Source organism: Myotis myotis, unplaced genomic scaffold (assembly GCF_014108235.1).
Source record: "Myotis myotis isolate mMyoMyo1 unplaced genomic scaffold, mMyoMyo1.p scaffold_m19_p_8, whole genome shotgun sequence".
In the NCBI taxonomy this organism is placed as follows: Eukaryota; Metazoa; Chordata; class Mammalia; order Chiroptera; family Vespertilionidae; genus Myotis; species Myotis myotis.
Genome location: NW_023416390.1, coordinates 65,315,221 through 65,459,399, shown reverse-complemented (window position 1 = coordinate 65,459,399; position 144,179 = coordinate 65,315,221). Strand labels below are relative to the sequence as shown.

Genomic DNA, 144,179 nt, shown 5'->3' with positions numbered 1-144,179 from the left:
GGTTTAAGCCCGGGCGGGCCTAAGCCAACAGGTGACATCCCCCAAGGGGTCCCAGACTGCAAGAGGGCACGGGCTGGGCTGAGGGACCCCCCCTGAGTGCAAGGATTTTCATGCACCAGGCCTCTGGTATTGTATAACAGTGGCTCGATTGTATTATCAGTGTTTTAAAAGTCAACTTTGAGAAAGTTACAGAATTCTCACCTCCTGTTGAACTAACACAGCAAATCCCCATGGGTGTTTTCCACTTCTCTGTCTTCCTTCTCTCACCACCATGCCCCCTCCCTTCACACCCATCCCCTCTAAGGGGAAGGAGGCACAGCCCTGAGCAGCCATGTATGGCCAAAGACATTAGAAAATAACTCAATTCTAAAAACACCCTAGCTATTATATCACTCATTAGGCAGATGTATGCATTGCACCCTTTTGTTACTTTTTTCCCTCCAGTTAACAATTCCATCACTTCATCTGTACTCCTGAAAGTGTAAATATACTCTCATGAGAGTTAAAAACAACAAAAGTAGGCATGGAGCTTACAAATCAACCATGGCAATATTGTGAAATTCTTATTAAATTAATGTTAGCTTTATTAGCCCTCTACTTTGAATAGTTCATTTCCTTTGCTTTGTCAGAAAGACAACTATTTTAAAGGTATATGTCAAGATAGGAACAATAAAATTTAGTAATGAATAGAGAGTGCATAGAAAATTATTAAGACATTTTACACGTACCTTCAAGAGCACAAAGTTTTTCTTTCACTTTTGTCTTTGTTTCTGAACTACAACTTTAGGAATGAGAAACCTTGTACCTGATATATGTGTTATGGAAGGCTGATAGAGATAATGCCACTCACAAACTCTTGTAAATCTCAATCAAAACTCTAACTCAAAGATATGGAGCCTAACCATCAAAGAGTCTTCCAATTTAGGAGTCAATCATTTTGATAAAGCACCAGATTTAGTGATGTTAAAAGGAAGTTATAACCTAGTAAATCCACTTCTGTGAATATATCCAATGAAAACTGAAACACTGATTTGAAAGAATATATGCATCTCTGTGTTCATTGCAGCATTAGTTACAACTAGAGGTCCAATGCACAAAAGTCATGCACGGGGCTCAGTCCTTGCAGCCCCTCACAGCCTTGGCCGGCCCTGGCAGCCCCTTGCAGCCTCTGCCAGCCCTCGCAGTTCCGGCTTCGTCCAGAAGGTCGTCCAGAAGGTTGTTTGGCTGTTTGGTCTAATTAGCATATTAGTTCTTTATTATATAGGATAGCCAAGACTTGGAAGCAGCCAAAGTGCCCATCAGTAAATGAGTGGATCTAAAAGCTGTGATATATTTACACCATGGATTATTACTCAGTCATAAAAAAGAAGAAAATCTTAACCCTTGCAATGGCCTGGGTGGATCTGCAGAGTATTATGCTAAGTGAAATAAACCAGTCAGAGACAGACAAATACCATATGATTTCACTTACATGTGGAATCTAATGAACAAAACAAACAAAATAGAAACAGACTCATAGATACAGAAAACAGACTGAGAGCTGTCAGAGGGGATGAGGGTTGGGGAGCTGGGTCATAAAGGTCAAGGGATTAAGAAGAAAAAAAGCCAAACTCACAGACACAGACAACATTATGGCGATTTCCAGAGGGAAAGGGGCATGGATAGAGGTAGAAGAGGGTAAAGGGGGGATAAAGGGTGATGGAAGGAGACTTGACTTTGGATAGTGAACATGCAATCCAATATATAGATGATGTATCATAGAATTGATCTCCTGAAGCCTATATAATTTTATTAACCAATGTCACCCCAATCAATTCAATAAAATTTTAAAAAATAAAAAATGAAAGTTACAATAAAAAAAGGAAAATATGGCAAAATATCAGGGTACACTATATTCTAACTTGTCTCACTAGGGAATTAATGTGCTATAATATTTTATCACAATCTAGTTGTTATGTGAAATAATTGTGTGACAAATGAATGCAACTAAGTGTCACAGGGACCATAGATAGTGAGGGGGTGGTTGATGCCTCAAAAGGATGACATCCTATATTAAAGTGCCAAGGAGTATTTTTAAAATATATATTCTTATTGGTTTCAGAGAGAAAGAGAGAGTGAGAGAGAGATAGAAACATCAATGATGAGAGAGAATCATTGATTGGCTGCCTCCTGCAAACCCCCACTGGGGATTTAGCATGCAACCGGGGCATATGCCCTGGCCAGAATTGAATCATGACCTCCTGGTTCATAGGATGATGCTCAACCACTGAGCCATGCCAGCCAGGCAGGAAGGGGTATTTTTAATACTTATTATTTTTTATTATGAAAGTAATATTTTCCTTTGTGTGCTACATAGTTGAGTACTATATATAGAATTATACATGTATTATATATATGTTGTGTATGTATATAGAATTTTTCCTGCTATTTTCATCTAGCATTACATCTTACATTACGTTTTCTTAAGAAAGTGTTTTGAAAATGTAATTAAGGAACCCCTATTCTGTCACCCCCACCAAGTCAAAAGTACAAAAAAAAAAAAAAAAGAAATAATAAAAATTGGACAGCCAGCTAAATGTGTCCTAGTGCTGAAGCAAAAACTTATCATTATTGATCACCTGAGCTTTCACAGGAATAAGGGTATGGCATGTAGATACAGTACTCTTTACGTTGCAGATAATAGAAAACCCAACTCAAACTCTTTAAGGCTCAAACAGTGCTTAAAGAGCTGAAATCCAGAGGCAGGTCTGAGTGCAAGTACGGCTGAATTTAGCAGCTTGTTGATTTGACCAGTGAGCCAGCTTCTCTGTGTCTCCCACACTTTACCTTCCTGACTGCTGATTTTGTTGCCCAGCTGCATGTATTTGCCCCTGGTGGCCACATCCACAGCAGCTTCAGGCCTGACATCCTCATAGAACACCAACCAAGAAAAAAAAAAGGACCTCAGCAGTCAAATACAAATTTTTGGTTCAGGATCTCCTTGGTTCAGGTTGGACCACATGCCTAACTCTGAACAAGTCACAAGGATCACAGAAATGAGATATTGATAAGCTAAATGAGGCCCAGTCTAGGAATGAGAACAGGGTCAATCCCACCTACCAAACCAGAATAGAGAAAGATAGGCTGGGAAATGATTATCACAAGACAAATAAAACAAAATAATAAAATAAATAATAAAATATATACTCCATACCAGCTTATTATTGTTCCACTGTGATTGGCTCAGATCAGACCTCCCTTGGTCTTCACAAGATAAAATGAGAAATGTGAAAATTTAGTAGATGATTTATAAGTGAACAATGAAGATAAATAAAAGTATTTGGATTTCTTAATCTAATAAAGGGAAACCTGAAATCTGATGCAACAGACTCCACAGGAATAGTTGTAAAAAAAAAAAATATCTACATTATTTTCTTTTTCAGAAACACTAAAGTTTGGGTCTCCTAGATTTACCCCTCAATGAAATCTTCTTGCTATGAGACTCCTTGTCCTATCACAGAGCCAGGATGGATTCCTGTGTCACTTCACCATGGCTTAGAGCGGCAGAATTAGCCTGGCCTTGTGCCTAACATCCTGTCACTCACAGAACAACAGCTATAACAAAGGCTAATGTCTATTGGCTACTTAGAGTGCTAAGAGCTTTGTTTTCATTTAAGTGTCATAATTCCATTAGGTGGTAACTGTTATTATCCTCATTTTAAAGATGAAGACATGAAGGTGAGTGTCTTCTTCTCCAAGGTCATAGCCTCTAAGTCGTGCAGAATTATTTCTACATGTGCATGTGAGAAACAACACAATGACCCTACACGGAGGCAGTTGCAGAGCTCAGAGATGTGGCGTGCTTTCAAAGAAGAGTCTCACTTTTCTTCAGGACATATTTATGTGCTTTATGAAAATGGTTATAATGTCTTATGCTCTTTAAATGTTCCTTACAGCCATCTCAAGACTACAACCAGAATTGGGACTCATGGACCATGTTAATGGATGGGTTAATCTGGCCAAAGAGAGTCTTAAACTGTTGTTCAAATCTATATATGTAATTTATGATAGGCACATAGACCTATTTGAATTTTAAAGTCTCTTTTACATGCCAAATCTATAAATATAGATTCTCTCTTTACAATTAAGCTCCCATGTATCTGTCAGTGATTGTTCCACAACAAACCACTCCAATAGTATAGAACGATAAACATTGATTCTAGTCTCTGAATCAGCTGAAGTGCCTTTGCTTCAGACTACACCAGAACTCCCCCGCTTCACTGCTTTACTCAGATGCCCCGGCTAAAGGAGCAGCAGATACCTGGGGTATGTTCTTAATCTTGGTAGAGGCAGGAAAGCAAGAGGGCAAATCCTAGTATGGAAGTACATGTCAAACCTTTGCTCACATTTCTTACATCCCATTGGCTAAGGCAAGTCACACAGCCCAGATCAACATCAATAGAATCGGGAAATATATTTCTCCCTTGGAAGTGTTTTTGGGGGGAAGAAACTAAATATCATCTGAACAATAACTGATTCTATCACAACTCCTCAAATAAAGAACAAAGAGAAAAGATTAACATGTAGTAAGAAATACCCACTTACTTAGCAATTTAAAAAAAATTATGGAACAGGTACAATGTAGTGATTTTGAAGCTAGAAGCTAGGACTGCAATAATGAGCAATAGTCCACTGACAAAATAAATGTTTTTTTCCTTGTGAGCAATCCCATTGGTAAATATACCCTTCGCCATTGGACAGCTGAAGAAACAAGGGCATCAAGAGATCAAATAATTTGGTCAAAGTCACACAGGTAACAAGTAGCAAAGGTAGAATGTAAAGACTGAGTATAAAGCCTAAATTTTTCAACCTCATCAATGTTGTTTCCCAATAACAAATAAATTCTCATATGGCTTCAGAAATGAATAATGAAAAATAAATCTCCCATCAGTTAGAGTTCGATCAGGCAAGGAGAACCAGTATGCGTGACAGAAAACAAGGAATCCACCATGTAGGCATTAGTCCTCATGCAATCATAAATGTCTGCCGCATGTGGGTCTGATGGCTAACCCTGAACATCAGTGTTCAGGAAGAGCAGTGAGACACAAAGACAAATCAGAGCCTGTGAGGAAACACTGAAAGGTCACCTCATCACTCACCACATCCAGTCCCAACGATTTGGGCCACCTGTCAACCACATAGCTGTACTTACCCCGGGGCCCAGGATTTTCAGAAGCTGAAAGGGTTTGATGGGAGCTGGAGATGGTGTGGGCCCAGCAGCTGTACCTTGTGAACAAGCAGATCAAATGCCAACAGTGCCTGCCCTGCAGCACTCCTAAAGCCTAGGGATGGCTGCCCATTGGTACCAAATCCCACCAATTTTTCTGTGGCCAACCCTAACTTGGAGCCATAATGGAAGAGAATCTGGGGAAACTGACATAGTTCAAAGTCTTCATATAGTTTAGTACTTTTACCGTTAAGTAACTAAGAGTTGTATTTAAAATTGGGAAGTGTGAAATAGAATGATTTGCTAAAACTTGCTGGTGTTCTAGAGTGGAAAGTACGGAGAGATGTTAGAGGACTCGTGTCCAGAAGCTTCTTCCAGCAATAGTTTTCATGATCACATCTTGGAGTTACTCCTTTAGGAAGTGGTGAACAGTTACGATTACTTCTTATTTACTTAGCCCTGACATTTCATACTTAAAGAGCCAAACACTTTTTCTGAGCATACTGTCACCCTGATGTTTACTATTTTGGTTGCAAGAACGCAAACCAGTGTAGGTAGCAAAGAGGGAATTGGAAGCTCATATAACTCAAATTCAAGGATGGCTCTCACTTCAGGCTAAGTTCCAGGGTGCAAATAGGATCATTGGGGTTTACTCAGCATCTCTCCATTCTGCTAGTTTCCACTTCTCTTTATGAGTAAGATTTATATTTTCCTGCTTCAAACAAACTCTCTCCACATGTAAAAAGACGTAAGTGCCAGTTTTTCCAAGTGTGCATCTTTACAGCTTGTGATGCAAAAATAAGCCCTTTCTCTCCCAACACACATGCAAAACACACACACACACACACTGAAAGATTCTAACTTGTCCTATCTGGGTCTTCTGCCCACCCTTGCAGCAGAAGCAGGCAGGACACTGGGGCTATCACTTCTGCCAAAACCGCTTGGGTGAGGGAAGAGTCACTCCTCAAATAACACAGGGGTTCTGGCCAGAGTAAAATGACTGGTGTTTAATGCAAATGTACTTTAAATTAAAGAATTGCAAGGTCTCTGTTAGTTGAGAGAGAGATGTTGTAGTTTATGCTATTATTTTTCCCTTTTCTAGAAAGCATGACAGTGACATAAAGAAGCACCTTTATTAATTCTCTGATAACAGACGGAGTGCAGACATTTTTTAAAAAGCAACACATATTGGCAATAGAACCAAATGCAGTTTTCTATAGATAGCACTAGCCTGCTGCTGTCTCAATTTAAAATACATTCAAAAAATTGCCACCAAATCTAAAAAAAAAAAAAAAAAAAAAACAACAACAAAAACTCAGAAAAAAAATCAGACTTGTGGGAATTTGGAAAGGGAGAGTTGGAGAAATATGGTCAAAAGTTACAAAAGTTTCAGTTATAAGATAAGTGCTAGGGTTGTAATGTATAACATAATGACTACAACTAACACTGCCCTACAATCTATAATAATAAAAGGATAATATGCTAATTAGACCAGACATCTTCCTGAAGTCCTTCTGACAAAGCCGGGGGCAAACTGCCCCAGGCCCCTCACCCAGGCCAGCACTGCCCCCAGCGGGGGCCCCTACCCCATCGGGGACATGGCTGGCCTACAAACTGCTGGCAGCCCCTTGCTCAGGCTGGCCTGTCCCAGCAGGGACCCTCACCCTGATCAGAGGCAGGGCCGGAATGCAAACCCAGCAGCCCCTGCCCTGGCAGCCCCACCCCAATCCAGGGCCCCCTTCAGGGGCAGGCCAGCTGGCCCAAACCCATGCACTAGGCCTCTATCCTATATAATAAAAGGGTAATATGCAAATTGACCCTAACAGCAGAATGACCAGAACGACCACTGGACCAGTCACTATGAGGTGCACTGACCACCTCTTGGTCCCTTTCCCCAGCTGGCAGGCTCTGGTCGCCTGATGGCCACTTGCTGTGGGGCAGGGCCTGTGAGCGGGCAGGAACAGCCGACCTCTCGGTCCTTTCCCCCGGCCATCAGGCACTGATCACCTGATGGCGAATAGGGAACCGGGGGTGGGTGGCGGCAGCGGGCAGGACCAGCTGCGGGCAGCTGGGGAAGATGGCCCTGATCACAGGCCAGGCCTAGGGACCGTACCCACACATGAATTTTGTGTGCCAGGCTTCTAGTATATAATAAAATTGTTAAGAGATTAAATCCTCAGAGTGCTCATCATAAGGAGAAAAAATGTTTTTCTTTTCTTCTTCCTTTTCTTGTTTTATATCTATATGAGAAAGTGGATATTAGCTGAACCTGTGCGGTAATCATTGGATAATACATGTACATTAAACCATCATTCTGTACTCCTTAAACTTGTTCAGGGATGTGTGTTAATTATTTCTCAATAAAACTGGAAAAAATGCCAGCAGATGGAATTTATGTCCAGCTTTAGTTTTAAGGAAAATAAATCTAATGCCTGATGAATATCTTGTAATGGTATGTCTTTGGGTGGGATTTTTTATTAACAAATAATTGTGCATGCAGTCATTACCCACTTGTCATTCACAGCATATATATATCCCCATCATCATTTATGCCCTTTTCCACCACCATCCCCGCCCACAACCCTGCAGTCACCACATTGTTGTCCATGAGTTCTCTCTCTTTTTTCTTTTTTGCTCAATCCCTTCACACACACACACACACACACACACGCCAGCTCAAATTTTTTATTTTTTAAAATATATCTTTATTGATTTCAGAGAGGAAGGGAGAGGGAAAGGGATATAGAAACATCAATGATGAGAGAGAATCATTGATTGGCTGCCTCCTGCATGCCTTCTCATGGAGATCGAGCCCACAACCCAGGCATGTGCTCTGACTGGGAATCAAATCTTGATCTCCTGGTTCATAGGTTGACGCTCAACCACTGAACCACGCCAGCCCGGCCAGCTCATATTTTTTAATACCAAAAAGAATCCATAAAAACTGAGAGGCTTCCTAGTAATGAAGAATGACCTCTAATTGTAATGGATTTTGCTTTCAGGTAAATTGATAAAAGCTAATTTTTATAGCATGAAAAAAAATTATTATTTTTAATGGCTTTGTTTCTAGACAGAATGTGAATCCATAAGTGATAATACTGAAATTGTTTCACAACTAAAAGTGCTGAAGGATTTATTCATTCCTTTATTCTTTCACTCTGTATTGAGAGCCTACCGCGTTATTATGCACTGAGCTGAGCACTAATGATACAACAAAGAATAAGACATGTCCTTGCTCTAGAAAAGCTCACAGTATAGCCAAGCAAAAGCTCAAAAGCATGGCCAGTGCTACAAAACACTTACGCCCAGACAGCTATGATAGCACAGAGCAGCAAACTGTTGTGCCTGGGGCCTGTCAGAGAAAGCATTTTTTAAGTGAAGGTCTTGATGGAGAAACTGTAATTGTTTTTAACTAGAGGCCTAGAGAGTATACCAGGTATTCCAGGAAGAAAAAGCATAACTCACTGTTACAGCACTTTGTGGTTTCCTCAAGTCACTGGCAGGACAGAAAACAGCAGGAATGAATGCCCAGGAAACTAACAAGGGGTGAGAACAGACAGAATGAGATGGGAATAGTATGTCATGCCAAGGAGTTGGGAAAGTTAACTCTGGGCGTAGGGAGGAGGATGGGTGAAAAGGAGAGAGACCGAGCTCACTGAGACCTTATGGAGGTTATAGAAAAGGCTAACATGTGGCCTAAACCAGTGGTCGGAAAACTGCAGCCCTTGAGTATGGCTCTTTCACAAAATACCACGTGCGGGTGCACACATACAGTGCGATTGAAACTTCGTGGCCACACTCAAGGGCCCAAAGAGCCACATGTGGCTCGCGGGCCGCAGTTTGCCAACGACTGGCCTAAACTAAGACTGGATGTCTACAGAGACTTTGCAAAGTTCAAATGGAAATTATTAGTAATGGATTGATTGAGGGAGCTAATGAAGAGGAGGGAATCAAAATAACTCATGTATCCAGTTTAGGAGACTAGTTTAATATCCTTAAAGATATTAGGGAAAGTAGAAGAAACAGACATTGGGGTAGAGAGCAGGGCAGGGATGAATTGGGAGAGAGAACGGAGCTGTGATTGCCTGTGCTGAAAGACATTAATTTGGGGTTTTAGTACAATAGCTACATAAAATAATGTCTTTTACTGATAACATATTATTCTTGATATATTTGATTAATGTCCCACTTAAATGTATTCACCATCAAAACACATCCTCTATAATAAAAGGCTAATATGCAAATTGACCATCATGCCCTTGCACAAGATGGCCACCCCTATGTGGTCATAAGATGGCCCCCACAAGATGGCCAGCAGGGGAGGCAGTTGGGGGCGACCAGGCCTGCAGGGGAGAGCAGTTAGGGGTGACCAGGCTGGCAGGGAGGGCAGTTGGGGGCAATTGGGCCAGCAGGGGAGCAGTTAGGTGTCGATCAAGCTGGCAGGAGAGTGGTTAGGGGGTGATTAGGCTGGCAGGCAGAAGCAATTAGGGGCAATCAGGCAGGCAGGCAAGCGAGCTGTTGAGAGCCAGCAGTCCTGGATTGTGAGAGGGCTGTCCAACTGCCAGTTTAAACTGGCACTTGGACATCCCCCCAAGGGGTCCCAGATTGGAGAGGTGCAGGCTGGGCTGAGGGACACTCCTCTCCCCACCCCCCCACCCCCAGTGCACAAATTTTGTGCACCGGGCCTCTAGTGTTATATAACAGTATGGATCAAGTCACCTGTTTCTATATTCCCAACACTACAAGAGAAGCTTGGTATTTTGAGTAGCAGTAATCTCATGTTATGCTTAGTAGTCTACCTTCATGACTATATTCCAGATGCTTCTGGGGAGGAACACCATCTCCGTGTGACTGCACAAAGTTTTTTTGTTTGTTTGTTTGTTTTTTTACTTTTTTTTAAAAAACTATGTTACTCTTTTTTTTTTTTTAGTAAATCTTTATTGTTCAGATTATTACATTTGTTCCTCTTTTTTTCCCCCCATAGCTCCCCTCCACCCAGTTCCCACCCCACCCTCTGCCCTTACCCCCCCACTGTCCTCATCCCTAGGTGCACAATTTTTGTCCAGTCTCTTCCCGCATCTCCCACACCCCTTTCCCCACCAAGAACAGTGAGTCCATTCCCTTTCTATGTCCCTGATTCTATTATAATCACCAGTTCATTCTGTTCATCAGATTATTTATTCACTTGATTTTTAGATTCACTTGTTGATAGATGCATATTTGTTGTTCATAATTAGTATCTTTACCTTTTTCTTCTTCTTCCTCTTCTTAAAGGATACCTTTCAGCATTTCACATAACACTGGTTTGGTGGTGATGAACTCCTTTAGCTTTTCCTTATATGTGAAGCTCTTTATCTGACCTTCAATTCTGAATGATAGCTTTGCTGGATAAAGTAATCTTGGTTGTAGGTTCTTGGCATTCATCACTTTGAATATTTCTTGCCACTCCCTTCTGGCCTGCAAAGTTTCTGTTGAGAAATCAGCTGACAGTCGTATGGGTATTCCCTTGTAGGTAACTGACTTTCTTTCTCTTGCTGCTTTTAAGATTCTCTCTTTGTCTTTTGCTCTTGGCATTTTAATTATGATGTGTCTTGGTGTGGTCCTCTTTGGATTCCTTTTGTTTGGGGTTCTCTGCGCTTCCTGGACTTGTAAGTCCATTTCTTTCACCAGGTAGGGGAAGTTTTCTGTCATTATTTCTTCAAATAGGTTTTCAATATCTTGGTCTCTCTCATCTTCTGGCACCCCTATAATTCTGATGTTGGTATGCTTGAAGCTGTCCCAGAGGCTCCTTACACTATCTTCGTATTTTCGGATTCTTTTTTCATTTTGCTTTTCCGGTTGGGTGTTTTTTGCTTCTTTGCATTTCAAATCTTTGCCTTGATTCTTGCGCTCCTCTGGTCTGCTGTTGGGAGTCTGTATAATATTCGTTATTTCAGTCCGTGTATGCTTAATTTCTAGTTGGTTCTTTATCACAACATCGAGGGTCTCATTAGATTTCTTGAGGATCTCACTACATTTATCGGCGGCTTCTAGACAGTTCTTGAGAGACCTTAAAAGTGTGGTTCTGAACTCAATATCCTCCATTGACAGTTTTGTCCTGTTTCTTTGTCTCCGCATTTTTTATGCTTTCTTGGAGCACCCCCTAGTGGTCTTTGTGCACAGTCTTGTTGTAGTTAAGCCTTGTTTGTTGTAGTTCATACTAGGGGGATTTGACCTCCAGGCCAACTGGCTGTGATAATCAGCTGTGTCTGCAGTGGGAAAACTTCTGTCCTCTAGGGAGGTGCTACCCTAGCCTTTGCCTGAGGCTATCTGGCAAATGGCTCTATGCAGGGCTTGGGCGGGGCGGGTCGAATGGGATCAACAGAGCGGGTGGAGGGAGCAGTTATGGCTGCTCTCAGTTCCGTCCCCAGAGGCTCTGCCTCTCAGAGTCCCAGCAACCACTGCAAACCTCAGAGAGAAAGCTGCCCTCGCGTTCCGACCGATGCCAGACAGTCCCGCTTCTCCCGTTTGAGTCTGGGTCCCTAGAGACTCCCTCCCGATTGAAAACGACAACCGCGCCCTCAGCTACCAGCCCGCTCCGCACGTACCTCCGCACCTTTGTATTTTCCGCACTGCGCCTCCTCTGAGTCTCGTATGCTGTTCTCTTTCCTTCTAGTTGAAGAATTTCCCCTCAGCCAGTCTTCCTGTGGTTCTGGGAGATGTCCATTCTGTCTTTTAGTTGTATTTGTGAAGTGGTTGTTCGAGGCAGCTAACTCCGGTGTTTACCTATGCCGCCATCTTGGTTTTTCCTGCACAAAGTTTTGAGACAAAGAATTTTCTGACCTCAACTAGTGGTTGGTCTCTTTATTAAAGCCAAGAACTGATATGGTTCATATTTCCTAACCTCCACTTTTCACATGGAGATACTTTCATTTCTAGGAGCATCACAATGTTAAACCTTTTCAAATGATATATTTTGGTTTAATTCACAAAATTTGAAGGCTACAGATTCTTATAGATTAGGAGTAAACTACTCAACAGAAACAATAATAGCTACTAGTTGTTGAATATGTATAGCATTTTCAAAGATATTCTAAGAAACTTGCTTACTACTATATTAAAAAAATCTTCACAGTGATCTTGGAAAGGCATTAAAACATTATTACAAGAAAAATAGTTGAGTTTTTTCACATTAGATGTCAGGGTGGGGGCTTTTGATGTCTCATCTTATTTCACACTGAGTCTTTTTCATTAACTTTTCTTAATGCATTCAAAAGTTGTTAAAGTTTCTTATATAAAAATATGATTGATTGTTATAGTGACAGTAATTGCATTTTAGCAAAAGTAACCATTATAGTAATTTTCTTCAAAGAAGAGAAATCTAACTAACTAAAGTAGCTAGTTAACTTCCTCACACATTAACTCTGAAATTTCTAACATGAAAATACTTAATAAGGGAAGTACAGGTTGAAGAACATAAAATAGCATGTAATATTTACAAATCTACTTTCATCGGGTGGTTCACAATTTTATGTAGCTTTTAATCACAAATTAAGTGAAACAAAGGAAAAACTAAAATATCTACACTAATGGACTAACTAAAGTAAGTTCTCAACTGAAGCCTTCTAAATTGACTCTCAGATATCTCTTATTTTCATGTCTAAACTACAGAAGGTAATTATTTTCTTTGAAACCAAGATTTACTCATATCATGCCCTTAGAAGATTGAATCAAATGAATACGCAAAGATATCATGATTGCAAAGGAAAAAGAAAAAACAATTACACATGTACGTAGATGGGGGAAATGCACTATGTAGTGACAACTTGTACACGTTAAATCACAAGTGAAATAGCATTCGCATTTAATTTCCTTATTCCACTGCACACCTGAATACTAATTAGGGACTAAAATTGGAAATGTGTGGTGCTGCATGTATTGATAAAATCTCAGCTCGCTATTATTCAGACACCAGTGATTAACATGAATTGCATCCCGGGAAAAGCTACTTTGTCATTTTTATAGTTTTCTTTCTAAAATTCTTGTTCTTTCTTATTGGAAGCTATATACTAATTTCAAAATCAATCAAAGGTAACTGAAATGATGGCTAAATGTTGAATTGCATTTTCTAATATTTATTGTTAAGATTATATAGACAGTAACTGCCATGAGGAGTATACTGGTAAAGCACAAGCCTCCAATTCAATATGCAAATAGATGAACAGTATTCAAGGTAGCCTAAATCAATTGAGTCAACTCCAATTTTTCATTTTGTGGGGACCACGGAGAACAGTGGTACTTAGTTTCTGCTCCTTCTTAGCCCTGTTTTTAAAATGGCCCCCAGGACTTCAAAAGAAAGATTTATTCTGAAGGCTGAGATAGAGGAAGAGGAGTTTAAACCTCATGATTTTTCCCTGGCTGCCTCTCTCCATCTCTCTCCATCTCCATTCCTTTTCTAGCCTCTGTATTTAAATTGGCCCTTGCACTACCATTTGATTTATTTTGGAGTTATTCTTATAGATAAGAATTTTATTCACAAAGCCATATTTCTTTGAATTAATGCTTCCTTTTATTTTCCCCACTATCCCCAGAGATTACAGATCCTCTCCCATTTGTTTGCACATTTTGCCCATCAATTGCATCAATAATATACGTTAGTTCTTATTATGTATGGCAAGTGGTGCAGTAGGAGGAAATGCAGATATGTGTGTGTATCCATGCGTGTGTGTATGCACACACCCTTGCATGTGTCTGTGTGCTTTTGACTTGTATTATAAAATAAGGATTCAGTATAAAATTAATGATAGTAGTCTCTCAGAAAAACCCTACTTCCTTGAAGCCTGGCTGGTGTCTCATTTATTAACAGAACACAAAGATAAAGGTAATTACCAAAAAAAATTACACTCCTACACATCAAAATAGAATAGAATGTTTCAAAGAGAAGGACCTAGCAAATATCTGCTAAGAAAGTCATAGGGATTGTATCGGTTAGGATGCTTTTTAGTTACAACAACAGAAAACCCAACCCCAACATAAACTTGCATAAACAATGAAGAGAATGCATTGGATCATGTAACCAACAGTCTGGAGCAGGGGTCCTCAAACTACGGCCCGGGGGCCACATGCAAATACAAATACTGTATTTGTTCCCGTTTTGTTTTTTTACTTCAAAATAAGATATGTGCAGTGTGCATAGGAATTCGTTCATAGTTTTTTTTAAACTATAGTCCGGCTCTCCAACGGTCTGAGGGACAGTGAACTGGCCCCCTGTTTAAAAAGTTTGAGGACCCCTGGTGGAGGATGGAAGAGACTCAGGTGCAAATAACCAGAGCTCCAGGCTATTCCCAGATTATTGGCTACAATTGTCTCAGGTGTCTCAGTCCTTTTCCCTTCTTGATTGTTGGTTCTGCCCTTAGGTTAGCTATTTCCCAAATGCAAAATTTGAGCTAGAAGCAACGAGGGTCATGTTCTCCTTTCTCAGAGGTTCTCAGCCTGTGGGTCGCGACCCCTTTGGCAGTTAAACAACCCTTTCACAGGAGTCGCCTAAGACCATCCTGCATATCAGATATTTACATTACGATTCATAACAGTAGCAACATTACAGTTATGAAGTAGCAACGAAAATAATTCTATGGTTGGGTCACAGCATGAGGAACTGTATTTAAAGGGCCAGAAGGTTGAGAACCACTATTCTTTCTCATTCACATCTCCCAGGAGAGGGCAGGTTTTTCCCCAGCCAAAAAATAGAAGTCCTAAACTTCATTCATTGACCCAGTTTGGACACCTCTTGAATCATCTGTAGTGGCAAGAAGGAAGGACATTCAGTAGTCCCTACCCACACTCTTTTCTGCAGGAGATACATTCAAAGACCCCTCACATATATGCCTCTATGTAGTTCTGAACTCTATTTTACTGTTTTTCCCTATACACACATACCTATGATAAAATTTAAACTACTCATGTACTTTGTGGTCATTATTAAATAAAAATAAGGTTTATTTGAACACAAGTACTGTGATATGGTGACAGTCGCTCTAACAAGCCAGAGATCTAACGGACAGGGAACATATACCAGAGTGGATACACTGGACAAAGGGATGGTTCATGTCCCAGGTTGGACAGAGCAAGATGGCACAAGATTTCATCACGCTACTCATTACAGCACATAATTTAAAACTTATGAATTGCTGATTCTGTAATTTTCCATTTAGTATTTTCAGACTGCAGTTGGCCCTAGGTAACTGAAACCGTGAAAAGCGAAACCGTGGATAAGGGGGACAACTGTATTGGTTTAGACCAGTGGTCATCAAACTGCGGCTCGCGAGCCACATGCGACTCTTTGGCCCCTTGAGTGTGGCTCTTCCACAAAATACCGACTTCTGTGCATGGGCCACAAAGTTTCAATCACACTGTACATGTGCGTCCGCAAGTGGTATTTTGTGGAAGAGCCACACTCAAGGGGCCAAAATGCCGCATGTGGCTCTCGAGCCGCAGTTTGACGACCACTGGTTTAGACCAACCAAGGTGTATGCCTGGCACACCCTGATACAATTCCATAGGTTTCTTAAATGCTAAAACACTTCTAAACATAAGCAGCTAAGGCTCTGAGTCTCCCCAGGTGATCCTCACTGCATCAGCAACGCCTCCGGAAATCCCCCTGACCCCTCCATTATCCAGCAGCTACAAAGTCAACATCTGCCAAGCACAGATCCATTTGCACCATGCCCCAGCAATACAGTAGGCATCCCTTCTGTTTGGATGGATCATGTCCTGGATGTTAAACATTTTGAATGTCATCTAACTTGCAGCATCAATCCTACTATATTAGTTTCCTAGATAGTCATAAAAAAGTACCGCAAACTGGGTGGCTTAACACAGCAGAAATATACTATCTCATCATTGGCTAGAAGTCCAAAATCAAATTGTTGGCTGAGCCATGCTCCTTCCAAAGACTCAAGGGAAGAATCCCTCCTGGCCTTTTCTAGCTTTTGATGGTTGCCCACATTCCTTGGTGTGCCTTCGTTTGTGGTAAGGTCACTCCAATCTCTGCATCTGTCTTCACATGTTGGTCATCTATGTATCTTGTGTCTAAATTTCCCTTTTCTTATAAAAACATCAATCACAGGATTAGGACCCACCTTAACCTAGCATGACCTCATCTTAACTTGCTAATATCTTCAAAGACCTTATTTCCAAATAAGGTCACATTCACAGGTTCTAGGTGGATATAACTTTGGGGGACACTATTCAAGCAAGTATATCCCCCCAAGTGGGATGGCTGCTATGCAATGGGCAAGTAGCAAAGTGATGTTAAGGGGGTTCCCACAATGTCCACTGTAGATGCTGGACCCTCTGGCCCTTTGGTCTCTTCATTTACCTGATTATAGTCAACAGCTTTATAGTTGAACTGGCATTTCAGATTTTATTTGCATATTCTGAGCTAGATCCCATACTGCCTAATCTCATTTTTTATTCTAAGGCCTATGTCCACTGACTTCAAAAAGTAATTTTGGGGAGAGGTCTGGCGAAGAGTCCTTAAATCCATATGCCAGTCCAAGCATTAGCAATAGAGTGAATAAACAATATATCTCACCTAGGTCAGTACTACTTTTTTTTTCAAATGTATATACTAGTGGGTGTGATTAATTAAGTAAAAGTTCATTCAGAATTTTCCTACATTTATATCCCTTTGTCATTATGTATATTCTCTATCAACAGATTGTAAAGTACAATTACTATTGGACTTTAGCACACTGGCCTCTTTTAGAAGGACCATGAGTAAATTGGGATACAATTCTGGCTGCTGTTACAAAGGCCAAAACAGCCCTAACTGGTTTGGCTCAGTGGATAGAGCATCAACCTGAGGACTGAAAGGTCCTGGGTTCGATTCCAGTCAGGGGCATGTACCTTGGTTGCAGGCACATTCTCAGTAGGAGGTGTGCAGGAGGCGGCTGATTGATGTTTCTCTTTCATCGATGTTTCTAACTCTTTATCCCTCTCCCCTCATCTCTGTAAAAAATCAATAAAATATTTTTTTTAAAAAAAACAACAAAGGCCAAAACAATAATAGCTTAAACAAAGAGACATTGATTGTTTTCTCGTGTAAAAGCTGAAGCACAAGTAATCCAGGGGTCATATGGCAACTCCGTGGTCTTGAGGACCTAGGTACATTCTCAAGACAGGGTTTTCATCACCATTGTGGCTGCGTTCTGCTCACATGTCATTGGCTAGATCCTAAAATATATGGCCAACATAGCAGCAAGAATAGCTGAGAAATGTAGTCTTTATCTGGGCAGCCATGTGTAATCAATTTATGGTTGTTCAAAGTTCTTATTGGTGTTTCATTTGTTTTGCTTTGTGCAGTCATGTGCTCATAAATTGTAAGAGTTGAGAGTTCTATTACTAAAGAAAGAAGGATAAAAGCGTTATTAGGGAAGAGTTAGCATCCTTGACAAAATCTACATGCATTTGGAAGAAAGTAATGGCTATTTGCAAAAGATTTGCATATCCCTAATGTTTGTTCTAATATCAAAATAACTTTACACATCTTTAATATTGCTGTTTTGTTATTCATTTTCTTTAGAATCTACCTCATCTTACTATTTATATCGTTGGCTTAAAAATAATCACTGTCTAGTGAAAAGGTTTCAAAGGAGAATGATTGCAAACATGGAGGTCAACAGAAAATTATGTGGAAGGGAAATAATTACAATTTGGCGAGTGACTATTTTAATAGAATGAGGATTTTAACTCCGTATATATGGTGACAAGTTATCCAATTATAACTAGTAAGAAGAAATGTTAAACTAGGGTATCAATCTCGAAGTCTTACAAACTATAACACACAGTGCTACAGTCAAGCAAGACTTCATGTAGCTTAAATCTGGTACCCTCTTTAAAAGCAGGTTCTTCTCCAATGAGAAAAGGCATGTCAATTTTTTATAAATTTTGGATAACAACATTTGGGCAGAACTTTGCCAGAGCAAAACAAATGAAACAATAATGCAAATTTAAAAAAAGAATAAAATTGGAGGATTTGGAGTATATTCAATTTTTGATTGTTCAAAGTTGTTATTGGTGCTGAATTTCTCACAATTCTGACTTCTTGCAGAACCTTATTATAAACTTTTATGGAGATAAGTGTACTGGATGGTCTCAGTGTGTCCCTCAGATCCACTCTCCATCTTTCCACACCAGATCTGCACCCCAGGAGGCTGACTTGTACAGAGCACATCACTAAGCTTGCTTGCCCTCTGGTTTCTTGCTAAATCCCTTCAATGAGAGGCTCCAACAGGATACTGGACACTGGAAGGGTGATGAAGTTGCGTATGTATTCCCCTGCTTTCCTCCTGCCACAATGCAGTTTGGCAGTGCCTGAGTTCCTCCACTGAAGGCCACAGCTCCTGTCATCTCATTCTCTCCTACAGATACAGCCATAGCTGCCTTTCCTATTCCGGGGCTAGAGAGGGTCTAGCCAGGCCCTCTTATTGATTTAACTCTACCTATACCATTAGAAATAGCTCCTTCATTAAGTTGTCTTCAATTGCTCCTTTTGAGTGAGCCATCTGTTTGCAGGACAATGAGTGGTACAATGAGGAAGAAATGACTCACTCACCAAACAACTAGTCCTACTAATCCAATGGCTAATAGGCCATCCTTGATTTTTAAATTCTCTTCTTTCTATGAACCCCTGCCTTCCAAACTTGGATCAAGGTTAGTCTCTTTCATAAACCATTTCTAAATCAGCCACATGGCTCTAGGTCCTAGAAACACTGGCCATCACTTCCAGTTCATTACTCTGTTCATTGTCTCACTTTTCTAAAGAATTTATTTAAGAGGAAGGGAGGGAGGGATGGAGAGAGAAGCAGAGAAACATCAATTTGTTGTTCCACTTATTTATGCTTTCATTGGTTGCTTCTTGTATGTGCCCTGACCAGAGATCAAATCTGCATCCTTGATGTATTGGAATGATGCTCTAACCAACTGAGCTACCTGGCCAAGGCCTACTTTTGATGTATTTATAAGCCATTTGTAAGTTTTAACATCTCTCATGTAAAGATGATTTTTTTGGTCTACTTTCTGTATAAATTCTCTAAACACTTCTTGAGTTTTATGCTTCTTAAGCAATAGATATGCAATATTTGTTAGTTTCAGGAAGCCAATACCACACTCGCTTCGGGTTTGAATTGGGAAGCAAGGTGAATATAGATAAACTACCTCAAAATATGTTCCCCAACCTACACTTTCACTATGAGCAACAAATTTGAAAGACATACAGTTTCTTCTCATCTCAGCACTTCTTAATGCTAAAGAGACCTAGGACCAAGTCCCTTGACTACATATATTCTTCCCCTGGTAGTTCTCATGCAGTCTCATGACTTTATACGCTTAGTAAAAATTTCTACTTCTAAGTCTAATAAGCATTTATTCTCAAACTTAATATATTCACATCCAAACTTCTGATCTCTTCATTTCCACTCCAAATATGTTAATAGTCCAATCTTCCTCTTTCAGTAACCAGTAACTCCAGTTTCCTAGCCCAAAAGCTTTGGAGTCATCTTTTATTCACCTCCTCCCCCCTCTCCCCCCACCCTACATAAGTCCTTCAAGAAGTCAGGTCAGTCCTATATACACAATACATTGAGATTCCAACCACTTCTCAGTGCTCCCTCTGTTATCCACCACTCTGGTCCAGGCCACTGCAATTCATTGCAATAGCCTCCTCTATGGTCTCCTCAGCTTCTGTCCTGGTCCTTCTAATTCTCTGTTCTCAACAGAGCAGCCAGGGTACTTTCTTTTAAATTGTAGATCACAATATTCTTCCGTTGGTTGCACACTCTCTCCGAGTGACACCCAGGTGTGTGGAAATTATAAATCCTAGCTTTTATTTTTTATTGAATTAATCGGGGTGACATTGGTTAATAAAATTATATAGGCTTCAGGGATACAATTCTATAATATATCACCTGTATATGTATTGTGTCAAGTCTCTCTCCACCATTTATTCCTCCTTTACCCTCTTCTACCTCTACCCATCCCCCTTTCCCTCAGGTAATCGCTATACTATTGTCTCTGTCTATGAGTATTTTCTTTTTTTGCTTAATCCCTTCGTCCTTTTTACCCAGCTCCCCAACTCACATCCCCTCTAACAGCTGTCAGTCTGTTTTACCTGTAAGTATCCATGAGTCTATTTCTATTTTGTTTGCTTGTTTATTTTGTTCATTAGCTTCAACATATAAGTGAAATCATATGGTATTTGTCTTTCTCTGACTGGCTTATTTCATTTAGCAATAAATCCAAGCTTTTAGAAGAGAAAATACTGAGTAGACCAGGAAAAAGGCTGAGCAAAGAATAAAAAGGCAGAAGCACACTCGCAAGCAGACCAAGAGATTTTGAGTTAGAGGAACTGCTCTGAAAAACCCCATATTCTCTTTCCTTTTGTGGCCATCATGGAAGCAGCAGTTGCCAAAATGAAGTGTAATCCTTTTGTGACTTATAAGCAGAGCAAGAACCATAAAAGGAATTTTAATGCACCTTCCCACATTCACATGAACATTATGTTTTTCCCTCTTTCCGAAGAGTTAAGACAGAATTACAATGTTTGATCCATGTCCATCCAAAAGGATGATGAAGTTCAACTTGTGTGATGACACTACAAAGGTTAGCAAATTGGTGATGTAGTCCAAGTTTACAGGGAAAACATGTGTCATTTACATTGAACATATGCAGCAAGAGAAGCCAATGACACAACAGCCCATGTCAGCATTCAGCCCAGAAAGATGGTTGTCACTGGGTTAAAACTGGACAAAGACAGCAAAAGGATCCTTGAATGTAAAGCCAAATCTCACCAAGGAGGAAAGGAAAAGGGCAAATATAAGGAAGAAACAAGTGAGAAGATGTAAGAATGAAGCAATATTACATGCATCCTTCATTAAAAACTGAAAAAATGAAAAAAAAAAAAACCTCCTCAGCTCTATCCCTGTGGTCTACCAGCTGCCCCATCCTCCCAAAGAACAAACAGATGGAAAATTGTTTCAAGTTCTTGTTTATTAATTTAATATCAATTTGCACCAAAAGGCTAAGATTATCAAAGATTTCCAGGAATAAAATTAGGGCCCTATCTTTATTAGAGAGTTCTCCTGCCTTGGTCAATTATAAAGTAGTAGAGAGGGCTTCTCCTTTGCCCTTCTGCTGGCCATGTGAAGAAACCTGAACTTGGCTCTGCCTCTGTTCTTCCCCAAGTCTTGTTTCTTTGAAATGTGCACTATGTTTGCAAATCACAGTATTTTTAAAATAATCAAAGAAGGACAGAAGGAAGGAAGGAAGGAAGGAAGGAAGGAAGGAAGGAAGGAAGGAAGGAAGGAAGGAAAGAAGGAAGAAAAGAAGAAAGAAAAGAAGGAAGAAAAGAAGGAAGGAAGAAGTCATAGTACACTCCAGACACAAGAAAATATTCTTGGGAAGCATTTCTAAGTAGGTACTTGAGAGTTTTCAAAAGAACATCAATAAAAGAGGTTAAATGAATGAGTTTTAAATGTTGATATTTCAGGTATGTTAGTCAATCAGAAGGCCTATTACATACAACAATACCCTTCCTCAGATCACATAACAAACGTTTCTATCACATAAAAAGATATTCTGAAGTGTAAGTAATTCACATTTGGTGCCTGCTATTGATGAGAGTATTCCAATTTCCAGCAACTCTCAATACACACAAAATAAGTGCCTTAGATTTTAATTTTTCATATTGTTTGATATGAGGTTTCACTGTTTTTATTTCAAAAGTAATGTCTCAAAGGAAACAAACATTTATATAAAACTTCTTTAGGATTTTAAAAGCATTTTATATTTTGGCTTTCTTTAGAGAATTTCTAGAAGAGAGGTAAAATATTGAGATTTAACCATACCAGAAACACAGCAATGAAGTTAAATTTACTAGACCAAATCAGAATTTCAGTACCAATAGGTATTAATCAACATATTCACAATCTTTCAATTCTCTGTTGTACTTTCAGTTCTCTGTTGTACATCTTTTATATTCATTGACATGCTGCTCAATGTGAGTATTTTTATTTTTTCTAACAGAAATATTATGCAATTTGTGATGTATGTCAAATGAGAACATTCTTTTTTGAATAACAGAAGTGAATGGATGGTTCCTGTTCTGATATGTAAAGAGTTCTAAGTGATCATTCCCATCTTCACAAAATGAAAACTCCTGAAAAACGTAAAACGCAATACCTCTTTTTAGATACATGACAGATTTGAGAATACATGGCAAACCGTAACCCCAAAACAAAAGACAGGTGAATATAGAGAGTTACCACTTAGCTGAAGGAGAAACAAGTAGAGTCAGCAGCCTCTAGGTCAGTGGCTCTCAACCTTCCTAATGCCGCAACCCTTTAATACAGTTCCTCATGTTGTGGTGACCCCCAATTTCATTGTTACAAATTGAACATAATTAAAGCATAGTGATTAATCACAAAAACAATATGTAATTATATATGTGTTTTCCGGTGGTGGTCTTAGGCGACCCCTGTGAAAGGGTCATTTGACCCCCAAAGGGGTTGCAACCCACAGGTTGAGAACCGCTGCTTTAGGAAAACATAAACTCTTAGAAATGAATTTTCTGGAGACACAGATTGGATTAGCTTGAGAGTCAAAAGCTTTAAGAAGTCCAATCTGAGGGAACTCGTTCAAATTTATTATTTCTGATAGGAGTCCAAGCAGGTTCTTACCATGAAACTAGAAAATATTGCCTCATGCTCCAGGCAGGAAATGAGGGAAACATTTTGATATATCCTCAGTGTACTCTGTTCTCTGTTACTTAGACCATCCCTCAAAGAAAAGGAATTCACCCAAATAGTATCTGGTTGTTGAAAGAGCAGACGGCTCTCAGCCTCTTTTGGTTTCTCTCTGACAAAACAAAACAAAATAAATAAATTCTAAGAAGCTTCTCTGAACTTTATAGTGCAGAGGTTTTGTCCCATCCAAACATGACAGTTTTAATCATAACATAAAATAACATTTTCTCACACATATACCTTCCTTTCATCATATCAACATGGCTCTAATTGAAAAGATATATGCATCCTTATGTTTGTTGCAGCATTATTTACAATAGCCAAGATATAAAAACAACCTAAGTACCCATCAATGGATGGTTAGATAAAAAAAGAAATGGTGCATTTATATAATGGAATAGTATTTGGTCATAAAAAAAGAATGAAATCTTACCATTTATGACAACATGGGTGGACCTAAAGGGTGTTATGCTAAGTGAAATAAGTCAGACAGAGAAACACAATACCATGTGATTTCACTTCTATGAAAAATATAAAACACAAAATAAATGAAGAAACAAAACAGAAACAAAGTCATAGATACAGAAACAAACTCATGATTGCCAGATGGAAGGGGGTTGGCGGGGAGGGGTGGGGGCTGGGTGAAAAAGGTGAAGGGGTTAAGAAGTAAAAATTGGCAGTTACAAAATAATAATAAGGATGTAAAGTACAGCATAGGGAATATAGTTAATAATACTGTAATAACTAGCTGCAGTTCTCCAGAAATTAGCACTAAATGGTGCTACTATCTTTGCAAGATTTTAAAGATTTAAAGCTGTCTCTATCTAATCTAAGGTTGAGCACTATGTATAGAAAGCAAGCTGGCAGAAATTCAGCAACCAGAAATCTGTGTCTCCTAACAAAAGACAGTTGGACAACTCCTCTAAAAGACAGCAAGATATTACGCAAAAAGTCAAACACTTGCTTCTTCATTTGCTAGGAAAAATTATTTTCTCTCATCAAACCCAATATGTGTTATTTTTAAAAATTACATGCCCATCACTAAATGGCTGAGTTCACCTACATATTTGAGTTAACATATCAAACAAAGAAAACAGGCTTGGCTGCAAAGTCAATGAAAGTCAAATAAAAAGCCAAACTAAACAGATGTGACACCATGCCCAGAAGATCAACAAGAAGAGCATTGTTAGGTGAGGAGGGTTTAGTAACTTTAGCAAGGAGGATTTGCTGTGCTCATCACAACACAAAGCTACTCATTTAAGCTACTTAAACACAAAAACACAAATCCAACTGCAAGACTGCTGGATAGTTAGTTTCATATATCTGCACTTTTTCTTTTTCCACACTGTATTAGAGTTAAACTCCATTGATTCCTACATGGATATTCCAGAGGTATTTTGGGAAATAATGATGGTAATGATAAATAGGTAGTAAATTCCTTGTATTATTTTTTTAAAATATTTCTTTAAATATTTTAAAATATAAATGCAAGGTGTGATGGCAATTATGATGGCTGAGATTAAGATAATAATAAATTATTTGTTTTAAAGCAATCCTCATTCCATTATATCTGTCCTAAACCGATTCTACAGCCTTTAAACACTGGGCATTACTTGGTCTGGTCTAGAGTACCACAGGATCATAATATACCCATATTTGTCCTTCCAGAGATTTGTCAGAAGAAACTTGCATCCACTAAATCAGGGTGGGGAACCTCCAGCCCATGGGCCATACAAGGCCCTCAAAATCATTTGGTTTGGCCCTGCTAAGGCATTAGGGGTGAGTTAATTATGTTTGACCAAATATAGCAGTAATTTTTAAATTGATACATTTTGTATAGCCCATGAATTATATTATAAATATCCTAATGGCTGTTGGCAGAAAAGGGTTCCCCACCCCTGCCTAAACTGAAAAGCAGAATTTCTTCTCCTCCACTGAGTCCATTAGGATTTTTCCTGCCTGGTATTGTAATTATCAACCTAGAAAACACAAGAGACTCAACCTAAAAGCTATTTAGCAAAGTAGTGGGGCACAAAATTAATATACAAAAAACAAATAACAAATAGTATGAATATATAATGGAAGAAAGTACTCATTTAAATAGGAAAAGAAGATTAAAGGCACAGGATTAAGTTTAATAAAAAATGGTAAAACATGCTGGTAAACATACAAAAAATTTTATACAAAGAGACAAGGTATTGAGTTGATAGAGTCAACATAAAAATATGTTAATTCTTTCTGAGCTAATTTATAATTTCAACTTGAGCCCAATAAGAAAAAATATTGACAATGGGTTTTTAAAACTAGGCAAAGTAGTCAAAGGTTTATATAAAAAATAACCAAAAAATAGGCAAAAAATAAAAACAAAAAAACTTGAGGGAGAAAAGGGCAGAGTTGGGAATTTGCACTATTAAATATTAAAACAAAAACTGGAAGCCCAGCCAACATGGCTCAGTGGTTGAGTGTCGACCAATAACATAATAGAAAAACAGACAGAAACATATACATATTCAAGTCACAAAAAGAAAAAATCGAAATGGTTTGTAAACATAAGTAGATGATTAAGTCCACTTGTAATAAGATAAACACACGTCAAACTATACTGATATATCACTTTTCAGATTAGAAATGGTCTAGGACAGTGGTTCTCAACCTTCCTAATGCTGCGACCCTTTAATACAGTTCCTTATGTTATGGTGACCCCCATTACTGTAATTTTGCTACTGTTACGAATCATAATGTAAATATGTGATATGCAGGATGTATTTTGGCGACCCCTGTGAAAGAGTCATTCGACCCCCAAAGGGGTCACGACCCACAGGTTGAGAACTGCTGGTCTAGGAGATTGATAACACATTTTATTTGAAGGAAAATAGGCCCTCTCTCACACATTAGGGAGAGTTAAATGGCTACATCTCTAATGGAAGGAGTTTTGCAGGATTTGTCAAAACCTCACATATCCATTGACTCACAATTGCACTTCTAGGAATTTTTCCTACAGATATACTTGCCCAAATGTGAAATGCTATCATTCATGCCAACATTACTTGACATAAAAAAACTGGAAATATCTCACATGCCCATTAATAGGACACTGGTTAAAAAGTCATGGAACATTTACAGAGGGAAGTACTACACAGAATTAAAAAAAAAAAAAAAAAAAAAGAGGACGCACTCTAATTGATCCTAAGATGTATTGTTAAATGCAAAAAAATAAAGGTAATGTATAAAGGTGTATATGGCATGCTACTTTTTGTAAAAAGAAAAGGAATAAGATTATCTCTTTATACTTTCCTTTAAGTGCATGAAAAAACTCTGCAAGAATAGATAAGAAAATAATCCCAGCTGGTGTGGCTCAGTGGTTGAGCATCGATCTATGAACCAGGAGATCATGGTTCAAATCCCTCTCTGGGCATAGGCCCGGATTTTGGGCTTGATCCCTAGTGTGGGGAGTGCAGGAAGCAGCCAATCAATGATTCTCTCTCATGATTGATGTTTCTATCTCTCTCTCCCTCTCCCTGCCTCTCTGAAATCAATAAAAATATATTTTAAAAAAAGAAAAGAACCAATTATGGCTTTGTATATGCGTTTGTGTGTCAGAGAGCTGTGTAGATGGTAAACAGGGTAAGAACAAAATTTTTCACTGTACACTTTTTAAAAAATTTTGAACTATATGAGTATATGACATTTTAGGGTAGAGGATGGGTGAAGACCGTGCTTGCCAGGAAGAGCTGTTCCTTTACAGCCTTAGTGACAAGCAAATCTGCAAACCATTTGCTGTTAGGGAGAGTGGGAAGTCAATAAAAACTATCTTCATTGCCAGAGGACTCTTTCTACTAAAAGGAACACCATTAAAGCCACACTTTGGAAAAATAACCAACTAAAATACATTTTTAAAAAAGTTATTTCTGTTGCTTTACCTAAGAGAAAGGGAATTATGCCCAAATATAGTGTATCCTCAGGTCTTTCTCTTCAATTCTTTTTAAACACTAAGAAAAAAAATCATTCAGTGTTTTCCTTGTCTTGGTCTATTCAGTGTCAGTGGCTTATAAACAACAGAAATTTAATTTCTCACGGTTTATTTCCCATGGTCTGTTGAGAGCCCGCTTCCAGTTCTCATTGTACCCTCACATGATTGAAGGGTTAGGCATATCTCCGGAACCTCTTTTATTAAAGCATTAATCCCATTCATGAGGGCTCCACCCTCATAATTTAATTTATCCCATTCATGAGGACTCCTCCCTCATAATTTAAGTGCCTTCCAAAACCCTACCTCCTAAAACCATCATCCTTAGGGGTTTGAATGTCAACATAAGAATTTTGGAGGGACACATTCACTCAGACTATTGCATTCCTCCTAACATACTTTCTAGCTTTAAAATGCGATTTTGTAAGCTGAATGTTTCTTTACTTTTGTTGATTTTGCCATTAAACTTGGAAACTCCTCTATTTTGTCTACAGAATTTTAAAGTTTCCTGATCTAAACGAACACACTGTTTTAGTACAATTCTGTCAAATGTAAAGTGGGAGGGTTATCTTTCAAACTAAGTCTATGGGAGTTCTTTTTTTTTATGTAAACCTCACCTTTTATTTGTTACCTATGATTTCACACTCTGTTTCCAGACTAATATCTTACCAGCTTGCAAGGACATTTCTCTGTCTGCTCTAGGATATTAGCAAATCACCTAATTTAGCTCCCTCTGAGTCTAACAATATGTCCTAAATTATTCTATCCAGATCATCAATAAAGATATGACAAAACCTATGCTCATTGTAGGTTTCTATGAATTATCTTTTGATTCACCTGGTCTAGAAACACAGCGAAGGCTAACTACTCTTCATTTGTAACTTTCTCAAATTGTTCAATTACCTAGAAGTGGTATAAACCAGGCTCTACCACTACACTGATGTGATTAAAGAAAAGTTAACTCCAATAACCTAAAATTCCCTTCAGCCAGTGTTTCAAAGGAGAATTTACAAGACACTTTGCATTGCAACTTGACTTATATGGTAAAGATATTAAAGTGATACTCCAGGAATTAACAGATTGCATTCAGTTTCTTTGTTTTTCTCTTCCCTCCCCTCCCCCACTTGCTCAGGAAGTGTTTTAGTTTGGTCTTAGGACTGAATTTAGAAAAAAAGCAGATTTTTCCTGGGAGAAAATAACCCTTGAGAAAGTAATGCTAATACAATATAGTGACCATATTTCTTTTTATCACATAAGTAGACCACAATACTTGAAGAAGTTGAGTTACAGATATCTGAGAGCTCAATATAATTTTCCTCTACTTTTGTATATTTTGAACATATATTCATAACAAAAATTTAAATAAATGAACATTCTCAATCTCTTTTATTGTGGTGCATCTTTTTTTCTTTTCTATTGAACTTATTGGGATGACATTGCTCAATAAAATTATATACTAGTAGGTTTCATGTGTACAATTCTATAATACACCATGTATATGTTGAATTGTATGTTCACCACCAAACATCATAATTATCTCTACTTGCTCACTGGGTTAAAAAGGATATACTGTACTAGAGGCCCAGTACACAATATCTGTGCACTGGGATGGGGGGTGTCCCTCAGCCCAGCCTGCGCCCTTTTGCAGTCTGGGAGCCCTTGGGGGATGACTGACTGCTGGCTTAGGCCTGCTCCCCACAGGTTTGGACTCAAGGAGAAAACAGCAAATGCAAGAACTGAGATAACTTAGGAGAAATGATTTACTCTTCTTAGGCTGTACTGAGCTAATGAAACAATATATACCAGTAACTCACCTCATTTATCTATAGTTTACTCCTGAAGTTACCCAAAGGGTAGTAATATTAGTTGTGGGATTGAAAAGATTGTGTATACTGTATTTTGGTGGATATAATAGGAAAGGTGTGTTCCAGAGAGGGAAAATGGTGTCTAGCTGTAGAGAGATATTTGAAGGAAAAATCTCCCCTACTCCTTTCCCACCACTACCACCTTAAATATTTACATGGTTGAGAAGGTAAGTTTTTTGCTCAAGATGGGGAACAGAGAAAATCCAGCTAAAGTTGCTTTCACTGTTTGGGCTCTGAGAGTGGTGTTTCATCAGCCATTTAGAACTTAATTGCAAAAGCATAAATAAAATTCCCAAGCCCCTTATTCTCTTTATAAATAATACTTTCTCACTTCTGTGCTATTCTTCATTTGCCTGCAAAGAAAATTAAGGCTTCCTAATAGTTATCCACAAATACATAACAGCATTGTGGGTCCTACTTTATTTATTATCTCATTTGTGATTTCAGTATTTATGTTTAGAATAAACTTATTAAACTAGCCAAAGATGCAAAGTTAGTTGGCATGCCTATTTCTTAGGAAAACATGATTGAATTGAAAGTCATCTTCACAAATTTAATGACCTTTAATGGGGACAAATGCAGATTATATCACCTAAATAAAAGAAACAGATGTTAGAAATTTACATAAACATTGTAGAATATTATCTAGTAATTATGATATATCAGAAGCAATAAACAACAAAGCCTTTATAGTGATCACTGACCAGGTCTTAGAGTATTGTTTTCTAGGTAAAACCAACTAGTATAGATGAAATGACAAGACAAGGATATTTTCTGATAGGGAGAATTTCAGCCAATATGAGAATGTTTAGTAAATGACAGAAGTGATGCCTAAATTAAGTATGGGAAAGACCACTAATGTAAAAATAGGTTTTAATGTTCCTCAAATATTTAGAAAGGAATCATAGATTGTGATCAATCATTCTATATTTGAGTAGAAGATAGGGAAAAAGCACGCTGCAGAAATAAAGACTTAGAGTTATAATCATGGGAAGACTTCCTTATCACAAAAAGTATGTGATATTGAAATGAGCTAGCATTGTGAAATCTCATCAAAAGATGTTTAAGTTGGATATTTAAGTTGTATCTCACGGAGAGACTCAAAAGAGGAAGTTCAAAATTCTGTCTATTCCTAGAATCCTGTGATTACCTATGGAATCAAGGATTAATATCATCTTTTAAGAATGATTTAATAGAAAGCTAAAACCTTGGGTATCCATCTAATTTTGATAAGTTGGTGACTAGCAATATACTACAAAAACTGTAAGGTGTGGCAAAAACACATAATCATCCAAGAGTAAGACACAAAGTATCAATCTTCAATCTACTATTCACAAATTCTGACTCTACAGCTAAGTGTTTTCATTTGGAAAATACAGCATTTGACTCCACCTTCAAGAGTTGTACAGATGATAAGAAAATAAGTGTGAAAGCCATTTAAGTGTATTGCAGACATATATGCCTCTGTTGTTAGTAGTAACAATACTAGAAACAAATCATACCTATGTCTCAATGATACATATATAAATCTTTTAACTACAAATATGAAAACCTTTCACTCCTTGCATAAAACCATTTACTTTTATTTGTTACATTGTTCATACAATGAAGTTCATAAGGTGTATTGCTCAAAGGATTTTAGTAAATAATCCTCACCCAAGTCAAGATATAGAACATTACCAACATACTAGAATATTTCCTCATGCCCCATCCCAGTTAACCATCGCAAAGATAACGACTATATTCTGACTTTTATCACTAGAGATTAATTTCAATTATTTTGGAAGTTCATATAAATGAAATGTACTCTGATTTTGGCTACTTTGGCTAAAATTATTTCTGTGAGATTTATCAATGTGATTGCATGAAGCAGTTTTTCGTTATTTGTATTGTTGTATACTATTCTGCTTTAAGAAAATGCTAAAACAGAAGCATTTCTGGAATGGCAGAGTAAAGATCTCTGAAAATATCCTCTTTTATAAAAGCAATGAGATCACTGATAAAAATTGTTAAAAATCAACTTCTCAGAACTCTGGAAATAAGCCAAAGACTACAGCAATCTTAAGATCATTTATTTAAAAAAACAAAAACCTGGTATTTGTTTTATAAAAATGAGCTCTCTGGGATTTTAGCTTTCCCTATTTTGATTGCACTCTTTCCAGATTCATAATAGCCTTGCAAATCAGCAGCCTCACATCACAGAAGCTGTGAAAACCACCCTAGTAGATACTGAATAGGACAGAATGAGTTTGGCGCTCCCAAAAAAATCCTTAGTCAATTGTTGCAATTTGACCTATCTGGCAACTCCCTGGAAAAGCCCCATTCACAAGACTTGTATTTATTTTTCCTGCTCTGGAATTTACTCAGTGAGGAGAGTTCTATTCCCAAGGCATTGTCAAAAACATTCAGTGGCAATTACCTAACATCACAGCAATCTAAGGCAATCTACCATTTGAAACAAATACGAAGCCTGCCAAAAAACTTAAAAGAAAAATCTGGAAAATGGGACATCCACGGTGGACTTTGAAAAGTTCCAACATATTCCTGGGGATCTAGATGGCCACATGCATGTGCAGGACCTTGTGCATGCTCCAGAAAGACCACGGAAGGCCCTATTCTCTGCCTTCTAGCATAATCCGGGGCCCTGTGCAAACAGGAACTGAAGGCTAAGGCAAACGTATAAAATGCCAGAGCTTTGAAGACATGCCCCAACACAAACACACACAGACCCTCCTTCGTGTTTGCAAAATCTTGAACATTTATTGTTTTAGGGCATTTAAAGAAATCTTCCTGCAATTGTTAGCTAACCACTTAGCAACCAAGGAGAGACTTCCATAGCCACATATGACAGAATTAGTCCTCAAAAGTCTAATTTTACAGAATTAGTCCTTGAAATACCATGTTAGGCCACAAACTGCAATAAATTTAAAAGAATTTAAATTATACAACATATTTTCTAGCCACAATGGAATAAAATAAAAAATCAATTAAAATTTTTGAGAAATTTACAAATATGTGGAAATGAAACAACATACCCCTAAATAACAAGTAGATACAAAAAATCACAAAGAAAATAGAATATATTTTAAGGTGAATGAAAATGAAAACACAACATGCTAAAACATATGGCATTCAGTGAAAGCAGTGCTCAGAGAAAAATTTATAGTTATAAATGCCTATATTAAAAAAGAAGAAAGTCTCAAATGAATAAGCTAAGCTTCCACCTTAAGAAACTAGAAAAAGAAGAACAATCTTAATTAAATCAAGCAGGAAGGAAATACAAAAGATTAAAAAGGAAATAAATAAAATAGAGTGCATCCTGGCCGGGTGGCTCAGTTAGTTGGAGTGTCATCCCATACACCAAAAAGGTGTGGGTTCCATTCCAGGTCAGGGCTCATGTGGGTTTGATCCCCTGTTGGGGTGCCTCTACTAGGCAACTGATTGATGTTTCTTTCTTACATTGATGTCTCTCTCTCTCTCTCTCTCTCTCTCTCTCTCTCTTTCTCTCTCTCTCTCTTTCTCTCTCTCTCTCTCTTTCTCTCTCTCTCTCTCTAAAAATCAATAAAACATATCCTCAGGTGAGGATTAAAATAAATAGATAGATAGATAGATAGATAGATAGATAGATAAAATAGAGTCCAGAAAAATCGAGAAAAGCAACAAAACCGAAGATTGATTCTTTGAAAATATCAAGAAAATTGGCAATCCTTTAACCACTGCTAAAAAATAAAAATTATAAATTAAAGAATTGGGAAACAAACCTAAAATTACTAAAATTAGAAATGAACAATAGGCCATCAAGCTATTCTGTCAAAGCCAAAAGTGGAAGTTGAACCATTTACTTTTAATTTGTACAAATGAAAAGGATTATAAAGAATCCTATGAACACTGTATGGCAACAAATTAGATAATCGAGATGAAATGGGTGAATTACCAGGAAGACACAAACTACAGAAATTTTTATTTATGTAATTTCTTTCTTTACATATTTTAAAATTATATTAGTAAGTACATTTAAATTTAAGTTTATAATCCTGTTGATTCCTTTACCATTATGAAACACTATTTTTTTCCCTAGTAGTAATACTTTTTGCCTTAGTGTTTGTTTTGCCTGGAATGTATATAGCTGCACCATTTTCTTTGGTTATCATTTCATGTTATATCTTTCATACTATTACTTTCAACCTTCAGGAGTCCTTATATTTAACATGTATCTTTCATAAGCAGCATGTAATTGGGTGTTTCTGTCCACTTTAACCATCTTTGTCTTTTAATTGGAGTATTAATCACACTAATTAAGTGTAATTATTGATACATTTAGATTTAAATCTACCTTCTTACTATATGTTTCCTATTGTACTATATGATTTTGTTTCTGTATTTTCTTTTGGGTTAGTCAAGTGTTTATTATTCCATTTGTTCCATTTATAAGTTAGTGATATATTTATTATTACTATATATTATTGATTAAACTAAAATAAGTAATTCCAATATTCATCTTTTGCTTATTACAATCTACCTTAAGTTATCCACCTTTTGTGTTGTCATATATTTTTAATCCTACATCTATTTAAAACCCTACAATGCATTACTACTACTGGTTGTATTTAGGTTTACTCATTTATTCTTCCCTATGTACTGAATTTTTTCTTGCCGTACCATGAACCTGAAAAAAAAAAAAAGCCATTTAAACTTTCTTTTAGTGTAAGTCTGCTAACAACAGATTATTTCTTCCTTTGTTTGTCCAAAATGTATTTACTTTACATTCCTTTCTGATGGCTATTTTTGTGAGTATAGAATTCTTGGTTGTGTACTTTTAGAATTTTAAAGATGCCATTCCATTGTCTTCTGTATTCCATAGTTTCTATTGAAAAGTCAGCGTTAAGTCTTATTTTTGCTCCTTTGAAAGTAATGTATTTTTTTCCCCTTTGACTGCTTTCAATATTTTATGTTTATCATTGTTTTCCAGATATTTAAATATGATGCACTGGTTGTAGTTTTCCTTGTATTTGTCCTTCATGTGATTGGTGAAGCTTCTTGAATTCATGACTTGCTGTATCTCATAAGTTTTGTAAAATTAGTTGCCAATATTATTTAAAATATTGATTTTGTTCAATTCATGCTTTCCTATCCTTCTGGGACTCCTATTACAGGTATATCAGACTTTTAAACTCTGTTTCACATTGCTTTTATTCTCTCTTCTGTATTTTCCTTTCCTTTTTCCTTAAATTTGAATATTTTCTATAGCTTTCTTAGATCACTATTGTCCTCTCTGTGCCTAATTTATTACAGTCTTATCTTTTAATTTGTTTAGTTCTTGTAACTTTTATATCTAGCATTTCCATTTGGTTCTGCGTTTTTTTTATATACTTGGTAATTTTTTAATTGAATGCTGAACATCTTGTGTGAAAAATTGCAAAGAATCTACATGAAGTTATATTTCTCCAGAAAGGATTTAATATGCTCCAGTCATATAATATATGGAATGAAAACATTACTCTAGTGAATGCAGGATTTTAGATTTTGTTATCCTCATCGTTTTCTATTTATTTCTGTTAAAGCATAGCCTTTAATTTTTAAGGAGTAGCCTTCTTGGGTTCTCCTCTGAAATCCTGAGGTGTTTACTTGGGTTTTCTTCTGAAATCTTGAAGTGTTTATTTGGGCTCTCATACCTTGATGGTGTCTAAATTTTCATCACTGTCTCCCAAGATCTCTAAGGCTGCCAAGCTTTCTGCTCATCATCTAAGCCAGTGATGGCGAACCTATGACACACGTGTCAGAGGTGACACGCAAACTCATTTTTTGGGTTGACTGTTCTTTGTTAAATGGCATTTAAATATATAAAATAAATATCAATAAATATAAGTCTTTGTTTTACTATGGTTGCAACTATCAAAAAATTTCTATATGTGACACGGCACCAGAGTTAAGTTAGGGTTTTTCAAAATGCTGACACGCCGAGCTCAAAAGGTTCGCCATCACTGCTCTAAGCTGTTCCTTTATACTTAGTTTCTCTGCATTTTACCCTGCAACAGTTTATGAGTCAGCACATGCCTTGAGGGGAAATTGCACAGGTGCGTAGGCTCACTCCTCTCAATTCCTGGATATTAGTCTCTCAAGTACTGATTACCTTGGTAGACTCAAACTCCAGCACCTTTCTCTCAACCCAGTGAGACTGCCATAAATTCTGGCTGACATTTGCTTCTTGGCCTCTATTACCTATGACATGAATCTACAAACACATGTAAAAAGCTCAGGTGAACGTGGGGTTAATTTATTACACCTTTCTCTTCTCTGGGATCTTGGTCCCTCCAGTACCGGCTTCCTTAATTCCCCACTAATAACTTTAAATAGCTGATTATATTATTTTAAAATAGCTGTTCTCAACAGGAGAGTTAACGTAATACAAGCTATTCTGTCATAGCCAGAATGGAGTTGAACCATTTACTTTCTATTTTCAATTTTCCTTAATCTCTACTTTCAATATAGTCTTCTCATTTGTGGTTCCTTAAAACTGCACAGTTAAAATTGAATCATAAAAGTTATGTACCTGGGTGGACTTCAAATAAGAAAAATGAAAAAATAAACAAATAACTAACTAACTAACTAACTAAATAAATAAATAAAAAGAAAAAAAAAGAAAAATGAGTCAGGAAAGCATTTATTCAAACACTAAATAAGATTTGCATGATTGCTATTTTTCTATGATTAGCATAAATAACAAAGGGAAAATGGATTCTGAGTTATGTAGATGTTTAATAATGCAGATTCAACATTCTGTGTATCCCAGATATAATGTTACTATTGAAAAAGAAAATCAAAACATTGGTTTTATAAGTATAAAACCTAGTGTCTTTTTGTAACATATATTTTGTATTATTATTATTTGAATTTATAACATATATTTCCTTTTTACAAAAAGGCAAGGTTATCAGTTTGATGTGGGCTTTCTTTTTAAAGTGAAAGTAGGTCTTTTGACTATGTTGTGTAGGTCTTCTGAATGGGACATGCTCCATTTAGAGCTGTGTTTCCTGCTTGGAGGGACAATTAATATGCTTACTACTTGAGAAACAGCATGGCTCATTGGACCAAGCTTTGAGTCAGTAGTTTGGAGTTATAATCCTACTTCTGTTACTGATTCAATTTGTGCCCCTGGGCCAGCCATTTAACTTTTGTATTTGTTCACCTGAAAAATGGTATAAAATTATCACTTATTTGCAAGAGTAGCTAGTAATAACTGATTTTGAATATAAATGCATATAATATATTTTGACCAGTTGAAATTACTACAAACATTCCTACAATTCAATTTCTTCTAAAACCTTAGTACTGCTTTGATTAAATTTCTTCGGATCTAAGTTAAAATGAAGCACAATAAAATGCAGTTAAGTGTTTTGTTTAATTTGCATGCTTAAACAGGTGGGAAAATCCAGTGTAGTTAAGCCTAAGAAAACAAAAAAATGTTTAAAAATAGAGAGAACAATAATCTTTCTTTCCCCCACAGTTTTTTTTAAATTGTAAAAAGTATTATATATTTTACACATGTATTACTCTTTATTGCCAAAGCACAAAAATCCACATTTACACACAATAACAATAAACTCACATTTACTTTTTCTTTTCTTATTTATAATTTTTTAGAAATTGAGTTTAACAATAATTATTCTTAAATTTTATAATAATTTCCTCTCCACATACGTTTCTTTTTTTAAAGTTCTCACCACATCATAAAAAGGAGCAAATAGATCATTCCTTTGCCTGGTACTTTATCTTCCTTTGCACAATACATGATACTGAAAAATAATCAAGATTGAATTAATTTGAGTACAGAGAAATTTAAAATATAGTAATTGGATTTAGGAAAGGTGCCTTTTAAAGAAAGCCTTAAAAATATTGCTTTTAAATATTTAATAAGACATATCCAATTTATTTCATTTATTTGAGTTTAAGTTTAAATAGAAGACACTAAATTGACTCTCTTTACTGCATCTACTTGTAACTGTTTCTAGTGCTCTGAGACTTAGTTATTTTTTCCTTATCTATGAAATGCTAAAAATAATATCAAGGCTACCAATCAAAGTTGTAGCAGCCCAACTGCCTATCAGTAGATGAGTGGATAAAAAAGCTATGGTACATTTACACAATGGAATACTATTCAGCCATAAAAAAGGAGGAAATCTTACCTTTTGCAACAGCATGGATGGATCTGGAGATTAATATGCTAAGTGAAATAAGCCAGTCAGAGAAAGATAAGTACCATATGATTTCACTTATATATATTTCACTTATATGATTTCACTTATATAAATATATATATTCCACATATAATTCCACAGGTATATATATATATTAGAGAGGAAGGGAAAGGAAGAAAGTGATAGAGACATCAATGATGAGAGAGAATCATTCATCAGCTGCCTCCTGCATGCCCCCAACTAGGGATTGAGACCACAATCCGGGCATGTGCCCCGACCAGGAATTCTAAACCATGATCTCCTGATTCATAGGTCAGTGCTCTACCACTGAGCAACACCGGCTGGGCTCTATGTGGAATCTTATGAACAAAATAGAAACAGACTCATAGATACAGAGAACAGACTGGTAGCTGTCAGAGGGGAGGGGGCTGGGGGTTGGATGAAAAAGGTGAATGGACTAAGCAAAGAAAAAATACATAGAAAAGAGTATGGTGATTACCAGGGGGTTTGGGGGTAGGGGAGGTAGAAGAGGGTAAATGGGGGATAAATGATGATGAAAGAAGATTTGACTTGGGGTGGTGAACACGCCTGGAACCTATATAATTTTATTAACCAATGTCACCCCAATAAATTCAATTAAAATTTTAAAAATTAAGTAAGAATGTATATGAAAACACTTTGAAAACCATTTATCTTGTTAGAAATAACTTTGTGGAATGCTGTTATCTAACAGCCTCTATATAACATCTCTGTATTATTAATGTTTTTATTCACCAGCCTAATCTTTGTCACCATTCTAGGTGGTTTCAACATTCTTGCAAATAACGCATCCAACTCCCTGGATGTTTTGACATCCAGTTTTCTGGACCTCCTCATGTTAGTGACCATTTTTCTATCACTGCAATAAGCCTTCTAGTACATGTGTAATTGCTCTGGGACTCAGTTATTTTTTTCTTATCTATGAAAATGGTAAAAATAACTCCCAATGGTAACTCCCTAGCCACTGTCATTCACCAGACATAGCTCCCCTGAAAAACCTTGAATTCTTATTCATAGATCATAGCTCCTATCCTTCTAGTTCATTTGTGTATATATCTTGTATAAATATCTTCCAGGAAGCAAGAGTCCTTCTAAAGGTGTCAGCCTTCTAATTTATTACTCCTATCACTTCTTTCTACCTACAAGAGCCTCTTCTAGACTATTCTTTCTTCTTATCCAACTGAAATTCTATCATTCATTATCCCAATCACTCCCATACAACTCCCATTACTTCCTTATTCCTCTCTTCCTCAAAATCTCTTACTTAACAAATCCAACCATGGAAGAACGCAATCATCTGCCTTCTCTGTGCCTGCCAACACCCTTGTGCTACAGGAAATAATCACACACGTAGATGGGCAGACTGAAGTCATGATCTCCAACCTCTCAAATCGCTGATCAACCCCGACACTTTTCCTGTAACACTTTTCTCTCCAATCTCAGGACTATTTCATACCTTTTCATCATGCCCCTTTCACTTTATGCTAAAATCTTGCTTTACAGGAAAATAAGAGCTCTCAGCTGGGAATACCATCACCCTCTAGTGTCCTGTTATACAAACTCATCTTCTTCTACTTGCCCTTTCTTCTTTTTGCCTGCCTCAAAAAAACAAACAACACAAGAAAGGAAGGAAAAGATAATGTTAGAAATAGAGACAAAGAAGGAGATAGAGGTAGATAGATGGATGATAGATAAATGAAGGGAAGAGAAGAGAGAAAAAAAGAAAAGGAAAAAGAGATAAAAGGAATGGCCATACTTTTTTCAAAGGCCAAACCATCTATCTCATGCTCTGAAGCTTCTTCCTTCTCATCTTGACAAGTACTTTGCCCATTTAGTTTTCCTCACTTTCTTCTACATTTTTAATCTTCTTTCCTTATTGCATCATACCTCTGTTTACAAATATAATTTATTCTCATCTGGAAGTAGAAAACAAATAAAATACTCTCTTGATTTTGCATTTGCTGCTAGCCATTATCTTATTTGATTTTTAATAGCCAAATGTCTTTAAGTTCTACTTCCAAGTTCTTATTTACCATTGACCCTTCAAACATTTCAATCTGGCTTCTGCTGAAATTACTGTTAAGGACATCAATTCTCTCCATGATGGCACATCTAGTGGCTCTTTATTTTATGTTCTTTAATTTACTGATCAGTCTATAAGAGATGGAACTGTTCCTACCTCCCTTTGTAAAACACTCTAACGTATGACAACTCTTTCTCTTGGTTTTTATCTCATCTCTCTAGCTGCTACTTTTTCATCCCTCTTCCTCACTTTTAATCCACCACTTGCTAAATTTCTTCTCTATGTTTACTCTCTATTTAGATGTTCTCATTCATCTCCATGGCCTTCAATACCATTTATATGCCAACAGTTCCCAAATTCCTACCTATATCATTGCATGTTCTTCCAAACTTCAGTCACCTATATCCAATTGATTATATCTCCATTTGGATGTCTCATAGGCAAGTCAAACTTAACATTTTAAAACTGAAAAATTTCACTTCATTTCTCCACTTTCTTCTCTGTAATATCTCTCTTCCCCTAAACCTTTCCCATCTCAACAAATGACACCATGTCCACTCATTGGCTCAAGGAAAAAAGTAGAAGACACCCAATCACCAGCAAATCTTGTTGAATGTACTTACAATATATATCTTGAATCTATCCACTTCTTTCTACATTAGTTCACATTGCCAGTATTCTCTTGCCTGCCTTATTGATGCACCCTCTTATCTGGTTTCTCTGCTTTCTTTGGTAATACCTTGCAACCTGTCCTCCATATAAGAGCAAGAGTAATTTTTAAAACATAAACTGAACACATAACTCCCTTACTTAAAACCATCTAATGGCTTGATGCTGATGAATTTGTCTATTGGAGAGTGGGGGAAAAAATCTTCCCCCAAGTAAGCCTGTTCTTTTTGTATCTCACACATTTACTGGATTTCGAAGGAAGTGATAAGAAGAAAAATCAAATATAACCCTTGGGAGGTAATAAAGAACCCAATTTGTTGAGATTTATATTACCAGCTGGGTTAGTATAGTTTTTTAAAAATTTATTTTAGAGAGAGACAAAGGGAAAGGGAGAAACATCAATCAGCAGCCTCCTGCTCACCCACTGATGGGGATATAACTGCAACTGGGACATGTGGCTCATGGGAATGGAACCTTGCAACCTCTTGGTGCATGGGAAAACCCTCAACCAACTGGCCTGGCTAATGTAGCTTTTTATTTTTTATTTTTTATTCTCACCCTAGGATATTTTTTCATTAATTTTTAGAGAGAGTGCGAGAGGGAAAGGCAGAAACATTGATGTGAGAACAACATTGATTGGTTGCCTCCTGCATGAACCCCAATCAGGGCCTGGACCAGGGAGGAGCCTGCAACCAAGGTTTGTGCCTGGAATCAAACTGGGACCCTCTGGTCCACAGGCTGATGCTCTATCCACTGAGCAAAACTGGCTAGAGTTTAATTACATGTTGGAAACATTATTTCCACCATAGCTGGTTTCTCTTAGCTCTTCTAGCTCACTTTTCTGTCCTAGATTATTCGGCCTTAATGTTTTGTCTCTCCTCTACTCCCACACTCTTATCCTTATTATGTCTTTTTTATCCCATTGGTACTGTGCAAAACTAAGGCTAGATCTAATTAGAAAGGAAATAACAGTAGCAAAAGCGAGGATATAGGGAGTTTTCTTCCCACCTTGCACATTTAGGGAAAGGAGGATTAATGAAAAATATGCTCATTGTTATCTGCCTTCCTTTGACCTACCAAAGTACCAAGTTTGTTCCCCATGTATTATGCTTTACAGCAAGCATGTCAAACTCAAAGGCTAACACAGGCCAAATAAACGAGGTTTAAGTTTATGTGGGCTGCAAAACAATAAAAGCTTCAATTTTCATAGAAATGTAGGTTTATTTCGATAGAGACATGCTGACTACAAAGGGCTGAAATAAATGAGTCATCGTTAACATAAAATAATAGAACATTTTAATAAAAATATAATATTTTTTCTTGAACATTAACTTGCCAGACACTGAATAACTGCACCAATTAATAAGTGTATCACAAATAAACCTATTTTCTTGTTCTCCAAAAGCGAACTATTTTCTGTTGCGCACACCAAGCAAGTCAGTCTAAGACTAATGACCTGGCAGTCGGCTGCTAAAATATTCGCTGCTAGTATTAGTGGAGAGAAATGGTGCGTCTGTGCGGAAAGCGCATAAGGGAAATGAATGCAGCACGATTATAGTAATCAGTCATTAGCGAACGTTGTAGTTCGTTATTAATAATTATGTATAACAGGATATTGTAAAAATTAAGTTACAAAATTTTTATTAAAACATTTCTTACATACCTTTATATTGGCTGGGCTGCAAAAAATATTCCTTGTGGGCCACATGCAGCCCATGGGCCAAGAGTTTGACATGCTTGCTTTATAGAATTGGCATATGAGAAATTAATTAGTTGTGCTACTTCCAGAATACCTATTTTATCTGAACCCAAAAGATTTTTACAGTAGCTAAAAAGCAGTAGAAATACCTTTAAGTCCTTCATCGAGGAGGAATTCAACATCCCTCATACTCTACAGCAGTGGCTCTCAACCTTGGCTGCACATTAAAATCACCTGGGAATATTTTTAAAATCCTGATTTCTGGGCCTCATCCTCTGGAAATTCTGTTTCTTTGTTATGGGGTGAGGCCACAACATTAGTAACAAAGAAACAGAATTTCCGGAGGATGAGGCCCAGAAATCAGGATTTTAAAAATATTCCCAGGTGATTCTAATGTGCAGCCAAGGTTGAGAACCACTGCTCTACAGGAATTCTATCATCTTCCTGAAGATGAAGGAAGAAAGATTTGGCATATGTTGCTTATATGTGACTATTGGTATGTCCAAAGGCAGGTGAATACCTTAAGGTAAATTTCCTCACAATATATGCCATCCAATCTCAAAGGCTAGTTCAATTCTAGTCCCACTTCAAAGTTGTAGTCTATCCATACCTCTTTGAGCCATGTGAGTTTCTAGCATAAAAAACATCATCCTTTATTCTGGAACCATCTGTGACTCTCATTTACTTCTGTCTCCTCATCCAGCCAATACATACTTGCATCTCTAGGTCGAACTGGCTTCTCAAGATTCTTCCAGCTGGGAATAATTTGCAGTTTGATTGAACTTGTTGCTGGGACTCTGGACTTGAAATTCTAGCATTGGAGTGGCTATTAGGCTAGGTCTCAAGTTTTGGGACTGAGTTAGCTAAGCTAACACATGCCTAATGCTCTGGCAGACAGGATTTCTTTCACGTTTCATTTTCCTTTCCTCACCATTCTTCCTAAATCAGGTTTGTACAGCTTGCACCATTGGACTTGTAGATAAGAAAAAGTCATTCTACAAAAAGGGCAGTAGGGTCAGTTGCAGCTGCCTCTTTTTAAGTTTTGGAATTGCCATAGGAATTAGTCACATATATGCATGTCTTAACAGGTTATTTTTGAATTTTTGAAAAATGCACAGGACAAGGTGAACACAGATTTAGGAACAAAACAGATAATTACTGTTAATGGATGCTACTATTTCCCATGGGGTTATTTTAACTCTTTATTAGAGAAGAATACTGTAGTGAAGATTTTGATTAGTTGTTCCTCTTTCATACTACAGAGAAATAATTTTTATCTTCTCCTACTTTCTTATACTGGGGAATTTGGGTGGTAAGATAAGGAATATGTTTTCAAGTTTTAGTCATATTTCTGGTTATTCCAGTTATTCCACATGCTCTGGTTTCACAATTCAAAAATATTGAAGTGATTCAGAGATAAGACAACAGTGGGGCCTGATCCAGGGCATAACAGACATCAAATTCCTGAATTAAATGAAGGTAGTTCTAAATAAAATACACTCTTCCATTCCAGAAATGTTAGTGGCAACTCTTAATTCAACCAGTGAATGGAAAATGGTTTATATTTATTCCTTGGAACAGCTCATACAGTCCAGAGAACTACATGAGATCTTTTAGATACCTTGAAGATCAACTTTAGATTTTCTTAACTGTTGCACAATATCACATTCCGAGTACCATGACTTGGGAACTGGGAGTCTCAGAGAGAGTTTAAAGTGCCACAATGATTGCTAATGACCTTGACAAACTGTAGAAATGGGCAGATGATTACAGAATGAATTTAAGAGAAATTCAGAGTAATTTTGAGGAAGAGAAAAATAAAACACTATCAATACAAGGGAAAATGCTTGACTTTGTGGGGAAAATGTAGGAATCAGAAAGCCACAAAACATGAATTAGGCTCATAATACAGTTGCTGTATTATTTTTATTAATAAAAACAAATATTTGCAGAATACAAGTGAAAATATTGGATTTCTGAAAAAGGCAGTGAATCCCTAGCTATGTATATAATTATTTATTAAGCACCCATCATATACTAAACAGATGAGATCCCTACCTTCACGGAGCTTGCTAAATACTGTCTTTGGTTTGTATTCGGTAGTCACAAATTCGAGTAGAGCAAATACTGTGAGCTCTTTGAGGCAGGGGTACAATTTTTACATTTTAGATCCAACTCCATGTCTAGAACAGCAATCAACTTAGGTTAAGGGGAAAAAATAGGCCCTAAAAGTTGAAACAAGTAAACAATTGTCTGACCTTCAAATATGTCGATCAAAATCTGCAGGTACTTGCGAACCTAATACATGCACAACAGTTCTCAACACAAGGATGATTCGTGTATTAAGAGAAATGGATTCAAGTTTTCAAATTGCACAAAGTGAAAATTGTGGATATTCTGATCGGGTGGACAGCCATCCTCCTCACCTTTATTTTTTTATTTTTTATTTTTAGCCTAAATACAACGCGCTTCAGCAGAAGCCACAGGGGTGGGAGGCATCGCGAAGGCTGGTAGCACAGACACATCAGCTCGCACAACGCCGAGCTCGCCCGGGCAGCTCGGTCGGCGCAGCGGACCGGCTCCCACCCGCGGCTTCCCGGCGCCCGGAGTCTCGGAGCGGACGCGGCGTCCCCCAGAGGAAAGACAGGGCGCCGCAGACGCCCCCCCCTCCGGCCCCCCGCCTCGCCGCCAAGTCCCGTTCGTCTTGGGCTCCCCCGACCATTCGGGATGGCGCTCCAGAGAGGCCGGTGCGGCGCGGTTAACACACCAGGTGTTCCCACCGCCCACCGCCTCGACCCGCCCACCCCCGGGAGCCCGCGGCCCCGCCGGCCCAGCAGGCCGGACGCCCAGGCCTGGCGGTAGCGCGCCTCCGCCGGCCCCGCCTCCGCGTCCTCCCGGCCCCGCCCTCGCTCGCTACTTCTCCCCCGCGCCGCCTCGCCAGCCCCACAAGCTCCTCGCGCTCCCGGCCCGGCACGCGCGCAGCGCCCCGCAGCCGCCACCGCCGCCGCCGCGGAGCGTTCCTCCACCAAGCCTGCCTTCCAGCTTCGGACCGGAACCGGAAGTCCAGGGGGCGGGGCCGGCGGAGGCCAGGGGACCGAAAACGCGGCCGAGCTCGGAGCCCGGAGCCGGAGCCAGCGCCTGGACCAGAACTTGGCCGCCGCCAGGACCGCCGCCGCCGCCGCTGCCGCCCGCCGCTCTGTCCCCGCGCCGCCGCCTCCCGGGCCGCCGCCGCTGCGAGCTCGGCCCCCAGTGGCCCGCGGACTTTGGGTGTCCGGGTTGAAGGTCGGTCCGGACGTCGGACCCAGCTCGGTTCCCGGACTGTCCGGGCGGCAGCGAACGCCGCCGCCGCCGCCGCCTCGTCGCCTCAGCCTGGCGTTTTGTTCCGAGAGCCCCGCGAGGCGAGCGGCGCTGACAGTGATTTTGACAGTGATTTAAACCCGCTTTTGTTGTTGTTGGCTTCTCGTGGTTCGGTTTTGTGTGTTGTGGGTGTGTGTGGCGGTTTTTCCCCCGTGGTGCATTTTTTTTTTTTATTGTTGTGCTCTTTTTTTTTCCCCCTTTTTTTTTTTTCCTCTCTCTCTTTCTCCCTTTTTTTTTTTTTTTTTTTTAAAAACCCGTGAACGTTTTTTGATCGGGGCTTCCGAATATGTTTTATGACGGTTGATTTCACACCAGGAGGTTTGTCTCCGAGGAAGACCCAGGGAACTGGATATCTAGCGACAACTTGCTCCGGCTTCCCCGGCGCCTCGGGAACATGGGAGCTGCTGCAAAGTTGGCGTTCGCCGTCGTTCTCATCTCCTGCTCTTCAGGTAGGTGCCCGGGCGGCGGGCGGCTGCAGCCGCCGTGCGCGCCCCGGGGGGGCCGGGGGAGCCTTCCCCCGCCCCGAGCCCCTCGGCGGCCACCCACCCCCCAGGCCCGATGGGGATCTGGAAGCCTCCCTGCCTCTCCCCGGTGTGGAGGGAGGCTGCTGGCTGATAAGGCTGGCCGCGCTGTTGTCGTGGAAGTGAGAAAGTCATGGTTTTGTGGCCATAACACGGGATGACAGCGCCGGTGGGGTGGCAGGGAAGCCGCAGATACCACAAGTAACAATTTATGCGAAGGTTTGAGACCTGCAAGGCGGATTCTAACATGCCATTTAGTGTGGCATTCTCCAGAATAAGTGTGTGTGTGTGTGTGTGTGTGTGTGTGTGTGTGTGTGTGCTTTTTTATTTTTTTAAAAATCGTCTTTTAATTAGTGTTCCACCAGTGACTATCAACGGCAGAGATCGAGTCAGTTGCTACTTAATTTTGACCGTGAGAAACAATGGATCCTATCAGCAGTTTCATCGGGTCTCCCCTCACGTTGCCTTCAACTTCGGTGTCCAGCTTCGTGTTAAAAATAGTTGTAGTTGTTGCTGGAGAATTAACTATAACCCAGTGCAGGAGAGGTATGCCGCTGTGTTGGTAATGTGCTGGCTTCCAACCACCATTTATGTGCTCGGTGCTGGCATCGATTTTGCTTACCTACGGAATACTTATTTTTGAACGCGTTGTATTGAAGCATTGTTTTCGGGTTCAGAATCGCCCGTTTGAAATGGTTCACACGGTCAAATACACTGTATTCATAAAGTAGGTTTTGGCTCAAGGTTGGAAGAAGAATCTGGCCCTTTTGTATTTAAAATTTTGATTTTTGTGAGAACGTTCTGTGGTTGCAACCAGTGGTTGGAAAACTAAGCTAGGCTTTTGTATTTGAAATTCTGTAAATGTGTCATCTAGCTCAGAGGTGTGCAGATGTACATAACAAGAGTTAGTTCCATAGGTGAACAATTTTAAAGTCGCAATGGATTTATTTATCTTGAAATTAAAAAATCAGTTACTAGGTTGTGAGATAGCATTATGGGGGCGGGGGGGGGGGGGGGAAGGGTTTAGAATTGACAGGTTCTATGGCCACGTCTTTATCTCATTTGCCACAGGGAAATTAGAGGGTGGTAGTCTTTTCTTTGTGTACCTCTGTGGTGTGTGTGTGTGTGTGTGTGTGTCAGGTCCATCCTCCCCACCCCCCTTTTTAATAGAATCTTTTGTAATGTATAGGATTTTGCTGAATGGTACATTTCCTTGTGGTTAATAAATGGATAAAGTCTAGTCTTATGTCTGTAGTGGTATTGATCAGTTCCGGGTGGGCTGAATGTGTTGTGAAATGGCGATCATTGCCAGAGATTAACCAAAAGAATCATGTCTGTTTAAATGGAAGAAGGTGCATGCTTAAGGCAGGCTGACAGTTCTTTTTGTGCACGTTTGGAGAGGAAGATAAACAATGGTGTCTCTACAAGGAATGAATACCTTGATAACATTAAACCCCTGGCTTTTGTGACATGACTTAACCATGAGGGTGTTATTTTTCCGGTAGTACTCTTTCTCCCCTGCTCGGATATGTTCTGGTTGGTGAACTCCTCTTGTTCAAATCCCTCTTTCTGATCTCCTGCCCTTGAGGGGGAGGGGCATCATGGCCACTGACCAAAGAGTAGTGGACATTATTCCCTCCCAAGCTCACCTGAGTCACACTCATTGGTGAAGGAGGTTATTCTTGAGCAGTCTCAAGGTATTACTTCTGGAAAAGCAGGCTGCCACTACAGATCTTACGGCTTCCTCTGCTTGGTTTGGGAGAAAAAAAGAATTGAGCATTTGTTTCTTGTAGGATTATTTTCACTGGGCCAGGAGGGTTAATAGCTAAAATTTTGAAATAAAGTAATTTGTTGCTATAGAGTATATAGATATTCTACTTACATTAAACTGATATTATATATTGTTGCATAGTATTTTAAGTAAATGTTCCTAGTTGAATAAAGTATTCTGTTGAAGATAATTGAACTAATCTTAAAGACTTTAATCCTTATTTATACATGAAGATTATTAGAACTTAAAATGTCTGCTTTTTAAGAGCTTTTGTTGTGAATCAAATGCACTCTAAAAAGGTTATTATGTTTCTTTTCCTATTTGATTTTTCGGTGTAATTTGTAATCTGGCATGAGGATGACAATTTTTATAAAAATTAAAATTATTTTTCAAGTTTTCAGTTTTTTGTTTCTGGTTATTTGAATATTTTCAATCAACTGGAGATTAGTAGTAAAGAACAAATTTATTTTAGGTGTTTAGGATGGATGTTTACTGTTTTCTTTAGTATTTTGTGCATTTTTATTTTTCAGTTTCCATTCCATGGTATGCACACTGGAGACTGATTATACAGGCTATTCCTGTAGGGTACGGCTAAGTGTGTAATTTCCTCCTCTCATTCCAGGGGAAACATTTTTGAGTTTTGCCTTCATCCAGAAATGTCTACAGATTCTCTTTGATTTTTTTGTTCATTCCTCCTCAGATTTTTTTTCAAACAGAAACCTACTTAGTTGTGGTTTTTTTTTAAGCATTGTGGTTAATTTGTATCTTTTCTCCACAATTTGTTAAAATATGAGGATGGGTTTAATACTTGCTCTAGTTCTTGGTTTTATCCTACCTAAAGTGATGAAACTATTGTGTTGCATTGAATATGTTGAGAATTCCTTTGGAGCCAAAACAGTCTGGTCCATATATTTGATGAAATAAGAAATGAAAATGAAGTAATATGTGCATTTTCTTTGGTTCAGCTAGGCAATACTGTGTGTATTTCTGTGAATAAGTGTGTGGTTGGAGGGGGAATTGGCAGTGCAGTGAATCTTCTGGGACTCTTCTGAACTTTGGCTAACAAATGATAGATATTAAATGCTTTGTTTTCTAAAAGCCAGAATCTCTTAAATGTAGGCTGTGATCAAATTCAAATATAATATATTGGAACATCAAGAGCGGAAGGGAAACAAAATATCCACCCCCTCCTGGGACCCTCCCATTCATTTTTAATTTTTACTTATTTATGAGAAGCCAGTAGTCTTAAGCTTGGGTAACTTTTGCTCCCTACACCTGCACCTCTACCCCAGGGGACATTTGGATACATTTTTGGTTGTCCCAACTACAGAAGAGGAGGGGAGGGTTGATACTGGCATCTAGTGGGTAGAGGACAGGGATGCTGCTAATTATCCTATAATACACTGCACAGCCTTCCTAGCTTAAAATGTCAGTAGTGTTGAGGTGGAGAAGCTCTACTTTAAACTTTTAATTTTTAAAAGCATTGGTATATTAGTAAAGGGGCTCTGCTCCTCCTCCTCCTGTTATCTAAATTTTCTAAGTACATGGTATTGGTGATCTCCAGGTGAGAGAGTTTAAGAGTTTTCATTTTTTTTTCACTATCTTTAAATATTAGAATGATTAGAGAAACAGACTATAGGTATATACATTATTTCACCCTATTATACTTTACTAAAAATACTTTGCTGACTGTTAGGAATAAACTCTAATCATTGGTTATGGAGTGCTCATAAAGATTGCATATTCATGGATATGATGAATGATTGGTCAGTTTATCTAGTTTAATTATATTTGCTTTTGATCCAGTCGTTATTTTGCCATAATAATTGTCTTTAAGGATATTTCCTTTTATCCTTACTACCTGGGCTGAATGGTGGCATCAAGGTGTGTTTGTGTGTGTAGTGTGTATTTAACGTGGTGCCTGAAAGTTTTGTTAAGTTTCATGTGGAAGAAATATGTCCACTATTGCATGATTCCTGAATGGTTCAAGGTGTAAATTCTGTTCTTTTTAAAGGATATATATTTTTTTGTCTAGCTAACTTTAATTTCAAGAAACTTTTAAAGTGATTTCATAATTACATAATTTTCTTGCAGGTTTTTGGTTATCATTAGGCTCATTTAGGCTATACTATGTAATATTCTATAATCTATTAATAGACTCTTGTCCTCTTTAAGGTTAAATTTTGACCGTAATTAATAAGTGCTTACTTTTTTGAAGTCTGATTTTAAGGAAGTTAACTCAGCCAACCAGGTTAAGAATTACAGTGAAACTCTTAAATTAAATAGCAATACACTGGTGCGAGGAAAAGTTCTGAAGTCACTCCCACAAAAAGTATGCAAATAAGCCTCATATTGTCTTTGTAACACACCTCCCATGTATATCTCTGATACTACTGACATCTCACCTTTTGGGTCTGTCAGAATCACTTTAATGAGAATTAAAGCATAACTAAACCAAAAGAAGTTTTAATCTTTAAATTGTCCCTTTAGATTCTAAAACTGTTTTGTTGCTTTTTTACTTATGTAAGTCCTCTTATTTCTTATCTTTGGTGTCTCATAAATCTGTGATTTAATTTTTTCTTTTTATGTTCCTCTTATATTGCCATTTGTCGTGGTGCCCCTCAGATAGTGAGCTAGGTAAGGTACACAATGATTGACCTTGAGATCACTAGAATTCCTTCACTGTTTGTTCCTTATCTTGTAACTCATTTCATTCATTTTCTTTATAGTTCCCTTTACAGTTTCCTCCCTTCTTCCTTTACTCTCTTCCCCCTCCATTCCTTCTGTACTTCCTTACACTGTAGGCTGTTTGCTTATGAAACCCACTCATGGTTTAACATCATGTGACTCCAGAGGTCTCATCCGTGGTTTAAATAAAAATGGATTAAATTCAGAATGCTTGAGAATTGACCAAATAATCTTTTCCACTATTCTTTCATTTGTTGGTTTCTGGAATACCACACACACACACTTGGGAGTAGTGTTACTGTCTTGCAATCAAATGGCTTTATCAAACTTTAGATTGCTCTTATTCCCTTTTTAATATTCTGATATTCTTTAATTTTTTTTGCTTTCAAAGATTGCCTCTTGTTAATATTCATACATCTCTGTTTAAACCAGAATTTGACCAGACCAGAGAGTATATTTATTGCCACAGCTGGGACCACATTAGAGTTTTCCTCTGTGGTAAATTTAATTCTGTTTGGTTATAATAGTCATGTCTAGACAGAACATTGATTTTAAATTGACTATTGAACATGAAAGTTCCAGGAATAGTGTATAGAGGAAGGAGAAGGAGAAGTCAAGAGGGTAAGCCCAACTGGTATGGCTCAGTTGGTTAAGTGTTGACCAATGCACCAGGAGGTTTTGTGGTTCGATTTCTGTCAGGGCATGTGCCTGGGTTGCAGGTTCCATCCGCAGTAGGTGGTGTGTGTGCAGGAGGCAGCCGATCTGTGTTTCTCTCTCATCCATGTTTCTCTCTCTCTTCCTCTCCCTTCCTCTCTCTGAAATCAATAAAAACATATTTGGAAAAAAAAGTAAGAAAACTACTATAGAGCACAATTGACTTCCCTTCATTCTCCAACTTGATTTCTGTTAGTCGCTTCCATGTACCTAATGTATCAAGTAGTCAGGTTTTGTTTAATAAAGGGACCTAAAGGGAATGTGTTGTTGTCTCTGAGGTAGGGTTTCTCTCTCTCTCTCTCTCTCTCTCTCTCTCTCTCTCTCTCTCTCTCTCAACCTATCCTCACTTGAGGATATGTTTATTGATTTTAGAGAGGGAGACAAAGGGAGAGAGGGGAGGGGAGGGAGGAAGGGAGAGAGAGAGGGACGGACATCGATCTTGCCTCCCATAAGTGCCTGACTGGAGATTGAACCCACAACCTAGGTATGTGTCCTGACGGGAAATTGAATCCACAACCTTTTGATGTATAGGATGACACTCCAAACAATTGAGCCATCAGGGTGAGGTTGGATTTCTTATACTGTTAGAATGGTGGGCTCAAGGGAAAAAATTGGGAGGTTCTTATGGATAGTGGACAGGAATGTGGTTGTGGTGGTCATTAGACTTGGGTTCAGGTGCCAGCACTGCCAGTGTCTAGCTCATCATCATTTTTCTTACCTGAATAATTGTAGTACCTTTCTAGCTAAGACTAGCTAATTCCTGTTACTACTTTCTCTTGCAGTCCATCCACATAGCTGCTAGATTGACCTCATTAAAAAATAAATCTGTATATAGCATTCCTGCTTAAAACCTTTCACTGACTGTTTAGTCACCTTTAGCATAAAATCTAAGTGTTAGAGTGGCATACAAAGTCCTTTATCATTTGATGCCTGCCTGTTTTCTCTAACCTCTTGGAATAGTGGCTAAGAGTATAGGCTCTGGAATTAGACTTCCTCGGTTTTTATATTTTACATATTGGCTTCGCAACTTAACCTTGGGCAAATCACTTCACCTTTTGTGCTTGTTTTGTCATCTACAAAATGGGGATATTAATAGTGCCTACCCCACAGACTGTTTTGGAGATTAAATGTCACATAAGTGTTAGGTGTTCTGCTGTGGCTCCTCCCCAGCATGAGTCCAATATTCCAGCTATACAAACTCGACTTGCTGTTTGCTGAATGTATTATCCTTTATTATATATCAGTATGGTGCCTTTTTGTACAAGTTATTTCTTCCTCCTTTCCCTGGCTAACTCCTTGTTTTTAAGACTGAGAAGTATCACCTCTTGAGAAACATTTTCTCTGCCACTCAACCTAGATTGAGTTAGTTGCTTTCTGTTGTCTTATACTTTGTAAATTACCTTGATTCCAGGAATTATTGCAATTGCTTACTCACCTATATGCACTTTAGACTATGAGCTCTTCAAAGATCTCTTTCTCTCTCTCTCTCTCTTTTTTTTTTCCACAGACCCATTCCTAAACCTGGCATTCAGCAGGTGCTCAACAAATGTTTATTGAACAAATGAGGCAAAATTTTTTCAGTTTTGGGCCTGAGTTTTTAGTGTATTAAAATGGTAAAGTTGGATTAGATGATCTCTGAACTTTTTTTCTACTCAAAGCTTTCTGGTTCTTTAATTTTAAGGTTAGAATTTAATAGTGACATTTTATTAAGAAAAAATGATTTTGTTGTTTTTTTTTGTATCATTAAGTTCTCTTCATTTAAAAAAAATGCTGTCTCTGATCCTTAGATTAAATCTTTTAATTACATTTGAATCATGTAGATTTAGAAGGCATCTTAGAGATCTTCAAGTTCAGTGACTTTCAACTTTTTTTATCATAACTGTAATAAGAAATACATATTGCATCATGATTCAGTTCCCATATACATAAATATGTATCGGAAATTGAAGTTTCATGAACTAACTCATGCTGTGTACAGGACACTTATTTTTATATTCAGTTATATTTAAAAAAATGTTATTATGACCCATTAATTAATTCCATGATCAATGGGTACTAAACTCCTAAAAAATACTGACCTAGTTCACCAATCTCTTATTCTACTCTTAGAGAAGGAAGCTGAATAAGTAAATATTTGCAGTGAAAAATAGTGTGCATTGAAAAATATGTTTATTATTTAATCTACAGTAGAGAACATATAATTAGGTACAGAATTGAGGGAACACTGATTCCGAGGGAGAACATGGACCTGCTGTGGCTGAGTTGTTCTTTCTTCTGGACAAGTTGGATGAATTAAGCACACACGAAGGTGCTCAAACAAAATTAGTTGTAATTTTGAAGAGTTCAGATTTTTTCATTTAGGAAAGGCTTGCTGGAAAATATAGATCCTAATAATAGGGAAAAAAAATGTCTTGGCAGGAGGTTGAGTAGGTTATTCATCTTAATATGAAGGAAAACGTACAATATAGGATAAGAATCATAGAGGGCATTTGTGAGTAAACTTGATTATGGATGAAAGGCAAGTTAGAATGCAGGAATTTTGCCTAAATATAAAGAAGAGATTTGTAAGATGAAAAGATGTTTAGAATTGCTTGAAGAAGTAGAATAATCTCTTTGGGGGGGTGGGGGGTAAGTCTAAATGAAAATTAATTAGAAGTTAGAGGAGATAGGAGTGGATGATATGATCATGATTGATGTCCCAAATACATAATATATAGCGTATAGGACAGAAAAGCAGCCTGAAGATTGAGGTAGTATGGTAGCACTACTAAATAAAATTGATAAAGAAATAACAAGCCAGAAGAAAAGTGGAATCACTTTCATAAGAAAAGAAATTCTAGACACAGATATGAGTTTATATTGTAAGCATGAATGAAAATACAGACTTAGATTTGGAAAAATAAGAGCACATAAAACACACAATAGCATGTAAAATTCTTTTATAGGGCAGAGACATTGTTTGATGGGTATGTAGCCATTGTGCTGTCGAGTTAAAGAATTCTGAGCACAAGTGGCTCAATATGTTGTTTGTGTTTAAGTATTCTTTGAAATCTACATGAGTCATTTTCCTCACAGTAAATTACACTGTTCTATAGAAGTAGATTTAGAAATTTTCTGATGTGATCTATGCTATTCATGCCTGAATCCTAAACCTTTTCAGTACCATTCTTTTGGACTAGATAAAAGCTCTTTTTTCTCTGGTTGACTATTTTCTTAGTAGCTATAGTCATGTTAGGAATCATTTTATTCTCTAATGTTGCTGAAGAAAATAAATGTAAAGCAATAAGATAATTATTAGAAGGACCCATGTAGGGAGCTGTTGCTTTTTAAAAGATTAAGCTTATCCGTATATAAAGCTTTGAGGTAGGATTTTTTTTTCTGGTTATGATTACTAATTTTACAATTTATATTTTATAGAAACGAGACCTTAATTATTAGGAAAGATCTGTTGGTCTTCACATCTTTATGATTATATATGATAAATCAAGCTTGCTCTAAGGCATTATTTCAAGAGGAAGGGGCATGGGCGAGTTATGAGATCTTGGCAAGTTCCTAAAATTCTGAGAATTTAAAAAAAATTGTAAATCATTATGTACTAAGTGAAATAATATACCACATAACACATAGCTAGTTCATAGATTTTACATATACGGGGTGAGCAAAAGTAGGTTTGCAGTTGTGAGTACCTGAAACAGTTTATTCTTGTATTATTATTTACTAGAGGCCTGGTGCACGAAATTCGTGCATTGGGGGTGGGGGGAGAGGGGCTTCCCCTCAGCCCAGCCTGCACCTTCTCTAATCCGGGACCCCTTGGATCAGGCCTAAATTGCAGTCGGACATACCTCTCACAGTCCGGGACCACTGGCTCCTAACTGCTACCTGCCTGCTTGCCTGATCGCCCCTAACTGCACTTCCCTGCTGGCCTGGTCACCCCCAACTGCTCTCCCTGCCAGCCTAGTTACCCCCAGCTGCCCCCCCTCCCCTGCTGGCCTGGTCGCCCCCATCTGCCCCCCACTGTGGGCCTGGTCGCCCCTCGTGGCCTGCTGCTGGGTCGTTTGGTCGCCCCTCACTAACCCCCCTGCTGGCCTGGTCAACCCACACAGCCTGCTGCCCTGTCATTTGGTCACCCCTCACTAAACCCCCCTGCTGGCCTAGTCGCCCCATGCAGCCTGTTGGGTCATCCGTTTGGTTGTGATGGTCAGTCACTTAGGCTTTTATATATATAGATTATATTTCTTTCTATTCCAACTGCAAACCTACTTTTGCCCACCCCTGTAAATATTAGTATCTAGCTTATCTTTTAAAATGTAGTGTGTAAAACATTTAAACTGTAAACCTACTTTTGCCCACCCCTATAAATGTGAGTTTTTAACTTATTTTTAAGTTTTATTTTTAAAAATATAGCGTGTAGTGTGTAAAACATTTAAAAATGTAGAGTCACTTCTTGGGGGATATTTTAAATTTGTTGGTAAATTAAATATCAGTTATTGTGAGATAATAGTCTACATGGTTCAGCCAGAGAAAATGTCGATACCAAGCGACAACTAGGTGCCAGGAAGTATCTAGAACATTCAGATATCATGGTTCTTTTACAAGTTCTTTAAGGTCTTATTGCTCTAGCATGCATTAAAAGGAAACATTGGAGTAAATCTTCATCTCTATTTATTTGTTATAATTTAAAACATTTTTCTTAGACAATTTTATTTAAGTCTCCATTCAGTGTTTTAAAATTTTTCATGTAAAACTCAAGTCTGGAAAGATTCTCAATTCTGTTTTGGGTAACAGCTATAAGCTTTGAACACATGATCTTTCAGTTTTGAGATCAATATTTTGAATGTGGTGTGATATTTTGGACTAAAATTTTGGAGTCTCATTCAAATTCCTTCTTAACTACTTACTCTTCTTTGACCTTGGCAACCATTGAAACTCCATTTATCTCTAAATTAAAGAGGATGAAATAATTTAGTTAGTAAATATTGAACTACATGCTAGACACTGTACTAAGTGCTTGGGATGCAACAGGGAATAGGGCAGACATGATTATATCCTAATGGAGCTTACAGTCATAAAGTAAGTAATCCAGTGAATAAATAATTACAAATTGTCATATGTGTAGTAACAGAAACAAACAGGGTCCTGAGAGAGTGACTGTTTGTCTTGCTCTTGCATCACATGTCACAGTCTCTAATTACTACTTAGTTTATTTATCTACCTATTCATTATCTGCCCTTTTCACTACTGGTGTGTAGGCTCTGAGAGAGGGTGAGCCACCTCCACCTTCATCGCAATACCCCTAAGGGATGACACAGTTTCTGGTGAGTAGAAGCTCAATAAATATTTGGCTGCCTGAAAAAATGGATGCAGGGATGGGATTGGAGAGAGTCAGGGACAAGATCATGCAATGGTTTTGATCTGGTGTGGGAAGGTGTTGGAATGAAATCCAGAGGGCAGGGGAAGCAATAAGTTTTAAGGAGAAGCTAGATCTGGGTTATGTGTTAGGATCACTTTAGCAGCAATCTGGAAATACAGTGAAAGTATGTAGGGGTGAAGAGGTGAGACCAGTTAGGAGACTATTACAATCAACCTAAGCTAGAGAGACTCTCCAAGATCCCTTCTAGCTTTGAACATTTTCTGTATTTTAAAACTTGCCTACACTTACCAGTCTTCCCTTTTAGTCACTCCACTTTTTCCTACCTATTATTACTTAAAAAGAAATGGATGAGTTCATTGTGCACATGAGAACTGTGAATACAATGCCTTAAAAACACATACCTCAAAAAGGTGAGAGTAAAACAGACTAGAGGCTATTGAATTTTTGTGGCAAATTTCTATCTTCAGATTTTGGGCATCTGCTAATTTATATTCTTATTTACTAAGCATTTCGATTTCTATCTGGAATTTTGTCATTACTTACTTTCAAATGTCTGTTTTTTCATGAGATCACCTCTTAATTGTAAACATGCAAGGTAGTATATTGTTGGTATGGTTGAAGATTCAGAAGTAGAAACTTGGTATTTTGTATCTTAATTCTCAGGAATTTGATATCTTTATAGGTTATTAAGGTCTTACAATTAAGACTGAAAGAATAGTTAATACTATGGGCTGTTAATTTTACTCAGGACTGTGGCCTCTAAGTAGTCAGCTTGAATATTTTTGTCTGTGAAAGATTCCAAGCCTCCACTGTTGGTGGGATGGGGAGTTGGTGCTTGGTGCAGGGAAATCTTAGTTTTATATTGGCAGAAGGTCAGTAGCATCATCTTTGACTAGGAAAAACTACATGATTACACAGAGATTAAACCAGAAGAAACATTAAGCTTTTCTGAATTTAGAAATATAATGGTGGCTGTCTCTCTTCATTTGGTTTCTTTTATTTTGGAAGCAGGTAAAGCTAATTATCCTTGGTAAGCTATCCTCAATAAAGAAATGTAGTTTCACCCTGTAAGTATTATAAGCCATTTTATTTAATACCTTAGATAAAGTAGTTCTAGAAAAAGAATTGGTTGCTAGGGTTTGTGTTAACCTGGAAGTGAGGTTCTATGCTGCAGGATTAGTGAACAGAATTTGCTGATTATTTTTATTTAAGCTAAGACTTGACATTACTTGTATAAGTACCCTTTAAAATAATATGGGTAGAAATGAAAAGTCAAAGTTAAAAGAGACTGATAAATTATAAATAGGGCAGTTGTGAGATACTGACTTATACAAGATGGACAAGGTAATAGTAAAACAATTTATTAGTAGGCATTCAAAGTAGAATAAACCACCTTTCTAAATGACCAGAGAAAAATGATTGAATAGTTACTGACCATCCTTTTATTCTATATAAATATTATATAACAAACCTTACCTGGTAATCTTTTTTAATTCTCTTCCCTAGTTCTTTAGAGATACATAAACCGGATTTGGATATTGAATTAGGAAATTAATTGCTAATTATGTTGTTTGTTAAGATGTAAATAGCGATTGCTTGTTAGCTGAGAAGACTAGAAATAATAGAAGCAGTTAAATTAGGGGTTTTAACTGGTAGAGGGCCTAACAAACTGTCAGGTACTATTTTCTCTATTGGAATGATTTTTATGAAGAATACTCAAATTGATCCTTACTTCTGAAGGATGGAGTCAAGTTAAAAGATTAGGGTCATAGAAGAAGTGTGTTTTTTCCTTTTGAATTAGTGAAGGGTAGTTTTGATCTTATCTTTCACTACGGGAGCCTGAGAATAGCTCCTACTAAGAATTGTAGTTCGTGTTAGTTTAGCAACATATATTTAGCAGCCCCAATTAAGTAATGTTTTTTAATTAATAACTAGTCTTATTTCTATGAAATGGAAGCTAAATCAGCTGAAGAGTAGGTGAGTTAGTCTGTTACACATTATAGAATTTTCTACCATTGGAATATGTGGTTGGCCACTAGGGGCTAGTTAATAGAAATAAAAGCTAATCTTATTGTAGCTGTTGGTTAGAAAGAATAGTTTCCTAAAAAACAAACTAACAAACAGCAGTAAGAATGTTCTTCATCTCAAATTCAGCGAAAGTAATTAATTATGCAAGTCTTGGACTTGTATAGAAGAAAGAGCAGACATTCTATAGGGAGAAAACTTGGGTATTGGGCATTTTTTTTTTTTTTAAACCACGGTATGATGATACACCATGTGAACTTCAGGAAGCTCCATAAATTTAGTTTCTTCATCTGTAAAATGGAGAGTTTGTAATACTAATACCTACCTCTCAAGATTACGGTGAGGGTCAAAGACTGTGTACACAAACACAATCATACTTGCATATACATATATACATGAAATTTTAAAATATTATTGCAGATATTTGTAATAATGCAATGATTTATTAAAGGAGTAGAGAGCAATTTATTCCATAAACAACTGAATGTAAAATACAAGACAATGTCTATTCCTTCCAGTGACCTTAAAGGCACTGCTTGATAAGGCCCTTCTCCAACCTCATCTTTTGCCATATTGGCCCTTTGATGGTTTCTACAACAAACCAAGTGCCTTTTATTTCTCTGAGATTTTTCTTTCACTTGCCTTCCATTAATACTTATGAGGGGGACCATATCTGACTTATTCACTCTAATGGGGGATATTTAATACACTGTGCCAGTGTCTGACACATAAAAGGTGCTTAACAGATATTTGTCATGGACAATATGTAAGTAAAACTTTGTTTTAATAAAGTGTGACTGTGTTCTAATAAAACTTCATTGATAGATACTGGAATTTGATTTTCATGTGTGACAAAATATTATTTTGATTTTTTTCAGCTATTAAAATGTAAAAGCCGTTGTTCAGGGGTTATACAAAAACAGGCTGCAGATTGTATTTGACATGCGGAAAATAGTTTACCAACCCCTGACATAGGACATTGTATAAGTAGTACCCCTTACCCAACTTAGAAATATATTATGTTCCCAAACTTTTGAAACTTAGGAAGCATTTTCTTATAAGGATCTTGCTATATGTGTTGGTTAAGTTCCCAGACCAATCTACAAACCTTTTTTACCTCTGTTCTGTATTATAGCAATGCAACTAACTTTACCCTCAGGAATAACATTATGTCTTAGGAAAAATGGATTTCTCCCAGCATTATTAGAATTTCCTTATTCCCTGATCTCTCTTTCACCTGCTGCAGTTAGCATCCTGGAAGTACCCTGCTCCCTGGAGCTCCAGTAGGTTGGTATGGTGACCAGACTAAAAAGAAATTCATGTATGTGATTAGGGAGGAGTCATGAGAAGAGAAGGGTTATAGAGGAGAGGAGAAAGAAAGAAAGAAAATAGAGAATATCAGAATGCATTATACATAGCAAAGGTTAATATCATTTTGTTAAATATCAGTTAGTGTATGATTATATCTATATACATGCTGAGTCTCAGTGAAACATGCATTTCTTACTGTGGTATGTAGCGAGAGTTTGACAGCCTGTTTTCTAAGGATTTGAGATACTGATCCTGAGATCCTTTGTCAGAGCCAAATGAAAAATATAAAGGAAGCCTGTTGACTGACTGCCTGCTACAGTGTGTTTTTGGTACCGAGCTACCTTAGTTACCAGTTTTACAGATGAGAAAACAGGGTCATGCAGTCAATAAGCTTCACAACTGAGATTCAGACAGACGCTTACCTTATTTTAGAATATGGGCTTTGTCCATTACACCGTGGTGTTTTCCCTGTAGGGAAAGAAGCCATGTATGACTTCCATTGTGTTTCAGAGTACAAAAGAGCCCCCAGTTGGTGGCAGCTCACTAGATTGCTTGAGACAAAGGCAATTGGCTTAACTTGTAGGACAGGACCACTGGAAGAAAATGGTTAGGAACTACATATGGAGAATGATATGATTCTCCATATGTAGTGTAAGAAAGGAGGGGACTCTATCTTATCATTTTGCCTTTATGTTTTTCTTCTTTTGCCTCTTTACTACTCTCCCTGCTCATTCATACCTCACCACCAGTAAGGACTCTTAATTCATACTAGAAACAGCAAGGGCTTGAGGATGAGGTTTACTGAGGAAGAAAGAGTAATATAATCTTGTCTTTAGCTGAAACGAGAATGAGAAGGGAAACTCAAGTAGCAGGGCCACCTGGTCACCCAGATGGGTTGGCTGTTCCCAGGTGGCAATTTATCAGTGGGTGTACGTAAAACAGCCTGCTATTAATTGAGTTACAAGCAGAAGTCTTGACTTTGGAGACTTGTAACTTTAATATGCTAATTGAAAATAGTTCTTTTAGTTATTAAGGGAACGTCTCTCTTATTTTTAATTATTTTTGTTAATCCTCACCCGAGGATATTTTTCCATTGATTTTTAGGGAGAGTGGAAAAGAGAGGGAAAGACAAAGAGAAACATTGATGTGAGAGAAACACATCGATTGGTTGTCTCCTGCATGAGCCCTGGCCAGGGCCTAGGGCCTGGGAGAAGCCAGAAGCCTGCAGTTAGGGTATGTGCCCTTGGCCGAATCGAACCTGGGACCCTTTGGTCCAGGGGTCCTCAAACTTTTTAAACAGGGGGCCAGTTCACTGTCCCTCAGACCATTGGAGGGCTGGACTATAGTTTAAAAAAAAAACTATGAACAAATTCCTATGCACACTGCACATATCTTATTTTGAAGAAAAATAAAACAAAACGGGAACAAATACAATATTTGTATTTGTATGTGGCCCGCGGGCTGTAGTTTAAGGACCCCTGCTTTGGTGATAGGCTGATGTTCTGTCCACTGAGCCTAATGGGCTAGCAGTGGTCGGCAGACTCATTAGTCAACAGAGCCAAATATCAACAGTACAACAATTGAAATTTCTTTTGAGAGCAAAATTTTTTAAAGTTAAACTATATAGGTAGGTACATTGTTATTAACTTAATTAGGGTACTCCTAAGGCTTAGGAAGAGCCACACTCAAGGGGCCAAAGAGCCGCATGTGGCTCGTGAGCCGCAGTTTGATGACCACGGGTTAGGGCAAGGGAACGTCTCTCTCTCTTAAGCAACACTTGGTTGGTCCAGATTCAGTTACCTATTTTAAGTACTTCAAAATTATAATACATGCCGAAGACATCTCTGTTTCTCTTATGTATTGAGTTAACAAGTGTAAAAACTCATTTATGCTGAGTGTGATCTCTAACTTGATTTAGAATTGTCTTGGGAAGTAAAAGATTGATAGGAAACTTATTGTTCTTAACTAGAAAAGTAACAAAACCATAGCAGACAGATACCTGATTAATTGAATGGAAAATGACAGACCCTTATAAAATGTGTTCCTCTTTCTCAGGCTGAGTTGGGGATTCTTTATTTTGCTGGGAAATTAATTCAAATATAATTAGTTTCAACTAGCAATATGTGAAGACTTGGGCTTAATATTGCTTACCCTGTGGTACTGCTTATTATATTCAGTATTGTAATTGCTTGTTAATATGTTCACCTACCATCTGACATGGTGCTCTTTCAGTCTCATTTAGTATAGTACTATGTTAATGTACGTTGTAGGTTAATAGCATTGGAGCCAGAGTGCCTGATCTTGTAGCACCATAATTTTCTATCTGTGACAGGGTAAGTTATTTAACCTCTTGGTGCCACAGTTTTTTCACCTGGAAAATGGAGATAATAGTGGTACTTACTCTATGCAGTTGTTATTTAGTATAGGTAAGTTAATATATATCCTATCTAATAATAGAGAAACATGGTAATTGACCATACCTTCGCTACTCCTCCCATGGACTAATCAGCACAATATGCAAATTAACCGCCAACAAAGATGGCAGCTAATTTGCATACTGCAGGCAGGGCGGGACAGCGCAGCCGCCAGCGTGAGAGCTGCCATCCAGGCCGCAGTGTGTGACCCCAGAAGCCGGTGATCGGGGGGGAGATGGGGGTCCCCTGCCCAGGCCTGACACCTCTCGTGGAGGCGTCAGGCCTGGGCAAGGGGCCCATCTGGCGATCAGAGGGTGATGGGGGTAGATGCCTCTGGCCGAGGCGTCAGGCCTGGGCGAGGGTGGAGCCGGTGATCGGGGGGAGATGAGGGGGTCCCCTGCCCAGGCCTGAAGCCTGGGCCAGAGGCGTCAGGCCTGGGCCGGGGGTCCAAGCCGGCGATTGGTGTGAACTACAGAGGAAACACCTTTTCTGACTGCTCATTGGCTAAGCTCCCTGTATGCCACTGGTAATATTCTTAGTAACTTGGGTAATAAGAATCCAAAAAGGTGATCTAGGGTTTTTCACCACACTCCTGGCGAAAAAAACGAAGGTCCGCTGCTGGAGGGCTAAGAAATGTCATATCCTGCCCTAGCCGGTTTGGCTCAGTGGATAATGCCTTGGCCTGCTGATGGCAGGGTCTGGGATCAGTTCTGACCGAGAGTATGTACCTAGGTTGCAGGCTCCTCCCTGGCCGGGGCCCAGGTCAGGGCTCATGCAGGAGGCAACCAATCAAAGTGTTCCTCTCACTTTGATGTTTCTCTCTGTCTTTCCCGTTCTCTTCCACAGTCTCTAAAAATCAATGGAAACATATCCTCAGGTGAGGATAAAAAAAAAAAAATAATAAAGAAGTTATTATTATATGAAAGACACATCTTGAAAATGCCTAAAGAAAGTTGTCATTTTTTCATGATGAAGGGATTGGAGTCGATGTTGATGAAAAAACCTTGCTGGCTGTGGTGACTGGCAGTGGCTGCAGCAGCGGGGTGATGGGTCTGGTGCCTTCCCCTGATCAGCCTGGTCACCTCCCACAAAGGGAGGCCAGACTGTGGCTTAGGCCTGCTCCCCAAGGGATCAGCGTGACAGGGGGCAGCGCCCAAACCCCCTGATCGCCCTGCGGCTCTGTGTGTGACAGCGGGCGGGGCCACAACCTCCCTATCCGCCCTGCTCTGTTCGTGACAGGGGAAGGCGCCCCAACCCCCTGATCAGCCCTGCTCTGTGGGTGATAGTGGGCGGCGCCCCAACCCCCCCACACACCACGGGCCCTGCTCTGTGTGTGACGGGGTAGAACCATAACCTCCCCATCGGCCCTGCCCTGAGTGTGACAGTGGCGGCGCCCCAACCCCCTGATCGGCCCTGCTCTGTGGGTGATAGAGGGTGGCGCCCCAACCCCCTGATCCGTCCTGCTCTGTAGGTGACAGGGGGCAGTGCCCCAACTCCCCTATCGGCCCTACTCTGTGAGTGACAGGGGGGAGCTCCCCAACCCCCTGATGGGCCCTGCTCTGTGCGTGACAGGGGGGAGCTCCCCATCCCCCTGATCAACCCTGCTCTATGCGTGACAGGGTAAGGAGCCCCAACCCCCCTGATGGGCCCTGCTCTGTGCGTGACAGGGGGTGGCTCTGCAACCTCCCCATCGACCCTGCCTTGAGTGTGACAGGGGGCGGTGCCCCAATCCCCCAATCGGCCCTACCCTGAGTGTGACTGAGGGTGGCATCACAACCTCCCAATCCGCCCTGCTCTGTGCATGACAGGGGGCGGCGCCCCAACTCCCCAATCGGCCCTGCTCTGAGCCCGACCAGGGGCTGCACCTAGGGATTGGGCCTGCCCTCTGCCACCCGGGAGCAGGCCTAAGCCAGCAGGGCGTTATCTCCCGAGGGGTCCCAGACTGCGAGAGGGCACAGGCCAGGCTGAGGGACCCCCTCTTTCCCCCGAGTGCACAAATTTTTGTGCACCGGGCCTCTAATATATATATAAAGATCTTTGAATGATGTCTGGCATTTAGTAAGCATTTTTGTGGTAAGCATTCTAAATAACTCAATACAAAATATAAGTTGAAAGATAAGCCAGAGACTGGGAGGAAATATTTGCACTATTTGATAATATCTGATAAAGGACTGTTATCCAAATAATGAAAGAATAAAGAAGAAAACAAATAACCCAATTAAAATAAGCCAAAAACTTCAATAAACACCTCACCAAAGAAGATATACAGATGGCAAATAAGTGTATGAAAAGATACTTCATATCATATGTCATCAGGGAGATGCAAATTAAAACAATGAGATACCATTACACTATTACAGTGACCAAAATCTCGGACCCTGACACCACCCATTGCTGACAAGGAGGTAGAGCAAAAGGAACTGTCATTCATTGATGGTGGGAATGCAAAATGATATTTGGGAGCTACTTTGGGAGACAGTTTGGTGGTTTCCTCTAAAATGAAACATCCTTTTTTTTTTTTTATATATTTTATTGATTTTTTACAGAGAGGAAGGGGGAGAGATAGAGAGTTAGAAACATCGATGGGAGAGAAACATCGATCAGCCGCCTCCTGCACATCTCCTACTGGGGATGTGCCCGCAACCCAGGTACATGCCCTTGACCGGAATTGAACCTGGGACCTTTCAGTCCGCAGGCCGACGCTCTATCCATTGAGCCAAACCGGTTTTGGCACGAAACATCCTTTTACCATAAGATCCAGGGATCATGCTCCTTGGTATTTACCTATAGGTATTGGAAAACTTATATGACACAAAAACTTCTACACAGATGTTTATAACAGCTTTATTCATAAATCCAGACAATGGAATGTTATTCTAAAAAGAAATGAGCTATTAAGTCATGAAAAGACAAGGAAGAAGCTTAAATGCATATTACTAAGTGAAAGAAGCCAAACTGAAAGGCACTATCCAGTATGATTCGAACTGTATGATATCTGGAAAGGCAAAATTATGGTGACAGTAAAAAGATCAGTAATTACCAGGAGTGCATGGGGGTAGGGTGGTGATGGAGGAGGGATGAATAGGTAGAGCACAGAGGATTTTTAGGGCATTGAAACTACTCTTTATGATATTGAAGTGATGGATATATGTCATTATACATTTGTTCATACCCATAGAATATATATCACCAAGAGTGAACCCTAAGGTAAACTGTTGAATTTGGGTAATTATGATGTATCAGTATAGGTTTATTCTTGCTGACAAATGTACTACTCTGATGAATGATGCTAATTATTGGCATTCCAGTGTACAGGGTTTGGCAAAAGTAGGTTTACAGTAGTGAGTACATGAAACAGTTTATTGTATTTTTACTAATTATTGTATTACTTTCTGTGGGAACAACTGTAAACCTACTCTTGCCCCACCCTTTATTTAGTGAAAAACTACTTTTGCAAGTGACTATGCTGTTTTGTTTAGGATATAATAGTGTTTGTTTTGTTTATAATATTTATGTTTATATATTTATTGGACTCTGGTTTAATTCTAGGAAATAAGTTGGTTTTCAAGGGAAGAATACTATATTTTCAATTATGTAGTTTGGTAGTATTGTTTTATATAGAGGTTTTGGGGGGAATGTTTTTAGAAAACTGTAAAATAGAATGGAGTAGTGCATCATTCGGTAGTGTATTCCCAAATGAGAGCACCTCAGAACCTTTCCAAAATGAAGTAAAGACAAAAGGGAGTGGTTTTTCGGGGAATAACTGAAACTTCCAAGAGCATATTTTGTTTAATTTTCTCATTGCTTTAATATCAACATATCTAGGAAGATAATTTCCATTTATTAATGCTTTATAGTTTTATATGTAATTTGATGTAGATGCTTCTTTTATCTTATTTGAATTATTTCATGATTTTTTTTTTATTTTTTATGTAACTCAGATTGTGGTAATAGAGTTTGCCTGAAGTCACTGATTGGTGGAGGTAGAACTTAAACCCTGATTTTTAAGTTCATTGTTCTTTTGTAAAAGTTAAGAATGCTTACCCATCCTCCTCTGCCATCTCCCTTCCCTTAGTGGAAAAACATTTGCAATCATTTATAGAGATAGTCGCCTTGTAAATTATCCTTTTACCACATTTTATGAAATCCATGGTTGGGAGGGGAAGGGGAGAGCCAGAAGTAGCAATATAGCCGTAGGAAGTACCCAAGACAGCTCTAATTCCAGGGTAGAGGTGGTTGTGCTCTTGATTGGATAGCTCGATGGCAATCCCAAATCCACATATTCCACGTATGTTAATTGTTGCTGAAAGAAAATTGTAGGTAAATCCTTCCTTTGATTGCTGCAGAAGTGCTTTTCTCAAACACTTTTGCTTTTTTCTTTTTAATTTATTTTTCAATTACACTTGACATACAATATAATATTAGTTCAGGTATACAACATAGTGTATAACTTACAAAATAATTACCCTAATAAATCTGGTACTCATCTGACACCATACATAGTTATTACAATATTATTGACTGTATTCCTTATGCTGTACTTTACATCCCAAACCACTTTTGCTTTTGATGAGAAGGGTTAAAATTGTTTTCTCAATGGGCCATTATTAGGTGAGTCCCATTACACATGTGCCAGAATTTTACATTATTACATTTATTCGAAATTGGAGGTGACATTCGAAAATGTCACAGCCCAGTCATTATGTAAAACAATGTTATTAATGATTTTTTTTTATTAAAACTGCCATTGTTAACAGTCACCACTATATCGTATTGGATGCTCTGAGCTAAGTGCTTTTAGGTTTTAGTGATAATGTGTATGACTTACCCTATCAGATAAATATTGTCCCCATTTTATTTTTTATTATTTATTTTTTATTAAATCTTTATTGTTCAGATTATTACAGTTGTTCCTCTTTTTTTCCCCCCATAGCTCCCCTCCACCTGGTTCCCACCCCACCCTCTGCCCTTACCCCCGCCCACTGTCCTCATCCATAGGTGTACGATTTTTGTCCAGTCTTTTCCCATACCCCCCACACCCCTCTCCCCCCAAGAATTGTCAGTCCACTCCCTTTCTATGCCCCGATTCTATTATGTTCACCAGTTTATTCTGTTCATCAGATTACTTATTCACTTAATTCTTAGATTCACTTGTTGATAGATATGTATTTGTTGTTCATAATTTTTATCTTTACCTTTTTCTTCTTCTTCCTCTTCTTAAAGGATACCTTTCAGCATTTCATATAATACTGGTTTGGTGGTGATGAACTCCTTTAGCTTTTTCTTATCTATGAAGCTCTTTATCTGACCTTCAGTTCTGAATGATAGCTTTGCTAGGTAAAGTAATCTTGGTTGTAGGTTCTTGCTATTCATCACTTTGAATATTTCCTGCCATTCCCTTCTGGCCTGCATAGTTTCTGTTGAGAAATCAGCTGACAGTCTTATGGGTACTCCCTTGTAGGTAACTAACTGTTTTTCTCTTGTTGCTTTTAAGATTCTCTCTTTGTCTTTTGCTCTTGGCCTTTTAATTATGATGTGTCTTGGTGTGGTCTTCTTTGGATTCCTTCTGTTTGGGGTTCTCTGCGCTCCCTGGACTTGTAAGTCTATTTCTTTCACCAGGTGGGGGAAGTTTTCTGTCATGATTTCTTCAAATAGGTTTTCAGTATCTTGCTCTCTCTCTTCTTCTGGCACCCCCATAATTTGGATGTTGGTATGCTTGAAGTTGTCCCAGAGGCTCCTTACACTATCTTCATATTTTTGAATTCTTTCTTCTTTTTGTTTTTCCAGTTGGGTGTTTTTTGCTTCTTTGTATTTCAAATCTTTGACTTGATTCTTGCGATCCTCTAGTCTGCTGTTGGATCTCTGTATATTATTCTTTATTTCAGTCAGTGTATGCTTAATTTCTAGTTGGTCTTTTTTCATATCCTCGAGGGTCTCACTAAATTTATCGAGGGTCTCACTAAATTTATCGGCGGTTTCTGGAAAATTCTTGAAACACCTTATAACTGTGGTTTTGAACTCTATATCCAGTAGTTTGCTTTCCTCCATTTCTTCATTTGTGACCTGTTTCTTTGTCTCTGCATTTTTTATGCTTCCCTGTGTTGGTAGAGTGGCTTTGTGTGCTAGGTGTCCAGTAGGGCCCAGTGGTTCAGCCTCCCCAGTTACCTGAGGTGGACACTCTTGGTGCACCCCCTTGTGGGCTTTGTGCACAGTCTTGTTGTAGTTATGCCTTGATTGTTGTAGGATCACTGGGAGGAATTGACCTCCAGGCCAGTTGGCAGTGAGAATCAGCTGTGTCTGCAGTGGGAGAACTTCTGTGCTGGAGACACCCTTCTGGGGCAAGACTTGCTTCAGTGGGGCTTTGGTGCTCACTGAGTCTGCCCCCTGAGTGTGTCCCTTATGGATCTGAGGAGTTGTAATCTGGATGGTCCCACTCTGACCACTGGGTACACTGGCGCTTGGATGTCTAAGGAGGTGCTAATTTAGCCTCTGCTTGAGGCTACCCAGCAGGAGCTATAGAGAGATCTGCAGATTCCTCTTCTTTGATTGGTGTTTGGAGGTGCCCAGATAAGGCCCAGCTGTGAAGCAATGCAAGCTGCTGGGGGGCCTTGGGCCTTCTTTTAGAAGTTCTGGGTCTCTCTGACCCAGCTGCAGTTTGTTAGGTAATTTTAGATTGCAAAGGGCCAGGCCATTCATATGCAAAGGCCTCTGTGGACAGTTTGGGTGGGTTGGGGTCTCAGGGAATCAACAGGGTGGAGCAAAGAGCTATAGTTGATCCTCAGCCCTGCCCTAAGTAGCCCTGGGTCTCAGTATCCCACGGTAATCGCTGCAAGCACCTCTGAGAGAAAGCCGCCCTCAAGTTCTGCCTGCTGCCAGACAGTCCAGTTTCTCCCCGAATGAGTCTGGGTCCCCAGAGACTCGCCCGGAACTGGAGTTCAGAGCAGTCGGGAGCTTGTGTCTCCCTCCCGATCGAAAAAGACAACCACGTCCTCAGTTGCCAGCCCTTTCTGTGCGCCTCCGTACCTCTGTACTTTACTTCCGCACCTCCTCTGAGCCTCAGTGTGCTTTTCTCTTTCCTTCTAGTTGTGGAATTTCCACTCAGCCAGCCTTCCTGTGGTTCTGGATGATGTCCATTTGTCTTTTAGTTGTAGTTTTGAAGTGGTTGTGCGAGGCAGCAATTTCAGGTGTTTACCTATGTCGCCATCTTGGTTTCTCTCTCTTGTCCCCATTTTATAGCTGAGGAAACTGAGACTTAGTAACTTGCCTAAGGTTATATAACTAAATAAGTAGCAGAGTCAGGGCTATAACCAAGGTCTGCAGGTCTTAACTTTATTCTTTCTGTTGAATCAAGTATCTTGACATGTATGTTAAAATAGGTGTTACTAATTCAGGGCAGTGTGACTTTCTTTGAACCTGTTCTGCCAAAGTTGCCTCCCCCTGTCCCATTCTGATATCAGCTGCTGTTGCTGATATCCCTTAAAACTTATGATATAGTGAAAAATGCTGAGTTAACAAATTGTGTTGCTAATGGTCTAACATGGTTCCTGTAGCTGATATAACAAACTTTTTCCACCCTTTATTTAAAAGTAGTTGTTTGTGCTAAACAAAAGTTGTTCCTTTGGTTATGCAATGATCCATAATCAGAACTAGGTCAAAATTCGTTTGCTCTGATCAGCACTTGAGTAATTAGTGAATCGAATGATCAAAGTATGTGGTTCTTTTAAAAATGTTTGTACTTTGATTCTGAGAGGTTGAATTAATTGAAATTTGCTCATGTAGCAGGAAACAAATATAGGCTCTTTTGACTCATAGTTGGAAAATAATTTAATGATTGTGGTCATTGCTCACTTTTTGTTTGTTGGGTGAGTGAAGAAGAACATGCTGGATAAATATGAATGGTTCTGGCATATTTGGATTTATGGTTCCCTTGCCCATGTTCAGATTAAAACAGATTGATAAAAATGTGTAATACATACTTTGCTTTTCCAAATCCAAGGACCTCAGGGTTTTTTTGTTTGTTTGTTTGTTGGTGTTTTTTTACTATAACTTAAGTTTTGGATTAGCTTGCAGAAAACTGAAAGATGTTGAAAAGAATAGGAAGAAAAGGAAATTCCTTATTTCTGTGTGTTAGAGGGGTGGGCAAACTTTTTGACTCGAGGGCCACAATGGGTTCTTAAACTGGACCGGAGGGCCGGAACAAAAGCATGGATGGAGTGTTTGTGTGAACTAATATAAATTCAAAGTAAACATCATTACATAAAAGGGTACGGTCTTTTTTTTTTTTTTTTTTTTTTTACTTTTATTCATTTCAAATGGGCCGGATCCGGCCTGCTGGCCGTAGTTTGCCCACGGCTGTGTTAGACACAGTGATGGCGAACCTTTTGAGCTCGGCATGTCAGCATTTTGAAAAACCCTAACTTAACTCTGGTGCTGTGTCACATATATAAATTTTTTAATATTTGCAACCATAGTAAAGACTTACATTTTTGATATTTATTTTATATATTTAAATACCATTTAACAAAGAAAAAATCAATCAAAAAAATGAGTTCGCGTGTCACCTCTGACACGCGTGTCATAGGTTCGCCATCACTGGCTAGGAAAAGAATGAATGAAATGTAGCAAATGAGTAGTAGAATGTAATAAATCCATAGGGATTTGGTTTTAATTTAAGTGACTGAATTTATAGAAAACTAATATTGTTATATCTTTAGTCCATTTAGCTATAATTGAAATCAGTCAACATCTTAGGGGTACCTTCTGTGGGCTTCTCAGTTTTGCAAAAGGAATATGAAGTCTTTTGATTGAAAAATATGAGATACATTAAATTACCAAAAATAATTAGTGCCAGGCATTAAGGGACATTTCTCTCTCTCTCTCTGTCTCTTTGAAGGTTTTGGTTATTTTTTAGAACTTCACTACGTGAGGAATGCTTTTCATATTCTTGATCTCATCCTTTGAGTCCTTCTTGGCTTGTTTCTTCCTGAATTTATCGCTGCTAAAAAAAAAAGTATCAGTACCATGAGGAGGGAATTATGGCCCTCATGTTTATCACTGCATTCCTAGTGTTCAGTTTAGTTTTTGAATAAATTAATGTGAAAGTCTCTCTTTTTCCTCTCACTATCCACTTTCTTGAAAGGTTTCTATCTTACATGGGCTTCACATTTGTACCTTTTGTTTTTTCTTCAGCCATTGGTATCCCAAAGTAAATGAAGTAATTCCCTCAAACTTAATGATTTTCTAATTGTCTAATTTAAGGTTGTTATCTGTATTTGGTTATCATTGGACTTTCCTGTAACTTTGATACTCGTATCTCTCTGTTCTTTTTTGAAATTCTTTTGTGCCTTTACTCTCAGTTTTTCTGTCTGCTGCCCCTCACCACCTCAGTATTCATTCTGCCCATCCTTTTAGTTTTTTGTTTCTGAGTTAAGTTGTTAGGGAATTCTTATAGTCTACTTCTCCTTCCCTGCTGAAGTAATCCCACATCTATTCATTAGTCGTCCCCCCCCCCCCCCAATATATTTTTATTGATTTCAGAGAGGAAGGGAGACGGGGAGAGAGAGAGAAACATCAATGATGACAGAGAATCATTGACTGGCTGCCTCCTGCACACCCCACACTGGGGATGGACTTGCAACTCTGGCCTGTGCCCTGCCTGGGAATTGAACCCTGACCTCCTGGTTCATAGGTTGATGCTCAACCACTGAGCCATGCTGGCTGGGCTCATTGTTAGTTTTTAACTGAATGTACATGTCCAGAAATATATATCTGGCTTTGATCTCCCTCTTGAGCTCCAGTAAATATTAAGTATATGTCAGAACTGGGAGTATGACACACTATTTAACCTAGACTGCTTATTTGGAGGAGAATGGTTAGTAAACTAGCAATTATGCAGCACATTGTATGAGTACCTTGGGACTACTGAAAAAGATGGCCTAATTCAGTTTGGAAAGAGTCAGGTAATGTGTTTCCCCTCTGATGCTTGAGGTGATTGTGAAGGATGATTAGGCGTTCACCAGGTGAATAAAGTGGAAGGAGTAGTTTATGTTGCCTGTCAAGCCTGGTGGGTGTGCTCCCTCTTGAAACAGCCCATTATGGAATTTCCAAAGCCTGAGGACATACAGCCTCAGGGCAGAGAGTAAGCATGTTCCAGTGGACCCAATGTCATAGTTGGCAAAATGGTATCAAGCATCAAAGCCAGACAGAGAGGTGACTGTAAGACCCGGGGAGTTAATATCAAAATCTACTTCTACTCTGTCAAAAGCAGTGAATATAAAGGAATGATTTTAGACTAAGACTCTGAAAGTTATTTCTGCTACATTTGCCCTTTTCTTTGATACCTGTTATATTGTAGAAGTGGTTATGATAAATTAAAGCAATGCTTCTCAAGCTTAAATGTGTATATGCACCACTTGGAGATAATGTTAAAATGCAGGTTTTGATTTGATATCCTGGAGTGGCCCTGAAGTTCTGTGTTTCTTATAAGCTCCCAGTGATGCCACTGCTATTAGTCTCTGTACTTTGAGTAGATAGGGACTATAGGAGCTAAGAATGGCCAGACAAATGCAGAGGTAACAATTAGTATGGAAACATGAATAATTATTACATGTTTGAGGAACTGAAATTAGTTCATGACACCTAGATCATAAGGCATATTATAGGGCATGGAGCAGTGATGTGCAGAGATGTGCAGGGTGTCAGATCATGGAGGACTTGATTTGTTCAGGAGTGTTAACTGCATGTTTGAAGACTGTGGAAGTGTTCTCCGCCAGATTTGAGTTTTAGCATAAAAAGATGGCATAAGTTTTCAATTAGTTGAAAGGTCAAAGTAGTGGCTCTTCCTGATAGGGACATCAAATAAGTAGTTGATGATACAGATCTGAGCTGGAGAGAGATTTGAGTTTCATCCAATTGAGGAATAGCTATGAAATCAACTAGGCAAGAGGAAGAATAAAAAGAGAACCAGCCCTGGCTGGGTGGCTTGGATGATTATAGCATAGTCTGGATGCGCCAAGGTTGTGGGTTCCACCTCTGGTCAGGGCACGCACAAGAAGTACCCAATGAATGCATAAATAAGTGGAATAACGGATTGATGTTTGTTTGTTTTCTCCCCCCCTCCCCCTCACTCCCCGGTCTCCTCTTTCTCAAATCAATTAAAAAGAAAAAGAAAGAAAGAAAGAGAGAACCAAAGGTCAGACTCTGGGGAACACTAACATTTTCATGGTAGGGGGAGAGAAGGAGGAAGAGCTTGCAGAGGAGAACAAGATGTCGCCAGAAACAAGTATAGTGTCATTGTATTAAATGTATAGAGAGACTCTTCAGCAGTGCCAGAGAGATCAAATAAAATAGAGCCTGAAATGTCACAACTAGATTTGTCAGTTTGGAGATTATTTGTAACTTTAGCAAGAGACATTCAGTGGAATGGTGGAGACGAAAACCATGTGGAAGAAGATGAGGAGTGAAATGCAGATGAGGAAGTAGGTTCAGCTGTGGTCTGTTACTTTTCAAGAAATGTTAGCTAAGAGATGCAGAGACATGGGAAGAAAACTAGAGATGTTTATGTGCTTGAAGAGTTGGTTCAGGAGAGAGCTTATGGAAAGGGAAAGATTAAAATGTAAACCTTTTGGAGCCAGAAACTTGGGTACCATCTTTAACATTTACTTCTTAATATTGTGCCAAATCTAAGAAATTACTAAATCCTGTAAATTTTACCTTCTGACTATTTATTGAATCTCTTCTTGCTTGCCCATTCCCATCACTAGTGTATTAGTTCTTCCCTCACCGTTCCTTGCCTAGACTCTTTTTATTTTTATTTTATTTTTAATATATTTTTTTTGAATCCAGAGAGGAAGGGAAAGTGAGAGAGAGAGAGAGATAGGAACATCAATGATGAGAGAATCATTGATCAGCTGCCTCCTGCATGCCCCACGCTGGAGATCGAGCCCACAACCTGGGCATGTGCTCTTGCCTGGAATTGAACCTGGGACCCTTGAGTCTGCAGGCTGACGCTCTATCCACTGATCCAAACTGGCTAGGGTTGGACTCTTAATTGGACCTTTCCTTCTCCTACTCCCAAATAAAACAAAGCAAACAAGAAAGCACCTGGAAATATGAAAACCTGTCTACTACAGTCTTTGCTAGAAACCATGGAGATTATAAAAACTAAGAGATACATTATGAATATACAGATTTGACTCTGACACTCAGCTGCTTAAAACCCCCATACTGACTTCTCATCACCTCTCAGGATGAAGGTCAAGCTTCTTTCTTTTAAATGTATTTTTATTGATTTCAGAGAGGAAGAGAGAGAGAGAAAAATAAATGATGAGAGAGAATCATTGTTTGGCTATCTCCTGCACGCCCCATACTGGGGATGGAACCTGCATCCCAGGCATGTGCCCTGACTGGGAATTGCTCAACTACTGAGCCACACCAGCCAGGCAGGTCAAGCTTCTTAATTTCTGTACAGTACTCTGGCACTGTTCCTTTCTAACTTCATTTCCTGCTATTCACTGCCTTCCACTTTGATCCTATAACACTAAAAATTATCTAATCTCTCCCCTGTACCACATACTTGTGTTTTGCCTCTAAATTCCACTGATTTAATACATCCTGCAGTTTCTTGGGGACCCCTCTTCTCTAGCACTTCGTTAGGGGCTCCTTTCTGTGTTGCCTTAGCACCTTACTCATTTACTTAATATATTTGTACTTCCTACATTATTGACATTTTCTCTAGTTTTTTCTCTTCACATTAAATCTGTAAGGGGTTTGTCTAATTCATCTCTGAATTTTTTTGCCTGCGTCAGTGTTGGTGGAATTATTATTGCTCAGCTCATGCTCATTGATTTTATATAAAAAAATATTTGGTGGTGGTGTTGGCACTTGACTGGATTTGGGAAGAATGGTAGGATTTCACCAAGTAACCTTTGATGGGGAAGAAGATTCTGTGCATAGTAGCCAGCATGTGCAAGAGCATTAAAGCAGTAAATATGATAATATTTATAGATATGATGACTATTCCTTTTAGACAGGATAGAAGCAGTGAAAATGTAATGGGAGGTAGGGTTAAAAAATAAGTTGGGTACCAGTGAAATGAAGCCTTGGATGCTATGCTTTAAAATGTTATTTTTCCTTTTTTCCCCTGTAACAACCCTTGTGGAATGTTAAACTGGGAGGTAATACCAACTCTGAATTCTTAGGAAGGGATCTGTATCTTCTTTGAAATATCAGATGTGGATAACCTGTTTTTTTGCAGAGTTTTAGTAATTTCTGTTTTTGTTTTTTAGTCCATTTCCTAAGGATTATAAAATGTCCTTTGTGGATATATCAGTACTTTCTGTCATTATTTTTTAATATCCTTGATGATTTCTAGATTTTTTTTTTCCTCATAAGTAATCATTTAATAAGGTAGTTTTTATTATTCTTCCGTTGATATTAAAAAGTATTCTAATATTACAATTTTATACCTTGAAGAGAACGTTATAAAGTTCCTCCCTTTTGGCTTGGTAACTTACTTCCTAGAATTGCTTTCTGAAATCTGTAAGTCTGGAGGTTTTGCTGTATACATGCTTTTACAAATTATTTATGAAAATGCTAAAATTGATTTTGCATCATTCATAAGAGAGATTGATTATTCGTTCTTGCCTTTTGCATATTTCCTTAAGCCAATTTTAAGTGCAAGACCCTCTCAGTTGTGTGTTTAAATGTGAAATTATGGAAGGAAATCCAAGGACTTATTTGGGGCACTATTAGACAAGTTAGATGAGAAAGGGAATACAGTATAAGGCAGGGGTCCTCAAACTTTTTAAACAGGGGGCCAGTTCACTGTCCCTCAGACCATTGGAGGGCTGGACTATAGTTTAAAAAAAAAACTATGAGCAAATTGCTATGCACACTACACATACCTTATTTTGAAGTAAAAAAACAAAACGGGAACAAATACAATATTTGTATTTGCATGTGGCCCGCGGGCCGTAGTTTGAGGACCCCTGGTATAAGGTAACAAGCATTCAAGAGGGATATGTCCCTTTACTGTGTTCCTGTAGAGAAAACAGAAAGCTGTGGTCTATGCTTATACCTAATTGAAGAGAGAATTCTATATAAATCTACAGTAAATGTTACAATATAATTTGTATTTAAGTGCTGTTGCACGAGAAACCAGTTAAACCACCAGCTGACTATGAAATCTAGGGGGAAAAAAATCACAGAGACAAGGTGGTCTGCAAAGCTTTATAAAGAAAATAGGACTTCAATGAACCTTACAAAATAAATTGAAATTTAGATAGGTGAGAAAGTGGTAGTGTGTGGTGCATTGAGAGATGGGGGAGGAAGAGTGAGGGTAGACATGAGAATGGTTTATTTGCACTGACTAGGGTATGAATGTGCATAGGAGTGTAGGAGAGGATAGATAAGGAGGTTGAGAGAGCTGTGTGGGGTGTGAAGATTGTAGGAATGTGTGAAAGGAGAGGATGTGAGGGTGTGTGAGAGTTGTGGAGGTGTGTGGAGGTGTGTAAGAGGAATGTATGTGTAAGGGTGTGAGGGTATTGCGGGATGTTTGAGAAGAGGGTATGTGCGTGTGTAGGGACATGTGGAGAAGGGGCATAGGGATGTGAGGATGTATGTGAGTGTGAGAAGAGGGTATGTGTGGAGGGTGTGTGTTTTTTTCAAAGCAAAATAATATTGGAGTGAAAATGTCTGAAGTGTAAGAAAACCTTCAATATTCAGACATACCTTCAACATTCAGACATTGGTTACTGTTGTACTCTCCTGTAGCATAGCATCAAATTAAGTGTTGGCTTATTTCTTCCTTCTAATATTCTACTTAGTCATCTCTGGTATTTCTTTAATCAAAATGTACTTTTAATCTCAAATAACTCTACCTATCTGTGCCTTTAAAAAAAATTAGTCTGAGTAAAATATACTTTGCCAGAATGCTGAATCTAACAAGCAACTCCTCATTTTTCTTGTTTGAACATTTGCAATTCGAGAGCAGGTGTCAGACTTTGTATCCACCTATCTAGCATCCTGTGGACTGCCTGGGACCGAGTTTCACCTTTAACACCTTCAGGCCTTCTAAACTGTAAAGTCACTATCTATTGATTCTGAATATTATTGGTCAGTGGTCGGCAAACTGCGGCTCGTGAGCCACATGGGCTCTTTGGCCGCTTGAGTGTGACTCTTCCACAAAGTACCACATGTGGGCGCGCACGTACAGTGCGATTGAAACTTCGTGGCCCATGCACAGAAGTCGGTATTTTGTGGAAGAGCCACACTCAAGGGGCCAAAGAGCTGCATGTGGCTCGTGAGCCGCAGTTTGCCGACCACTGGGTAATTATCATAAACCTTTTAGTTGCAAAAATGTTTTTTCTCACTTGACTTTTCTCATTTTTCTCCTGGCTGCATTAGTGAAGACCCACTTCTTCCTTCTTCCCTAAACTTCCTTTCGCATTACTTTTTGCTATAGATTGTTTTGGGCATATGTGCCATTATTTTCCTTGAATGCACTCCTCTTTAGACAATCAGATATCTTTACAAATATAGCTAGAATCTTTTTCATAAACCACTATGGAATCTTTTTCATAAACTTCTATTCCTTAAGTCATCATATTCCTCATTTACTTGGCTTACAAATAAGCATACAGATTATTTTTAAAAATTTCAAATTTTTGATATGTTCACTATTCAGAATGGATTGCAGATTCTCCATGGATAGAAAAAGACTATTCTATTTTTTGGGGGGTATATTCCCATACATTTTGCATACTCTGAGTATTTAGATATGGTTGGTACTCCAGTGTCCTAGAGCTCATATGTGGAAAGGTGTTTCTCCTGTTATATTGCAAGTTCTAGTTCATATACTTGTGAGGATTTTTATGATATTAAATGTTTTGTTAAGACAGTTTTTCTTTCCTTTTGGTCAATGTTGAGTAAATGCCAATGAGTGAATACATTATTGCTAATTAAATTGTTAAATAAACTCTATCCTATACTTACTTTCTGTTCATCACTTTTTTTGAAACCTAAATTCTAAGGCCCTGATGGGACATCAAGAAATTAAATTTTAAATCAGGGTTTTAGTTAAAATATTTTATTGGGAAAATTTTTTATTAGGAAAATTTGCAGAACATCAAGCTTAGGTGTTGATATATTTATGTATGTGTATTTAATTATAGATAAATTTTTGCAGCTGGCATATCAATACTTTTTGAAAGAAAAAAGTAGTGAAAAGCCATGCTAACTGCATCAGGTAAGTCCTAGCAAGCAAAATCATGGAACAGCTGCTTTTAAGCCTTGTGCTGTCTTTTCAGTGTCAGTGGAATTGAGCAGATATGTATTGAAAAACTCATTTTATAAATATTCTGAGGACTAAGTCCCCTACTTAACCATCTGTTAAGATTTCATTTTCAAGACAAACTTACCCCTTTTTGGGATCATTTTAAATTGCTGCTCACATTGCCTTCTTTCTCTTCTTCAAGTTGACATCTTTTCTCTTTTCTGCTCATTTTCTTGTTACTTTTTCATGTACATTCCTTGTGACTTGATTTTGTTAGTTGGTCTTTGACACGAGTAGGAGTAAAACAATTTGTCAAATGCCTACTGTATTAGGGACTCTTATTGGTGAAAGTTGCTTGCACTCCAATGCATGTTTTCTTTTTTTTCAATGCATGTTTTCTCAGAACTTCACATAGTTGCAGACCTGATCATGCACTTTCCATTTCCGTCTCTGAATTAGCATTGAAAACATGAGCCCATGGTTTGGTATGTATTTGTTTATTCTCCGACAGTAAAATTTAATGACTGATAGCTAACTTCTTAAATGTGTCCCACTTACCAGTTTTGCATCTGTCAAAAAGGAGTCATACATTTTTTTCAACATTGAATGTATTATGTAAAGTCCATTTAAAAGTAAAATGTACCTTGAGGTAAAAAGCTTCTTATTATGTTTTAATGGAGAATTGGATTCCATGGACAATTCAGTATGTTAAGTAGTTGACCTAAAGCATTGATAGCTTACATATTGTTGTACTTTATATTTTCAGAGTATTCTCAACAGAAACCCCTGTCTTTTGCTTCTTTTCCAGTCTGACATCAACAGACTGCCAGGATTTTTCATCTGATGTTTTGATTTATCATTGCTACTTATGCAAATTCAGGAAAGTCGTCATTACTGTAACTCTTGGCTCAGACAATTCAAGAAGTATTGTTGTGATTTCTTCCTTTGACACAGATGCTACTAGATGACCATGGTCGGAGTCTGACTCACCTACCACTGTCTCTAGGTCATCTGGTTGAACAGAATTTGTGGCAGATGCTGTTAAATACGTCCTTTCTGAAAGTTATGATGATTTCTTTCTAAGTAATGTATGTTCTGAATTCCAGAATTACATATACATGTGGTTTTGAATATAGATACTTTAGCAATAGAAGTTATACTTGTCTTTCTATAGTTTCTAGGATTTTCCTTTTCCATTGTTAGAGATAGCCATTTTCTTACCTTCTTGGGGCACTTTTTAAGTACACAGAAGAGAACAATAAAAATTTCAGAGAATAGTTTCCAAGTATAGGAGAGGACTAGTTTTAGAATAGTCAGGGTGTTTATATGCCTTTGAATATCTTATTTACTAGACACCTAACTTGTAGCTCTCACTGTGGAGACATTTATGGTAGCTTCATTCCAAATAGTGTTCTTTGAAATGCATTCATATATTATTTACTAGGGGCCTGGTGCATGAGATTTGTGCCCAGGGCCGGGGGGGGGTGGGGAGGGGAGGGGATGTCCCTCAGCCTGGCCTGTGCCCTCTCGCAGTCTGGGAGCTCTTAGGCGATGTCCACTTGGGGATGTCCGACTGATGGCTTACGCCCACCGCCGCTGTGCTCACCAGCCGTGAGCCTGGCTTCTGGGCTTCTGGCTGAGTGGCGCTCCCCCTGTGGGAGTGCACTGACCACCAGGGGGCAGCTCCTGCGTTGAGCGTCTGTCCTCAGGTGGTCAGTGCATGTCAAAGCAACTGGTTGTTCCACTGTTTAGTCGATTTGCATATTACCCTTTTATTATATAGGATGATTAAATAATTGTTTTAGATATTTTTATGGGAAGATACAACTTTCAAGCAATGGTTGAAAATAGAGTGGGTATGTTCTAAGAAGCTCTTATATGACACTAGAGGCCTGGTGCATGAATTTGTGCATGGGTGGGGTCCCTCTGCCTGGCTGGTGATCAGGGCCAATCAGGGCCATCTTGCCCAATCCCAGTTGGGGTTGGCCAGCTGGCAGGGCTGTGTGAGGTTGGCTGTGGGAGTGCACTGACCACCAGGGGCAGCTCCTGCATTGAGCGTCTGCCCCCTGGTGGTCAGTGCGTGTCATAGTGACCGGTTGTTCATTTGACCGGTTGTGATGGTCGCTTAGGCTTTTATATATATAGACTAGAGGCCCAGTACACGAAATTTGTGCATGGAGGGTGGGGAGGTCCCCCCTCAGCCCCAGCCCAACCTGCACCATCTCCAATCTGGGATCCCTCTCTCAATCCAGGACCGCTGGCTCCTAACTCCTTACCTGCCTGCCTGCCTGTTCGCCCCTAACCACCTCTGCCTGCTGACCTGATCACCCCCAAATGCCCCCCTTTCCAACCTGGTCGCCCCCAACTGCCCCCCCTGCTGGCCTGGTTGCCCTTAACTGACCCCCCACTAGCATTGTTGCCCCTTACTGCCCCCCCTTCCGGCCTGGTCGCCCCCAACAGCCCCCCTCTGCTGGCCTGGTCGCCCCTCACTGCCCCCCCTGTCAGCCAGGTCGCTGCCATCTGTGCCCCCTGCCGGCCTGGTCACCCCTCACTGCCCCCCCCTGCCGGCCTGGTTGCCCCACACAGCCTGCTGCTCAGTCATATTGTCAACCCTCACTAACGCCCCTGCTGGCCTGGTCGCCCCATGTAGCCTGCTCAGTTGTTTGGTTGTCCCTCACCCCCCTGCCGGCCTTGTCACCCCACTTAGCCTGTTCAGTCGTCCGTTTGGTTGTTTTGGATGTGACGGCCCCTGGTTCTTTATATATATAGATAGATAAATGTGTTATGTATAAATAGAACATTAGGCCAGTTTAGCTCAGAATGGTGCACTGTCTAAAGCAGTGCTGCAAAAGAGCTGCAGTGTAAGCCACAAGATGTACTTTTTAGATTTTCTGGTAGCCACATTTAAAACAGTAAAAAGAAAAACATGAATTTTTTAATAATACTAGGGGCCCAGTGCACGAAATCATGCACCTTGAAAGGAACTGGGCCAAGAGGCTGCAGTAGGCACAGGGGTGGGTCTTGGCCCATGCTCTGTGCCCCCGCCAGGCCCCTCCCACCGCGGCTCCCCCACTCCCACCGCCATCGCTCCCATGCGCTGGCGGGGTTGGCCCCACTCGCACCTGCTGACAGCATGGAGCTATTGGGGTTGGCACCGGCAGCAGGTGCAAGCGGGGCCGGCGACATTAGCAGGTGTGAGCAGCAGCTGCTCCCCGATCGCCCCTCAGGTGCAGGGGGAGGTGGAGAAGCCCTAAGGGGCCATCAGGGCTGGCAGCTTCACTCACGCCTGCTGATGGTGCCAAGTGATCGGGACCAGCACCAGGCACTGGCTGGGGGTGTGAGCGGGGCCTGTGCTGGCAGTGGGTGCGAGCAGGGCCAGGGCTGGCAGCAGGTGAGAGTGTTGGATGGGACTGTGGCACGCAGGAACACAGAATTTTCAGTAACCACCAGCTGCTCGCCCTGATTACAGCAACTGGTGCCCCACCTTGGTCTGGTGCCCCCACTCATCTGCTCCACCATCCCACCATGGTCGATGGCCACCATGTTCCGCACACGCCCCCTGGTGGTCAGCGCACATCATAGCGATCACTTGTTTGGTTGTTCCACCGTTCAGTCTATTTGCATATTAGCCTTTTATTATATAGGATAGCTTATTTAACTCGGGACATTAAAAATATTTCAACATGTAATCAATATGAAAATTATTGAGTGTTTTTCTTTTTTTGTAATAAGTCTTTGAAAAATTTGGTGTATATTTTACACTTATGGCACAACTGAATTAAGATTAGCCACATTTCTAGTGCTCAGTAACCACATATGGTGAGTGGCTATTATCTAGGATAGCTTAGGTCTAGAGCAGGGGTGGGCAAACTTTTTGACTCGAGGGCCACAATGGGTTCTTAAACTGGACCGGAGGGCCGGAACAAAAGCATGGATGGAGTGTTTGTGTGAACTAATATAAATTCAAAGTAAACATCATTACATAAAAGGGTACGGTCTTTTTTTTTTTTTAGTTTTATTCATTTCAAACGGGCCGGATCCGGCCTGCGGGCCGTAGTTTGCCCATGGCTGGTCTAGAGTGTTTGGTGAAATTATGGTGATGCCAGGAAATTGGAGAAAGCATAGCGGATCCCATGTGAGTCACTAAGATGGACCTAGCACAGGGGATTCTATATGAAACTGTGAAATTTCAGGAGAGAGCCAGATTGGGAAACTGGTGTGAAACAGAGCTTTGGTAGATGATGGGAAACCATCTGGAAGATGAGAACAGCAGAGATTCAAAAGATGAAAATAGGAATGGCAGAAATTGACAATGACCAATATTCTATAAGAGGAACAGGTGATTGATTATCATTTTAAGGAAAACATGTTTCCTAATCAAGGGCTTTTAGCCTATGCTATGTCATTACAGTTTGGAAGAGAACAGTAGTTACTCATAATGACACCCAAGAGGAACCATTGAGATCGACAGATAAAATGGATTGCAGAGAAATAATATGGGTAGCAGGGAGGCAGTAGAGGGTGATTTACGCTAATATAGTAGAGAGGAAGGGTCTGAGGTAAATGATTGATTTTTATAAAATAAGAACCGGATAGAGTTCTTAGTGACTTAAGAGCAAATGAAAGATGCAGAATATTATATCAAAATTTATTGCTTAGGCAGTAAATAAGTCTTAGTCATAGGGACACTGGTTACAGTATATGAGGGAAGTTAAGAGCTCATGCTTTTAACTTTGGTCCAGCCCTAGCCTGGCCACTTAACTTTATATTCCTTGGCAAATTATAGCCACCCAAGCCTCAGTTTTTCACAAAATAGGTAGAAATAGTATCTACTTCATAGAATGATATAGATTAAATGAGATTATGTATGTAGTGACCTTGACCAGTATGACACATCTTCCTGTTATTCTTAGTTTGGAATGTCCAGAGGAAGGAAAAAGTTACAGTAGTGTTTTTTTGTAGTACATGCTCACACCATATCTACTAAGCTATTACCCCTAAAAGCAGTTTTCAGAGTTCAGTTTGGTGAAGCCTCTTGATAATTGATGAAAATTTTTTTAGTCGTAATTAAAATTAAGTGAAGAAAGATTTTCTAAGTTTTGTTTTGTAAATGGTGTGGGTAGTGAAAATGAGAATACAAGTCGGATTGAGTCCCAGCTACACCACGTAGTCATCTAATAATTGTTTATCTCTCCGGGACTCAGTTGAGACCGAATTAATTAGTGATTCTCAAGCTGTGGTTCGAGGACCTCCCAGCATTAGAATCACCTTGAGCACTCATAAAAATTCTTGAGCCCCATGTTAGACCCATTGAAATAATCTCTGAAGGCAGAGCCAAGGAGGTTTTATTTAGTACTCAAGTGTAGCTGATTCACACCACATCTAACCACCAGAAAGGATGATTCCAAGATCTGTTTTGGTTCAAGTATGAATCTACACATTGTATTATAAGTCTAGAGTAGGAGTTGGATAAAAATAATGATATCTATTCTTATTTACCCTGTAAGACTGTTGTGAGGCTCAAGTAAAATACCTTTAAGTTTGTAAAATTAGGTTTAAGCGAAAAAACAAATTTTAGGATCCTATAGATTGTAATATATATAGTACATATTATATAAGCATGTGTTGTAATTTGAAATACATATGCATATAGGCAGTGACTCTTAGCTACAAATCTATAGTGATTTATGTATTAGGTGAGTTTTGTTGGATTACAGATCAAGTTAAGTGTTTGATACCAGATTTCCTATGAACAAAATGAATCTATTTTTATCTCCCATGTCTCATTTAAATTTTTTTGCTTTTATTAGTCGCATAGAGGCTAAGCAGGATTATAGACATTCAAACCAGGTGAGTATACAATTTGAAATAAAGACTGTTCTAATTTTCAAATTTAGAGCTTTAAAACATTTAATATTAGGACTAATTCCTAATATTAATATTAGAAATAATTTTTTCATTATTTCTGTGACTCTTAATTGTTTAAAGTAGAAACCCTGGTTAGGGATTATCTGTAATCTACCATTAATACTCTTTTTCCATCAGTTAACCTCTCTGCTCTCAATAGACAAAAAAACCATCCAGAACAAAAAGCCACCCCGCTACAATGGTACTTTCCCTGGGGGTAAAATATAATCCCTTGTTTTCTTCATTTCCAGAGAACAGACTATTATTAAATATTTCTTTTGTGTTAGTTACAGTGTTTCATGCTTACAACATTCTTGTTTTCATGTCTAATGTCTACACATCATTTAATATATAGAAATGTTTATTAAAAATGTAGCATCCCAGACAAACAACACGCTTTTAGAGAATTTGAGTAGTTCTAGATTGGGTCACAGAAATCAGCATTTTGGTGATTTAGTTGGAGGTTGTATAGGTTCCACACTGGAAATACTGCTCAGAGTTTCTTGTTGCCTCTAGAGACATAAATTGTAGGTACTGGCTCCACAGCATAAATTAGGAATAGTGTGCTTCCAGCTGGAAAATGGTCATAAAAATGTTACACATCAGAACTTCACCTGTGTTTGTGTGTGTTTTCCTCATTAACTCAAGATAATATTAACACAGATGTCAAATGAAGGGGACAAACCTACCACCTGCAGGTTAAAACTGTTTAGTATCACAGAAAACATTTTTATAAAAAAGAAAATCATAGGACATGGCTGGCTCTTGAAGTACTTTGTCTATATGTCTTAGCCTTTCTTTTTAAGTTAGCTTCGGGGATCCCAAACCATTACAGTCTATTAGTGAAAACTGTTAAGATTTTGTGGTGAAATAAGGAAGAAGAAAATAGGATAACAGGCAGTGTCTATTACTTCTTTTAAGAAAAACTATGAGCCCTAACTGGTTTGGCTCAGTGGATAGAGTGTCGTTCTGCAGACTGAAGGGTCCCAGGTTCTATACTGGTCAAGGGTATGTACCTAGGTTGCAGGCACATCCTCAGTAGGGGATGTGCAGGAGGCAGCTGATCGATGTTTCTCTCTAATCTATGTTTCTAACTCTCTATCCTTCTCCCTTCCTCTGTCTGAAATCAATAAAAAATAAAGAAAAGGAAAAGAAAGAAAAAAATCAATAAAATATACTTTTAAAAAAAGAAAAACTATTGAGCTTTATTACATATCTGTTAATATGCTCCTGCAAGCATCTTCTTCAACACTGGCATTGACCTCTTGAAAGGATTAAATGCCTTTATTTATTCCCATGAACAGTCCTTAGGTTTTGGTCATTTTTCTTGTTCCTCATTTAAACAGTCTGATCACTCGTTATTTCTGTTTTTCTTGTACTATGTCTCATTTTTTGTCTCTCTCCCTGTCTTCTCCCTTTTTACTGTATGGTATAATTATAAAATTAAATAGTGTACAAAAACTTAAAATTCCTAAGTATTAAAGTAAGCAAAAAATTAAAATTTGGTTTGGTAAAAAGCAGTGATGCTCCTTTTTTCTCTTAGTTTGTCCTCAGTGTTACATATATGACATTAGTGCTTATTATATTTGAAAATGCTAATATTAGATATGGATCTTGGATTGTGTGGCATCTAGAGCATAACTTTCATCAGATTATCATTGTCATTCTCTTCATTGGATTTATGAGACTTCAAACTATAGATATGTAAATTCTCGTTGGGCTCAAACTTTTTTTCAATTACTGTTTGCATTTAGTATTATTTTGTATTAGTTTCATGTGTATAGCATAGTGGTTAAACAGTCATAAGCTTTACAAAGTGATCCCCCAATATTTCCAATACCCACCTGGCACCATATTTAGTTATTACAATGTTATTGGGGCTCAAACGTTCATTGCAATTGTTCCCTGTTCTTAATTTGTTTTTAAAAAGCAAAATGGTGCTTCACTGAAAATTGAGTCAGGTGGGCATAAGTGCTAAATGGAAAGAGAATGTGAATTCCACCAGGAATTGGTCTTCAGACTTTGTGGAAGGCCAGGGATTAGAATTGTTGACCCCTGAGTCACCAGCCAGCCAGCTGCTTAACTGAGAACAACTCTGATGGATGCAGTTGTTACCCATGTCCTTTCAACTGCTTTTTGTTTCCAACCTTTTCTTCTGTCCTGTTGTTCCTGTCCCTTCTCTCTGTCTCCTCAGTGTACAAATACATCACTTAGTATGACAAGGGGTAACAGTAGTAGCATTATTATTAAAGTCTCTGTGTCTCTGAATTCCTTTGCTTCCTGCTTACACATGTTCTGATCCCAGACTTCCATTCTGAGGGTAGACCTGAATCTAAACATTGGCCAGCTGTGCCCTTAGTTTCTGGCACTGGGAAAGTGGCTTTTAACTTGGAGAAAAGAAAGTACCCTGTGTTTTAACTTCTTTGAATCTTATTTTCTTATCTTTCATTGGCTCACTAGTAAAAAATTTTTGTCCCATGTTTAGATGTTTCACAAATAAAGGACTAGAAACAACCCAATAATTGTTAGGGTTCTGTGGATCTTTGTTCCTTAAGAGAAGGATGGATATAAACATTTCTGAGTGGGAGGATTTTGAAGAAATGGTGTAATTGCATTCAAGGTGAGCTAATAGAATTCTTTTAAAAATACTTAACTTATTAGAACAGAAGGATATAACAATGTGTTGACTCTCTTCCACTATTAGATTAAAAGTAAATAGGGAGGTGCCTGGATGTGGTGATGAAACTGTTTCATTTTTTATTATGGTGGTGGATGCACAAACCTACACATCTGAAAAACATTGCTTAGAATTAACGCGTGTGCGTGCGTGCACACACACACACACACAAATACAAATACACTCATACACTGAGTGGCCGGATTATTATGACCACCTGATGTTTGTAGGCAAATTAGCCATACACTGCATCGTATGGGATATAGAAGCTGAAGGCCTGTTCGAACACCTTCGCTCTCTGCATTTACCAAGATAAAACATCTCCAGTTTGCACAGGAACACAAAGATTGGACAGTTGAACATTGAAAAAAAGTCATGTGGTCCAATGAATTATGTTTCCAGTTGCATCATGCAGATGGCAGAGTGAGAATTTGGCGGGAACAGCATGAAAGCATGCACCCCACATGCATGAGTACAACCCTTCAAGCTGGTGGGGCAGTGTTATGGTTTGGGGCATGTTTTCCTGGCATGATTCGGGCCCTTTAATTGGTGTGGATCAATGTCTGAATAGCACAGCATACCTAAGTATCCTTGCTGATCAAGTTCATTCTATCATGTTGATGGCATATCCCAATGGAGATGGCTTCTTCCAACAAGACAATGCGCCATGCCACGGTGCTGATATTGTGCAGGAGTGGTTTCAAGAACATGAGGAAGACTTTATCTTGCTTAGGTGGCCCCCACAATCACCAGATCTCAATCCAATGGAGCATTTGTGGGACGAAGTTAAAAGAGCCATCAGGTAGCTGGTTCCACAACCATCAAATCTCACAGACCTGGACAGTGCTATTCATCAGGCATGGTGTCAGATTCCTTGCATCACCTTTCAACATCTCATGTAGTCAGTGCCAAGAGGAATTGCCATAGTATTGAAGGCAAAAGGTGGCCCAACGAAGTACTGATGGTTGGTGGGGGTGTGTCATAATAATCTGGCCACTCAGTGTAAGTATAAGTAAAGTATGGAAATCTGAATCTGGTGGGTTGTAGCAATGTCAATATCATCCTATATAATAAAAGCCTAATATGCTAAGTGTCTGACTGTTCGACCAGTCACTATGACACGCACTGACCACCGGGGGGTTGACGCTCCGACCGGTAGGTTAGCTTGCTGCTGGGGTCTGGCCAATCAGCACTGGGCGAGATGGACCGGACACGCTCCAGAGCCCTCCCATGGTCCCTCCCTGGCTCCGATCGGCCCCTGTGGGACTGGGCAAGATGGGTTGGACATGCCCCAGAGCCCTCCTTCAATCCCTCCCTGGCCCTGATTGGCCCTGACCAAAAATGGGCCAGACGAGCTGAACACGCCCTGGAGCTCTCCTGTTGTCCCTCCCCAGCCCCGATTGTGCACTGGTAGGGTCTATTGGCCTGGCTTGCGCCCTCTTGCAACCCAGAACCCCTAGGGGGATGTCAGAGAGCTGGTTTTGGCCTGATCCCCGCAGGTCAGGCTGAGGGACCCCACTGGTGTACGAATCTGTGCCCCAGGCCTCTAGTAGTTTTACAATTTTACTAAAGGTCCAATGCACAAAATTTGTGCAAGAGTAGGCCTTCCTTCCCCCAGCTGCCGGCACCGGCTTCCCTCTGGCACCCAGGACCCGGCCTTCCCTCTGGCTGCTGGCAGGTACCTGGGACCCGGGCTTCCCTCACAGCCCCAGCTTTGTCTGGAAGGTCTTCCAGAAGGACTTCCAGAAGGATGTCCAGTCTAATTAGATATTATGCTTTTATTATATTATAGATAAGATGTTACCACTGGGGGAAACTAGTGAAGAGTAAATGGGATCTCCGCTGACCCTCGTTATGTTATTCCATACAATTGCATGTAAATCTATCATTGTTTTAAAGGGACCCCTCGGGGGATGACCACTTGCTGGCTTAAGCCTGCTCCCCAGGGGATTTGGCCTAAGATGGCAATCAGACATCCCTCTGGCAGCCCGGCAGCCCTCGGGGATGTCCACTTGCCAGTGGGGAGCAGACCTAAGCTGCAATCAGACATCCTTAGCGTTGCTGAGGAGGCAGGAGAGGTTCCCACCACCACTGCTGTACTGGCAGCCATCAGCCTGGCTTGTGGCTGAGCAGAGCTTCCCCATGTAAGAGCCCACTGACCACCACAGGGCAGCTCCTGCATTGAGCGTCTGCCCCCTGGTGGTCAGTGTGTGTCATAGTGACCAGTCATTCCCAGTCTTTCTACTGTTAGGGTCAGTTTGCGTATTACCCTTTTACTATATAGGATAGAGGCCTGGTGCACGGGTGGGGGCCGGCTGGTTTGCCTTGAAGGGTGTCCCGGATCAGGATGGGGGTCCTGCTGGGGTGCCTGGCCAGCCTGGGTAAGGGGCTGATGCTGTATGCAGCTGGTCACACCCCCTTCAGGGTGGGGGTCCCCACTGGGGTGCCTGGCCAGCCTGGATGAGGGGCTGATGGCTGTTTTCAGGCTGGCCACACCCCCTTTAGGGTGGGGGTCCCCACTGGGGTGCCTGGCCAGTTTGGGTGAGGGGCTGAGGGCCATTTTCAGGCTGGCGGGCGACTGTAGCTCCCAGCCTCTCCTTTTTTTCTTTTTTTTTTTTTTATTCTGGGATTTATTTACCTTCTATAATTGAAACATTGTTGCTGTCACTGGCGCTCCCAGCTCTGAGGCCGTGGCCGGCTGAAAACAGGTATCTGGGGTTTGTTTAGCTTCTATAATTGAAACATTATTGCTTCCGGAGCTAAGAGCCGGGCCGCGGCAGGCAGGGAACCTTGGCTTCCTCCATCACTGGAGCAAGCAAGCCTCATGTTCACTTCAGCTGCGTGGCTGCCAGGCACCATCTTTGTTGGCAGTTAATTTGCATATCGCCCTGATTAGCCGATGGGAAGCATAGCGGAGGTATGGTTAATTACCCTTTTTGTCTTTTATTAGATAGGACTAGAGGCCCGATGCACAAAAATTTGTGCACTCGGGGGGGGGGGGTCCCTAAGCCTGGCCTGTGTCCTCTCGCAGTCTGGGACCCCTCGGGAGATAATGACCTGCAGGCAGAGGGAAGGCCCAATCCCTAGGTGCAGCCCCTGGTCGGGCTCAGAGCAGGGCCGATTGGGGAATGGGGCGCCGCCCCCTGTCATGCACAGAGCGGGGCGGATCGGGAGGTTGCGATGCCACCCTCAGTCACGCTCAGGGTAGGGCCAATTGAGGGGGTTGGGGCACCGCCCCCTGTCACACTCAGGGCAGGGCTGATGGGGAGGTTATGGCTCTACCTCATCACACACAGAGCAGAGCCCGTGGATGGGGGGTTGGGGCTCTGCCCTCTACCACCCACAGAGCAGGGCCGATCAGGGGGTTGGGGCGCCGCCACTGTCACACTCAGGGCAGGGCCGATGGGGAGGTTATGGCTCTACCCTGTCACACACACAGAGCAGGGCCCATGGCGGGGGGGGAGGTGTTGGGGCGCCGCACTCTGTCACACACAGAGCAGGGCCAATCAGGGGGTTGGGGCGCTGCACCCTGTCACACACAGAGCTGAAGGGCGATCAGGGGGTTGGGGCGCCGCACCCTGTCACGCACAGAGCAGGGCTGATCAGGGGGTTGGGGCTCCTTCCCCTGTCACGAACAGAGCAGGGAGGTTAGGGAGGTTGTGGCTCCGCCCCCTGTCACACACAGAGCTGCAGGGTGATCAGGGGGTTTGGGCGATGCACCCTGTCACGCTGATCCTGGTGCCAGGAGACCTCTCAGCTCTGCTGATCCTGGTGCTGGGAGGCATATTACCCTTTTACTATATAGGTTAGAGGCCTGGTGCACGGGTGGGGGCTGGCTGGTTTGCCCTGAAGGGTGTCCTGGATCAGGGTGGGGGTCCCCACTGGGATGCCTGGCCAGCCTGGGTGAGGGGATGATGGCTGTTTGCAGCTGGTCACACACCCTTCAGGGTGGGGGTCCCACTGGGTTGCCTGGCCAGTCTGGGTGAGGGGCTGAGGGCTGTTTTCAGTCTGGCGGGTGACTGAAGCTCCCAACTGCTCCTTTTTTTCTTTTTTCTTTTTTTTATGCTGGGCCAGCTTTAGCTCTGGCTCCAGCTCTGAGGCCTTTGCTGCTGAAAGCAGGTATCTGGTTTGTTTGTGTTCTATAGTCAAAACATTGTATCAACTCAAGCTCTGAGATTCCCGCTCGCTGAAAGCAGGTTTCTGGGGTTTTGTTTAGCTTCTGTATTTGTAACTATGTTTCATACTGCAAGCTCAGAGGCCAGCAAGGCAGGCGGGGAACGTTGGTTTCCTCCATTACTGAAGCAAGCAAGCCTCATGTTAGCTTCAAGCTGCCGGGCTGCTGGGTGCCATCTTGACTGGCAGTTAATTTGCATATCTCGCTGATTAGCCAATGGGAAGGGTAGCGGACATATGCTAATTACCATGTTTCTCTTTTATTAGATAGGATTCTTCGGTCCTACTTCTACAGGGTTGTCTGTTATACTGCTGAACACAAAAAGTTTTTTTTATTATTAGCTTAAGTAAACAGGAATTTTTCTAGTTTTATTAATCAGATATAGGTGCTGGAATATTAGAAAATAGTTTAATTGTTTACATAGTAAAACATATCAGTTATTGATTGTTGAAGTAAACATGGATTGTTTCCATTGTAAATATGACATTTCAAGTGAAAGTTTTATTAGTGAAGGGGATAAAAATCATGGACTAGATATAGTATGCTTTACAGATATTTATATAAATGATATCTGAAGGAGGCTGGTCTGGACTATTTTCTGTAACTTTGATCTTGATTAAAACTGTTAGTGTTACATTTGTCATACTGCTTTTTTTTACTCTTCAAAAACTATTAACTACTGACTGGTTAATATAGAGAAATGTGAATTCTTACAGTAAAAATTATTGCCTGTAGTATGTTTTGTTTCATTATGTTGTGGAGGGAAAAATCTGTTGAGATATTATTAAAATAATTCTTTTGTGGTAATTAACATAGAAAATGTTAGATTTTGGGCTGATTAATATATCAAGACTATTAAAGTATTACATTTTTTTCTTTCAGTTTAGAAGGTAAAGATTAAAGCTACATTGGAGAAAATATTTTAAAATTATGTGAAGGATTTAGATGAAATATACTTGATAAATCCTCCCTTCCCCCAACTGGTGGGTGGAGTATAACGTAACATGCAGCCCGGAAATACCTGAATGCCTAACCATGTACTTTATATGGACTATACATTCAGCCACTAATCAGCACCTGCCAAATACCCTAAGCCCTTGTTCCTAATTACCTGAGTGTCTAACTTTGTACCTTATATGGACCATACATTAAGCCACCAGTCAGCACGCGCCGAGTACCCAAAGCCCCCATTCCCTCCCATTCCTCTCAAAAGGAGTGCTCACCCCTGCACAGGTTGCTGCTCTCCCCTTGCAAGACAGCCTGGCAGGTCTTTCCCCTAATAAAGCCTGTAATACCTGGTTTTCAGCTCCCGACTGATCTTTCAGTACTTATCTGAATTTTTTGCTTAGTTTTCTTTGGGTTTTGGAGGAAGAGTGCATGTTTTTGTATTACTGTGACTTAGATAGTTTCAGAGAAAGGTTGTTAGACTTAAGGGCTTTTACTTGTCTCTTACGGATTAAATGGCAAATGAGGCTTTCTTCAAATCAATTGATTATTATAATTTTTTAAAAGTTTACAGATCAGTAGTTTCTTGGAAATGATGAAGATGGTAAAGATAATGCTTTTTAAAAAATCTTACTAAATGTAATCAAACAGTTCTCAGTGGTTTAGGAACTATTTCCAAACTAGTGTTAATTTTGTTCATTTCATGATCTGGTAATTTCAACTTTTTCAAGCATTTTCTCAATGTTTTCATTGCATTCTGCTATCGCATCCATTAAAAGGGGTTAGAGATAAGGAGGGTGGTTGTACTAGTAGAAAGACTATATCAAGGCCTGAAAGAGTTTGATGTTCAAAGGAAATTCACTTGTCTGGTGTGAATTGAAGCTGAAGAGGAGCCAAACTGTGGAAGGACTTGTATGTGTTCATGTTTTATTTTAAGTCCAAGGGCAGTGGGAAGCCCTTTAATGGCTTTAAATTGGAGGAGTGACTTGATTTTGTTCACTTTAATAAAGGATCTGACTTTGGATGAAAGGATTGGATGGGATAAAAGTGGAAGCTGGGAAATCAGGAAGACTATTGCTCCTGTTCAGGGAGATATATTGGTGACTTGCAGTAATAATAACCTTCTTACTCCACTGACACCTCCTTCAAAAACTTGTTTAGAGTTTCTCTAATTCTTTTATTTATGACTTAAATCTCTAACCTGATTTTGGTCTTTTTTGTTTGTTTCAGCTATATATAAATTTTTATTTGACAAGATAGGTAATATTATTCATTAAGGGTGCTAGTATGAAGTTCTTTATAGCTAATATGACTTTATGTAGGATTTATTTATGAATTGATATTAATGAGTTGATATGGCTGCTCTTAATATCAAACTGGTGACTAGTGAGCACTTTTTATGCTGTCAGTATACTCACTTTTTATTTGTTACTCATCTTTTTACCTTCTAAATTTAGTCTAAGATAAAAGTTACTTTTTTTAGAGGTATTAATATAATTTTTTTCTTTTAATAAAGAACATTGTTAAAGATAAAAATTTCCTGGCCTTTGTAATTTTCTGATTATCTATCTATTCCTGCCTTTCCACTTACCTTACTGAAGAAATTAGAATGAACCTTAATTGAAGTTCAGAAATATCTAATGATTTGTGAGTTTCTCTCTTTTTCTGCTTCTAGTGTTTTGTTTTGAAAATTAAACCTCTCACTCTTCTTATCAAGTTGAGGTTAAAGATTTCTCAGATTTTGAAAATATTTCTCTTTCACTATTTCTGCTTAGTACCTAAGGGTCAACGTGCCTGACACAGTGTGTGCCAGCACTATATATTTGTTGAATGTAGATGATGCTATATTTGTGGGAAAGACATAGTATCCTATAAGATTTCATTTAACGTGTCACCAAAATAGACATTTAAGTATCCTGTCGGGATGGAATGGGTAGAAGAGTGGAAATTTCTCATTTATAAATGGAAAAACATTGGTTTCCTAATTTTCCTGTTCTTTGCTTAGTTGGAAATCTCTTCCCATCTATAATAATAAAAGTGTAACATGCTAATTAGACCGGACATCCTTCCAGACAACCTTCTGGACGAAGCTGGGAATTCGAGGGCTGAGCCCCTTGTACGAATTTCATTCATCCGGCCTCTAGTCTATTTATACTAATAAAAGGATAATATGCTAATTAGACTGGATGTCTTCTAGATGACCTGACAAAGCCAGGCCCTGGTGAAGCCGCCCCACCCCTGGTCCTGGTCCTGGTCACCTGTGGCTGCAGCCACAGCCCGGGCAAAGCTGCCCTGCCCCCGGTCCTGGTCCTGGGTGCCTGTGGCTTTGGCCCTGGCGAAGCCGCCCAGGTCCTGGATTGCAAGAGGCATCCCCGAAGGGTCCCAGCTTGGAGAGGGTGCAGGCTGGGCTGAGGGACACTTCCCCCCACCCATGCACGAATTTTGTGCACCAGGCCTCTAGTAATATAAGATTGCTTTAAATGAGAAGAAAGCAGGTCTTTTCTTACAACCATTACCTTTCCCCTCTTTTTTACATTTAAAAAGGCACAGGGTAGTTGAGGTCTGGAAATACGCAGGTTCTCTTGGACTGTCATAGAAAAATAATCTACAGTGTGGTCCCATATGCTAGTTAATTGAATCAGAAATTTTGAGTGTTGTGATTTGCTCTTTTGCTGGCTCCTATATACATACACTAGAGCAGTGGTTCTCAACCTTCCTAATGCTGCATCCTTTAATGCAGTTCCTCATGTTGTGGTGACCCCCAATTTCATTGTTACAAATTGAACATAATTAAAGCATAGTGATTAATCACAAAAACAATATGTAATTATATATGTGTTTTCCGATGGTCTTAGGCGACCCCTGTGAAAAGGTCGTTTGACCCCAAAGGGGTCGCGACCCACAGGTTGAGAACTGCTGTACTAGAGGCTTGGTGCACAAATTCGTGCATGGTTGGGGTCTGGCTGGCCTGCCCAGATCAGGGCTGATTGTCCTGCAAATTGTCCCCTCGATTGGGAGTTACACCAGGAGGAGGGGCCAGCCGGTCAACCGCCCACGACCTCTCCCCCCGGCTGGCCCTGCCCCCAATCAGCACCTCCAATCAGTTATTAGTCACAGGTTGAGAACCACTGTCTTAGGAGGATGAGGATGGTTACTTTTAAAAATGAATGCTCTCTGGATTCTGATGCCTTCATACTGTATTTTCTTTGCCTGTATGTCAGTGTATCTATGTGACTTTTAAAGAAAATTTTCTTTCTTTTGGGTCTTCTGGAAGAAAGTATTATAATGGGTGTCTTTTGTTATTTAGTAGTTTAGTAACTGGGTGCAGGTAGTTAGCATCTTTCATTGAATAAGCCCATGTATAGAGTACATTCTGAATTTAGTGAAGAGTTTAAGAAAGAAGGTCCTCTAAAAGTTTTGCTAATACAGAAATGCATCTTTTTGTATTAGACTCTTTCTACAATTAAGTAGTTTAAGAAATAGGCAAATTGTAAGGAATTTATTTAAAGGGGACTGGGCTGCTTGCCTCTTTTATAAGAGAAAATTCTCCCATTACAAAGTTTGTGCTCTCTTTGGAACTCTAAAACTTTATGTTGAGCCTTTTTAAGAAAGAGGTTTGAAAAAATGAGCAACTTATATATGTTTTTCAAATCTTGGTCTGTATAAAAGTAGATACATACTTCTTTTGGAACTATGTACATGGGGAAAATTAGTCAGTTATGAGTTAATGTTGAAATACATTTAAGATGGTTATCTTAGTAATTTGTCAGGAATGAATATTAGGAGTCCTTAAATAACCAATAGTTAAATATTGACTTCTAGATACTTTTACTCTCCTTATTCCACACGCACATGCATACTCTGTATCTAGTGTCACAACATACGTTTATCTTCTTAGTTTATTCTATATTAAGTTTTGTTTTGAATTTATAGTACTTGTGCTAGATGGACAGAATATTGCACTATTTTGTCAGACTAATAGTAAGTACTAAATACGGAATGTAACAGGCCAGGCAAAAAAATATTCCTGGAAAGAATGCCAGAAAGTGTTTGTGTTTTCCTTCAGAAGTGGTTGTTTGGTGGTAAGAAGGTGCTTAGTTTAAAAAAAAATTAGATTGACAGGGCCTAAAATGTTGCATTGCTATGTGGAAGTTTTATTTGAAAATTTATTCTGCTTCCTCATATTTCTAACCTGTTGATCAGAAGTCTTTTGGGATATTGTGGACTTTACTTTTCTTGCTAGTGCTTTCAAAGAGCCCAGGATAGCCAGATAGGGAAGGTGACTTGTGTTCTATGATGTGTATTAATATAGAAAATAAATGATACAGAAGACATATGATGTTTATAGTTGCAATAGAAACAAATTACTAAAATGAGTTATTTCAGTTATTACATAACACAAAAGTAATAAACAAGAATTTTAATTTTTCTTTCCTAAAAAAAAGAATTTTATTCCTAGTATTATAAATATGAAAAACGCTATTTGTGATTTTCAAAATAAAGCTAGTTAAGTGACTCTATGTCTGTTATTATTTAACTAGAGGCCTGGTGCACAAAATTAGTGCACTGGTGTGTGTGTGTGGGGGGGGGAGTCTGCCTGGTGCCTTAGGCATGATCCCAGGGATGCTGACATCCCTCTTGCAATCTGGGACCGCTGCAATCTCCTAACCACTTGCCTGCCTGCCAGCCCGATGCCCCTAACTGCTCCACTGTCAACTTGATTGCTCCCTAATGCTCCCCTGCTGGCTTGATCTCCCCCTAACTGCTCCCCTGCCAGCCTAATTGCCCCCCAACTGCCCTCCCCTGCCAGCCTGATCACCCCCAACTGCCCTCCCTTGCCGGCCTGATTGCCTGCAACTTCTCTCTCCTGGTGGCCTGATCACCCCTAACTGCCTCTACCTCAGCCCCTGCCACCATGGCTTTGTCCAGAAGGACATTGGGAAGATATCTGGTTTAATTAGCATATTACTGTTTTATTAATATAGATTCCCTATGCTGTACACTACATACCTGTTGACTATTTTTATAACTGGCAATTTGTATTTCTTAATTCCTTCACCTTTTTTACCCATCCCTCCTACCCCCTCCCATATGGCAACTATGAATTTGTTCTCTGTATCTATGAGTTTTAAACTAAATTTTTTTGTCTTTCTTATACTTGGAGAGACCAAATGAGGGACTATGCAATGAAAAAACTTGATCTCTGTATTCTAATTTGCCATCCCTTTTGATACCTGTGGCCATCTGGTTAGCATATACTAGTAGACCTTTGCTTTTTATTGGGTAGTTAGTAAGGCTTACTGGGTTTCTTTCCATTCCAACAGTTTACTTATTGTTTTCAAATTAATCTTAAAAATACCTCTTCTTTTTTTTTTAACTTAAAAAAAACTTTATTTTTGAAATTATTACAAATGTCCCTGTTGGGGTCCAACCCCAGCAGGTCCAGGGGTTCCCAAAGGTGTGGACGGAGTCGGCGAAGAAGGAATGACACGAGACAGCGTTCAGTTGATCAGCAGCCTAGCCAGGTTCTCTAGCCAGGTTCTCTAGCCAGGCTCAGTCTTTATTGTCCTGTTACATCTGTATTTATACCAGTTGATTTTAATCCTATCCATTCTATTCCAAAGGTTAGGGCATTTGTTAATCTAGTTCTGTTTAATCCTGTCTAGGTTAATCTCTGTGTTCCATTATAAGGGCTGTTCCAAGGTCACTGCTCTACTGATAAGCTACAAGGAAGTGACTGAAGGAGATTATCCTACCCAGTAAAGATTATATCCTCCCAGCCTTGCTGCTTGCCTTCCCTGGGACTGCCCTGTGTCTGGGTCTCCAGGGGTATAGGCTTTGGTGCTTTCCCTGGTGGGCAGACCCCTGGGGATGTGGGCCCAACAAGTCCCAAACTTATTGCTAACAGTCTTAGTCCAAGTTCTTCATGGTATTTCTTTAACACTAGGGGGTTTCACTGATTTATTCTCTTAGTCCTGTTAATCCCTAACTCCAGGGAAAAAAATCCTCACCTGGGGAAACAACCTTTCTCGGGGAGGTGGTCTTGTTTAAAACACATAGTGCTAAGACGGGGAGCAAACATATTAAGAACAGTATGCCATATACGCCAGGTCCCTTGAAACATATGCTGTGCAGATGTTTCTTCCCTGCAGCGACTGTGTCAAGCAGCAAGGATGGACCGGCTTTCGGCATGTCCCCTTTTTTCTCATTGACCCCTTATAGCCCGCCCCCTACCCTTCTTTCTTTTAACTTTTGATGTCTTGCAGATCTGTCTTATACCCAGTACAAAAGAATATAGACTTCTTATGTCTAGTAAGAATAGCCTTCTCACAATATTCACAACCCTGTTTGGTTATGGCCTTCCCTGCCTTTGTTTTACCTTACTCTGTCTCTCCTTCATAGCCCTGTCTTAGTCCCATTTTCTCTATAAAGTCTTCCCTTTCTTCTTTGTCCCTGAGAATTGATTTAATGCACATTTATTGAGCTCCTGTACTGTTCCAGGCACTGGTGGTACAGAGAAGATACCAGGGCTTTGTCTAGCTCTTAGTCTAATGGAGGTTCTAGGTTTTTATATTAAAATTCCTACAGCATTTATTTATAGCCCTTATCTTGGTGTTTTAATCTATAGTACAAGTATATAATCAGCTTTTTATGTGTAAATATACTATATAAAGCGAAGTTTTCTCTGAAAGATTATTCTTTAGAAAAAGAGTAATTTTATATTTGAGTCCTTACAAAGTTTTCATATTTGAGGCTCTCAGTAATTTTATTTTGAATAAAAATACGGTGTTTGGAGAAGACAGACAACCTTGAAATGATGCCAGTCAGTGCTAGTTTTGAATGTTTATGGAGGTTTCTGGAGGAAATAGGTAGAAGGGGATAAAGAGTTTAACAAATGAATTGTTCATGGGGGTTGGTGGTTTAGTATCATAATTTGTTGTAAACTATTTACAAAGGTTGTAAAAAAATTTAAAAGCTCATTTTTAAAATCAATATTTTAAGTAGATACTTTTATATACTTATAGAACAATGAAAAAACCACTCTCAGTACTATGTATTGAATATTTGTGGCTTTGAAAAACATTTCCAGTGACCATATTCTATATGACTTCAAAAGATACTGCTTTTCAAAAGGTATTGCTGTTTAAAAAAAATTTTAAACAAGTAACGATTATTCACACTTCGATACTTTTAGATGTCTCAAGAGAAAGTAATGAGATGACGCTTGTTGAAAGATGTATGTGAAGTTTGAACAAAATTGTTTTGTAAAATTTTTGTGCTTTATGATTTTAAAAACATTTATAAAATTAAATTAATGAATTAAAATAAGTATACACTGGGCTGTTTCATATACATGTACAAAGGTTTTATATTTCAGTTTGGTAAAAAAAATTTAAGTATCTTCTCATTGGGGGAAAATTGGGGAATCCTTCATGTTAAACTAATAAAATGCTGTTTATATTTACTTATTTTAGGGTTTATTGGTGCCATGAAGGATTGTACTATACCAGAATTTCCCGTTTACTTAATTTACCTAAAATTATTCTGTAGTATACTGTTTGGATATTGTTTTATTTTTTATTTACAGTATAAAATATTTGAGATTAAAAGCATCATTCAGTTTGATCTTCCTTCCATAGCTGATTCTCTTTCTTTGGACATGTGTTCTATCTCTAAGTGACAGGAAGCAATGACATGTGAAAGGGAAACAGGAATTATTTTTCAAGTAGAACTAAGTTGTCTACGGAAGTAACAAGTTTAGGGAAGGCGTTCAATTGCATGCCTGTTTATATTATATTCTCAATGCCTTGTTGATAGTTTCATACAGCATTAGAATACTTTTTCAGAAGTCAGACTCAGATTTGTAAGTTGTCCAGACAATTCTACCTTTTTCAGAGGATGGGGACCAAGTAGTAGTTGGTAAGTTTTTTATTCAGTTGCTACATTGAGTTTTTATTCATTAATTATTGTTTGTGTTGGGAGGGCAAGTAAATAGTCTTGGACCCAATGGCATTCTGACATGTAAAAGGACATATATAGACAAGTGATTAAAAACAATGAATAAATATAAAATAACATTTTTTAATATTGTAAGTAGTGTGCATTTTGGGGGAAGGGAAAGTCCTGATTAAAGGACTGAATTTTGTTATATCTACCTTGAAAAAACATGAAATTGTCACATATGTGAGAGCTGGGCTTTTAAGAACTACTAGAATGATGATAGATAACTAAGGGAGGGCATTCATGAAAAATATTTGAACCATGTCCCATTGCTCCAGCATCATTTATTGAAAAGGCTCTCTTTCCTCCACTGAATTGCTTTTGATAATTTGTCAAAAATTAATTGGGCATATTTGTATGGATCTGTTTCTGGGTTCTCTTTCTGTTTCATTGAAAGTGTCTGTCCTGCCAGTACCTCACTGTCTCACTACAGCTATATGGTAAGCCTTAACAACAGAAAGAGTTATTTCTCCCACTTTATTCTTCTTCCTCAAAAAATTTTAGAATAAATTCATTTATGTTTAAAAGGAAATTGCTGAAATTTTGATATGAATTATATTAAACCTAGACATTAATTTAGAGAAAATTGACATTTTTATTATGTTGAATTATCAGTCCATGAACACAGCATGTCTTTCCAAGTATTTGTCTTTGATTTCTCACATCAACATTTTATAATCTTCATTATATACATCCTATACATGTTCTCTTAAGTTATATTTAAGTATTTTATTTTCTTAGGAGCAACTTTAACTGGTATTGCATTTTTAATTTCAGTACCATTTCTTCATTCTGTCAGTAGATGGAAATGTAATTGAGTTTTGTGTATTGATCTTGTATCCTGTGGTCTTACTGAACTCACTAGTTCTAGCATTATTTTGTTTTAAGATTCTTTGGGACTTTCTAGGTAGACAATCATGCCATCTGAAAATAGAAACATGTTATATCTTCTTTCCAGTCAGTATTACCTTCCCTTTTTAAAAAAAAATATATATTTTATTGGTTTTTTTACAGAGGGGAAGGGAGAGGGATAGAGAGTCAGAAACATCGATGAGAAAGAAACATCGATCAGCTGCCTCCTGCACACCCCCTACTGGGGATATGCCCGCAACCAAGGTACATGCCCTTGACTGGAATCGAATCTGGGACCCTTGAGTCCGCAGGCCGATGCTCTATCCACTGAGCCAAACCAGTTAGGGCTCCTTTTTTTTTTCTTGCCTTATTGCAATAGCTAGAATTTGATACATTGTTGGATTGTTTGCTAAAATTTTGTTGAAGACTTTTACATCTAAGTTAATGAGAGATATTAGTGTGTATTACTCCTTTGTACTATCTTTAACTGTTTTTGGTATCAAGATAATACTGGCCTCATAACATTAGTTGTGAAGTAATCCCTCTCTGTTTCTGGAAGAGATTGTATAAATTAGTGTTGGTGTTTTATTTTAATACTTTATGCTTTTTAAAAAAATGGTTGTCCTCAGATCTAGTCATATTAGATGAAATTTACTTTTTCCTCATAGGGGAAGTATTTTAGATTTGAATATAACTTTTGCAGGCCTATTTTATGGCCAAATGGTCTACCAAATTTCAGGCCGTTTGTACTGCCTTTTTTAAAAAATATATATTTTATTGATTTTTTACAGAGAGGAAGGGAGAGGGAGAGAGAGTTAGAAACATCGATGAGAGAGAAACATCGATCAGCTGCCTCCTGCACACCCCCTACTAGGGATGTGCCCGCAACCAAGGTACGTGCCCTTACCCGGAATTGAACCTGGGACCCTTCAGTCCGCAGGCCAAAGCTCTGTCCACTGAGCCAAACCGGTTAGGGCTGTACTGCCTTTTTTTTTTTTTAAAGATAGGAAAAACAAAGGTCAGTACTAGTCATTGATGCATAGGCAGCGCTTGTTAAGCAGAGCAGTATCTAATTTAAGTCTGATGCTGGATTCCTTGACTAGACTTATGGATTTACTATAACTAGGCTGAGTGTGAATTATAAAACTATGAAATTATTCATAATATTAATTATGGAATTACAGAAATTGAATCAGATGTGGAAACAAGGTAGGGTCACAAAGATTTTCCATCTGTTCTTTTCTAGAAATTTCATAGTTTTAGGTCTATGATTTGTTTAGAATTAATTTTTGCATATTGAGCGAGAGATGAGATCCTTTTTGTTTTTCGCATATAGATATCTAATTGTTCTAGCATCAGTTGTTGAAAAGACTATGTTTTCTCTAGTGACATTTATTGGCTGTATATCAATTGGTCATATATGTGTGGGTCTATTTCTGGATTCTTGGTCTCATTGGTGCATGTGTCTGTTTTCTCACTAAAATTGCACTGTCATGATTGCTGAAGCTCTATAGTAAGTCTTAAAATCAGATTGTATGAATAATCTTCGGTACCTTTTTTTCAGGATTATTTTGGGTATTTCTGTTTCCTTGCTTTCCCATATAACACAAAAGATAATTTCTCTAAAGTTAGTTACAGTGAAAAATCTGAAACCATTAATGAACTTCTTGTCCTCTGTACCATTAAAATGTAATGGGCTATTTTGAACATTGAATAGATTTTTCCCCTTAAATACTTTTATAACATAACACATAATTCATTTGAAAAGCATTGGTTTTCTGAATTATATAGACCTTCTAAATATTGTCACATTTTGTTATTCAATATTTAAATGTAACATTTGTTAATATTATCACTAACTGCATCAGAAAGTTCTTTACGTATTGGGAAGGTGCCATGCTAATAGTGGTGATTACAAATTTTCAAAAATTCTTAATTTTGTGTGAAAACTCAAATTTTTGATGCATACTGTCACTTGTTTTTCTTGAAGTAACTGGTTTACATGATTCATTTTTAAGACCTTACCAGATACCCAAATCTGAGATAACCATGGCTGGTTCATTTCACAACTCAGTCATGCAAGAGCTTTTTCTTGAGGCAACCATTTTCAGTATGCAGCAGAAGTGCCTTAGTTCCTATTATTTTGTAACACAGAATATTGAACTCTACTCAAAGGTTAAGATTTAATAAAATGAACAATTTTACTGCTTTTTATCAAGGACATTCTTTAGTAAAGTGAAACTGGTTTTTTCCAGAGAAATCTTGTGATATATGTACTCACTTTCTATTACTATGTTTACTAGAGGCCCAGTGCACAAAAATTTGTGCACTCGGGGTGGGGGTGGGGGGAAGGCGGTCCCTCAGCCTGGCCTGTGCCCTCTTGCCTGGGACCCCTCAGGGGATGACCACCTGCTGGCTTAGGCCCGCTCCCTCGGGGGATGTCCACTTGCCAGCGGGGAGCAGGCCTAAACTGCAGTCGGACATCCTTAGCGCTGCTGAGGAGGCAGGAGAGGCTCCCACCACCACCGCTGTACTGGCAGCCATCAGCCTGGCTTGTGGCTGAGCAGAGCTCCTCCCATGTGGGAGCGCCCTGAACACCACAGGGCAGCTCTTGCATTGAGCATCTGCCCCCGGTGGTCAGTGTGTGTCATAGTGACCAGTCATTCCCAGTCGTTCTGCTGTTAGGGTCAGTTTGCATATTACCCTTTTACCAAATAGGATAGAGGCCTGGTGCACGGGTGAGAGCTGGCTGGTTTGCTCTGAAAGGTGTCCCGGATCAGGGTGGGGGTCCCCCGCTTGGGTGCCTGGCCAGCCTGGATGAGGGGCTGATGGCTGTATGCAGCTGGTCACATCCCTTTCAGGGTGGGGGTCCCCACTGGGGTGCCTGGCCAGTCTGGGTGAGGGGCTGAGGGCCATTTTCAGGCTGGCGGATGACGGAAGCTCCTAACCTCTCCTTTTTTTCTTTTTCTTTTTTTAAAATATATTTTATTGATTTTTCACAGAGAGGAAGGGAGAGGGATAGAGAGTTAGAAACATCAATGAGAGAGAAACATCAACCAGCTGCCTCCTGCACACCCCCTACTGGGGGTGTGCCCACAACCAAGGTACATGCCCTTGACTGGAATCGAACCTGAGACCCTTCAGTCTGCAGGCCGACGCTCTATCCACTGAGCCAAACCCGTTAGGGCTCTTTCTTTTTTTTTTATTCTGGGATTTATTTACCTTCTGTGGCTGTCACTGGAACTGAGAGCCCGCTTTAGCTCTGAAGCTCGGCTCCAGCTCTGAGACCTTGGCTGCTGAAAGCAGGTATCTGGGTTTGTTCGGCTTCTATAATTGAAACACTGTTACAGCTCCAGCTCTGAGGCCGGGTTGGCTGAAAGCAGGTTTCTGGGGTTTGTTTAGCTTCTATAATTGCAACATTGTTTCTTAGAGTGCAGCTCAGAGGCCGGCAACAGCAGGCGGGAAATCTTGGCTTCCTCTATCACTGGAGCAAGCAAGCCTCCTGTTCGCTTCAGCTGCCTGGCTGCTCGCCGCCATCTTGGTTGGCAGTTAATTTGCATATTGCCCTGATTAGCCAATGGGAAGCGTGTTGGTGGTATGGTTAATTACGATGTTTGTCTATTATTAGATAGGATTATACTTAAAATGCAGTGATTGACCTAGATACCTACACCTAATGTTATAACTCTAGGTTATAACACTAGGAAGACAGTAAATTATTGACATTTTCAGAAGATCTGAAGTTAGTATATTGGGAGACAATCCTTTATTTTAAGAGCGAATGCAGTTACATTAAGTTGTGTTTTATTATCTTATAGGTGCTATACTTGGTAGATCAGAAACTCAGGAGTGTATTTTCTATAACGCTAATTGGGAAAGAGATAAAACGAATCGAACTGGTGTTGAACTCTGTTATGGTGACAAAGATAAACGGAGACATTGTTTTGCTACCTGGAAGAATATTTCTGGTTCCATTGAAATAGTGAAGCAAGGTTGTTGGCTGGATGATATCAACTGCTATGACAGGTAAGGAAACATTTCCATTTTTATGATAGCATTAATTTTACCACCACCACTCCTTTTAAAGGGGAAAGATCAATGCATGTATTTTTCACTTTATTTCTTTTTTGTGTAAACATGGGATTATGAATACCATTGTAACACTAGAGGCCTGGTGCACGAATTCGTGCACAGGTGGGGCCCCTCCGCCTGGCTGGCAATTGGGGCTGATCAGGGCCATCTCGCCCAGTCCCGATTGGGGTCGGTGGCTGGGGAGGAACCATAGGAGGGCTCTCAGGCATGTCTGGGCCCATCTCACCCAGTCTCGATCGGCAGGACTCTAGCAGCAAGCTAACCTACCGGTTGGAGCATCTGCCCCTTGGTGGTCAGTGCATGTCTTAGTGACTGGTTGGTCAACCTCTCAGTCAGATCCTTAGCATATTGGGCTTTTATATAGAGAGATTCTCTAATGACAAGAGATGTATTTTAAAGTAATAAAATAAATGTGACATGTTTATATTTTATCTTTGATATAAATGACCAAGTAGTGAGAACTATAGATAAGAAATATTTCTTAACTTATATTGTTAGGATTATAAATGTGTGTGTGTGTTTTTAATGACAATTTTAAGGAAAAAGGATTTTTAAAATTGCTTTAAAAGAGAATATATCCGTTGAAAATCTATTCTCAAGGAGATGAAAGCTTAATCGTAGTATTTAATTTCCTTTTAGGTTTCTTCTTTATGTATGTGGAAGAAATTTATTTTACTATATTTTTTCCTTGCAAAGTAGGCATTTGTACTTTATCCCAAGAGACATTTTAACTTGATGTTCAGAATTACATCAGAACACAGTCCTCATAGAAAACTGCATTTTATTTAAAAGATCTTGTTTAAATTGTTTTATTCTATATTGACAATGAAATACAGTGCACATGTAATTGACTGTCAGTGATTTTTCGTGGAGGAGCCCATAGATGTTGGGCTGATCACTTAAACTGCCTGGATTTTTTCACTGCGGGTGGGTGCTGATGACTGGCAGAGGCTGCAAAGTCCTAGTTAACCAGACTTCTTGGAGCCAAAAAACTGATATACTCGTGTTTCTCTTCGCTTTTAGGTGCCTCATCTGTGGTTGATTGGCTATGTGTGATTAATAGCAAAATGCATTGAATAAGACCATACAAATTGAATTAGCTCTACTTTTTATTTAAATAGTTATTTTGGTGTATATGTATTATTTAGGATAGACTTCCAAATCTGTGAATTTTCCAGGGATTTTTTTCTCTATAATTATATATTTAAGCTGCATTTCAATTGTTAGCCTTTCTATTAGCAGAGGTGATCATTAAGTAATATTTGCTATTATGAAAGGTAAGTAGGGCCACTAAGAAAACAGTATAGAGGTTCCTAAAAACAATTAAAAATTGAACTACCTTACATTTCAGCAATTCTATTTCTGGATATTTATTTATCCAAAAATGAAAATGCCAACTGAAAAAGATATATGCACCTTTATGTTTATTGTAGCATCTATACTAATAGAAGGGTAATATGCTAATTAGACCGGATAGACCGGACATCCTTCCGGACAAAGCCACGGTGGTGGGGCCAAGGCAGAGGTGGTTAGGGGCGATCAGGCAGGCAGGGGAGAGCAGTTAGGTGCAATCAGGCTGGCAGGGAAAAGCAGTTAGGGGCGATCAGGCCAGGAAGGGAGAGCAGTTAGGGGTGATCAGGTTGGCAGGGGAAAGCAGTTAGGGGCAATCAGGCTGGCAGGGGAGAACAGTTAGGGGCGATCAGGCTGGCAGGGAAAAGCAGTTAGGGGCGATCAGGCCAGGAAGGGAGAGCAGTTAGGGGTGATCAGGTTGGCAGGGGAAAGCAGTTAGGGGCAATCAGGCTGGCAGGGGAGAACAGTTAGGGGCGATCAGGCTGGCAGGCAAGAGCAGTTAGGAGCGATCAGGCAGGCAGGCAGGTGAGTGGTTAGGAGCCAGCAGTCCCAGATTGCAAGAGGGATGTCCAACTGCTGGTCGGATATCCCCCGAGGGGTCCTGGATTGAAGATGGTGCAGGCTGGGCTGAGGAACCCTCCTCCCCCACCGTGCATGAATTTCATGCACCGGGCCCCTAGTTATTTATAATAGCCAAGATGTGGAAGTAATATAAGTGTCCACTGATAGATGAATGGATAAAGAAAGTGTATGTAATTAAAATTAAAATATATATTACATACATAATATATATCATATATAACATATAATATATAAAATATATAATATTCTATTGTATGCATAGAAATCACCCATAAAAATAAGGAAATCTTGCTTTTTGAAACCACATGGATAAACCTTAATGGCATTATGCGAAGTGAAATAAGAGAAAAAAAATACCATATGATGTCATTTATATGTGAATCAAAAAGACAAACAAACCAAAATTCATAGATACAGAGTAGTTGTAAGAGGCTGAGGGGTGGGTGAAATAGGTGAAAGGGGAGAAATGGTGCATACTTTCAGTTATAAAACAAATTAATCCTGGCATGTAATGTACAGCATGGTGACTAGTTAATAATACTGCAATGTGTATTTATAAGTTGCAGAGAGGGTAGATCTTAAAAGTTCTCATCACATGGAAAAAAATGTGTAATGCTGTGGTGATGGATGTTAACTTATTGTGGTGATCATTTCATAGTCTATACAAATATATTATTATGTTTCATACCTGAAAAATATACAATGTTATATGTTAATTATATATCTATTTTTCTAAAAAGGTAGGTAGAAAAAAGTTGGGGGAAAATGAGATCTGGGAATCATCTTTATCCAAAACTACCTTCCATTAATTAGTTGAAATCAAGGATTTCTGGTGTTTTTGTTTTGTTGTGTGTGTGTGTGTGTGTGTGTGTGTGTGTGTGTGTGTGTGTGTGTGTTCTGTAGTAAAAAGATACTGTGCTTCTCATCTAAAACCAGTATTGCTGGAGGTTAAACTTGGCTTGATAATGGGGTATGGGTGGTTCAGCACAAATGCTTGTTCTTACAGAGATAATTACTACACCAACTCTGTTTCTAGGGATTAAATGCTAACTTAAAAGTATGTGAAATTTTGTTTTTTATGCTCTGAATTTGATTAAAAAACAGATATTAAAGATAATAAGAAAAGTAGGAGAAAGGAAAAGAAGATTAAAGAAATGTCAAAGTGTGGAGGAAAAGAGTAATAAAAAGAAAAATGAAATTGGATGGCAAAAAGTAATTAGGCTAGGTTAATTTACCTCCCATAATTTGAGACATGGTTCTAAATACTAAATATTAAATTTATATATATTTCTTTTGCTAAATTGTTAAAAATGTACCCTTCGTTTATCTTTTACTTTCTACTAAATAGATGTTGGTATCAATTACATTTTAAAGTTAGGTTTTTTAAAGATGGCATTCTTCCTGAAATATCTTGAGCTTTTCATTATAAAGTTAAATCAACCTATTATTCTAATAGCCATCCTTAAAGTTCAGTTTATTTGTAACATGTCTTTAAATCTACCTGATGTTTGTTAGCACTATTTCAGTGTTTGAGGTTTTTGTTGTTTTTTTTAAAGAAAATATAGGTACAGTGGTCCCTCCTTAGCTGCAATTTTGCTTTGTTTTTTAATATATTTTTATTGATTTCTGAGAGGAAGAGAGAGATAGAAACATCAATGATGAGAGTGAACCATTGATCAGCTGCCTCCTGCATGCCCCTACTGGGGATCGAGCCTGCAACTCATGCATGTGCCCTTGATTGGAATTGAACCCGGGACCCTTCTGTCTGCATGCTGATGCTCTATCCACTGAGGCAAACCAACTAGGACTACTTTCCGTGATTTCAATTACCTATGGGAATTAAGAGTGTCATTTTTGGGCCCCAAAATATTGTGTGGAAAATTCCAGAAATAAATATTGTGCACAGTTCTGAGTGTGTGAAGAAATCTCGTGCTGTCCTACCCACAACTGGAATCATCCCTTTGTTTAGTGTATGCAGGCTGTATATGTTACCTGCTCATTAGTCACTTAGTAGGTGTTTTGATTATGAGAGAGAGAGAGAGGGAGAGAGAGACAGAGACCACCATTATATAACTTTATTACAGTATATTGTTATAATTGTTCTATTTTATTAGTAGTAATTGTTGTTAATCTCATATTGCGCCTAACTTATAAATTAAACTTTATCATAGGTGTGAATATATAGGAAAAAACAGTGTATATAGGGTTCAGCACTATCCTCGGTTTCAAGCATCCACTGGGGTCTTGGAACTTTTCCCCTGCAGATAGGTGGGGGGAACTACTGTATAGCTGTTTCTTTTTTTTTTATTTTAATATATTTTATTGATTTTTTTTACAGAGAGGAAGGGAGAGGGAGAGAGAGTTAGAAACATTGATGAGAGAGAAACATCAATCAGCTGCCTCCTGCACACCCCCTACTGGCGATGTGCCCGCAACCAAGGTACATGCCCTTGACCAGAATCAAACCTAGGACCCTTGAGTCCGCAGGCTGACGCTCTATCCACTGAGCCAAACCAGTTAGGGCTGTATAGCTGTTTCTTAGTGATTGATTAGGATTTGTTCTACAGGCTAATTTCCTATCTTTTCAGTAACTTAGGTTCTCTATAGAAGGTTGCCTTCACCTTCCCCTCCAGATCAACCTAACTTGAATTAGTTTTTGAGTTACTAGGTTCTATATGTTTGTTGTTACATATTGTTCTTGTTGTTTATCTTAAGTCTGTTCATTGTGTCCAGGGTATTTAAATTTGTACTACAAAAAGCACTTAATTCCCAAGCCCTGATTTGGTCTCTGATATTGAGATATATTCTACTGTGAGGTATGAACTTGCATCACTTTGTATTTGTGTATTTATGTGTGTACATACGTGCATATGCGTATTTACATGTACACAGATAGAGTTTTACATGTAGTGTTCAGTGTTTGTATTTCTGAAATGGGAAAGCTATATTTCTTGTGAGAAAAGTGCTCCTAGACCAAATTCCTTCATTGGCTCTTTCAGTTTTTTAATAATTAAACAACAAAAAGATGGTTGCTTTAGATTGATCATTAAAAACCGAGTTAAAGCAATAGTCTCAATGAGCCAATGTGATTGTTATAAAATCAGCTGTTTATTTTATTCTGATGAGATTTAGTAACAGGATTCCAAGGATAGTTTTGAATTTTATGAGTTGACCATTGGATATCAATAAAAACTTAAAGTTGACTATAAATGACTTATTACTTTATCTCTGAGAAGAACTTGAGAAACATACCTGTTGTAGATTCAGTATAATAATGTTGATTTTAATTATTCCTCTTTGTTTGTTTGCAGGACTGATTGTATAGAGAAAAAAGACAGCCCTGAAGTATATTTTTGTTGCTGTGAGGGCAATATGTGTAATGAAAGGTTTTCTTATTTTCCGGAGATGGAAGTCACACAGCGTAAGTTCACAGGGAAAATGCATAGGTCTGTTTAGTAGATGGAAAACAAAGTATATTCATGTTAATAGAATCATTTACTCCTACCTCTCCTACTTTTATTTTTCTCCTAAAATTTGATCCTACAATAACTACTTATTATAGAATTTTGTAGACCAAATCTGAGTTGTTCTTTTCCTTCCCTTTCCACAGCTACTTCGAATCCAGTTACTCCTAAGCCACCCTATTACAATATCTTGCTCTACTCCTTGGTGCCACTTATGTTAATTGCAGGGATCGTCATCTGTGCATTTTGGGTGTATAGACATCATAAGATGGCCTACCCTCCTGTACTTGTTCCTACTCAAGTAAGTTATTGTCTCATACTTTGTGCTGTTTTAACTTGCATATTTTAAAGGAGTATTACTGTGATAAAATCCACCAGTTAGTTATAATTCGTTTTCCTTTAGACTTAATTTTTGAATATTTTTTTATCATGGAAAATATTGCAAAGCTAATTTTGCAAACTTACCAATTTGCTATGTCCTGAACTTTCCTCACTTAAGTGTTGAGTAGACTAGATTGAAGGGTTTTCCCATTCCTGTTCTTCTTGGGGGAGTTTTACTGTCATTGTAATACTTTACAGTGTGAGTGAGATTCACCCTGCTTTATTATGATGTAATTGATGATGGAGAAGGGAAAACAACCCTTTTATTCCCTTCCATTCTCTCCTCCATTCCCATATTTTTGTGCCTTTTTTCAGGACTACTTGCCAAAATATCCTTCTAACCATGAATTAGGGACCCCTTAAGGTAACCAGGAAAGTGTGGAAAAGAGAGGTTTCACAAAGGCTTCAGGAAGATACATCACTAAAAGTGGTGTTTTGGGGAAAAGGAGCAGAAGAGCAGTGTTTCTCATCATGTATTGTTGATAGTTCCAAATATATTTTTGTTTGCAACATATTAATTCTGTACTAAACACTAAACACTTTTTTTTAATGCCCTTGCTTCTCACTTCTCTGAGCCAGAATATATCTGAAAATATAGGTGTGGTGGGTAGCCAGATTAAATGCATGAAATTTTCCTCATTCTCTATTGTGTAGACAGTTGGCTTTAGTCCAGTGTTATAAGGACTTTTAATATAAATAGTTGATATTCTACAGGCTGAGCAAAGGTGATAACTTTTGGTTACATTTGCTTGAGACATTTTTTAAACTCTAATTTTTACTGTTTTAACTCTTAAGATCAGATTACCTCAGCCTCTGGATCTCTTTGTTTAACTTTGTTTCTCTAATACAGTAGGATTAATGGTTAAAACTTGATAGAAGAAAATGGTAAAGTCCTATAATTTAATGGCCAAAACAACTTCTTCTCTTTAAGCTTTATTTACATAACATATTTCTTTCTCAGTACTTGCCACAATCTGTTAGCATTAGATCATTGATCCCCATAATCTTTGTAAAATGTGTATATGGAGGAATAAACCTGAGGTTAAATACTTTGTTCAATTAGGTAAACACACTATTTTGTACAGCTGAAATATTTTAACTTTTAGACATTAGTAATCAAGCTTTGAGTCAATATAAAATAACCTCTAAAAAGTAATTTATAATAAAAAATGTTAGTGTCCAGTAAATAGATGTAGTTTATTCCATTAGGCCATAGGATACACTTTACCTTCTGTTGTTGGTAACTATTTTAATAATAAATACCTACATTTAGAAGAGAGAGCATTTATCTTTAGTACTATAGTGGTGTCCAAATATACCTTACTTACGTTTGTGGTGTGATGGAAACTAACTAGAAACTACATTTAAAAACAACTTTGTTGTTTCTTAGTAAAACTATAAGAAGAATAATGTAATCTTATAGATAATATTGATTTGTATATAATGTTGATAGGAAAGTATGGTTGAACATTTTTTTTAAAAGGGTTTGATATAATATATTAGGCTACTTTATTTAGAAATGCTAATTCATTCCAGGGTTTACACTTCTAAAAAGGAAAGATGCAGTTATTATTTATAATTAAGAACCAGGTATCTTTAATAGTATTCATCTTAGATATCTGTTGCCATGGTTAATGTTATTGTTCTCATTTATTTGATACTTATATTGTTCTGTGGTGAATTTGAATAAATTTTATGAATTACTGAAAAATAAGGAATGAGTTGGAAGGTTTTTAATGGAATGACCTGGAATGGTCAACCTTTGTTATTAAAAATACAAGACATGCCTGACGTTATGCTTTCCTTCTGTCATAAACTATTTTGTGGAAAAGGAGCATTGTCATCAGTGTGGCATTTCTCTTGTGTCAACTTCACAATGTCTCAGAAACTGTAGTGCCACTCTTTCAGTCTCATTTTGGGTGAGAAAGTTATGTAAACTAGTTCTGCAAGGTGACTTAGGGGCCATCTTGTTATAAAATACTCAGTTTTATCTATTTCAAAATAATTACTGAAAATTACATCAAGCATTTATTGAACATTTACAGTGTATCAGAATACTGGTACTTTATCTATATGTAGAAATACATAATGTAAACAAGAATATATAAAACTATAAGAAATATAATTTTCCCCCCACGATTTCCAACTTGTGACTGGTATATGAAGAGCATCTTTAGAATATCACGATGTATTTTTGTTTAAAAATAAATATTCCTGAACCACAGGAATGGGGCCTAGGATATTATGTTTCTAATAAGTTTCCCAGGTGATTTTGGTGACAGCCAGGTATGAAAAGCACAGATTTTATTTTACTCACACGATTGTTTATATAGTTTAATCCCTACTTTATAGATAAAGAAATTGAGACATAACAAAGCTCACCTATCAGAGCTGGAATCTAAACCATGGACTTGGACAACTAAAGCTTTGCTTTTACTGCTTACGCTGCTCTGCTTCTCATTTTCCACCGAACAGTTGCCTCAGGGATTTCAGATAATTCTAAACATTCCTGCCATCTCAAAACCATCCTATAGGCCATTTTATTTTCCTACTTTGGGATGTTGAATAATAACAAGCAATAAAATAATAAAAATGAGCAATAGCATGATCATATCATCTCTAATAGGACAAAAGGAAAAATAAACAAGTCATATTCATGTTTTCCACTAACAATTTTTAACACATTTTAGAATAGGGTTTATGAACTTTGGGTTGCAGGTAAAGATTCTTGTGTGTCTATGAGTTGACAGTGCCAATACCTAGTTGTTATTCAAGACTTTTTTTGAGGGAGAGAAGTAGGTAGGGGAGACATACTACACATTTGAAATCTTAAAGTGACTTCTGTATTTCATCCCATATTCATGTCCCCATATGCCAAGTTTAATTCCAAGACCAGTTAGAAAAATAGCTTACATGCTTGTTGTGGATTTCTAGAACATTCTTTCTCTAAATTCTTTAAACACTTTTAGACAATGATGTAAAATTTGTCATTCATTTTCTTAGGGAAACTTTTCCTTAGAGCTTTGGCTAAAGGCTGGTTTGTGGATTAACTGCTCTGTTGTAAGATGGTAGTGGTGATATCTTTTCATGAAGATACTTATTAATGAGTCATGCCTACAGTAAGAACTATATTTGAAGATTTACAGTGATTCTCAGCAGAGCAAGATTCTGTGCTAAGGTTACATATACTGTGCTCATTCATTGATCTGATCTTTTTTTCTTTTTTGGGGGAAAAAGATGAATCCTACGGGACATACTGGAGGACTGAGATAGCAACATACATCCTCTTGCTAAGCTACTACGTTTGTGACGTTGTTTCATGGTATCACTATCTTTCCAGTCATCCTGAATGAAAGCCTTGGAGACAAGTGCTTTTCCTACTCTTGGCTCTGTCCATTCACTGTTCATCCCTTCTGATCCTGTTGTAGCTCAGGACATTATGGCATCCAGTGCTAAGATTATTTCTATAATCTTGTAGCTGGTCTTCTTCTAGTTTTTTCTCTTCATCTGTACTAATGCTGTAGAATACTTGTCTGATTATGTTACTTTTATTTTTTTATTTTTTTATTTTTTTCCACACCCCTTTCCCTCCCAAGAATAGTCCATTCCCTTTCTATGTCCCTGATTCTATTATAATCACCAGTTCGTTCTGTTCATCAGATTATTTATTCACTTGATTCTTCGATTCACTTGTTGATAGATGCATATTTGTTGTTCATAATCTGTATCTTTACCTTTTTCTTCTTCCTCTTCTTAAAGGATACCTTTCAGCATTTCATATAATACTGGTTTGGTGGTGATGAACTCCTTTAGCTTTTTTTAATCTGTGAAGCTCTTTATCTGACCTTCAATTCTGAATGATAGCTTTGCTGGATAAAGTAATCTTGGTTGTAGGTTCTTGGCATTCATCACTTTGAATATTTCTTGCCACTCCCTTCTGGCCTGCAAAGTTTCTGTTGAGAAATCAGCTGACAGTCGTATGGGTATTCCCTTGTAGGTAACTGACTTTCTTTCTCTTGCTGCTTTTAAGATTCTCTCTTTGTCTTTTGCTCTTGGCATTTTAATTATGATGTGTCTTGGTGTGGTCCTCTTTGGATTCCTTTTGTTTGGGGTTCTCTGCGCTTCCTGGACTTGTAAGTCCATTTCTTTCACCAGGTAGGGGAAGTTTTCTGTCATTATTTCTTCAAATAGGTTTTCAGTATCTTGGTCTCTCTCATCTTCTGGCACCCCTATAATTCTGATGTTGGTATGCTTGAAGCTGTCCCAGAGGCTCCTTACACTATCTTCGTATTTTCGGATTCTTTTTTCATTTTGCTTTTCCGGTTGGGTGTTTTTTGCTTCTTCGTATTTCAGATCGTTGACTTGATTCTTGCAATCCTCTGGTCTGCTGTTGGGAGTCTGTATAATGTTCTTTATTTCAGTCAGGGAATGCTTAATTTCTAGTTGGTTCTTTATCACAACATCGAGGGTCTCATTAGATTTCTTGCAGATCTCATTAAGTTTATCGGCAGTTTCTAGAAGATTATTGAAAGACCTTAAAAGTGTGGTTCTGAATTCTATATCCTCCATCGACATTTGTGTCCTGTTTCTTTGTCTCTGCATTTTTTATACTTTCTTGGTGCACCCCCTAGTGGTCTTTGTTGTAGTTAAGCCTTGATTGTTGTAGGTAATACTGGGGGTGATTTGGCATCCAGGCTAACTGGCTGTGAGAATTGATTATGTTACTTCTGAGCTTAAAAGCTATTTGAGAGTTTTCAAATGATCAGTACAAAATATACAGAGTTTGGAGCATGACGTGTAGTCTTCTACACTTTGTCTGCCTTTTGATTCTTTTCTCCTAATACAACCTAAGCCATCCATCATATCCATCTAGAATGGTATTAGTTATGTGCCTTCCTTGAGGGAATTGAGAAAATAGTGCTCAAGTCAGTTTCAGTTTTCTGTGATGCAGACGGGTGACCCCAGTTGAGAAAGGGTTTAGTCATTTGTGTATGTTTCATTCTCACACTTGATTGTAAACTCCTTGAAGATAACTGTGTTTGTATCACTACTGTATCTCACACAGTATTTGCATGTAATAACTATTCTGTAAGTGATGAATTGCTAAATTGACTTTATTGTATTTAGAGTTATACTAAGATGATAATGCACTATGTCCAGGGATTCATTTAATAAGCATTTAGGTGCTCTAGGGCTTTGCTTTAAGATGAATCTTGAGGCCGTATTTCTTGGGGGTAAAATAAGTTAAAGTCTTCTAGGCTTTTATAAGAGAATGCCATTATTCAGTTCTTTATTTATCATAATCTTAAAGCATCCTTTTAATTTGTTTGACCCATGTCACTTTTCTTTTGCCTGTGTTGAAACTGTCTTTCCACATGTGAAAGGAGCCTCTTAATAGTCTTTAGTGAGTAAACTGATCATGAACTGGTTTTTCTAGTGTCAGTGAGTCATGAATGTGAGGGAATTGATGCATTCACTCTATTATTAAGAAGTCTTAATGTGGTTTCAATAAAACTATTTGCATCACTTTCATAACCATATGTGAGCTTAAGTTTCTTGCTTATAAGATCTTTATTTGTGCAGATAAAAATACCACTTGATAAGAAAATGCATTTTAGGGACTAGAAATTAAACTGCCTTTAACAAGATATGAAGTTAGCTTCTTGTTAAATTTTTAGAGGCTATATAAACAGCACTATAGTATTGTAACATTAATACTTTTTAAATGACATTGGTCTCTTCAGTTCTTATGTCTTGACTTTTTTGTTTAGGTTTTGGTCTGATTAGGACTAAAAGCTTTCACATGTTTGAGATACCTAGTTGGGCACACAGAATAATCCAATTGACGTTAATATTAATCATAGGTTATCATTTCATGCTATGTCAAATTACTGTTTACTGAGAAACCAAGCCATCTTTGAAATGCTTTGTAGGATTTTCCTGTTGAACATAAATCTATATATGTACCCATTTAAAATAATTAAGATACTGAGAGGGGCAGCATATCATCATTCAAACAAGTCAGTTTAGGGAAGTATGTTCTTTATTTGGGACGATGTAGGGGAAATTTACTAAATTTCATTAAGTATTTAACATGCTAATATTAAGTTATACCTGCAAAATAGATATTGCATCCATGGAAGCATATCTTGAAATAGATTGACTGCTTATTAAATGCTTGAAGTTTATGAACACATCTCTTGCTTTTTCTACATCTTCTGCTTTCTCTTTTAAAAATTGCCTTCTATTTAAAATACAGATAGAAGTGTGTGTGTCCCCCTCCCCCTCCAAAAAAAAATGGGGAAAAATCATTTGTTCTTCCTTTCTTTTTTTAATCAGTTTTCTGAAATAACCAATTCTAACAGGCTGGTGTATATCCTTTGATACCTCGAATCTCATTTGTTTGAGTATATGCTTCCCCCCCACACACACACACTTTTTTAAACTGTAAAATGTTACTCCACGATGTATACCAAGGACAGCTTTTCAGCTCAGTACTTCTAATCGATCTCATTCTGATTAAATGATGTTGTTTTTAGATGAAATTTAGTGGGACTCTAATGTGTGCTCTTAAAATACCAAAACTTGTTTTATTTGCTTAGAGTTTGTGTTAGGTTTCTGATAAGAGCAGGAACCTACATTCCACAAATGTTTTCACTTTATTATTTTATCATGCTTAAAATATGGTGATATAATGCTATTGTTTTATGCTTGAGGATATATATATATATATATATATATATATATATGTATATATTTGGGGGGGGGTACATGCTTTAGAAATAGTACAGGGCTATTACAAATGTCTCTTCCTTCTGTATTCCACCTTTGTGTGTGATTGTTTTTATATTGATAACCTAAATTACAACTTTCTTTTATACATACTTCTATACTAATTGTGGGGAAAGTGTCATAAATTATCCATAGACATGCAGCTTGAAAAAAAATTACTCTCATTAGGCATATGTAAGCTGTTTCACTTATAAACACACAAATAGGCCCACTTGGAGATTGCCTAAAATCCTGTGTTCAAAAGCCAAAGGAAGGGAAGGAAAGAAGGGGAAATTTAAAAAAGGTGCTTCAAAAGCTTAAAGTAAGTTAAAGCTACACATTAAAATTAAAGCACCTTGTTTCTAAGACTGACTTCCATTTAAATTAAAAAACGTTGAGTTCAGTTTTTCTTTGGCCTGTGGAGAACCCAGTCTGCCAATTTACAAATGGGACTGATGCATGTAGACCAGAGGACATTATTCCTCCTTGTCTGGCAAGGAGATGGTAGACAGGAAGAAGTAAGTTTGCTTTCCTCTCTATTCTTATTTCCTGGACCTCATCCTGGATCTGTTTTCTCCACTCCTAGATACTTCATTGCTGTCAAACCTTTTTCTATTAATTTGAGACTATAAAAATGAATAAAAGTCTGTTTATTAGTGAAAGCTGCTCATATCAGATAGGCTGGGAGGTATGCAAGTTTGTTTGTTTTGTTTAACCACTCACCTAATGCTTGAGTGCCCATCGTGTGCCAGGCACCATGCTGGATGTGCAGTGGTAAGCAAGCACCAGGACAGTCCTTGCCAGTAGCCCTTTTGGAGCCCACAATTAATACGTAGATGAATGAAAAGTAGGTTGGTTGATTGGTTGTTTGACTTTACAGTTTGGAAATGAAGGACATAGAGAGTAAGAAGGGAGTTGCTTCAATAATTTTGGGCAATGATGGAGGGAAGGAGGAGAAGTACCTGATTCTAGCTCTTTAGTGATTAGGAGAAGAGCCACATCTGGGGTGCTCAGTTAATGTTAAGTCCTCAATAAGTGTTAGCTATTATTGCTATCAGAATAACAACTTCAAAATTGTACTCAAAATCAACCATTGTTATTGAAACCATTGTAGATACCTGTCAATACTTTGAAATTGATTTAGTGTAATAAAAGATTTCATTTTGACTCTATCAAGTGCTATACAGAGTACTTAAGATTAACTAATTTAATCTTTTTTTTTTGAACTTATAATGTCAACTTTTTATTTTATTTATCTTTTTTTCATCATCCCATGATTTAGGTCCTATTTTAAATCCATTTTATAGATTAAGAAAACCAAGGCACGGGTAGGTAAATAAGTTGGCCTAGAGTCATTTTGCTGATTGGCAAAAACGCCTGTGCATCTATATCCAAGGATTAAATTCATTGAAGTAATTTTAATTTAATGGCTTATTTCTGTAAATAATAATGTGGGGTTCATAAAAAACTAAAAAAGGGTGAGGGTAAGGATCAGAGTACATAAATTACATTTAAAAAAGTTTTTATAGTGAGCATATATAGACTTATAGATAAACATAACCACTTTCCCATATCACAATATATTAATGTATAGCATGGTCCTTTTCATTTTTTCAGCCTTACTTGCAGAATACAAGTGCTGAAATGAACAAAAAATTTTTCATACCAGTAAAATCTGATGGCACTGAGCAGCAACCAAAAGGAGAATGGGCATCCCTACATCTCTTTCAGACTTTTAACCTCAGGGCTGGCTACCCTGAGGAACTAACAGCTTCTTAGGGAACGTGTTCAGAATTCTAATTTCATCCACCTTGGTCTGTTTTTGCTTTGCTTTCAGAAGGATTAAATGAGAGAAACTGTAGGAAGTAGGAGCTGATATATTACAGGAATTTTGAAACTCTATTTGGATTGGAATCATGGCTGTGCATTTGACAGTATCCTTATTATTGAATCTGTTAATGTATAATGTCTTGCTTTCCTTAGCTCAGAAACATTTGTCCTCATACACGCATTGTGTTATTTCTTTATAGATCCTATTTCTATCTACTTGGCAATAGTCTTTTTATAATTAGTGATTGTAAAGTTTCTTAGAATGTAAGATAATTAGATGACTAAGAGGAGATAAATTTAGAATTTATCAGTTTTCAAATACTTTGGGTAGGGGGTTCTTAATTCTTCTAAGAAGTTTTTGAGTGATATCAGAATAGTTTAAGTAGGGGAAAATGTATATTATATGTCATATATATTTATAGGATGCAAATGAACCTAAATCCCTATTTCTAGGAAGATTTCTTTGTATTCCAGTTTTGTATATCTAACTGGCTACTAAATGTCTAACACCTAGATGTCTCCAAGCACTTAACATTCAAGGGTAGTGATCTCTCTCAAACCTGTTTCTCAGTAAATGGAACCAATAACCATTTGTTTGTGCAAGTCAGAATTGTAGGATGGGTCCCAATGTTGTTTTTGTACTTTATCCTTTTATTTTTTCCTCTCTCTCTATTGATTAAGGTATTACATATGTGCCCTTATCCCCCCATTTCCCTCCCACTCCCCACTCATACCCTCACCCCCCTGGTGTCTGTGTCCTTTGGTTAGGCTTATATGCATGCATACAAGTCCTTTGGTTGATCTCGCTCCCTTACCCCCACCCTCTCCAACCTTCCTTCCCTCTGAGGTTTGATGGTCTGATCGATGCTTTTCTGTCTCTGGATCTGTTTTTGTTCATCAGTTTATGTTGTTCATTATATTCCACAAATGAGTGAGATGATGTGGTATTTATCTTTCTCTGATTGGTTTATTTCACTTAGCATAATGGTCTCCCTTATCTTCCTACCTCTAATACTTATTCCATTTCTCAAGGATCCTCTTCTCAGGAAGATCTTCTCTTATTTAACTTGCCAGTTTAAGTTAAACTCCTTACAGGTGCTCAAGGTACTGAATTCCTTTTTCTTGCTCTTTATAATTATGCATTTATTAGTGTAATCTTTGATTAGTTTAGTCTTTCTTACCTGCACTATAGTAAGCATCACGAGAGCCTAGATAGTCAGTGCCTGACACAAACTAGGCACTCAGTAAAGATTTGTTGAAACATGGAGAAGTACTGTTCATTCTTTTCTGATGTTTGACAGTTAATTTTTTTTTCCCCTTAAGGAAAGTCTTTTTTAAAAGAATTTTATTCAGCAAACCTAAATACTTGATATTAATGTGCTTATTTGGTTTTCACTGCTTTCTCCAGTTATAGTTATTGACATTCAAGTTCCATTTTCCATTTGTGAATCCAGACTGTTTTGTTTGGTTCCTTTCTATCTATTTATGTATTTTGGTGAATTTATTTTTTTGGATTCTGTTTGAACCCTTTTACTTTATAACATTGTTGATACATTGAGGCCTGTTCTTGGTGTCTCTTGTTTAGTTTGCATCATTCTATAGTTTATTCTAATGTGTACATCGAACAAGTTTATACTTTTTGGTAAGGTTCGTGAATGGCACCTGCTTGCACAATGTTATTACAGTGGCATCTTTATCTCTGAAAGCACCTGTATGAAAACAAAACCTGAGAGGTGCTTAAACCTTGGGAAGCTATCGTCTAGTTATTCATGTGGCATGTATTTCTTACAAGGAATGAATTTTACTCTGGAGTACTGATAAGATGTTTTAATAGTAGGATTAGCTAAGCCAATAAAGGCATGTGTTTCTTACAAGGAATGAATTTTACTCTGGAGTACTGATAAGATGTTTTAATAGTAGGATTAGCTAAGCCTTTTAGATGAATTATAAACAATCCTGAATTGTCACAGGAAAAAATTAAGGAGGCAAAAAAACTAGTTAGCAACTGGTATAGATAAATGAACTGTCAAATCTTTTTTTGTTGCTATTTTTCTCTTTAGAAATATTGGAAACTGGAGAATATAATCAATGATTGGAGGGATTCATAGCCTTCCTTTACACTGTGGTGACAGTATTTCTCTTAATTTTTAATTTGGGCCCTTACCTCACAAAATTTGTGATGACTAGGGCATTGAAAATCTTGTTCTCTGTGAGTGTCCTCAGATTGAAAAGTATGTTTGGATACTGTTCTCAGGGCCACCGCTGCTTGGATTCTTTACTGTTGCTGTGGCTAGAGAAGTAGAATAGCAGTGGGCCTGGTCTGTCACTCTTTCTATTTAATTCTAACCGTCTTAGTCTTCCCTTCTTTTTTTTACCCTAGTGTATCGTTGCACACATTCACATTGGCACCGGAAACAGTTTTCTGTTACACTGTTATGCTTCTGCTGCCTTCGTGAAAGGGATGTGCAGCAGTTCAGGAAGTAGAAGATTGTAGAGATTGTGAAGATAACTGTCAGAGAGTGTGGTCTGAGCTATATAGTGCTGCTCCTACAAATTTTGTTAAAGGCAATACTGCCCTCTGGTGTCCAGAAGTCAATTCCAATGCATTTCTTCTCAATTACATTACTTTTTGTACTCTTACAACTAAGACAATATAACTTCTTAGAGAAATAAGTAACAGTTATTTAAGATTTGGTTTAATTTATTTACTGGCTTAATGTCCATTCGATCAGGTAACTTCGGGTTATACAAAAGTCATCTGTCTGATAGGTAATGTCCCAGTTTGTTTTTTCAAATATTACTTTCCTTTGTTTTATAAGGAAAGTGTTCCCAAGTCTCATTTTAGAAATATTATACAGTGGATCATTGCCAATTTTTAAAAAGCTAAATCATTATCCTTCTTCCTTCACTTTTGTAACTGATGTGTCATTTTTCATTTCATTCTGGATATAAATCGTAATTTCTTTTGCCTGTGTTTTTTCTTCACAAGCACGCCTTTCATATAATGATAGAGGTAAGATGCATTGATGTTTGTTTTATGGTTGTGGAACTTTTTTGTGGATGCATACTAAACATTTTGTTCTTAGATTATTTGTTATTGCTTTATTGTGCATCCTTTATAGTTTATACATTTATGTTATGAAGTTTATTTTTTTTCTACTTTTGGTATTGAAAACATGATTGATTTGCCATAGTAATAGTTTTGGGTTTTAAAGGATTGTTAACAATATTTATACTCACCTGACGTGGAATGTAGGCACAATTGTTTTAGTTGATTAGAACTTAACACCTAATGGCAGGATTTTTAGTCTTAAAATCTTTGTATTAGTTAATTCTTATATAACATCATTAGCCTAAATGTCAGCATGTCCTCACCTTTGATAGGTGCTGACTTTCTGGTTGAATCCATTATCTTTTAATGTGAAATCTATATTTTCAGGTAGTTTCTTTCATCTTTGACATCTTTAGCAAATGGACTAGCTAGGGAAGTATAACTTGATTTTTCACTGTGTGGTAGTTTAAAACTTTAGAGTTCAGCCTTCATCCGGAGAATTCAGAATAAGTAAAATGATCACAAACTTCTTTGCAGTTCTTTCTATGAACAATGTATTCAGGTATTGGTTATAGTAGTGTTAGTGTGTTGGAGTGGGAGGCACTTTTTCCAGCTGTAGTCATTTGTTGCTTCATAACATGATGTCTCAACGAGGCCATAATTTTCACATACAAATGGGTAAAGAAGGGATGTAATCAGAGCCATGTTCTAATGTGTATCTTTTTAACTGCAAAAATAGTATGGATACTGCAAAAGAACCAGAGACTTAGGGAGATTTTTTAGAAATTCTGCAGTCCTCATAGCTGCTCCCACCTGAATGTAGTTTTCCTGCATGGCAGGGCAAATCCCTGTTTTACGGATAACAATACAATGTTGCTGTCTTTTTGAAGTTTAAGTCTGAATTAGTCTTCCCAGGTATTCTTATACTTTAAAGGTATAAATCTTTATTTCTAGAATTGAGCATTGTTTTTTGTGTGGGTAAATTAGTATAATGATGTTAATAAACTGAAAATCATTTATAATCTTGGATTATAGAATAAGTAAAAGCTAGATATTAGAGATTCAGTTAAAGCTTAAGAAAGAACTGAAAAGTATGAAATAGAAGAACATTCTGCTGATTTTTTATTGAAAAAGCAAAAGATACGTTGATTGATTGATGTTATAGATTTTAGATAGTGGTACCTATTATAGTTACTGTTTTTTTTACCTAACCTTTTAAGTATTGTAGGATGTTATTTATAAACAATATTTCTTATTTGATACTCTATAGGAATGTACTTTTGAAAACCTTTTTATCACCCTTTGAAAATTGGCCAGTGTTCTTAATTTAAGCTTTTTACTTGCAACTAATTTTGACAGTGGTTATGTTTTCAGGCTGTGATATAATGGTAATATCATTAGGAGAGCTATCTAAGATTTCTCACTGAAATAATGGTAGCTTAGAAGCTTGCTAAACAGAGCCTTGGAAACATGGGAACTTTGAAGTTTATCTTTGCATTTGAAAAACACTCCATTATTTTTTTCTAAGCATAGACATTAAAATGTATTATGTTTCCTAAAATTTAGATTAATGTTATGTTAAATCATGTTTTGAACTGCTGACATATTCTTAATTTGATTTGTGAATTAAGTAATCCAAATCCTGTCTTATAGACATCATTTCCAGGTAGATGGTACTCTAGAACCAAGAATGGGCAATGTATATGTTATCCAGAGACATTATCAGTTAATTTATATATGTTATTAACAATTGTAATGTTTAAATTTAGAGCCATATTGCTCTTTATCTGGTTATTTTTCCTTCAGCTTTTAGCTCTTATCTGTATATTTTAGTTTTTGGAATCCCAGCTTTGAAAATTCAAGATTTCTAATTTACCTCTAAAGGAGGGGAAATCATTGACATTAATTTTTTAGTTACTTTAAGTTTTTCAAATTGAGCTTTTTCAGTTAGTTAGCATAAATTTTCTTGTATGCATTTATCCAATAATTCTTGGATTTTCAGCACTGAGTTCTTTGCCTCTAGAAGAGTAGTTTTCAACTTTTTTCCCCCTCCTGACTCCGCATTCACATAAGTAACAAACAGCAGTAGAATCTAAGAGTTTAAATGATCAAAGAATGAGGTGGGGAAGGTTAAGTTTTACTAAAACCTTTGCAGAGATTTTTGTGTCCTCTCCCACTGAAGATAATAACTTTAGGGGCATACATCTATGAGATTTATATCTGACTTCCCGGATTTGTCCCTGTTAAACAAAAATACTCTTTATCTCTGCTAACCTTTCATGTTTTGAGTATGTGATGGAAAAACAACTTCTGTAGACATTAAAAAAAAATAAATTGAAATGAGTCACAGGAAGTCTTGTAGTTATCTTACTGTTTTAAAAAATCGGAATTCTGAAACCGTTTTGTAAAAGATTGTCTACTTTAGTTGAAATTATATATTTTTTCTCTTTAATACTTTGCAGTGTTTCTATTCTTAAGAGTTCTAACGTAGATGCGAACTTTTTAAAATCTCGAGTGGCACTGGCAGGCTGAATAATGCCTAAAGGGAGCACTCACAGTCTTGAGGCATTAGAAGAGGAGATCTTTTCTTTTTATGCGAGGGAGGAGGCAGAGAGAGGTGCATCAGTATAGGGGTGACATACTATCCACATGTCTTATATGCCACCAGTGTCATAATGTCTATTGCTGTAGTCACAGAAATTTTAGTTGCTCCCTATAATACTCATTATGCAGCCTTTCAAATACTTTTATTACTTTTTTTTTCTTCTGGAAACTTTCCAAAAGGTTTCCTATGTCTTTTTTTCTTTGCAGATAGTGAGCTGATAAAATACTTTCAGTGAAGGGTTGCTACTCCAGTCTGTATAGGGAGGATTCCGTTGTCCTTTGTAAATGCTATACTCCTATTTGTATTTACTCCATTTAAAAAAGTTAACTATAGCAGTACACTCACTTCTCTTTCTTTTACCTACAGTCTGTATCACCTACCAGGATGACCACTCACTTTCTTGATTATTATTTGCACTTTTCTTTTGCCAGTCAGTCCCAGAACACTAATAATTTTTATCTCAGATCAATTTTGGGAAATAATTATAAGCAAAGGGGTAAATTGTTAATAGGTTGGAACATTAGAATGAATGGAACAGTTGGGCTATAGCAACGTTAACTGACATTTCTTTTATGTGCTTTGCATTTGAGAATCACTGTGGGTATTTCCGAGATTAATTAAAGAAAAGTTTTAAAGAGCAATTGGGGAAAGTAGAGGATTTTGAGGGCAAGTTTTCTTTGAGACACAGCCATAATTTGCTATTTCTGGCACTTTTTGAATCCTCATTCTGTAAGGAAGTATCAACTGGATGAAACCATTGAAATACTATTAATAGTATCCTAGAGGCCACAGAAAGTTTTAGTCAGGAAAATTAGTGACAGTGGATCAAAAAGATTTTAGATCTTTTTCCCCACTATACATACATAGCAATACTGCCAAATGTTCTTATGAAAACTCTTAATTCAAGTTGCTTGCCTTGTGATTACTATAGATAATTAGGAATGCTTGAGAACTCAGTTTGGGCAAGATTGAAGTTAATGTCATTTGTATGTGTTTACTTTTTCTGTCAATTGATTCCTCAGTACACTCAACTTTTCCCCTCACATTTAGAGAGATATGTATCAAGTGCTGCTTTTTAATATTATTATTGTTATTTATCTGTAGGACCCAGGACCACCCCCACCTTCTCCATTACTAGGTTTGAAGCCACTGCAGTTACTAGAAGTGAAAGCAAGGGGAAGATTTGGTTGTGTCTGGAAAGCCCAGTTGCTCAATGAATATGTCGCTGTGAAAATATTTCCAATACAGGTATGCTTATTATAGTTTTCTAATCTGCACACAATTTTAAAAGATTGCAACTGTGTTGGTCTTTGTAACTCCAGTCTGAAAATACAAGCCATATGTTTCAAGGTGGTTCTTGTGGTACTGGGGAAAGCGGTTCTCCTTGTTAAGTCTGCCTTCTCATCTGAGCAATGGAATTAATGATAGACCAGTCATTACATTTTTTTGGAGTGGTGGAATTAAAATAAATGAACATATAGGAGATCTTTTGCCAGTAAAAATTCTAAAGAAATGCAAAGTGAATATGAAGATTCCAATAAAAATTTAATTAATGCCTGGGTGGTTAACTTTTAATATTCCATTGACATAATCAGAAAAAAAGCAAACAGAAGAATGAAAGAGTAACGTGCTTTGTTTCAGAATTGCCGTTTGGAAGTATGTTATCAAACAGTCATTTTTGTTCTACTTTGAGTGTTAATATAATTGCTTCAGATATTGCTTGTTGAATTTTCAGAGGCAGTTAATGAAGATGGCAAATAATTGGTTTACTGTTGAAATTTTCCTTTTAAAGGGGCTGACCTCATAAAACCTGGTCTAATGCACCCCTGAGCTATCTTCTGTTTTGTTTTGTTCCATTGAGAATGACTGTGGTATAGATCTGTGATGATTCCTTTTCCCTTTCTCTCGTGTCTAAACCTCTGTGGCTAAAGCCACGCATGGTATTGCAATCCTGGCTGGGTTGGGTGATGCTGGCTTCACCACTGTACCTGGACAGTAGATCTTCCTTATTCCAAAATTACAATATAATCAACTTCTTCATCATAATATACCTGGATTTTAGCCTTCTTGACTCTTCTAAAGCCTATTTCTTAGAGCCTATGAAAAAGTCTATTACTATTCTTTTTGGTGGAACTGCAGAAACTATATATTTTAATTCTTAGAGGGAAAGTCTGTTCTGTTGTGCCAAGATTCACAAATATTTGGATGATATTAATGTAAGATTAATAACAATAATACAATTATTAACAACAATAACAAAAGATTAATAACAATAACGAGAATATTGTATTTTAAATTATTGTATTGCATAAATATACTCCATTGTGCTCTTATTGACTTTATAGGGTATTATAAGCATTTTGTTAACATTTTATTTGATGCTCCTATTGTGTCAGGTAGAGGTGTTTTACATATATGAGTACTGACTAATATATGTCCATACATATAATACAACACACACTATACATATCTCTATCTCTCTATATAAAAGCCTAAGTGACCGCTTGACTGTTTGCTATGATGTGCACTTACCACCAGGGGGCAGATGCTCAATGCAGGAGCTGCCCCCTGGTGGTCAGTGTGCTCCCACAGCGGGAGCGTCGCTCAGCTGACTGGGATTACAGGGGCTGTGATGAGCAGGAGCAGCTCCTCCCCGGATCCCTGCAGGCCACGCCAAGGAACCTCACTGGTGCACGAATCTGTGCACTGGGCCTCTAGTCTATTTATATAAAATCCTAATATGCAAATAGACCAAATGGCAGAACGACCTGCGGAATGACAGCAGGGGTCAGGGCCAGCAAGCGGGTGGTGCCAGGCCAGCCAAGGCGGGTGCCTGTGGGCAGAGGGAGGCAACTGGTGATGGTGGTGTGATTGGGGGGCAGGGCCTGCCAGCAAGTGGGCAGCACCACTCCCCAGTTGCCCTGTCAGTGATGGTGGGGGGGTGGGGATGGCCCCCAAGCAGATGGTGCCAGGCTGCCAGCCAAGGGAGGTGCCAGTGGGAGCCACCCCAATCGCCCTACCAGTCATCTCACAGATTGGCCCTGATCGCCGGCCAGGCCTAGGGACCCTACCCTATATATTGGGAACAGTCTCTTAGATTTAAAAATTAAAATCTGGCAAGGCTACTTTAACACTGAAGAAACAGGATGATGCAGCAATGACATGCATGGACTTTGGCTTGCACATTTTGTGGTCAGCCCTGATTCTGACACTTATAACTGTGTGACAAAGCCAATTAACTTCTCTCTGTTTCAGTTTTTCCACTCATAAGATGGGGAAAATGGTACTACTGCCTCAGAAGGATCATGTTATGTACTACTTTTTATTATCAGGGCAAAAAAAATGTAGCTGCCCATACAACAGCAAGATGCCTTTCACCTGTATGAAAAGTATGGTCACTGGTGCATGCAATGTCCCGGATTGCGAGAGGGATGTCTAACTGCCGGTTTAGGCCCATAAACCGGCAGTCAGACATCTCCCGAGGGGTCCCAGATTGCAAGAGGGCACAGGCCGGGCTGAGGGACCCCCCCCCTTCCCTCCCTCCCCCCCCAACCTGTGCACAGTCCTCATTTTGCTAATGGTTATTAACTTGCCAAAGGTCTCAGATAGTTTAGATACGGAGGGTCCCTAACTATTATGCAATCATGCCTTCTGCTTTTATTATCCTTCCATTGTGGATGGAAGCTAAATATTTTATAATTTGATATGTAGTGGGCATGGATCATTTGCAGGCACAAATGAGAATATTGTATTTTTTTTTTAATATATTTTATTGATTTTTTATAGAGAAGAAGGGAGAGGGATAGAAAGTCAGAAACATCGATGAGAGAGATCGATCAGCTGCCTCCTGCACGCCCCCCAGTGGGGACGTGCCCGCAACCAAGGTACATGCCCTTGACCGGGATCAAACCCGGGACCCTTGAGTCCACAGGCCGACGCTCTATGCACTGAGCCAAACCGGTTCGGCGAGAATATTCTATTTTAAATTATTGTATTGCATAAATATACTCCATTGTGTTCTTATTGACTTTATAGGGTATTATAAGCATTTTGTTAAGAATCCTATATAATAAAAGGGTAATATGCAAAGCGACCAAACGGCGGAGTGACTGCTTGCTATAATGTGCACTGACCACCAGGGGGCAGATGCTCAATGCAGGAGCTGCCCCCTGGTGGTCAGTGTGCTCACACAGGGGGAGTGCTGCTCAGCCAGAAGCTGGGCTCACGGGTAGCAAGCACAGAGGCAGTGGCAGGAGCCTCTCCCATCTCCACGGCAGTCAAACATCCCCTGAGGGCTCCCAGACTGTGAGAGGGTGTGGGCTGGGCTGAGGGATCCTCCCCACCCAAGTGCACAAATTTCATGCATCAGTCCTCTAGTGTTTAATATGTTACTAGAGGCCCGGTGCATGGATTTGCACACTGGTGGGGTCCCTTGGCCTGGCCTATGGGGATAGGGCTGAAATCAGCTCTCCTACATCCCCTGAGGGGTCCTGGATTGTGAGAGGGTGCAGGCCAGGCTGAGGGACCCCACCAATGTACGTTCGGGGCCAGAGAGGGACCATGGGAGGGCTCCAAGGTGTGTCCGGCCCATCTTGCCCAGTCCTGTTCGGGGCCACTTGGGGCTGTCTCGCCCAGTCCCAATCGGCCATACCCCAGCAGCAAGCTAATTTACTGGTCAGAGTGTCTGCCCCATGGTGGTCAGTGTGTGTCATAGCAACTGGTTGAATAGTCAGACACTTAGCATATTAGGCTTTTATATATATAAATTCTTTAAAATATTTTTTTCTAATTAGATAAAGTCTTTCTACCTGAATTTCATCTCCCAGGGAGATTATTCTGAATAGTAACACAAGTAACTTCACACTATGGTGAAATTACACCGTAGTGCTAACTTGTAAGCAGAATGTGTCCAACGTTAGATACTGAAGTTGAGTATTTCTGAGCAACTCCTGTGTTTACAAACTGGAAACACAGAAAAGTGTGTTTTGAGGGTATAAGGGAGGGCAGACATTTGGTATGGAACTCTTATCTATTGTCAGAGTGTGCTTTTATTAAAAATCAAAACTGGTGAATCTTTTAATAGTTATGTTTATTTTTAACTTTTTGCCTTAGAACTCAAGTAACTTTTTTTTTAGATATAGTTTATTGCCTCTATTCTTTGCACTCTTACTATTCTTCCTTTTGACTGTAGGACAAACAGTCATGGCAAAATGAATATGAAGTCTACAGTTTGCCTGGAATGAAGCATGAGAATATATTACAGTTCATTGGTGCAGAAAAACGAGGCACCAGTGTTGATGTGGATCTTTGGCTAATCACAGCATTTCATGAAAAGGTAAAACTACTTTCTGTTTTAATTCAGTAAAGTCAGGTTTGGTTTACCTACCTAATGTTGGTTACAAATTCCTCAGATTTATTTTTCTGGGAATAGTATATTCTACTAGGTTAATATTTATAAGTGATATCTATTTAGAGAATTTACTTTAATAAAAGAGCAAAGATAGCAACTTTTTTACCTAACCCTCTAGTTAACCAGTCTTTTGTCCCTGATTTCTTGTGCTGCAATTACCTCTGCTACAAATAATTATTTTAGTATTAGAGTTTCGTGCACCAGTGGGGTCCCTTGGCCTGGCCTGTGGGATCTGGCTGAAACCGGCTCTCCGACATCCCCGAGGGGTTCCGGATTATGAGAGGGTGCAGGCCAGGTTGAGGGACCCTCACTGGTGCACAATCAGGGCCGGGAAGGGATATGGGAGGTTGGCCAGCTGGGGGGGGCCTCAGGAGGGTTCCAGGTCATGTCTGGCCCGTCTCACTCAGTCTTGATTGGCCAGACCCCAGCAGCCAGCTAACATACTGGTCGGAGCATCTGCCTCCTGGTGGTCAGTGCACGTCACAGCCACTGGTCACCGTTCAACTATCTGCCCCCTGGTGGTCAGTGCACATCATAGCGCACGGTTGAGTGGCCTTAGCATATCATTAGCATATTACGCTTTGATCGGTTGAATGGCTGTACTACAGGATACTTAGCATTATTAGGCTTTTCTTATATAGAATAATTGATGCTTAGTAAATTTACCATCCATTTTGATTACGTGAACTATATATTTTTTTTTCAGTTTGAATTTTGTTTCTTAAAACTTTACTTAGTATAGCTTAGTGACAAAACTAGAATTAGGAAATTTACCTGATCTTTGTCACTCATTTGTAGGGTAATTATTACCAAAGCACACTTGCTGTTTTTCCTCATTTTTTCTACTTTCAGAGTTAATATGAAAATATACATTAATGATATAGGAAATTGTGTTCTCCTTGGCAGTCAGGTTCACTTCTCTTAATTCTTAACCAAAAAGATGGCAATAATCAATCCCAAGAGGATTCTTTATGTTTGTTGTTATTTATGTGTCTTAATTTTATGCTCTCCTAGTCCGATATAATATCTCCATAGTCATTAAATAGTTTCTGAATCTAGACATTTTTTTTTTAATTTTGCCTTCTAAATAGGGGGAAATTGACCGACTGCCTGTGCTTGTAGCAAACCTTTAAAGATGAGTGGTATTTTTTTCTAGTCAAATATTTATTAATGTGAAACTTGAACCATTCTAGATACTGTAAATTGGTTTTGGGGTGTTATTATTCACCAAAAGGAAAATATGTTGTCTTCTATAACCTCTTAAAAGTAAAAGGAAAGTCTCCATATACATACGGCTTTTTGTCAAGAACATAAGTTGTGTTTTTTTCCCCTTTAGGGTTCACTGTCAGACTTTCTTAAGGCTAATGTGGTCTCTTGGAATGAACTGTGCCATATTGCAGAAACTATGGCTAGAGGATTGGCATATTTACATGAGGATATACCTGGCCTAAAAGATGGCCACAAACCCGCCATATCTCACAGGTAGAGCTAAATTTATATTATTTTCCCAAATCAGCATTTGTTTATTACTTAAGCTTTTAATCCCCTGAACAAAATTTATTTTTCCCCTAGTTATCTAGTTATGCTATAGGAGGCAGAATGATTTCATTTGTTTTTCAAATTAATTTTGAGATTGGCCAGGAAGTAATTTGGATAATGTATATATTAACATCATTAGCTTAATTGTTAGTCATCACTAGCTTAATTATCGATTTATGTTTTAATTAGTCTCATTTTTGAAAGCATGGTTAAGAATAAAAGTGTATTTTCTCTAAATCAAAGGGTAAATTTGTTTAACCTCAAAACATGATTGACTTCAAAGATGATTAAAAATAGGTAAAAGGGGGATATAACTAAGGAGTGCCTTTTTATGCTTTCATTTGAATGATTATTACTTGAGCTGAGGTGGAAGGAGGCATCATCAGAACAGTTGGGTTTACTCAGTTGCCTTTTCAGGGAAGAAATAGTACTTGAACAAAAAAGTTATAATTTCATTAAAAGGGAAAACATTAGTTCCCTCAAACATAGGACTCAGTTTGTCATTGTGAATTTAACTTCCTTGAACGTGAGACCAATTTGTCTTCTAGCATTCAATTTAAGAATGGTTGCTTTAAAATTGGGTATGAACTGATGCATTTAACAAATATTTAGTTGAGTGGCACCAGGTGGTGTTTAGGTTGCTGGGAGGCATTACTTTTAAACCCAACTGTAACATAGATTCTGATTTTGCAAACTTCCACCTCAGAAATAGCTCCCCTTTCTTCTCACCTTCCTCTCTTCAGTCTAACTGCCTCTTCCTGGATTTTTACTCACCTCACCCCATCTTACAGGGAACTGAATGAACTTTCCTCCCCCACAGGTTATAAGGAGTAGCACCCATAAAAATTTTTTAGTCTAAAACTGATTAGTTTTGTAACATTTGTGGGTGTCTCCTCTATCCCACTCTTGGTCTCTCTGTACACATAAATTTAACCATTGCTGATGGCACAGATGTATTCAGCTCAGGTACAGTATTTCTAGGATGAACCGGTTGAGGCTGGTGTGTAGAAGACATCTGATTGCCTTAAAAAACAATTACTCTTTTCAGAACACTAGGGTCTAAATTCAGGGGTCCTCAAACTTTTTAAACAGGGGGCCAGTTCACTGTCCCTCAGACTGTTGGAGGGCCAGACTATAGTTTAAAAAAAAAACTATGAACAAATTCCTGTGCACACTGCACATTTCTTATTTTGAAGTAAAAAAACAAAATGGGGACAAATAAAATATTTGTATTTGCATGTGGCCCGCGGGCCGTAGTTTGAGGACCCCTGGTCTAATTGGAGCAGGGTATGTTCATAGTGAAAATTTTTTATCTGTTATACATTCCTGGAGATGCTTGTCTGCAACCAGGTTGATGAATGTAAGAACCACTAAAATAAGGGACCATTCTAAAATGTAGGCCTGTACCAATAGGCAGAAGGTCCCCAATTAAGCTATTCTTTGAAAATTCTTAAATTTTGGTATTTAATGTTCTGTTTCAATGGGAGTTTCTAATAATAAACTCTGATATGTTTTTATTGTCTTAGAAAGCAGCAATTTTATGATTGATAGTAGGAATGGCATAGATAACATGTAGGCTGGATAGTATTTTTGGAATGGCACTTCTTTATAAAACTGTGTTATGGAAAGAATTCTTCTTATTGTCCGTGTTATAAATAGGAGTTTGTCACTGTACTCTTTCTTGTGCTTCAGCTATATGGAGACTTTGCTTAAGCTTTTTCTTCCACTCCTTTTTTTTGCCTTTCATACTTTCCAATAACTGTTCTTTTATAGCATACCTAGTCTCTCTCCTTTCCACTTTCAGTGAAAATTTTTACAAGATGTACCTTGTTAAAACTTAATTTGAGTACTTTGTCTATCTTTCTATTTGCAAGGGACATCAAAAGTAAAAATGTGCTGTTGAAAAACAATCTGACAGCCTGTATTGCTGACTTTGGGTTGGCGTTAAAGTTTGAGGCTGGCAAGTCTGCAGGTGATACTCATGGACAGGTAAGCATGGTCACTATAAACTCTAAGAAAAAAATAATCTTGTCTCATATTTTCTTAGCATGGCATATCTGGATTGAATTGGTCTAAAATTATTGTGGTGGTTATTAACTCAGCATCTAATATAAAATGGCTCTCTTAAGAGTAATGCGTTAAATTTGCTGAGGAGGACATTTTCATAGGGTGGTGAAGGACTGTGAGGACCTCAGGTGGTTTAGAACAAGCATTTCATAAAAATAGCCTAGACAGATGTCATGGGATTCTAATTTTAAAAACTAATCAAAGAAGAATCAGACACATTTTAATAGACTCATTCTGAGGGAGTTCTTAGTAGTAACTCAGTTTTAACTTAATTCTTTCACTACCTTAAGAGGGAATGGAAGAATATTAGGTCACTATTCATGCTACATTGCATTAAGATCTGCCCATTTTTTCAGACCATTATAATTTCTTGCTTTTTGGTCTTTATTGCTTCATCAACTCTTTAATCAGCCATATAGCCTTTCTCTGAATTCTCTCCACATTTCAGGACACTTGTAAAGCGTTGAGTGAGGATCCTACCTCTTGTCAAGGTCGTCACAGAGATCTCAGTAATGAGAAACTTTAAGAAGGCCACAGAGGAAAAGAACATTTTCCATACACTTTATTCTCGAAACCTGTGAGGCTAGAAAATAGCAAAGGTGTTGTCATTCCTGCAAGATGACTTTTAATCAGGAAAACCAGTTTGACCTGAGAGGTGACATTTTTTTTACAAAGCCTAATGACTTAGGCTCTGGTATGATTATTTCTTCATCTTTCAAGTCATGCAAATTATTTGAACATCTAATTCTCAGCTCTCTTTTCCCCCAGCATATCCTATTAACTTCCAAGAACACAGTTCTCAAATAACCACAACATAACAGATTTTGGCAGTATTGACTAATGATTTAAGAATTTAGTTTGGAGCCATGGTCAGCAGTCATAGTTCTAGAAAGGTTGACAACAAATGTATTTGGGAACAAAGGCAGTTTTGTGGAGAATGTAACTGAGAGGGAGATTGTGCAGGAAGCCTAGGGATTAAACACCTGAGCTTATTGTATGGTTGATTATCATAAGACTAAGTTTGGTGAATAGTTTATTCCTTTGGTACCTCATAACCCCCGTACCCCCTGTTTTTTTAAGAAAAGAATGTGGAACTCATATCTTTTAACACCCTCATAGTTGGGTTACATGATGAGATTAAAATAACTACTTACATCAGTTGTTCCTTGACTTTAGATTTCATGGACCAGAAAATATAAAAATGCATGTTATTACACATTTTATATATTACACAATTGTACCATTGAAATAGTTATTTAAAGTAGAAAAAATATTAAGCTTTCTTTTTCTCTAAAGTATTCTCCTTATTAAATGAATTAAAAACTTGAACTTTAGGCTCTTAGTAATCTGTTCTTATTATCAGTATATTTGCAGATAATTGTGCAGTTCTAGTCTGGAAATCACAGTCACTTAAGGACGGAGCTTTTTGGAAATGCCAGTATTTCCTAGATCTGCTGCTCAAGTGGATTGGGATCTCCCCAGCTATCGCACAGATTTTTAAACATCCATCTAAGAATGTTGTCAAGCACCAAGCAAAGCTAGCTGTACTGGCTTAGTAACCATTGTTACATTACTAAGAAATACCAACTTGTTAGGGAAAGATAAAGACCTCTGAGACAGAAGTCATGAATAAGTAAACATATAGATTTTGTACAACTAGACTTTAAAAAGTTTATTCATCCTTTTTTTTAGCTAATTCTTTTTACATTTTGTATTTTTATTAGTATATTATTTTTTAATACAGAAAAAGAGAAACCCTTAAAGTATTTTTTTAAAAAGATACGTTTCAAAGTGTGCAAAGGTACAACTTAAAACTATATAGTTTTTTTCTCTTTCATCCTTCTCCTCACAATTATTGTTTAGTTTCTTATGATTACTTCCAGAAGAGGGGAAAAATTCTAAGCCTATACTAGCATAATGTTGATATATTTATTAAGTGTACCCAGAAAGGACTTTGGTTTATACTGCTTTGTTCATTGATGTTTCATCCTGCAGTGTTTTTGGAAATCTTTCTAGATTAGCCCATAGATGTACCTCATGTTTTTAAGAGCTGCTTATACTCCATTTGTTTAATCCACCCTTACTGATGGATCCTTCTGCTCTTTCCAGTGAGTGTCTTGGGTGTTGCATTACTTGAAATGGAATAAATTCTGCTTGACCTTGTAGTTTGGCAGTTATAACTTAGTTACCTTATCTGATATTAGACCACATAGGGTTTGATTATTTTTTACAAAAGTATAATATGTTAGTTCATAAAATTAATGAATGAGTACTATTTGCTTTTAACATCTTTTTCAGGTTGGTACCCGGAGGTATATGGCTCCAGAGGTATTAGAGGGTGCTATAAACTTCCAAAGGGATGCATTTTTGAGGATAGATATGTACGCCATGGGATTAGTCCTGTGGGAACTGGCTTCTCGCTGTACTGCTGCAGATGGTAAGGGAAAAAAAATTTTTAAAAAGATATATGCCTACTACACATGTATGAAAAGGGATGATTACACTCAAAGGTAATATTTTAAAGTACACATTTTAATTTTTTTTTTAAATAGACTCCAGGAGGTGGTAGCTCAGGGAATTCAGGAGGCAGGGGAGAAGGGGGGAGGATATATGGGTCCTTCACCTTGCCAGATGTTTTGCTGGACACTTCACATAGCTTTAGGTTATTTCCTAAAACACCTTTGGAGGTAGTAATTATCTCAGGTTTACACATGAGGAATTTGAGGCTCAAATTTTAAGTAGAAATTAAGTAGCTTGCCTGTTTTAGCCTCAAAGTGGTAAATGGTAAAACCTAGATTTGAAACTGACCCAGATGTAGGGAGAAGGCTGTACTGTTAGTTCATGTGGGTCCTGCCCCAGGTTCTAAGTCAGCTCCTCTGGCCAGAGGAAATGCATGTAGAGTTGGGAGACCTTTGCTACCAGGACATTCAGGCTGAATCTGTCATATACCTGACGAACCAGTCTGTCCTCTGACACATAACTGAGCAGGCGTGTGGATATACCACAGGTTAAATTCTGTCTCCTTAAAGCGTTGAAAGTGTGATCTGATGTAGACATTATTGCAGATGTTTGCCTGCACAGCACCTGGGTTCTAAGGATTCATGTTCTTTGTTCTTGTTAGTGAGGTCATTGTTCACATCCTATAAATACTTGCATTGACTGATTGATAATAAATCTGCATACTATGTTCCTGGTGTGAGATTTATAGTGCTGTAAGTACTTGGTCTTAGTGCTCTTCGCAAAGCCTCTCTACTCCCTTCAGTTATGTTACAGTTTTTGCATGTGAGAATATAAGGCAAACTTTGTTAAAGTCCCAAACAAATGTAAATTAACTTGATCTGGTGTTTTATATTTTAACTTATAATTGCCTAAAAACTTCCCGTGGATTGTCAAAGACCATAGAAACTGTTGAATATTTTGAAAGGCATAACCAATTTAGCCCATGATTATAAGAATACTTAAATGCTGAGTATAGTAATAGTCTTAGTGCAGGACAGACTACTCTGGTATATGAAACTTGACTTGGGGAGCTGTGCTTTTAAAGGAACTTATTAGAATATGCTCAGGAATGGACAGCCATTCATTCTTCCACACAGGGGATTTGGTCTGGGAGTGGATACAGAACCTAAAAAAGTAGGAAACAGTTTAGATATAATTTAAGTTTGCAGTTCTGTAGGAAGGAGAGTAAGCTGTTCAGTGTATTTGGCTGTAAATGGAAGTACATTTATTATGGGCATTTATGGAAGCAAAAGTAGATTAAATGGCAGATATAATAGGAAAATATATCTCCTAAGAACTTTATTAATATGAACTCTACACAGCGAACCATTAGATATGGATACACAGGGCCCCGCCTTTAAGTAATGTACAGTTTCATTAAGGTGGCAGATTTTTTTCTGGGACTATTAACTCTAGAGCAGCGGTTCTCAACCTGTGGGTCGCGACCCCTTTGGCAGTCGAGCGACCCTTTAACGGGTCGCCTAAGACCATCCTGCATATCAGATACTTAGGATTCATAACAGTAGCAACATTACAGTTATGAAGTAGCAACGAAAATAATTTTATGGTTGGGTCACAACATGAGGAACTGTATTTAAAGGGCCAGAAGGTTGAGAACCACTGCTCTAGAGTAAGGTAAGTGTGAATCATCTAGCCCAGTGCTTGGTACATAGGTATTCAGTAAATATTTTTGGATAAATGTAATACTTGAGAACTAAATGTAAGGAAGTGTTATGGGAGTTTAGATTGAGAAAATTGTTGTTATTGGGAGGAGGATTTACCAGGGAAGTTTTTATGGAAAAGGATGGATGCTCACATTCCTTGGATGCCTGGCATGTGCTGTGAAGTACTGAATTGCAGTCAGGCATTTCTAACCCTTAGGCAGAAACTGGGGCAGAGGACAGTGTGGATATTGCTAAAGTGAGTGCTTTAAAATTTCTTGATATCTAATTGTTGATTCAATTCAGTGACTCTCAAACTAATGTATATACCAAACCCCTCGAGGCCTTGTTGATTCAGATTCTGACTAGAGGTCTGGGTTGGGCCTGATATTTATGCATTACAAGGTGTACCGGGTCAGGCCAGAGCTGCTGCCCTGTGGACCACTCTGAGGAGGGGTGGAATAGATGCCTTAGGGTGACAGTGCTGTCACTGCAGGGGTTCCCGGGGAGGCTGTGACCAGGCATCACAAATGCTTACATTTAGAGAGGGTGGGGTTAGCTGCCTTTCTTCATGACTTACTGTTTGACTTAGATTCTTTTCAGGAGAATTTAGTGCATTTAAAGAGCTTGTACAAGGTTTATGTCTATATGCAGACATAGCTGGACAATGAAATTGTTGATTAGTGACAGGCTTCTGTCAAGGGGAGAAAGCACAGACTGTAGTCATTCAAATGGATTGAAATGCCAACTCTACACTTAACAGCTGTATGCCCTTGTGCAAATTAGGGAACTTTTCTGAGCTTCCTTCTTATTTGTAAAATAGATGTAACTCGACCTTCAGTCTGTGAAAGTAAAATGGAAATAATTAATATATGTAAAGTTTCTGATGAGGAGAAAAGTGCATCAGATATTTGTTAACTCCTGACTGCATTTTCCTGTTTGAGTAGGCCTAAGAAACCAGGAATCACTTATAATAATGAAGAAATCTTGCTTGTCTGTGAAGGCAGCATTCTGAATTGTTGGCAATCCAGTGTGGAGAGTGTTTGTGATTTGAAAAACAATGTATTTTTGTCAGCTCTTGGGGGCAGAGGAGGCAGACTCTGAGGTACAGACCCCTCCTGTGTAGCGTGCTGAGAGTCTGAGCATTCCATAGATTAGAGATGGTTGTAACAGACTGAACCCAGGCTGTAGCACCACTGTTTACAGCACCACTGATTGGAATTGCAAGAGGAGTGGGTACCCGAGAGCAATTTGCAAATATCAGTGGTTCCCTCTATCCTACATATGCATGGAGATAACCAGTGCTCATATAAGGGTTAAGAAAGCTCCTTGAAGTCCTTTGCAAAGTCACATGCCAAGTCAGACCTGACTTCCCCTAAGCTAGAGTTTGGGTCACACTGTGTTTAAGTCTGGTTGAGAGTGCTTCTCTCATTGCAGTATGTAACAGCTGGGAAATGTGATAGTGTTTTAAAGTTTGTTCACTTTGGAAATCAGGAAAATTTGAATTAAAAGATTTTTCCCCCTTTTTATTTACACTTTAGGACCTGTAGATGAGTACATGCTGCCATTTGAGGAGGAAATCGGCCAGCATCCATCTCTTGAAGACATGCAGGAAGTTGTTGTGCATAAAAAAAAGAGGCCCGTTTTAAGAGATTATTGGCAGAAGCATGCTGTAAGTTATGCAGTTAGCTTGTCACATGAAATCCCAATAAAATGCTTTGCAGAGGAATGATTTACATCTCTGCACATTTCTGGAATGATTTCTGGGAGGTGATCTTCATCAGAATACTCTGCTCTAGAAACAAGAAGATTGTGCACTCACAGGGGAGATGATGCAGTCATAGGGCCTTGCGGGCTCTCATCCCTCTGTGGTCCTGTGCAGATGAGCATGTCTCCTGTTTGGGAAAGGAGCTCCTGGCTCTGAGCCAGTCTGCGGATGATGGGGTTAACCCTGCTGATCACCACCTTCCTATATGATGCCATTTAAAAAAAGCGAAACACCCAGTTCTCTCCAAGGGCATTTGCTTTAGCATTTTGATTTGTGGTTTCAAGATTTTCAAATTCTTAAGGATGCTCTGAAACTAGAGACTAGGTGGACACAGGATGGGACAGTGTTGTTGTGGTTATTTTGGTCTAGTTATAACCAGGATCATTCTCAAGGACAGTTTTCAAGATAGAAATTGCGAGATAGAAATGTTGATTGTTAATGTAGACCTCCTATAGCCTTGGTCTTAAATCCATTTCAAGGGTTAGCACTGAAATGACTTGGTTTATGAACAATGGATAGCAATTTTTGGAATTGAAAAAATTAATTACCTACTCTGATAATCTCCAGTGCTAAAAAAATTTTCTCTCAGTGCTTCTTATTCTTAATGTTCCTGTGTACATTAGATACTAAAAAGTGAACACTGGCCAATAATAGCAAACTTGGTTAATCTTGACACTTTAATCTACAAAAATAGCAATTTGTTTATGGAAGTTTTACTCTTTTGCCATGGTGTTTGAATATGTTTTTCCTTTCTAGGGAATGGCAATGCTCTGTGAAACGATAGAAGAATGTTGGGATCATGATGCAGAAGCCAGGTTATCAGCTGGATGTGTAGGGGAAAGAATTACTCAGATGCAGAGACTAACAAATATCATTACCACAGAGGACATTGTAACAGTGGTCACAATGGTGACAAATGTTGACTTTCCTCCCAAAGAATCTAGTCTATGATGGTTGCACCATGTGTACACATTGAGAAACGGGACTGTGAACTGGAGCTGCTAAGCTAACGAAACTGCTTACAGTGTATTTTCTGTGTGAAATGAGCAGGAGGTCTCCTGGACGCGTCGAAAAGAAGACCCTCGTTTAAAACTGTGGCTCTGGGAGACTTACGGCACTGCCTATAGCAGAAACGTGAAAGGACGAGATGAAGAGAAACATTGCAAACTCTATAAACTTTTGAGAAAGTGTACATGAAGAATGTGGCCCTCTCCAAATCAAGGCTCTTTGGACCTGGCTAATCAAGTGTTTGAAACTGACTTCAGATTTCTAATGTCTGTCAGAAGACACTAATTCCTTAAATGAACTACTGCTATTTTTTTTTTTTTAAATCAGAAACTTTTCATTTCAGATTTTAAAAAAGGGTAACTTGTTTTTATTGCATTTGCTGTTGTGTTTCTATAAATGACTATTGTAATGCCAATATGACACAGCTTGTGAATGTGTAGTGTGCTGCTGTTCTGTGTACATAAACAGTCATCAAAGTGGGGTACAGTAAAGAGGCTTCCAAGCATTACTTTAACCTCCCTCAACAAGGTATACCTCAGTTCCACGGTTGCTAAATTATATAATTGAAAACACTAACAAAATTTGAATAATAAATTGATCCATGTTTTGTAACAAGGTATTACAAATTCACTGTGTTATTTAAGAAAAAAAGGTAAGCTATACTTAGTGCCAACAGTAAGTGGCCATTCGTAAAGCAGTGTTTTAGCTTTTCTTGTGCTAGCTTGTAATTTTAGGAAAAAAAGTGCTGTTCTTTGAATTGAAAAATGGTGGCATTCCCCCCTCTTCCCATGTTTTAAAGCTTCATCTTATATCCAGTTCCCAAAATATTGCATTTTTACCTAAGTATTTTTTTTTTAGGTGTGCTGTGTTTGGGGAATATTTGAAAATTTAAAGCATGATTTAAAATTTTTAAGTGAGCTGTGACACTGGAAAGCTCTTCATTTTTATTCTTTTAAAATAGATTTTTTTCCTATTTATATATGTAAAATTGTAGTGTATTTCTTTTCACCAAACAGTGTGTGGGACATTCTTTATCACTGTTTTAGGATCACCTCAGGAAGTGTCATTACCCAGAATTCCTCACTCTCTGCTTTGAGACTTGTAAGTTTATCACCATATTTCTGCTTGGTGCCATCTTGTCAGAGTAATATTTGATGTCTGTGATATGTAAAGAATTATCCTAGGATAGAGACTAAGTTTTAAGCACAGATTTCAGATGTTACCACTTTAAAACAAATCAGGGATAACAAGTTAAACTTATAACTTAAAATATGCAATGACATTTAGAGGTAACCAGTATTGAAAATAGGTCACATATAACTGTCTCCTCCTGCAAATTGCTCTCACAACTGACTCTATTAATTTAAGATAGTTCATTCCTTACCCTTGATAAGAAAATGGAATTGATGGTAGGTGTCAAAGTGCTTTTCAAAACAGTATACCATTAGAATATCATTGGATTCTTTCTCAAATTATGCAGGCCAAAGTAAAACATTCATTTCCTGAATTTCTAGATTACTGACCACCAGTATTACACTATATACTTTTTGTCAGGTCATTTTAAAATCCATACATTAACTTTATAAAATGATTTTTTACATGTCACTGTCAGGCACTCACTGTGAATGTGTTATCTGTAAATGGTTATTTAATCACACAGTACACTACATTTTACATATGATATGCACTTACTCTCTGGGAATAATAAGTTATATTATTTAAAAATAAATAGGTCAACAGACTCTAAGCAGGGAGGGGAAAAAGAGTAATAGCATTGTTGCCCATGTGCCACACACCATCTAGAACATTCTCTTGGTCACATCATGTGCCCAAGTTGTCATGTCATTTTTAGGAATTCCCATTTCAATGTTGAGTTCACCTCTTTAGTTAAAAAAAAGTACTTTGCCTATCAATTTCTTGATATGGTTTTGCTTTCACTTTGAAACTAATCAAGAAAGGAAAATAATCAGAATGTCCACACATGAAAATTGTTAATCTCCTGAAGACTAATTTACATCTGTTCTAAACATTTAATCCTGATTTTAAAAGTTAAAAATCCAAAACAGGAGGAATATTTGTCTTATGTGGGTACTTAGAGATAAGTTTTATAAGACCAGTTATTCACAAAATAAATTTTTCTCGTTAGAATTTTTTTTTTTTAGAAATCTGGGTATTGTACTTAACTAGCCAATTTTAAAGCTTGTATCCTTTTGAGAATGTTATTAGAGCAACTTTTTATAAGCAGTTACGTAAGAATGTTCTGGTGACTACCTTGTCCTGATTCCGTCTCGTTAGAACTTTCTTTTGCAGGGCATTTTCATGTTTGGTTTACAGTCGGGGCAGAGTGGGCAAGTCAGCAAAACGTTTGAGCTGGGGATACTAAAAAAGAACGATCAAAGAATGAGAGAAAGACTTCGTTTGGGGTAAATGGGCTCCAGTACTTCTTTTCCTCATGTGCATGGTGCTCCTTATGATTTGTCTTGTATTTAGCCTTTCTGATACCCATCGGACTGCTGCTCTAACTTACACTCTTTACCTTGCCCAGATCTTCATCTAAAGAACGCTTTATGATCAACTGCCATAGGACTGATGGCTTAACCGGTATTTGGCTTTATTCGAAGTCAATGCCCCGCACAGCTCTTGTATGTATTTTAGATGCTAGTAAGTTTTCAGCATGTGATGTGTGATTCTTGTTTGAGTGTTTATTATAGATATCTTGTGAATTCTAGAACAGAGACTGTGCCTCACAATTGTTGGTCCCATGAACTATCCTTCATGGTGATGGTTTTGAAAATACAATCAGGAAACAACCCCAACAAATTTGGAATTTAAAATAGAATCATATATCATCAAATTAAAAAAGAATCTCTTCCCCCTTTCCTTATCCCTACATAACAACTGCATTTAAGTAAAATGCAGGTGCTATGGGGAAAAACCCTGGCCAGATGATAGTTTGGTGGGATAAACTGATTACTGTTTTAAAAAAAACTGCTTCACCATAGATATTCTCCAGTTTCTCTTTTTTACCTTTCTAAAAAAATTACTTTTTAGGAACATTTGGTATAATGTGCATAAAATTATTTACTGATTTATGGGCAAAATGATACAAGTAGCATTTTGATTGAACATCATTTACCTCAGATATTCAACCAGCAGTACATTTTTTATGCAGTCTAAACCCATATCCTATTTGTTACCTCTCAAAATATTGGAAAGCAATTATTTAGCTTTACTCTGTATTTCTTGTCAGTGTTTTGGGCACAGGTTGTTGTACTACTGTCAAATTGTACTTGCTGTTTTTTCAGCAAGTATTTAACAAAAAGCTAAAAAAAAAAAAAAGCCCCATTAAACCCCACCTTGGATAAGTGATTGTTAAATATTGTACAAATAAAATGTATGCTATTCCCATTCCATCCCCAAGTTAAATAAAAAAAAGTGAATATAGTATTATTTGCATATGCAGTTTTTCTTTAGCTATATGTTCTTAAGAGCGGAATAGTAGCTTTGTAATTTATAGTGAGGCTTCCACCTTGAGATTTGCATGAATGGGGATAAGGTGAAAGGAAGGCTTGTCAGTTCCTTTGTTGACTAAGCAGATTGTATTCCCACTAAAGTATTTATGTTGGTCCTGCCAGTTTTAGGAAGCCAGAGGCTAG

The 144,179-nt window shown here is 38.5% G+C and overlaps 1 protein-coding gene across 4 annotated transcripts; it reads left to right on the top strand.

The window, feature by feature from the left end:
• The first annotated feature begins 44,873 nt into the window (after positions 1-44,873).
• On the top strand, positions 44,874-143,968 carry ACVR2A (activin A receptor type 2A). 4 transcript variants are annotated; one of them, XR_004969565.1, is made up of 13 exons: positions 44,874-45,249; positions 104,263-104,470; positions 109,780-109,889; positions 110,079-110,233; positions 121,904-121,927; positions 125,676-125,819; positions 129,763-129,906; positions 131,318-131,463; positions 133,395-133,509; positions 135,886-136,024; positions 139,289-139,419; positions 140,272-140,879; positions 143,069-143,968. XR_004969565.1 is itself a non-coding variant. In XM_036320591.1 (12 exons), exons 1-12 carry the CDS (start codon positions 45,195-45,197, stop codon positions 140,464-140,466), a joined length of 1,566 nt encoding a protein of 521 aa, XP_036176484.1. In that variant the 5' UTR covers positions 44,874-45,194; the 3' UTR covers positions 140,467-143,865. The 4 variants fall into 4 exon arrangements, 3 of the variants coding, with proteins under 3 accessions (XP_036176484.1, XP_036176486.1, XP_036176485.1); XM_036320591.1 differs by having other exon boundaries at positions 140,272-143,865; XM_036320593.1 differs by lacking the exon at positions 104,263-104,470 and having other exon boundaries at positions 140,272-143,865.
• Positions 143,969-144,179: the final 211 nt, after the last annotated feature.

What these genes read in the sequence shown, in the direction of transcription:
- ACVR2A (XM_036320591.1), top strand. Translation starts at nt 45,195, where the DNA reads ATGGGAGCTGCTGCAAAGTTGGCGTTCGCCGTCGTTCTCATCTCCTGC. An exon ending in CTGTACTTGTTCCTACTCAA is followed by an intron (nt 110,234 to 121,903) that starts GTAAGTTATTGT and finishes TTTCTTCACAAG; the next exon opens with CACGCCTTTCATATAATGAT. An exon ending in CAGGTGATACTCATGGACAG is followed by an intron (nt 133,510 to 135,885) that starts GTAAGCATGGTC and finishes CATCTTTTTCAG; the next exon opens with GTTGGTACCCGGAGGTATAT.